This window comes from Trachemys scripta, chromosome 11 (genome assembly GCF_013100865.1).
Source record: "Trachemys scripta elegans isolate TJP31775 chromosome 11, CAS_Tse_1.0, whole genome shotgun sequence".
In the NCBI taxonomy this organism is placed as follows: Eukaryota; Metazoa; Chordata; order Testudines; family Emydidae; genus Trachemys; species Trachemys scripta.
The window spans coordinates 63,174,211-63,317,292 of record NC_048308.1 but is presented as its reverse complement, the minus strand read 5'-3'; the positions used below and the strand labels follow the sequence as shown (position 1 = coordinate 63,317,292).

The following is a 143,082-nucleotide window of genomic DNA, read 5'->3' as shown; positions in this document are numbered from 1 at the left end:
GTTTACAAACAAATCAAGTGGAATGTCCCATTCAGAAAACTCAACTGGTTTTCTGGTTTTCACTTGGCCTCCATCCTAACTTAACTTGTGTTCAGCTTATATGTATAACCAGTGCTGTCAACATGAAAAATGCATGTAGTATTGTTAGCCACAAACCAACCTTGGTTGTCCAATCCCCCATCAAGAGCCAGCTATCACTAGCTCTTAGACTATCACTGCTGTTAGAAAGCAGCAAGCACAATTATGAAAGAGGTGAAATAAAGATAGAGGGAGCATCTTTGGGGGGAGGGGACAGACCGATTGCTGCTCGTGGCCAACTAATTTAATTTCCCATTTCTGCATTATATTAACTTTTCATAGGCACATAAATTACAATCTCTACTGACAATAAGTCAACTGTTAATGTTCTAGCACCACATGAATAAGGGTTAGAGAAACGTTTGTGAGGCATCATATCATTATGCAGTCAAAGGTATAGCTCCTTTGATAAACTAGTTTATAAACCAGCACCACAATCGTGTAATATATTTTAGGTGATGAAGCTTGACTCACTTTGAAAACACTTAAGACTAATATGGTCTTAAATTTGTGCCTTAAATTTTGTACAATCATATTGATATATTTACCAATATGAATTCATATTACACACCCAAAGCTATGTTTAAAGGACATAAAGGTTACAGAGTCAAACACTCAAAAGTTAGGAAACGCCTGTGCACCCTTAATTCAGCCCCCTTTGTGTATGCATTATGACACAGTCTTCAATTACATGGTTACATACTATTTTTTCCATCGGACCCCTGCCTCATTCAGTGCATAGGCTGGACGGTGCTCCCGAAATAAGCAGCGATTTGATATTCTGTGTTCTCATTGTTCAATATATGACTTCGGGTCTTATTTACTGCTCACTATTCAAACCCTGGCTCTGAAGACAGAATTATTAATTTCCTGATGGGCATTTCTCTGGTGCACAATCACTACAGTATCTTAGGGCTTCACAAACATTAATGTATTTAACTTCAGAACACCCCCATGAGATGAGTGGGTGGTATTATCCCTATTGCACAGATGGGTAACTGAGACAGAGACTCAAAGCATTCAAAAGTGTCCACTAATTTTGGGTGCCCAGCTGAGATGCTCAAGTCCTGATTTCTCAGAGCACTGAGTATTATTTAGCACTTTTTATGTTCTACTCCTGGGGGAATTCTGTGCCACTGTGCAAGCGCAGAATTAACGTCCCCCGCACAATAATTGATTCTGATGGGGAGGTGAAGGAAAGCTCCAATTACACCTTTCGCCCAGCAGGGGCAGATGTGGTGCCAAAAGAGAGGGCAGCTGGCTCACTGGCCAGAGCAGCCAACTGTAGAGAGGTAGGGAGCAGAGGCTGCCTTCCTCATAGCTCCCTGCTCATGGGGTCAGGCAAGGAGGCATGGGATATGGGGGGGCACAAAGGGCTGCTGGGGGGAGTCACACAGACTGGGGTCCAGAAGGGCTAATGGGGGGACAGACTGGGGCAGAGGCACAGGTGCTAGTAGGGTGACAATAATGAGTCAGGGACTGGATAGGAGGTGGCTGAATGGGGGTGCAGGGCCACATGGGGACAGGGATAGCTATGCCTGGCTGAATGGGGAGTGGGGTGCAGGGACACACGGGGATAGGGTCAGCTGTGCCTGACAATGGGACAGACTGGGGTCAGCCAGGGTCTGCGTAGGGGAGACTCTCCAGCTACCTAACAATCCCTCCCCTGCAAAAAAAAAAACCTGTTCCATACATCTCCCACCCACATCCAACAACCCTCCAGGTTCACTCCCAGGCTCCATCCCTCTCCCTCAGCTCCTCCAATACCCCTGACTCCCCCAAGCCTTTGCACTGCTTCTGTATTGTACATTTACTGTATTGTAGCTTTACTCAAAGTAGAATTACTCAAAGTTCTCCTCCCAGCTAGGGAAGCCCTGAGAGCCCAGGAGAGACTCCCTGCTCTCAGTTCTGTGCCCGATGCCACACTCCAGAATCTCAATTACAGGGTAAGTCCTGCTCAGCCCCTGCAGCCCCGGGCTGCAGCTTGCACACTGCAGATGGAATCTTCAGAGAATTTAGCAGCCTACCTAACAAGTCTCTACTTATCACGTAGAAACCGAGATTTTTCAAACGCTATAGCTTGGTCAAATGTGAGTGGTTTTTCACAGGAACAACAAATGGAATATCCCTGACACCACAGCAACTACCCTGCCAAATTAAATCCCTACTCCAAAACATGGGGGTGCTAGACCTTCACAGCAAAAGGTTGCAAGAGGTTTGTTTTTAGCATGAACAAAGCAACATCCTCCTTCCCCCCTGCCCATTAATTCTCTGATGTGGCTGAACTATTTTAGCTGAAGCTTTCCAAACAAAGGTAAACCTGAGGCAGTCACCCGGCATGGAAAATATCAGCCCAAATAGTTAAAGTTTGACAAAGGCAACTGAAAACAAGGTCATATACTGGGAAATGCCATGAAATCTTAAAACTAGACAATGATACCAGCTCTGGCCATAATATGTATGAGAAGTTAAAGCCTGAACTGAAGTCAATGAGAGTTTTGTCATTGACTTCAGGGGAATCATGATTTCATCCCCAGTATTGAAAGCACCCTGTTGAGGTGTTAGAATTGTGCAGCTCAGCCTCTTGGAGAAGCCTTATTAAAAATAGCGGTATGTATATCATTTGCCTTTTTTTTGTGTGTGTGTTCATATTTCTAGTGTGCTGCATATTTGTGTACAGCAGTAGCTTAAAAATCTAGAAGTATTATTTTTAAAAAGATAGAAGCTCTCTCTTTCTTACCACAGTCTTAGCATATAAGGTGAGACTGGAAATTGATGCACGTCAATATTCTGCAAAAGAGCCAAACTTCGAAAGACATTTTAACCTTTGTTTTATTTCACAAGTCAGCACACACTGGGCATGCAGTTATGAGGCTTTCTACACAGCATGGATGCTAAGGCCTCAAGCCCGTATATTGTTCTTAAAATGCAGAGGAGAATGGAGAATTGTTTGTTTTGCTCTGCAAACGCATACACCCCTTGTACGTGGGGGTATATCACAGGTAAAAAGGCATATTTTCATGGAAGGCATATTAAAATATCAGCAGGTATGATTATAGAAGACAGAAGTTTTCCTTCCAGTAGATGGCAATAGAGTTCAATTGTTTTAGCGCTATGACTGAGCACAAGGACAATGTTTGTTATTCTGGTTTGCAAATTTCACAATTAAAATTAAAGAACTTGCCACGTTCATTTGGCTTTTTGCTGCAAAAAATACCCTGTGGCACTGGAAATAATGTTTGTGCATTTGTGAATTCTGTAGAAAGTGCTGCTATCACTAATAACCACCGGGGAAAATCAGCTGTGGTGTAAGCCGGTCCGATGCCATTGACTTCAATGGGAGTTTTACCTCCTTCCAGTAAGGTTGAATTTATCCCACTAACTGAAACAATGGATCACCATGAACCAATTTATACATTGTTTGGGTCAGTCCTAAGCAGGAAACATGTCAACACAGATTGGTGACACATGGAAATAAAAATTTTGCTGCAGGGAAAGAGTGTCTATTACATGGCTTAGAATGTTCATCTCTCTAGTCTGTTCCATCCAGGAATGTCCAAACCATTTACAAATATTTAATTAAGCATCAAACCATGGTTTGCAGAGGGATAGATGGCATGATAGAGCTAGCAATATAACCTATGAGTTTTAAATCCTAGTTTCTTTTAACCACTGTATACCACTCTCTTCTATTTTGATAACACTAATCAAATTTGCTCTAACTCGGCCCCCTAGCAGCTGTCACATTGAAAAGAAAATTAAAAGAAACTAATTTAACAGATTAGATATACAAAGGCAAAGGCCAGGCTATGACCCAATACTGAATTGTGCAAAAATAAGAAGAGTTGGGTTCTCTTTAAATCTTGAAACAGGATTAATGCCTGCTGTCTTAAACTGGCAAAAACAATTGCTACATGCATGCAAGATTTTTCCTGTGCTGCCATGAACATCCTCCATCTCAAATCCCTGAATTCTTCCGATTGTTCTAACAAAGGATGACAACAGGCAACCTTGATGATACTCCTTTGAAAATGTCTGTACTTCCTAGAGAAAGACTGTTCCCATCTTAATCTCGCTCTTTCTCCTTCCCTGCCTTTGCACACACATGACGGGAATGGGAGTTCTGTTGGGAAAACATACCCCTAAGAGGGAGAATAGTGAAGAATGTAATTACTTTGTTATCCTGGGACCATAATATGCCAATTGCTACATTTAATGAGGAATTCTGATGGCACAGTTTAGCCTCTGGTTACCATACTTTATTTTTTTAAATTCCTTCTTCTGCTCCTTCAACACTGATTTCAGAAACTCTGAGTCCTGATTTCTTGAAAATGATTACAACCCTCAAAATATTAAGGGCGGAGAACTAAAACCAATAGCACCGACTGAAGAAATAGGTAGGAGCACACTCATATCTGTCTAGTTGAAAGGGCCCAGATAACTAGAGTAAATGTTCTTTCCTGTGTTACTAATTCAAAGGTATTGAAGTCTACTGTTGTTTTCCCACTGATGTTATAGAAGTGAGGCCCCAATTCTGCCTCAGGATCCACTGGTATAGACCCCCACTTCATGCAGTTGCATTCACTTCATTGAGGCTCTGAAGTAACCAGCATCACAAGATCCCAATGGAGAACTGGGGTCTTTGTCATCACCGTTATCTCTGAGAGTATAGGAGAGTTGAGAAGTACAATGGTGACTGGCATTATTAGTGAGAAGAAACACGTTACCAGGGAACATAAGAATTGGAGGAGCAGCACTAACTAGGCCTGACTCTGCTCTCATTTAGGTCAGTGTAAATCCTTTGATTTCAATGGAGTTAATCCTGATTCAGGTTCTGATTCAGCAGGGTACTTAGCTTTCATCAAAATCTCTCTGTCACACACACACACAAAATATTCTATTCTCATCATGTGACTCCCAGAGTTGGGGCCCTACGCACATGCCTATATACCTTTACTTTAATCCGTCCTGATTTCAGACACCATTATTTTCTGTTGAATCAATCTACACATTTAACCCTGGGTGAGTGAGCCTGGTCGATCCATAGTGACATCTACAAGCCGAGCTCATGCAGAACCCCAAAAAACGTCTCTGGACAACTGGAGTGCACAAGGGCCCTGATTCTCCACTGCCTGGCACCTGGTGTAATTATTTACACCTCTACTTAGGCTGAGCCAGCTCATCAGCTGATGCAAAGTTACTGGAGCTACTCTGATTTACACAGGCTGAGGATTTGGCCCAGTGAGTGCAAAGTGCCAACCCCAAGACTTCGGCTATCATGGGAATGGCTTCAAAATCACGAGTTCTTAAAAATAAATGCTTTGGGGGGTTCTTTTGTATTTGACTTCTAGTTTCTGGGACTCACAGGTTCATGTTTTCAAGATTTTCTCCTCAACCAATAGGGATGGAAACTTTTTTTTTTAAGTACAAGGAAAGAAAGCTGAGATTCTTGCAAAATCACATGACTCCAGGCACTGGGGCTTTGAGAAAAATACCAACTATCACAAGACGCACAATAAAGCCAGGAGAGTGAACAGCACTGAAAGTGGGTGTAAAACAGAATGGTAGTGTTGTTGACCCCACTTTGCCTTGTTATTATACTCTCCTATACTCTCAGAGATAACAAGACAGGGGAGAATTCACTTCAAGGAATTCATGAGCAGGGCCCTGGTAGGCATTGATAAAATAGTTATTAATGGTTTCAAATGGGTCTGTGACATGATTTTCCTGCATTAGATTATTATGGGTTAAGGGATTGATTTAATCAGTCACCCCAAGAGGGCCCAAATCTAGCCCTGCCATTGGCTCTGAGTCGGTTGATGTTCCTAGAACTGCCAGGAAAAATAGGTATATTATCCAATGGCTGTGGGGTAGCCCAGGTGCAAGGAGTTTCAGGGCTTAGTCCACTTCCTAACGGATATCACAGAAACTACTATCACAATTAGCATCCATGTTAGTAACCTCAGCAAAGAGGCCAAAGATTCAAACAAGGAAATAGAGCCTGAATGGCTTCTTTGGGCCAGGGATTGTCTCTCCAGAGGAGATACAGGCCCATTGAGTGGGATGATCTGGGGGAAGCTTGAACGGCTATTCCCTGTGCTGCTGCTGATCAATAAGCAGAGATTCAGTCTGTTGAGCCAATGCCTTTCATAAGTGTGCCGTTCACATGTGACAATTGCTGAGTGGCTGGCTGTGCGCTCTGTAAATGCAGCAAGCATTGTAGGAGTTACAAACAGCCTGAGACCTCTGAAAAGGGACCTGGGAACTCTTTGCAATCCTGCTGCCCATTTTGATTGTAAGATTCACTAATCAATGTTCCCGTGTCTCACAAGGCAGTGGTCTCGAAGATCTGCAGAGAGCCACTTCCAGCTGAGATGAGCTTCTCACTGTTTCTACTGGTCTGACTGGGGGGAAGCTTGGCTCGGCTTACCTGCTAGCTACTGCCTACTGCACACCATAGTCCGTCTCTGAGTCTTAGCGGCAGGAATATACAGAGCGCACATGGACTGAGTCCCGTCACCAGACAGGCGCCTCCACTAATTGGCTAAGTCTGCTAAAGTGTCTGACCATGAGGTGACAGGCACCATCGCTAGTGAGGACAGGATTAGCTCCCACTTGCTACTGCCAAAGGGGAGGCAAACGTAAGCTATGCTGACAGCCATTTCCAGTTCAGACAAGCTCAGCCCTGCTGCAGCTACCTTAACTAAAGGGGGGTTCCCTTTTGGGTTAGGTGAGGGGGCTTGTGCCTTTAAAACACATAGGGGTCCCCACCAGAGCCTTGGCTAAGGCAAATGTCTTATACAGACAAATAACGAGTCAGATGTGTATGCCCAGCATGGCCATACAGCTCTATGTAACCACCAAACACGGCTAGTGTCCAGCAATTAGTTGGCAGATACACCATACTCCTTCGGTAAAAGAGAAACCTCGGATAAATTAACCGGGTGACACAGGCTGATTCAGTGTGTTGATAACAGCAGCATTTCCAGAAACTGAGAAAGGATGATCTTGTGGTTACGGCACTAGAATGAGCCTCAGGCAATCTGGGTGCTAGACTACCCCGCTCTGCTACAGGCTTCCTGAGTGACTTCGCGCAAGCCACTTCATCTCCATGTGCTTTACTCCTCTATTTGTAACAGTTACTTATATTTTCTCTCTCTATGTAGATTGTTCGCTCTTCGGGGCAGGGACTGCCTCATAGTACGTGTTTGTACTGCTCCTAGCACAGTGACTCTCTGATCTCAGTTAGAGTCCCTAGGCCCGGCTGTATTACAAATAATTAAGCTTGGAAGGAGTAGATGTTTAATGGCAAATATTGATAAATGTCGATTTCACTGTACAGACACAAGCTAACTAAAATATTTCCATCAATAAGCAAATTTTACACGGGCGAAGTAAGGAAAATGGGGCTTGAGAACTTATTAGAGTTTGATTTAAGGCTATTTACTTTGCACATTTTGACATATGATGTTGACAATTTTAATGGTTGTAAAGCTTCAACGTTTTGAATCTCGACAGCTACTGTCATTAAATAGATATTGTCCAACTGGCACCACTGTCTGACCCCCTATGATATCCCACAACTCTGAACATTTAAAATTGATAAAAATAAAACAAATGCTTAAAAACAAACATTGATGCATCTTGAAATTATAAAAAAAAAAATTGAATTCTGCCAAGCTTCCAAATAATAATGTTCCAGATACACAGTACCATTTTATCAGATAGTCAGTGTCTCCACCATTGCCTTCTCCATCGCACCCTGGAGAATGGCCACATGACCTCTCTTACATGGACTGGGTTAGGGTTCCAAATGAATGAGATTAAAGCAATAACTGGGGCTCCTTGGAAGGAAGGTTGCGAGACAGTGTCTTGCTAACTGCTGCTCTCTGACCTTAGTAGTGAGATTTTACTGGACAAGCAGGGCAGAAGGAAACAGCATTGCTTTAAAGCTGATGGACAATGTCCGTTATTCAGAGTAAGGAGCATTCAGAAAGGTGCAGAAGCTGTGATGACCACAAATGGAATCCTGCCTGAAGCCCACTTTACGGAGACAGGGGACCATTCCTAGGGAGAGGAGGAGTCTCATTTTAGGAAGTTAACTGGTACTAGACACCATCTATTTTGCTAGAGTCCTTAGTTTTAGAAGCTCCAGTGGGAAACCTTCTGTGGCCTTTACAGTCCCACATATAATCTCTCTACTTATCTATATGATTTAGGAGGTAAGAGTTGTAGCAAAAAGATGAGCTGCCTTCCCCCACATAAAGCTCTAAACCTTGGTATTTTCTCAATATGAACTCCAAGGGCCTGATTCTCCGTGGCCCTGAAGTTTGTGTAGCAATTCACACTACAGTACAGCAGGTGCCATAGGCTGCCAGGTTACCCTGGTGCTGTTCTGCACTCTCTTTGCATCAGAGTACATGACTACACAAAGTCAGGTCAGTAGAAAAATCCAGCCCCTAATTTTTAGGGATAGGTTAACATCAGATATGGCCCAGATTTAATCAGGGACTGAGTCTTGCTTGTATATTTCCTGGGAGGTTGGAGTTGTGAAAATATGGAAGCCCTTCAGAAGTGCATGACCTCCAAAATTACTCATGTATATCAATGGGAGTGCAATTACAAGATCTGGAAGCCTCAGCTGTGGGGAGGCTTAGACCATCTTTCCCAGTCTATTCATTTCTGCTTTAGTCCAGCACGGCCAATCTGCACCCCTTAATGCCGAGAAAGCCTACAAAAAGGGCGGAATATTCACAGTTACCTGCATGCATGAAAACAGATTTTCAAAAAAATTCTCCATATTCTGCCCGGCGTAAAACGTAACCGCTTTCTCTAGCAAAAATAACTGAGATGGTTTAAACAAAAAAGCGAACATATTTGCAAGCCACCCTCCCTTCCCAGGCAGCAGCTACTAGAGAAACTGCAGGCTGACCAGTTGTTTATAAGGAATTTCATTGCTGAGCAGACTCCACTCAGAAAGAAGACAGCCCCGGATGCCTCTGGAGCCAAAGGCTTGGGGGGCGGAGGATGGGCTGCTAAGAGCAAGAGCTTCTAGAAGACCCACATAGACCCATGTGGGAGGGTGGCAAAGATTCTCCCTAATTAGGTTTAAAATTAAGAATAAGGCAAAGGCACAATCCAGGGCTGCAACTGCCTTTGGAAGAACCCAGCAGCCCCTAGTGCCAGTCCCTTGAAGGGACAGGACAAAGCCTGAAGGCTGAGTGACATCAGAAGCTGATTCTCCATTCTCCATTCTCCCCTTGTGAGATCATCCTGGGAGCGCGTGACACCCACTGGACACAGGTGTGAAGGACGGCATAAGGCAGAGGGGAATCTGGCCTGCCAGGGAAGGCAGGAGTGCAATTAACACCAATGTGTATCTAATTAAAAGCCCAGTGCACCAGAGCTGACAGAAAGGGATAGTGGAAGATCTCCTAGCAATACATTGTACCTAAACTAGAATAAAAGGTGTTGGGGTATTGGGGGTTTTTTTTTGTTTTGTTTTGTTTTGTTTTTGCTAACGTTTTAAAGCCCTTGTGTGAACAGGGCATGTTGTATTTAACCTGTACTGGCTCTTTGAGGTAATTGCTTACAAGAGCCTAGGGTCCACCCTGACCAATCAACATGTATTAAAATACAACCTACTCTGACTGTAGAAAGGTTTTTAAATGTTACCTGACATGGTGTCAAAGAGCACCTTAGACCCCAGAATAGAGGGGAATCATAAGGCCGGCTTCTCCATTGCGCCTTGTGCACTCATCTATATCTGTGCAAAATTCTGACTCACTTTGCTCTGGGGCGAATGACTGCAGAAGGCAGTGTAGGTTCAGGACAATAAACTATTATAGTTGAGCTTCATCACTAAGGCCCTACCAAATTCACAGTCCATTTTGATCAATTTCACAGCCATAGGATTTTAAAAAATCGTTAATTTCATGATTTTAACTATTTAAATCTGAAATATCAGAGTGTTGTAACTGTAAAGGTCCTGACCCAAAAAGGAGTTGTGGGGGGTCACAAGGTTATTGTAGGGGGGAATTGTGGTACTGCTACCCTTACTTCTGAGCTGCTGTTGTCGGCGGCGCTGCCTTCAGAGCTGGGTAGCTGGAGAGGTGCAGCTGCTGGCCAAGAGTCCTGCACTTAGGATGGAAGAATCCCATGCACTGCTATAGATTAGGGACCGAATGGCTAGGGCAGCAGTTCTGCAGAAAAGGACCTAGGGGTTACCATTGACGAGAAGCTGGATATGAGTCAACATTGTGCCCTTGTTGCCAAGAAGGCTAACGGCATTTGGGGCTGTATAAGTAGGGTCATTGCCAGCAGATTGAGGGATGTGATCATTTCCCTCTATTCAACATTGGTGAGGCCTCATCTGGAGTACTGTGTCCAGTTTTGGGCCCCACACTACAAGAAGGATGTGGGAAAATTGGAAAGAGTCCAGTGGAGGGCAACAAAAATGATTAGGGGGCTGGAGCACATGACTTCCGAGGAGAGGCTGAGGGAACTGGGATTGTTTAGTCTGCAGAAGAGAAGAATGGGGGGGGGATTTGATAGCTGCTTTCAACTACCTGAAAGGGGGTTCCATAGAGGATGGATCTAGACTGTTCTCAGTGATGGCAGATGACAGAACAAGGAGTAACAGGCTCAAGTTGCAGTGGGGGAGGTTTAGGTTGGATATTAGGAAAAACTTTTTCACTAAGAGGGTGGTGAAGCACTGAAATGGGTTACCTAGGGAGGTGGTGGAATCTCCTTCCTTAGAGGTTTTTAAGGTCAGGCTTGACAAAGCCCTGGCTGGGATGATTTAGTTGGTGTTGGTCCTGCTTTGAGCAGGGGGTTGGACTAGATGACCTCCTGAGGTCCCTTCCAACCCTGATATTCTATGATTCTATGGTATGGTATTGCCACCCTTACTTCTGCACTGCTGCCTGCAGAGCTCAGTCCCCAGTCAGCAGCCACCACTCTCTATCTGCCCAGTTCTGAAGGCAGCAGTGCAGAAGTAAGGGTAGCATGGTATGGTATTGCCACCCTTACTTCTGCGCTGCTGCTGGTGGGGTGCTGCCTTCAGAGCTGGGTGCCCGGCCAACAGCCACCGCTCTCCGGCTGCCCAGCTCTGAAGGCAGTGCAGAAGTAAGGGTGGCAATATCGTGACCCCCCCGAAATAACTTTGCGACCCCCCCTTCAACTCCCTTTTGGGTCAGGATACCCAATTTGAGAAACCCTGGTCTCCCCTGTGAAATCTGTATAGTATAGGGTAAAAGCACACAAAAGATCAGATTTCATGGGGGAACATCAGATTTCAGAGTCCGTGACGCATTCTTCATGCTTGTGAATTTGGTAGGGCTACATTCATCACTGAAGCGGATGGTAGTTGTGTTTAGTGTTGCTGGTTTATGACTATGTCTATTTAGCTCTCCAACGGCAGCTCATTTAAATTTTAGAAAGTGAAAACAAATCTGGGGGTTGACTTTATCGACTAATCCCAAAAGTTTCTCATTTAAACCTCTTAAACAAGAATTATTTGTTTGTTCCCCCCTCCCCCTTGGTTCTGAATCTAGCCTGTACCTTGCATTAGCTTTTTTTGAAGGGGAGATGTTCTAGAAAGATCACTTACAGAGCCCAGATTCTCAGTTGGTGTAAAATCAATGGATTATGCAGATTTACAGCAGTGTTGCACCTTTTGCAACAGCTGAAAGTAGGAGTCAGTGGGAGTTTAATTAACTCTGAGTGGATGATCAAAGTCCAACACTATCTATTAAATCTGGTTGTGTTTGACCTTAACAAGTGTCTTGGTATATTAATTAAAGGCTTCCACTAACGAGGACATGACAGTATTTTTCTTTGGAAAGAATGGGCACATTTTTTACCATTGAAACAATAAGACATATCCCCATTTAGCACCTCCTTTTAGAGGACCACATCTGTGTTCTCTGACAACAATTTGGAAGGTTGGTAGAAGTGCATCCTTCTAAAATATATGGATTTATAATTAGTTTGAGGATCCTTTTCCTTCTCAAGTTACCAAGATAAAGGAATTCAGGCCTGGCCAAGATCTGACTTTAGAACTGATTTAAAACAAGTGATTTTATGAAAGACCCGACAGTAGCTAGTTTAATTGCCTAGGGGGTGCTAGCCCATAACACAGCACTGCCTTCCACTAAAAAGGGGAAATATATTACCGTAGAACTTGCATCATTGCAGTCAGCCGGGGCTGATGCTGAGCAAGTCCAGGTAGGAAATCTGGGCTAGATTCACTGTCATAGCAAAGGCAGAGTGGCTGAGAGAGTGGTAGGAAACCTGTGTGACCGTTTTGGTGGGGGAAGGAATGTGTTTGCATACAGCATCCTCTCCAGCTAACTGAGGAGCAGAGTGTGGCAGTGTCACGAACACAGAGCATGTGTTGATGGTTGTCAGGGGTAAAGGAGGGGCAGGGAAATTGCATCAAGGATGAACTCTCCCCAGTATGGTTCAGATAATTAGCATAATGGGCCCTTGAGAATGGGCATGCAAGTCCAGTACTGTCTTTCCCTCCCACTGGGGTAGTATAGCTCAGGTCTGTGGCAAACACTGCCACTCCTATGGTCAAAGAGCACCATTGCATTATAGTACAGCTTCATTTTCAACAGCTTCCTTCATGGGTAAAACACAAAACAAAAACACAGCTCTGTGTCCCAGATACACCTGGGGAAAAGGCAGGACCAACACTCTGCCAACATTCCTTCCAGCTCAAAATAGAGCTTGCTTTGACCTCATTCACAACCCTTCTCATTCACAATGCAACAACCTGGAACAAACCCTTCACCCAATCACAATCCCTTAGCTATAAAGCAAGTTTCCAATCAGAGCTGGAGGAAGAAGGCCCTTTCTCTACAGGGTCAGGAGTTATCCCCCTTTGTCAAGTCCACTGGCACCCTATTCACTAGAAGGAATGCCCCTCAGAAAACCCTTACTGTTTGAATGGTCTGGGTTATATAGGAGGTTAAGCTAGGTTATCACAGCGGTCCCTTCTGATTTTGGAATCCACGAATGCCCTGCAAAATGAACCTCAAGATGTTTTGCCCAATGGATTTTTTTTATGGGAGGGGGCAATCTGGCCAGAGGAGGGCAAACGTGAACTGGATCCTGATATAAATGAGCCATCAGTGCAGCTTGTGTATGGCAATGGTGTGATTTTGCTTCTCTTATTGCACTGAAGCTAATGAAGTGCTGGAGAAGGAGCCTGCGATGGCGCAGGAGCCCTGGTGCTATAGATCAAAGGCAACTGTGAAAGTCTTAAGAGGGAAAAAGGAGAAGCTGGGTAAGGATGCCTTTAACCCCTGCAGTATGTTTCCTCATGGCTCAAAATTTTCTGGCTGGCGGGGTTAACAGCCTTAGCACGAGAGCCATGCAATCTGAATTCACCCGGCCAGCCAGAAATTTTTGAGCCATGAGGAAACATACTGCAGGGGTTAAAGGCATTTTACTGTTTTGCAGTGATTGCAGTTTGCCGCAGTTTTTGCAGTGATCCCAGTCTGTAATTGAATCATAATCATCCATAAATCCAGTTGGAGCCGGGCCCATAAATAGTTCCACTGCAGTATGCAACAGCATGTAGAACAGGAACAAATGTTCCACATAGCGGCTGTTGATCTAATCAGATTAATTGAGGAGTTGATCATGTTTCCAGCATTTGGCTTAGTTTTATTATAGCCCCGGAGCCTCTTTTCCACTGGTGAGGCGGGTGCAGTTGTGATGGATTGATTCACCATTTACAGCAGCCTAGCAGTGAAGTTTTACAATGATCTGCTATAATCGCTCAGATGATATGTTTTCCTGCTCCCTGAGATTAGTGGGACTCGGAAGAAAAACGTGGTGGCGGTTTGTCAGCTGTTATGGGTGACACAAAAATAAGACTTGTATACAGAATGAGAGCTTGAAGCCTCAAATCGAAGAATAGTCGTTTGGGCCCAGATCCTCAAAGGCAGTGATACTCAGACTGAGGCTCACAAGCCACAAATGGCTCTTTAGTGTGTCTCCTGCCGCTCTTTGCAGCACATATTAAAACCAACCTAAGTTACTAACCAATCAGGAGGCTTTTACTGTGTTATTAACCAAATGTAGTTGATAAAATAATTATACTTGGTAAGTCATTTTGCTGTGAGATTAATATATTATATATAAAATAGTAAATGAAGCAATGAATTCACACTACTGTGCCTCTTTTCGGTAATGTTGATTGCTAATTTGGCTCCTGAACCACTGAGGTCTGAGTATCACTGCTCAAAGGTATTTAGGCACCTAACCTCTGTTGAAATCAATGAGTTAGGCACCTAAATACCTTTGAGGATCTGAGCCTAAATTCTGTGATAAGATCACAACAAAAATCAATTTCTGCAATAATAAGTGTCCCCAAGTGCCCTATTAGGACTTAAAAGCTACAGACCTGACTCTGATCCCAGTTACTTTAGTGGGAAACAGGAGTAACTCACTGAAGTCAGTAGCATTACAGCTGCGTAAAACCAGTTCAGGTGAATGAAGAATCAGCACATATTTAAAACACTGAGTGATTTAATTATTAACCAATCTAAGTTATTAAGCAATCAGGAAAGTTTGGAAATGTCTTATTCCAATGGGTTTGGCTCAGCCCTTTACAAGAAGCCAGCCATAAAGGCCAGGTACAGATCTGGAGACAAACAAACCCAAAGTTCCAAGGTGAATGGATCAGAGAATTTTGGTCGGGCCGTTTTAAAACAAGGCATTCGATTTCTAGCTTGTATTACAACAGCAATAATATCATCTTCCCTTGGCTTTCATCAGCAATTAACTGATTCATTCATTCTGATAAATTACTTAGCCTTCCACTTCCATGTCTATGCACTCAAGTATTGAGTTATTTCCTTGTAAAACAGAGGGGCAATAATATTAGCTTTACTTGCAGTATCCTTGAGTTGCGCCATGAGACATCAGTTAGGGAACAAAGGGAATTCCTAATGATAAGGGGGAAACGTGGCCAGCTATCCACTCAGTTCTCCCTGCTCTATGAAACGATAAAAAGATAGGCCCGCTGCTATGACTAGGTCTCACTGCTAATCTGTCCAGCCAGCCAAGAACTGAATATTTGCGAACTCCAAGAACCACAATCTGCTTCTCCCTGCTTCAGTGGGGAAGTAATCTGTTCTGTCCTTTTTGCTCCTGCAGATCACCCTCTACATCATCTTTGGCGCGCTAGTGGGTGGATTGGTCTTGTGTTGGACCAGATCCAATGCTCCTCCCTCTAGCCATCCCTTCCCATCCACTCGCTGTCCCCTGCACAGGAGGGGAAGTAACAGCCTGGCAGTGCTTGCTCTTGCGCCCTCGTGCAAGCTCTGGCGATCCAGGTAGCCCGTAGAGGGAAGTAAGAGAGCCTTCAAAATTGAACCTTTAATTTGCATAGCCCCTATGTCTGAATTCTGTCCTAGTTGTGAGAGAGCAGTAAAAGCCAGTTGGCAGCATGCTAAGGTAAACCAGGTGAAACCCAGAAAACCACACATGTGCTAAGTATGATGAGCTCTTATTTAGATGGTAATAATGCCCATCTTGTGCTAAGTGCTTCCCAAACACAGCCGGTGCCATGAAGTCAGAATTTTAAAAGGAGAAATGACTCAAACTCTGCAGCAAGTACACAGTGAAAAGGTCATTGGCCTGCATGGAAATTGAATTGTAATGAATACACTCTATTTATTGGCCAGACTGCAGTGGGGGTATTAAAAGCAGCAGGAGCTTGTTGGCCATCCAACCCAACCCCAGGCCAGATGCCCCAGGAGATGTGCACACTTTATTCAGAAGGAAGTAACCGTTAAGTAGGAATACGAAGCTGGGTGCCCAATGTATGTGGGTCCTCAAGCATCCCAGGCAGGAGATAGGAAAATCAGATTGGTAGTTGCAGGGCCTCTGGCAAGGCAAAAAGCTACAGCAAACAGAATATGAAAAAAGGAGAAATAAGCCACGTGCCTGCAATCCCCTCGGATCCTGAAACAGAGAATTAGCAAGTACACTCTGAATTGTGAGCCAGTGCCGTCTAACGGAATGAATGTGAACCTCCTAAATTGTAACCCTGGATCTGCCACTGACTCCCTATGTGGCCTTGAGCAAGTCTCCCTATCTGTTAATGTAGGACTGGCAATATTTCCCCACCTCTCTCGCAGGGGTATTAGCAACAACAAATATTTATGGCAGCATTCAAAGCCCCAAATTGGGATCAGGTCCCCATTGTGCTGGCTGCTGAACAGAGGTAAAATACAGACAATCCCTGCCCCTCGGGGATTAGCATCTGCGAGGTCTCATTAATTAGTTTGTGTTAGTTCAGTGTCTGATCACGGACAGTGATGACACCCTTAAGTGCTAAGTACCACAACTGCCTCTGTCTGTTTTTTCACATTATCCCTTTTGTCTTGAACTCCCTCCCTTGTCCTGTCTTGCCATGCCTGCCCCCATTGTCTTTGCCTCTATCATCTCCACATTCTTGCCTTCCATTGCTTCTTGTCTTAAGCCCTGATCATACAACCACATCACACATACAAGTAACTTCACACAGGTAAGTAGTTCCATGGACTTCAAATGGGAGCAAAGTTGGTCCAACGGTGGCTGCTTTTGAAAATCCCATCCATAAGAGCAGAGATTTTCAAAAGTGACATAATTTGTGTCCCCTTTACTTTTTAGTGTTCAGCTTCACATACATTAGAGAGGCCTGATTTTCAGTGCATGGGTATTGGACACTTTCTGATAAGTGGGCTCGAGGTGGGTGCCCAAAATCATTTGTGAAATCCTTGGCCAATAAATAAGAATTACCATCTTCATTACTGATGTGAAGGAGGACAGAGAACCCAGGCAGTTGCTATTCTCCAAACTGAAGTGTACAAAGGGGAAAAGCAATCCTAAACCAACAAACGTTCCAGCGACACGTTCCTCCTGACAGATGTCTTCTTATCCTGAAAGCTCTCACCACTGTTATGTTTGACTGTTCCCTTCATCTGTCTAATTCGAAGTTGCTGCTGCAGAAAGACCACAGCTTATCTGATCCCAGAGCACAGAGAACAAACAGACTGAGAAAACAGTAGTTCAGAACTATTGTGCTGTTTTATGCTTTAATACCCAGACAAGCAGCTTTTGTCCTTTCCTTTGAAGACACCGTACAGTAGGACACTTTTACACTTAATTACAGAAATGTCACTTTTAAAGTCTTGTGAAATAAAACAAATCTTCTGCTAAATTGCTGCGTTTTTTTTTTTTTGTTTTTTTTTTTAAGGTACTCTTCACCATTCATTGCCTTCAGGTAGAGGAGCAAATGCACATGACAAGATAAGCTTCATACTGTGTATTTAATCTCAAGACCCACAGCAGGGCTGTCAGACTTTACACTTCATCTGTTAAATATCATTAAAATCAAATAATAAAAATAATATAAAAAAGATTTTGGGAAAATTTGGTTTAAAACCTTGCAGTAAATGGAGATGCAAATTCTGTCTCAAAAAGAATTGACAAAACCAGACAGATTTTTAGGAGTAAATAAAAGTTGGGTTTTTTTAACCTGGAAAAATATGTAGCAGTGAGTCATTACTTTATTTGTTATCAAATAAGATCCTGATTCAACAAAACACCCTTTTAAAAAGTGACTTAGGAACTTAAGTTCTACTTGCCAGATGCAATTTACAGCTTGAGCAGACATACCTGCGCTAGCTCTGGTCGAGCTAGTGCGCTAAAAATGGCAATGTAGCTGCTGGGAGCGAGCAGTGGTATTGGGCTAGCTGCCCTGAGTACGTCAAGTGTCTCTGACAGGATCAGACTAGGGCAGCTAGCCCCTCCCATCACTCACACCACCACGGCTTCTTTTTTTAGCATTCTAGCTCAATCAGAGTTAGCACGGGTACGTCTCCTCCAGCTGGAAATGACACATCCAGCTCCAGTGTAGCCATACCCAAAAACTCTCAAGTGACTTAGGCACATGAAAAATGGGACCTTAGCTACCTAATGCCTGTTTGTGTCTTTGACAATCTTTGAAGCCTAACTCCCACTGACTTTTTTAGGTGTGGGACCCTTTGAGCCTCTGAAAATCTACCCCAAGTCACTGAGGTGCTTCTGAAAATTTTACCCTTTGGCTGAGATTTTCCAGGCAGTATATTCATTTAGATGGGAATTGAGCTTCTAAATCCCTTACAAAGCTTTCAAAAGCTCAGCTTTAGCCATGTGCTTAAGGCCCATCGACTTCTATGGGATTTAAACCCTCTTGCCTAAGTGCTTTGGTGAATTGGGGCCTGAGCAAACATCTCCCTTTTCACTACATCTTCTTTTTGGTTCCCCTTATGTTCCCTTTGCCCTCTTTCTAAAATAATGGCTAATTCTCCACTGAGCTAGAAGTCTAAATACTAAGATAGGTGAACTTGAGTGCCTGGTATTAAATGAGGATAATGATATACTAGGCAGCACATAAACTTGGTGGGATGACAATCAATGGGACATGGTAACACCAGAGTATAAAATATATAGGAATGACAGCGTAGGTCGCACTGGTGAGGGAGTGGCACTCTATGTGAAAGACGATCCTGGCAATTACAGGCCAGTAAGCCTAACTTCAGTACCAGGCAAAATAGTTGAAACTATAGTAAAGAACAGAATTATTAGACACATAGGTGAACATAGTATGTTGGGAAAGAGTCAACATAGCTTTTGTAAAGGAAATCATGCCTCACCAATCTATTAGAATTCTTTGAGGGAGTCAATGAACACATGGACAAGAGTGATCCAGTGATATAGTGGTACACCTCTACCTCGATATAATGCTGTCCTCGGGAGCCAAAAAATCTTACCATGTAATATTGAACTTGCTTTGATCCACCAGAGTGCGCAGCCCCGCCCCCCCGGAGCACTGCTTTACCGCATTATATCCGAATTCGTGTTATATCGGGTCACGTTATATCAAGGTAGCGGTGTACTTGGATTTCAGAAAGACTTTGAAAAAGGATCTTAAGCAAAGAAAAGAGTTATGGGATAAGAGGGAAGGTCCTCTCATGCATCAGTGAGTGGTTAAAAGATAGGAAACAAAGGGCAGCAATAAATGGTCAGTTTTCAGAATGGAGAGTGGTAAATACTAGTGTCCCCCAAGGATCTGTACTGGCATCTGTGCTGTTGAACATATTCATAAATGCATGGGCGGCGGGTAGCATAGGCAGGGGAAGGCTGTGCCTCCCCAAAAAGCCTTGAATGGCCTTGCCCATGCTCCGCACTGAAGCCCCCTTCTGCCGCCTGCTTCCAGTTCCCTTCCCACTCTTCTGTGGCCAAGAGGCTGGGGCTAGTGCACACAAGGTCAGTGGGCTGGGGACACTGTGACTGGGGCCATGCCGTGCCATCCGTCCATTCATCCACCCAGCGCCGGGGGCTCTGGGACCACACTGCCCACCCAGCGCTCCGGGGCTTGGGGCGCTCCAGCTGTGCCGCCTGCTTGGCGCTCCGGAATTGTGGTTGCTGCAGCTGCTCCGCCCGCCCGCCCAGCACTGGGGCCGGGGGTGTTCTGGCTGCGCTGCCCATCCAGAGTGCTGGGGCCAGTGGCGCTCTGGCCACACTTCTTGCCCAGCACTAGGAGCACACGGTGGAGGGGAGGGGGACAGTGGCTGCATGGGGGTGTGTGCGCTCTAGGCTCTGGCAGGTGAGGAGGGGCAGAAGGAGTGGGGCGGGGCCTCAAGCAGAGGGGGAGGGTCAGGGACTAGCCTCCCCCAACAGCACATTTACCCACTGCCCATGCATAAATCATTTGGAAAAAGGGGTAAACAGTGAAGTGGCAAAGTTTGCAGTCGACACAAAATTACTCAAGATAGTTAAGACCAAAGGTGACTGCAAAGAGTTAAAAAGGGATCTCACAAAAACTTGGTGAATGGGCAAGAAAATGGAGGATGAGATTCAGTGTTCATAATTCCAAAGTAATGTACATTGGAAAACATAATCCCAAGTATATATACAGAATTATGGGGTCTATAAAATAACTGTTACCACTCAAGAAATACCTTGGAGTCATTGTGAATAGTTCTCTGAAAACATCTGCTCAATGTGCAGCAGTAGTCAAAAAAGCAAACAGAATGTTAGGAACGATTGGGAAAGGGATAGATAATAAGACAGAAAATATCATAATGTCATTATATTAAATTTGAATAGTGCATGCTTTTCTGGTTGCCCCATCTCAAAAAAAAAAAAAAATCAGAAATGGAAAGAGTATCGAGAAGGGAACAAAGAAAACTTCCATATGAGGAGAGTAAAACCACTGGACTGTTCAAGCTTAGAAAAGAGAGACAATTAAGCGGGCATATGACAACGGTCTATAAAATCATGAATGGTGAGGAGAAAGTGAATCAGGGTAGAGTTATTTACCTCGTCACATAAAATAAGAACCAGAGAACAATCAATGAAATGAATAGGCAGCAGGCTTAAAACATACATAAGGAAGTACTTCTTCACCCAATGCACGGTCAACCTTTGGAATTCATTGCCATGGAATGTCGTGAAGGCTGAAAGTATAACTGGATTGAAAAAAGAATTAGGTAAATTCATGGAGGATAGGTCCATCAGTGGCTCCAATGAAGATGGTCAGGGATGCAACCCCATGCTCTGGGCATCCCTGAGCCTGTAAATGGAAGAAGTTGGGCCTGGATGACAGGGGATGGATCACTTGATGAATGGCCCTGGTCTGTTCATTCCCTCTGCAGCATCTTGCACTGGCCACTGTCAGAAGGCAGGATGTTGGGCTAGATGGACAATTGGTCTGACCTAGCATGGCCATTCTTATTCCTTACCTCCTTCAACAGGAAGGGGGACATTCCAGGCCAAAATAAAACAATTTCCAGACAGAATTAAGAACTCTAGTTCTGTTGAGTATTTCCGTATAAATAGGAGCGTCAGATGTAAGACATGGGAAGTAATTGTCCTGCTCTACTCACACTGGTGAGGCCTCAGCTGCAGTAATGTGTCCTATTTGGGACACCACATTTTAGCAAAGATGTGGACAAACTGGAGAGCGTCCAGAGTGATAAAAGGTTTAGAAATCCTGACTATTAAGGAAGGGTTTTAAAAAAATAGGCTTGTTTAGTCTTGAGAAAAGTAGACTGATGGGGAACCTGATCACAAGTCTTCAAATATGTGAAAAGCTGTTATAAAGAGGATGGATATCAATTATTCTCTGTGTCCACTGAAGGTAGGAGACGAAATAATGGGCTCAATCTGCAGCAAGGGAAATGTAGGTTAGGTATTAGGAAAACTTTCTGATTATAAGGGTAGTTAAATTCTAGGATAGGCTTCTACGGGAGATTGTGAAATCCCCATCATTGGAGGTTTTTAAAAACGGGTTGGACAAACACCTGTCGGAGATGGTGTAGGATTACTTGGTCCTGCCTCAACACAGGAGGCTGGACTTGATGACTTCAAGATTTCTTCCAGTCCTAAATTTCTATGATTCTATGATAAATCATGAGCACTAAGTAACACTATTGATTTCAGCTCTGATATCCTTGATATATGCAGAGGAACTACCATATCTCCTCCCTCCTCCCCCCCCCCCCCCCCCCCGACTTGTAGCTGATATGATACTATAAGCTAAGATAATGCCATGGAGATTATGCAGACAGAGTAAGCTTCTCTGGTATGTTTCCCCTGTAGAAGGATGACCTTCATTTGATTTTATTGCATGGTTACTTGGAGAATGTTAGCCTAATTCTGATACCTTGGGCTGATAGAGGAATCACTGCTGAAAGCTGAAACAGCAGGCGAATAACAGTAACAAGTAAAAACAATTCAAAATTATGCAAATAGCACTGGATTCCCTCCCTTTGGGTAACAGAGCTGAGTGAATAATGCAAATATTACTGCAAATATTCATATTAATTTTTAAACAAGTTCACTTCAACTTTGTTGAAATCCCTCTGTCTTTGCTGTTTATGAACAGGAGGGCAAATGAGTTTATTGGCAGGTATGTTTGCCAGAAGAGCTCACTTTCAGTGAATACTGCAGAATATTTGCTGAAAGCAAATTATGAATTTGTAATCACAAGACTTTTCTCTGGGCAGTGAATTCAATGGCTCATGTGTCCAATCAAAACAGCCTGAGTTGCAAATACTGAATAATCGCAATGAACCACTCATGACATATCTAAAGGCTAAAAATCATTACTGGGCAAATAAACTTCGACTAGGATAATTCTTAAATAGAAAAAGAGGCACACTTCATTAAATAAGTTATTACTTCTGAATTAATTATTTGCCCAGTTCTATATCTGAGGGTTAGGAATTTGGGGTTCATGTTGGTGTTGACTTGGAAGAAATGCAGATCTGTTGTGTACTGTCCTGCAACCCTTTTATAATGAAGTTTTCACAATGATAGAAGTGATGGAAAATGCCACTGTGATCTCAAACTCCCCTTTCCATATACATACACCCAAATTATCTCCCTACACATGCAGGGCAACTGTATTCGTTTTGCCCAGTTCAATAGTCTAAAACTTCGCCAGGTAGAAAGCACTTGGCACAAATAACTGAAATACAATTTAAAAATAAAGGGCAAAATTTCACCCCTGTTGTAGCTCTGTTGACTTCAGTGGAGTTGTCCCCAGGATGAATTTGGCCCAAAGTATTTAATAATTAATAATTATATAAATAGACACTTCTGAGCTCCCCTTCGGTGGTAGCCATCTTCATACAGAATATCACCAGCCTCTGAAATTGGCAACTTTGGAGCCATAAGACATTGGAAAGCATTTTGTAGTTTGGTTTGACAAGCAGAAGAAAAATTTCAGTGTTGAATATTTAAGCACAAAATGAAGTTCTCTGATTGTGTAATTGACTTGGCCTATGTCACTTCCTTCAGCATCCCCCCAAAGCCCCTAATCCTGGATATAGTGTGGGAAATAGTCACTTTCATTTTAATTAATAAAAATGTTCCACATGACAAAAGCTGCAGCTTGAAATTACCCCTATGCAAAAGGTAAAAGTCATTTCTATAGTGGAGAGATATATGAAACACTTCATATGATCCCTGACTCTGGAGTCTCTCCCCAACCATGTTTTTAAATACTGCCTGATTCACCAAGATTTACAGATCTCTGCTTCAATAGAACTTTCTATCAGAGCAGTTATATGTCTCTATAACAACCTCTGATCTCATAGGTCATATGAGACGCAGAATGACATTCTTAAGCTACACATCATGTCACTTGACTCCCTAATCTAAATAAGGGTCTCAGGGCCTTCTGGCCATTTAAAGAAAGTTAACAGGACTTCTTGAAGGAGATGGGAGGAAGTTAAAAAAGAGGGAGGAGGAAAAATATTAAAATACAAAGTATTGAAACTACTCCGAAAGCAGAACTTTGCACTTGCATAAAGCCTTCCATCTGAGGATTTCGAAGTGCTTGACAAATATTAATTCTCCTAACATGTGTGAAGCACAAGTGTTGCTAAAAACATTTACAAATGGGTAAACTATGTCACAACAAATTGAAGTGGATTGGCCAAGGCCACAAAGTGAGTCAATGGCACAGCTGGGACCTGAACCCAGTAATTCTTCCTTCCCGTTTCCTACCCTAAGCGCCAGGTAACACTCCTAGGGCTGGATCCTTTAGTCCCCCAGGACAATGGGGCCCCAGTCTTGATCAAGGCAGCAGAGCCTCCACTCCCTATGTCAGTAGTGTGAAAGAGACAGTTCTTTTTCCCTTAGACCTCATTGATTAGGGACAGGCCCTTCTGCCACCAGAGCCCTGGTTGGCTAGAGGACTGGGGGGAAATCCCACCCTTGACTTCTTGCTGCCAGCCCACCTCTCATTGGAGAAGAGGAATGATTCTCCAGAGGGGGTGCTTGGTTATGCTCACGTGGGAACAGGCGATTGGTTGCAGGTCATCAGATTGACTCTGGGCCAGTCAGCTGGCATAGGGGCCACGCTGGAAGAAGACCAGGTGGGTTGGTCAGTGAGCCCACACTGACCCTGTTAGCAGGAGCACAGCCTGAACCAGAGACCAGGAGATTGGTCCAGGGGACAGGCCAGGGGCACAGCCAGGTTGACAGAGCAGCTCAGGCCCAGTGGCTTGACCAGCACAGTGAACATGAATATAGATCTCAGGGACCAGGATTCTCCACACCAAGCTAGGTAGTCTCGAGGCCTTTACAAACTCATCACTGTTCACAAATGCCCAAGTGGTATCAGTAGCCAGAAATGCCTTTAACCAGGAAGCTTCCAGTTAGAAGAGGACAACCACGCACTGCCCCTGCAGGAGAGTGTAGCTGGGGCTGAAAGCACATTCCATGAAGAAGCTTCACATGGTGCAACTTGCAAAAGCCACTCAGACCCACCTCTTCCATTTACACTCCTACAATAAATACCCTGTCTGCAGGTACCAAATACATAAATTCAGAAGATACAACAAATGTTCTCAAGCATGCTGTCACCATGTTACACGAGGAAGAGTCGGACAATAAGGTTAACACATACATAAATCTGTGCTTTACATACATCTGTGTGCCATGATCGTGGATGTGTTCAAAATACCCAAATAGACCTTTATTCGTTTTTGTTGGGGGGTGCTAATTCCAAACACTGTGTATGGTACCTAGACTATAAGAGGGAGCTGCTGAGCAGAGCAGAACGCAACAGATCATTTACAAGGGTAGAAAATTCTGAATAGCAAGGTGTTACAAAGGAGCCTCATGTAGGCATTTTTAGAATATCTCCCCTATGGACCTTCTCCAAAATACAGTGAAATCAATTGAAGCCTTATAAGCAGATGTTTGCTATAACCAGAATGTCAATACGCATATTGCAATGCATAGAAACAGCTGAAGAATTCCAATCTCCATCACCTTGGTTCCCCTGCAAGCAGGTTCTAATTTATGCAAACTACTGTAGCTATAGGCATACTTAAATAAATGATCTAATATAACACCAGGAATCAGGCATACTGCTGGAAAATATGGGGTTCAGGCCGTAACTCACCACATTGTACTTGGTTATTCCAATATATTTTGAGAGTCCCATGTGTGCCGCTATACTTTAAGCAATGTACATCCTACATTTGGCAGAACTAGGAGTTTTCATTTGAAAAGAGGGAGAAAAGTACATTGGCAAAGTCTGAGATATGTATCTCTTAGCTTTGGGTTTGAAATGTTGTCAGTGCTACAAGTCACTGGAAAGAAGGCTTGCGAAGTGCTGGAGAGGAAACAGGTTTAGATGGTAATGATCCTAGATTTCCCCAAAGCTCCATAGACTACCGCACAGTCAAAAAGGACGCATTTCCTGAATTTTTAGAGTCTTCGGGCCAGATCCTCAGCTGGTGTAAATTAGCAGAGCTCCACTGACTTCAAATGACTGCTGATTTACACCAGCTGAGGGTCTGGCCCATACATTCTGAATTGGTTCAAAACCTTTTAGGGCTGTGTTTGTCCAGAAAAGGTTGCTGTGCCATAAGTCACATTGAAACTAGACTATTCAGGTATTTGGGGACTTGGTGCTATTTACTTAGCCATCCATTCATGCCCTTTCCAATTCTGAAGTCATTCTGTTTTCTAGCAGATTATTGAAATGGGACTCGAGAAAGACACAGCTCATTTAAATGAACAGTAATATTCTTTCATTACACATTTCAGCAACGAGACAAGAAAGGAAAGGCAGTGAATCTCTACAGCTGGCGCACAGGTTGTGGGGCATTGACGCTACAAGAATTCTAATTGCCCAAAGTAGCACCAAGGGGATTTTAATATGTACACGACGAGTGACTGGGAATAGCATCTTGTGTGGTGCTTAATCTTTATATTTAAAACCCAGTAGTGAGAATTATCCCCACCGGCCCTGTCAGCTCACATTTTCCTCTGTAAAGAATCCTGCCTGATGAGAATCGATACATGTGTCTTGCCTTAACTACAGAGCTCGCCAAAGGAGCTATGAACAGGTGTAGGGCGAAGTTGCTGTCACTAATTTTTCAGCCACATTTTACCAGCCACCTGCATTTTGTACTCTTGTTTCCTATAAGCTCAATTTTGCACAAGCATAAAAGATCTTCTTTCAATCTCCATCAGAAGGATTTCAAAAGCCACATAGGAGGATGGAAAATGAACTGAAAAGCAGGTGAGCAATTGGATTTCTTTTTCAGAGGCCTGAAGATCAGGGGAAGTGGCCTCTTGATTGTTCTGTGAATGTCAAGAGGCAAATGCAACTTTAGGAGACTATTTTTTCCCCTGGCAGGTCCCTCTCACAAGGGGAGAGAAGCTAAGGTGCAGGAGAGGTCTCAGAGGAATGTCTCGCATGCCTCACTAGTGGTTGCCTGGAGACTCTGATATCGCTCTGCGACAGAATTAGAAAGCCTTAAGCAGGAGGGCAATGAGCCACAAGTGCAAAGTCAGCCATAGGCTATATGTGGCGCGACAGTTGGTGCCCTTCTCCCCCACTGATGGACACAACATACGCACTTTTTCTAACACTCCTTAAATCTCTTGTTTGGAATTAAGGCCAGTCCTCTCTCACTTTTGCTTTTCATAAACTCGCAAGGTTGATTTTATTTCTCTTCCTTGCTTAAAGAATAATTCCTCCTCCCCTTCTCTTTCTGGCACCTACCTTCAACCCTGGGGTGTAGCCATTGCTAGTCTACTGCCATGGCTAGAGACTAGCTGGCAGGGAACATATAAGAGTTGATAGAGCTATTGGGCAAATATTCCCTGAAGGACACATACACATTGCCCCCTTCAGTGTATCCAAAATGTTCCTGCTAATGTTGTCTTCATTGCCTGACATTTGGATTAGAACAAACAAGGGTTTTATTTAATAATTAAAGAGACCTGAAATCAGCCAGCTCCATCGATTTCATTTACAATATTGTTATTGGATGTATAACAGAAGAGTCTATACATATGATTTTTCTGGAGAGCCCTCTTTATATATATATTTGAACATCTGTTTATCTGTCTGGTACATCAGATTTTTGCTAGTTTACGGGTCTGCTATTTATTTGTTAGGACCTCTCTAAAAATTATATCCCTTACCTAACCATTATTATAAAAGTTGTCAAAACTTTTATTGATAATTCGTAGCAAGCTGTTTTCCTCAGCATGATTCCCAACGTATTATGGGGAAGTCTTCCTCATAGTCAAGCTATAGGCCTTATAAAAATCTGGCTTATAAATAATTAATCATGATAATGCAGCACATTCTTGATATCCATATAATTATCCAATCCCTTTTTGAGTCTTTTTAAGTTCTTGGCCTCAACAACTTCCTGTGGCAATTAGTTCCACAGTTTAATTACATGTTGTGTGAAAAAGCATCTATTTTCATCAGTTTCGAATTTCCCACCTTTTAATGTCATTGACACTCCCCCCATGTTCTAGTGTTAAGAGACAGAGAACAGAAGCTCCTGACCTACCTCCTCTACACAGTTTATTTTATAAACCTTTATCATATCCCCATTTATTCATTAAATGTATTAATAATAAGGTTGATGATGTTGCATGTATACAGTTCCAAATGGATCCTAATGCTCTTTAAAACTGTATTAGCATCACAAATATTCTAGGCTTCTAGATAGAATGTTTTTTGTTGTTGAAATACAAACCACCTAACCCTCTGGAGTGGACCACAGCAAGTGTTTAACAGCACACCACTTTGAGTAACAGTTTAGGAGAGGGAATGAAGAATATGCTATCCACTTTAAGTGACAAGAGGGAAATATAATTATCCAAGTTGGGTTTTGACCAGGAAACTGTTCTTTCCCTTGTAAAAAAGTACCATAGAGATTTTAATAATCTCATATATTCAGGATCTCAGCATTATACAATCTCATCTGAAAGTCTAATGCTGAGTATGATTTCTAGCAGTGCTACTGGTGGACTAGTTCAGTAGAGGCAAACGGTTCCTTCTGAATTACCAGCATCACTTCCTGCAGTACCTGAGCCATACTTCTCTGAGGTCTCACAGATAAGTGCCAGCCTGGTCCAGCTCACTAAAGCTTCTGACAGCTGACAAGACTGCAGCTTGAGGTAGTTTGGCTGCAGGCCTAATACTGACACAGGGGCCCAGCTGCCCACAGCCCTAAGGGGCTGTTCTGGGCAGTCAGGGATTGCAAGGGCATAGGGACTACCCAGTTATGCCCCCTTTCTCCCAGTCACACACCCTATCTTGTAGACTGGGAGATGGCATGTCATAGGAGTTCAGGTGGCAGAGTTGCCATAGTGGCATTCCCTGGCACGTGGGTTATCCTCAGTGTGGTGTATTGAAAACCGTGTTAAAATTGCAAGCTATCATGCTAATGAGTAAGGGTGTTTCCTCCTCCTGCTTGCAGGCTAGGAGGCTCCATAGGGAAGCGTGCAGCCTGGGTCTTCAGCAGTCAAAGTCAAAGTCTCCTATAACGTCAAACATCTAAATCCTTCAAACTCCTATAACTATCTGAACATCCCCTTTGAGGGGTTTGGGATTCAGCATCTGAGTTCTGATTTGTCTTCTAGAGACTGGCTCAAGCTACAAAGATGGGGTATTAACAAAAAAGACTAACAAAGTTTTTCAAATCTCAGTTCAAGAGATGAAAGCAAAAGGTTTGGATTAGTTCCAGTTCTAAATACACCCACCCATCTCATCCCACTCTGCTGGGGAAGCACTTTAGATTAAACAAAATGTATATGTTTTAAAGAAAGGTCAAGTAACTTCAATTAAACAATGCCAACCCTGCAAATGTGGCGAACTGCTTATCAAAAGAGCTAGAGATATAGACTCAAGGAAGTTGGAGCTCAAGGCTTTAGAACATCCTTCCAAAGAGATCAGGAAGAGTTCTTCCCTCAATCACAAGTCTTGAGGTGACACTCTCAGACATACCTCTTTGTCACAGCATCCCCCAAGCATCAGAGACAAAGAAAATTGGATTGGCTCACTCAAAAGCAACTGCACCTAGAGCGGATCACCTTCTCAATGCACATTCAAAATGACACCAGAACAGACATCATGGTCAAATTACAGAACTGCATCCAGAATAGGACAGAGACCCATTTTCCACTCACCAACTTGGGCAACTCTCAGTGTACTTTTAGTCCATATAGGGCACTTGGATATCAAGGTGAAAAGTGCTTGATAAAAGGCAACAGGAAGAGGGGAAGTAGTGAAGATCTAGCAAATGCATTCCAGCCATTTTATTATTTTTAACTGAGAAGGAGATTATTATTATTATATTATACATACACACACAGCCTTATAGGCCTAATGTTTATGCTCTACACTTTTCAGGAGGCTTGATTGTAAATCCTGGAGCCTGATCCTGCTCACACTGAAGTCAATGGCAAATGGGAGCCAGGTGGGTTCCTGGTCTCTCTTCCCCAGATGGTCAGTTGTTCAGGGATAAAGAGTGTCTTGTATTGTTCTACAGTGGCCCCTCTGGCTGGAGCTGGGCTCTGAAGAGAGTCCTAGCTTGTTCTTGCTAGCCGGATAGATCAAGTTTTGGTGTAGGAGTGGGGGTGAGGTTAATGGAAGAAAATGTTAGATTCTTCAGAGCTCAGCTGCGGAAAGAGAGGATGTGTCCTCTGGGAGGGGAAAGAAGCACATTAGAGAGCTGAGAAAGGCAACCTTCAATTAGGAGGATGTAACTTAATATCCTGCAAGTCTTAATTGTGGTGAAAACAGCCCTCTTAAGAGTGCAAACTAAACCTCAGGTGGATGAATTGGAGTAAATATTCGGAACCTGGGGTAAAATTCCTCCCTAAACACACCTAAAGTGGCTCGCAGCAAGCAGGACGGGAACCGAACACTGTCTAGAAGCTGAACATGTAAAGCGACAGCTGCCACTAAAAGCAAAAATCTTCAGCTGCTGCTGTTGCTTTCCCTCACAAGTGGGCCTTGTCAATCCAGTGCTAGGGAGCAGCAGGAGAAAGATCGCTCTGACACGGACAACCACATCGGGTTATTCAAGGTCAAAAGCAGAAGAGGAGCCTTGTTGCTGTAACACCTGGAAGTGGAGCTGCGTCTGCCACTATTGACTTAAGTGTAGCATGAAACAATGCTGTCAGAGTGTACAGACTCATCGCCAGCCAAACGTACGTGAAATGCAATTCCTAAGTGTCTCTCAGACTTTTGCTCCATGGCATCGGCGTATCTATGGTACCAATATAGCCTTCATTACCAACTAACTGAGCACCTCTTTAATGCGTTTATCCTCACAACATCCCAGGGGGCCATATCATCATTACTTTACTATTATCCCCACTTTACACATGAGGAACTGAGACACTTGGGGAGTTGCCCAAGGTCACTCAAGAAATCTGTGGCAGAGCAAGGACTTAAACCCAGGTTTCCCTAACCACTGGACCACCCTTCCTCTGTATTAGTTATAGCTGTTTATCTTCTTAAGTTCTATCTATAGTATTATTTTGCATGAACTCCTGACTAAAGCTAACCTTTTTGGGAGGTGGGGGGAAGAGGGGCCTGAGGAAATATGAAACCTCTCTAGATCAGTCCTTTTTTCCACATAGGCCCTGATCTGTGGAATTGGGCTCAAAATGTTACCACATTCCAAAGTTTAGCTTTTCTTTTTAAATGTGTTTAGTTTTCATCTCATTTTGTTCTAAAGTCTATGGGCTTGTAGAAGTGCTGGTGCCCTTATGAATACCTGATTGGCATAGACCTTATGGGGTGAATTCTAACAGTCCTAGAAATGTGTGTCCATTTCAGTGGGTGTGTTTCTGTGCTTTAAATTGTTCCCGCATAAACAAGTGACGCTGCCTTGGTTCAGGGTGGTGAGTGGCCTTCACTACAGTTGTGCTTCTACATCAAAGGTAGCTTAGTCACTGGAGACCAGGGGCGGCTCCAGGCACCAGAGCAGCAAGCGCGTGCCTGGGGCTGCAAGCCGCCGGGGGCAGCCTGCCGGTCCCTGTGAGGGCAGCAGTCAGTCTGCCTTCGGCAGCATGCCTGCGGGAGGTCCGCCGGTCCCGCGGATTTGGTGGCAATTCGGCGGCGGGTACGCCAAAGCCACAGGACCGGCGGACCTCCCGCAGAAATGCCGCCGAATCGGCGTGACCAGCGGACTTCCCGCAGGCGCGCCGCCGAAAGCCGCCTGACTGTCGTGCTTGGGGCGGCAAAACACATAGAGCCGCCCATGCTGGAGACTCTTGCCCTTCGGCATGTTAAGCAGTACAGAAAACCTTACAGTATTTTTTTTATACTGTGGGGACACACAACATTCACTATGGTGCATATACCAGAAATGCAGACACTGCTTATGCAACCCACTGGTGTGTTACAGTCCCCCGCTGTGCCCAATCCACAGAGGATAAGAGCTGTTACAGCCCTCGCCTCCAAAGGCCTGACTCTTTAGCTCAAACTTGAGCATCTCATACTTTTAGTTCTGGAGATTGCCAATTCAATCCTGGGTGTGTCGACCAAGAGGGTGGCCATCACCCTTACTACACACGTGTGTATATAGATGAAAGATGCATGCATCTATATACACGGCTGTTAGCAGTACCGGGTTTACCATAGTGCCGGGCCCACACTCCAAAGGGGCCCCAGCCCGGCCTGCTCTTCTCCACTCCCCGCCCACCACTCTCTCCTGTGGGGGCAGAAGCTTGGTTCTGCCGGCTCCTGAGGCTCCTGCCGCACCCACCGGCAGCCAAGCTCCCCCTTCCCCCGCCTCTTCCCCTGAATGTGGCGTGTTCCCGCCCCTCCCCCTCCCCGCGCTTCTCCCGCCGCCGAACAGCTGTTTGCCGGCGCAAAGGAGGGGGAGGAGCGGGGCCGCAGTGCCCCACATCCCCACCCTGAGCACCAAACGGGAGCTCCTGCACCCCCCCACACATACATTCCCACCTGCATCCCTTGCACCAAACAGGAGCTGCCCCAGGTAAGCACTCCACACCCCAACCTCCTGCCCCAACCCTGAGTCTCCTCCCTCACCCTAACTCCTGGCCAGACTCTGCACCCCTGTCAGCCATTCTCTATGTCGACAGTATCACACCTGCCTAGGGCTCTGCAACAATCACACACCTTTATCCTACCACCTAGATACTTAAGAAATGCATAGGGGAAACTGAGGAACCCACACAGTATTCAGAGAAAACGTTAAGAACATTCCCACTTCATCACACTGGCAGAGGGGCAGCTCAGTGCAGAGAGAGACGAAGAGAATGGGCTAGAACCAGGGAGAAGGTAGGTACCCGCTCTATGTGGGCAGGGGCGGGGGGGATCCTGTTTACCCCCTTCCCAGCCCTGCTGTGCTTGCAGTTTACCCCCAGTCCCTCCCTTGCTCCAGGGACCAACCCTAGCTCCCGCTCCGCTGTGTTTTTGCCCCCGGCCCCTGCCTTGCTCCAGGCCAGCAGGGACTAATCCTCCCCTCATACCCCACTGTGCTTGTCTTGCCCCTGGCACCTGCCTCGTTCCAGCTGGGGAGCAATCCTTCCCTCCCCCCATGCCCTGCTGTCAGGGTGGATAAAAATCAATGATTTAAAAGAAATCAAAAAAATCGGATTTTTTTTATTTAAATCGGATTTTTTTGATAAAATGCTTTTTGAGGAAAAAACCTATCTAAAAATAGTTTTAATTAAGATACATTATATCTCATCATGGAATAGGGATTATAAATTTTAATTCTATAGTATGAGACAATATATTCATGTAATGTTTAAGAAAAGTTTTGTAAATGAGTTCTAATAGTTCATGGATTAGGGACCCAATCTTATGGGTTTCCACAGGCTTCGGTATAGATTATTTAGGTTAGTATTTTTATCTACCCAATGGGACTCAGTGCTCAGTCTAGAAGATACCATCAGAGATGCTTGGTTTTTCAGTTCTCAAACTGTGGATTTGTGTCTCCAGCGGTAACACACTTGTTAACAGCAAAAATGTTTTAAATAAATAAATAATATATAGAGGTGAGAAATAACAGACCTCAACCCTATTGTCCCTCTGCAAATTTGTGTACAAAGAGTCAATCCCTTACCTCTCTCTAAAAGTGAAAAGTTTCAAAAAGTTCAATGAGTAGAAGATTGTTGGGGGGTGGAATAGATCTGGACAAGAAGAAGAAGTCTGGAGGTAAATGTGAGAAACAAGGGACCTATGCATTTTTGTTAAAATATTATGTTTGCTGTTGAAGAAAAAAATCCAGAATACTTAACATTGTTGTTTTAGTTAAATGAAACAATTTAAATGTCTGTCTGGGGATGTTCTCCTCCTAACACACATGGCAAGAGAATCCTCCAAATATTAATGATTAACCTGTTGAACTGGAGATAATTCACCTCCCAGTGACTTCATAAATATCTGCTTCACTTACCTTTGATAAATGAAATAACCAAACAATCATTTATTTTCTGATATAGCTGTAAAACTCATCTGAAAAGTTTTCTAAATAAATCACTGTTTAAAAATGTATAGTGTGTACCTTCTAAAAATGAAACCTACATCTATCTCTGAGTTGTGAAGAATATGTATTAAGGTTATAATAACCAACAATAATGCACTTTTATGTAGAAAACCATGATTAAATCAAGTCTTCCTGACTAGTGATTTAAATCATGATTTAAATCAAATCCACCCTGCCCACTGTGCTCTTGCCCCTGGCCCCTTCATTCCCCAGGGGGCCCCACAAATATATTTGGTGCCGGGCCCACAAAAAGTTAATCTGTCCCTGGCTGTTGGTAATTATAACAGAAGTATTACAGTAGTGCCTATCGGTTTAAACCAAGACCAGGGTTCTACTGTGCCAGCGGCTGCATTTACACATAGTGAGAGAGAACATAAGAACAGCCACACTAGGTCAGACCAGTATCCTGTCTTCCGACAGTGACCAATACCAGAAGCCTCAGAGGGAATCAGCAAACCAGGCAATCATCGAGTGATCCATCCGCTATCCTGTTGTGATAACTGGGCCAAAAAAATGTACCCAAATTATGAGCACAATTGTAAAAACCATGTGAAATGTTTACAAGATAACACAATAACCTATAACAACAAATGCTGATGGGAAATACTCAAGTTGCTTTCAACAATGAATGCTATAAACAGGTGCAACAGAATCAGAGAGACACACTAAATTAGCCCAAACAAACAAACAAACAAACATGCCATGTTGAGATGATTCAAGAACTATGCTGAAATCACATTTGGTTTAAAAAAAAATAAAACAGCAGAACCAAATTTTCTGTGTTGGATATTAGACCTAATTGGTGGACAAAATAATGAGGAGATGGGCTAGTCCACCCATCACTCCCTTTGGGGGTTCTTAAAGAAAGAGACTTCAGAGGGGAGAGTGGAGGGAAATATAGAAGAACAGATGGAGGCTACTGGAGTAAGGTCCATCATTGTCTGCCAGCCCCACTGTTTCCTGGGACCCCAGGCCTTCGCCATCTTGATGCTGAGAAATGTCCTGATCAGACCAGGCCAGAGAGAGGGACCCAGATGACATCACCACCTCTACTGGCTCCGGTTGAATCCCAACCACTCCATGGGATGAAATGGGATCAGACCAACAACAGCAGCAGCTCCAGCCCATCTCCACTAACTTCTCTTTTCCCCGAAAGGGACAGTTACCACCATCTTTGGTACCATCTAAGAGACTGTCAAACGGGGACATATGTGGGGGGGGGGTTCCTTCTAAAACTCTATAGCTAAAGGGAAAGGGAACAAGCAATGTTGATACAATGAAAGCCTTACTTAACAATTTACATTTCAAAGGCTTTAACTAGGTTTCCTGCTTTTCCATATTTTTAATAAAAGGTTAAAAGGTTGTTTAATAGTGTGTTTGCTGTGGTGACTGGGTTATGTTAACACCTCTCGCCCATATTTTTCATCTAAATACAACATTTTCTGCTACTAAGAGTTTACAGACTAACACGATAAAGACAGGAGAGAGGAAGTTTGATCTCCATTTTATAGACGGGGGCCTGACGCACAGAGATTAAGGGTCACATCTTCAACTGGTGTACAACAGCCTAGTTCTGTTGACTAAAAGGAGCTGATCCAAAAAAGTCACTTGCCCTGGATCACACCAGAGGTCTATGGCAGAGCCAGGAACTGACCCCAGATTTCCTGAGTCCCGGCCTGGTGCCAACCTTCTCCAGCTCTTTGTTGGTTTTCTTCTTATTGGTGTGTCTGTACATTTATCTTTCTGAAAGTCCAATTTTAAAATAACGTAAGTGCTTCCATGGCTGACAAGATGAGACAAGGAGCTAGCAGCAGGGCCGGCGCTTCCACTAGGTGACCCTAGGCGGTCGCCTAGGGCGGCAGGATTTGGGGGGTGGCATTTTGCCGCCCTCAGCGGAAATTCAGCAGCGGGGGGTCCTTCTGCTCCGGGTCTTCCACGGAAATTTGGCGGTGGGTCCTTCACTCGCTCCGGGACTCGCCACCGAAGTGCCCCGAAGACGCGGAGTGGAAGGACCCCCGCCGCTGAAGACCCCAGGCCCCCTGAATGCTCAGAAGGGGAACACTGCTGCCTAGGGCAGCAAAAACCCTGGCGCCGCTCCTGGCTAGGAGGATTCTGTAAGAGCCTTGGATGATTTCTAATTATAACACTCTCCAACCTGGAATCCTCAAGGACATAAATAATGGCTCTGTTAATAGCCTTGCACTTATTAGTATAAAACTGCAGGAGTCTGACGCCTCTATCAGCAGGAGTTTTCTAGACAAGGAGAAAAATATTCTACCTTTGAGGTGGCTGCAGGAATTCTAAATCCCATGGACTTGGAGGTGAAGTAATTGAATTAAGCATAAATGGGAGCCTTTTTGCTCTGCTGAATAAAATATCAGTGATCCAACAAAAACTCAGTTGTCTTCTCCACCGTGAAAGAAACCGGAGACCATGGGAAGAGGAAAGGTCTCTATGGAGACTGAAGTGTGGAAAGATAAATAAGAGACTTAAGATGAGCAGCTAAATTAGAAGAGAAAATACAAATGCTTCCTTTGAGTAATAGCTTGTGATTATAAATAGGGGAGGGGAAGCATCAGCATGGGAAAACATATCATGCAGAGAATCTTCATTTTATCTGAGGCTCAGTCCATCAGCTAAAATATGACATTGGATTAAAGGAAGTGATTTTGAATTTTAGACACAACTTTATCATAGCTTTTTAGGATAAGGAGGAAGGGGCAGAGCAGCAGGAGAGCTCCTAGGGGCTGTTCTCTCTGGGGAGAGAGGGTGGCTGAAAGCGTGAGGGGTTTTCCATATACGTCTGCTTTATTTTTAAACACCCGCCAAGTCTTCCCTTGATCAGCACTTTCTGGCAGAAGAAGGAAGCGGAGGAGGAGTAAAGGGGGCTGCAGGAAGGAGGTCAAGGAGGATGGAAATTGGTGATCTTCCCAACCCTTAAATTAAAAATTCCAGCTTGAAACACAATCCTCTCATAGTGACACACAGGCATGGGGGGATGGGGGAGATTTATTACTTCAGCAGAACGGAAATTCTACCAAGAAAGAGTACAAGTCAATCTGTATTTGAATGTCAACATGTCTTTGTCATATTTCTCTCTCCTTTTCATGTATTAAAAAAAAAATGCAGGGGAGGCTTTAAAAAAAAGGCCACTGAAGTCCCCTGATCTGACGTAGCCCTGACCCTTTATATTCCATTTATAGTCTGAGTGAGAATGACATCCCCCTTACTAGCAAACTGTCCAATCCAGCTGCATGTGTCGAGATTGTATTAGGCACTAAGTGAAATATATATATGACCTTTTAGTGTTTTACACATTGGGTCCTCCTCTAAGGCTCTGGGCTGTAGATCATCTTGACCACTGCTCCTTACCCAGGAATCACTTTGAAGGGTTTTTTGGGGTCCTTTACTTTTTAAACAAACAAAATGGCACCAAAGAAGGATGTTAAGAAAGCTGCACCAGCATCAGCACCAGCACCGGCACCAGCTCCTGCCCCAGCGCCTGCCCCAGAACCAACTAAACCCAAAGAACCAGTAATTGATCTGAAGAGTATCAAGGTAAATGGTTGAACTTGTGTGGTCACTGAAAGAGCTCCCAGAACACAAGCTGGAAAATTTAGCAGATCCCTGCAGTAAACATTTGCATTTGTTTGTGGGTGTGAGACAGCAGTGAAATGAATCAGTAACCTGAATGGATTTTCTGGTTTGTCTGAGGTTTTATTTATTTACATTGCTGGAGATATCTAAGGCATGGCACACATTTTAAAGCAAAAGCAAAGCCTGGCAAGCTCAAAAAAAAAAATGTAACCAAGTGACCAGTATAGCTGTTATCTTAACAACATCAGCCTGGCCCTGAGTCATTGTCTATTCAGTGGAGCTGCATGTAAGGAATTTTTAATGGAAAAAGACACACACACAATTAGATGCATGAAAACTAAATTAGTAAGACTAGAAACTCCACTCCTTCATTCCCGCCATTTCAAAGTGACTCATTACTTTGCAACTTTCACTCTGAACTCCTTTCCAAATTTTTGGAAGCAGCTGTTGTCTGTTTAGTCCTGAGTGCATTTATTTGACAGCTGCTTTGCCTATCCTCCAACTTCGGCAATTCCATCAATTTCCTTTTAGCTTTGCTACTACAAACATTGATACTATAGTAAAATGAGATCATGAGGTGAAAAACCTTTAAGAGAAATGTTTCAGTGGCTATATTTCTCATCTACATGTTTTTGTTCAGAATTTGCTAGTTGCTGCAAAGTGAAACTAACAAACAAGAAAAGCCTTTCAGAGCTTTTTCTAAAATTGCAGATTAATCTGAATTCACGTTTTCTTTGGCTTTTGCATGCTAATATTAAGATAAGTTGAATGTTGTTGATTTTTTACGTGACACTCTGAAGAGAACTGGTTGCAAGGAGGAATTCTGTATTTGGGAAAGGGGAGATGGCAAAGAGAAAGGAGATAGATCAACCTGTATCTCTGAGCAACATTATAAATAGTCATTCCCCACCTACCTGGGAAGCTTCTTGTCAGATTACCAATTTGGGAAACTCTACATAAGAAATCCTGCCTAATATGGAGAACTGAAGTGTAGGAGATACAGAAACAATTCTGAGAACCCTTCTCATTTTAGCCACAAAACCCCATAATAAATTCTGTTTAGGTTAACTCAACACATACAGCTTGGTGTTTCCCTGGCACTTGACTATTCAGACACTTTCAATGTGATGATCTATTTGTTTATTGAAATCGTTTAAGTTTTAATTTTCACAGCCTGACCTTAAATGTTAAGTCAATATTAAGTAATAAAAAAGTTCCATACAGGATAAAATAATACACACCTACTACATTCCTCAAAATATGGAGTCTGAGTTGATCAATGAAACAAAAATTGCAAGCCATTTTAAAATACTCAGAATGGTCATAATAGAGGATGAGAATACAGCCCCACCCTCTTTGGCAATATTTTCTAAAACTAGATTAAACCTTTCACTTTACAAACATCCAGTTATGAGGAGGAACGTGGGATGGATTTTCTGCTAAATTATTTAAGTTGGTTTGATGGCTGCATGTGTCCAGTTCATTAGGAGAAAATAGAATTTTCAACCTCAGTGATCTTAGCTAAACTATCTGCATAAATGGACAATAGCGTATTGCCATATAAAAAATGGAAGCTGCACTCTCAGGCACCACAGCAGTTCAGCATGATCCCGTTCTTTGCTCATACAGTTCTGTATTAACACTGGAGATAAATAGTTATTGGTAATGAAGCAACGGCTCTGCATTTTGTCTGACTGGTATTGGTAACATAGTATGGCTCATTCGTACTCGGCCTTGTTATGTTTTAGAATAAAAGAATTCTATCTTTCCTCCTAGTGACTTTGGGGCACCTCAAAGTGGTTTGGCTTTCAGAAAGTGCTGAGCACCCACCCTCTAAGAACCAGCCCCCTTTAAGATGTCCTAAACTAGACACCTAAAAATTAAAGCACCCCAAAATCCCTTTTGAAAATCTTGGCACACATTTCACCCCATTCCTTAACCTCAGCAGTCCTTTCATCTTACATTAACTCAGTTAAAGGCAAATATGTAGCAGCTCGTTTGAGCTGTCTGGGGCTGGTGCCAAATTTACTGCTTTCTAGCACCACCTATCGACTACAAAATTGATTAGCACTGATGCTGGTCTAAGATGGGAATATTCCTTAAACTCTGCCCTATTGTTGACTGATAGCAGGTTAGCGTATGATGACCGAGGGGAGAAAGATTGGGAAAAAATGGGGAAGTAGGGTTCGGAAGATGAGGACATACTTTGTTCCAGCTCAGATGTCGGAGGTTCTATTTGTCCCCATGCAGAGAACAACAAATATTCAGGAGCCCAGTTTCCCAAAACCTTTCAATGATGGAGTTTTATTAGTTTTTTATTATTACCGCACTTATGATTTTATTTTCAGGTGTACAGGTTGATACAGCAAACATAATATGAATGTATACGCGAAGGCAGAAATACTGAGTGATGATGCATGTATATGAGAATTACAAGAGTGTGCACAAAAGGAACCAGTAGTGATTAAGGAAAAGAATGTCCCGTTTTGACATCAGGGCCGCCCAGAGAATTCAGGGGGCCTGGGTCAAAGCAATTTCGGGGGCCCCTTCCATAAAAAAAAGTTGCAATACTATAGAATACTATATTCTTGTGGGGGCCCCTGCAGGGTCTGGGGCCTGGGACAAATTGACCCACTTGCCCCCCTTCCTCCCCCGGGCGGCCCTGCGTTTTGTCAATTCCATAAGAATACCAGTAACTTTGCAGTCATGGATGTGAGGACAGATATTCAATATTCAATTATTGCAGTGGAAGTAGAAGCTTAAATACTTTTGTGGATCTGGGCCTGGGTGAGTAGAGGTACTCTAGCTGACTCATGCTCTCTCTCTTAAGAGGAGAATATATGCCTTAAAACAAATACAACCAACCAGACTGCTTAAATACAAAGAGTAGGCTTCTGCTACATCAAATACTTTCTGTCCTAGCCATTCCAATGAAAACAAGGCTTGAATCGTGGTTTAAGATGTGCGGCATAACATTATGCTTTGCTTATGTGTACACTCACTGGCATGGTATTACAGTCTTTGCAGTAGTGGTACTTAACTTAGCTCAAAATGCCTTTCTAGTATCTAAAGTATAACAGGTGCCAGATAAAATCAAATTCTTGTCTTGTATATTATTACACTGCAAAAAAATGGAAAAACTGCACATATTGTAGCTAGTCCTCAGGAAAGTGCAGAATTGCCAATATGCTGTTTGATAAACCCACTGTGCCCAACTCAGCAACCCGCTCCTACCCAGGACAGATTTTGGCCCTCTTTGCAGGTAGGGGGAGTTCTATTTGTGCAGCCTCACCTTCACCTGCCTTAGTGTTCTGACTTAATGGTAATTGTAAATGCCCCTCCAAGAGTGTCTCAGCAATCAGATGCTGAGCTGGTGCAAACCAGCATAGCTCCCAACTTCAATATTTTTTGTATCCAGATGCTGGAGACCGTGGGCTTGATTCTCCATTTTCTTGCACCCGATGTAAACATTTCCATTTGTGCAGAGTGAGCATAAAATGCTACCATTCTCTGGTAGTATTATACAAGCACTCCTTACATAAGGTTCAAGGCAACTGAGAACCAGCCCCAGGATCTCCACTGTCTGAATGGAAAATCAGGCTCTCTGCTGTTATAGCATTATAAATGACCTCTGTTTTGGAAATATGGCTTCCCAAACATGACATTATCAGGACTGAAACCCCAGCCTGGTGAGCATTATTATACTGCACATCTTCAATTTTAAAAAAACAACAACTCATCCTAGGTAACTGGTTACTGCATGACGCATGAGAAAACCTGTTGCATGGATGTGAACTGTGAATTTATTTATATAGATGACGCTTAAGATGGTATAAAGTGCTTCTCAAATTTTCTTTATCTCTTGTTGCATTCACTACTCAAGCAGGTCGTCTCTGAATGGACATTGCCAGGGGTATAACAAGAGAGGTAACTGCTAAATGCATTGACAGAAAGCATCTAGGATGGAGAACTTCAGTACATCAACCACTACGTGGTTAATGTGATTGCAAATGCCAGTTGAGTGAGAGAGTGTACACTGCAGACTCACTGCCTTTGGTGCTGCAGATTAAGGAACTGGAATCTTAATAGCAGTGCAGGATTTCCTTTGCAACTACACCTCTACCCTGATATAACGCTGTCCTCAGGAGCCAAAAAATCTTACCCGCGTTATAGATGAAACCGTGTTATATCGAACTTGCTTTGATCTACCGGGGGGCGCCCCCCCCCCCCCCCCCCCCCCCGGAGGCACTGCTTTACCGCCTTATATCAGGTCGCATTATATCGGGGTAGAGGTGTAGTAGATTCTGCACTCTTTGTCCAAGTCCTCAGCAAAGACCTGATCCAATGCCCACTGAAGTCTATGAAAAAAACTGCCACTGACTCAATTGTATATCGGATCAAGCCATTAGTGCCTAGTGCTACTTGCTGGGATGGGAGGAGTGGGGGCGGATGTTCAAAGGTGACTAAGCCACTTTTGAACTCCCCAATCCTATGCTAGCTCCACACCAAGCCAGTCCCCTGGTATAAGTCTGACCACGGGGATGCTGCAGCATATAGGGACCACTGTGGGGCAGGGAAGACTCAGCCATGCCCTTTCCCACACCCACACACCAGGTTATAACTACTTTATACGCGCAGAGGATTCTCTATGCCAGCTTTAAGTCTGGTTTGTACTAGTAGCACTGCACAAAGCGGCCTTAATGCAGAGGATAACCTGGACATCAGAATCAAATAGATTCTGAAATCCTGTCATGTGAAAAACAAAGTTTACTGCTGGTGACGTGTTGACAGGAGCGGCGCCAGGGTTTTTGCTGCCCTAGGCGGGGGTCCTTCTGCGCTCCTGGTCTTCGGGGCACTTCGGCAGCGGGTCCCCGAGCGCAGAAGGACCCCCCGCCGCAGAATTGCCACCCCCCAAATCCTGGCGCCCTAGGCGACCGCCTAGTCTCCTAAATGGAAGCGCCGGCCCAGCGTGTTGAAGACTACCTAGTTTTGCCCAAACAAAAGTTTATCTGACAATACTATTAGGAGGGGGGCCGAGTTCAACTCAGATTTTTCATAATTTCATCTGTGCAAGAAGCCTCTAGTAGGTGAAACCTAGCTTTACTTGTAGCAAATCTCTCATTCCCATGTTTGCTAACCTGAAAAACTGTTTGAAAAGTAGTTTGTGCCATGACGCACAATTTGCATACTTCAGTGGTGTTTAAAACAAGAGAACAGTACCAATTGTGAACTTCTGAAGACATCTATCACATTTTTTTGCCAGGAATAATGGAAATTAAGGCAAATTACACAAAGGGCTAAATTGTCCAAAACTCAAAATAGCCTGTTTTGCTGATAATAGCAATTAAAGCAAATCAGTAGTTTGAAACAGCTCCACTCACTGGAATATTACTGTAACACCCTTTGTGAGAGAAGCAAAAAGAATGAGATGAGCGCACATAAGCTAGTTGAAGGAAGGTTACTTATTTAGCCCATGAGTAGTAAAGAAACAAGTAATCTGTAAGGAGATATGAAATAGCCACAGCTAGAAATTCTCCCTCAACTTCCCTGATGTTATATTTGGATCTTACGCTAGTTACCAAATAGCAACGTTCAATTATCTGGCTTATTATACAGGACAGCTGCTGCGGGAAGTGAAGATTTTAAAGATTTTCACATCCCAAATGGGGACACAAAAAAAATCTCAAAAGTTTTCACAAACTGAAAATCCACGAAAAAAATAAAAAAAGTTTTGTTTCAAATTTGACTTAAAAAATTATATTAGCATCAGCTTACATTTTGAATTACAAAGCCATTTTGAATGGGAAAGTTGGAATTTTTCATTTTGAAAATATCAAAACAAAACATTTCAGCTATTTTTTCAAAATTTTTACAAGTTAAGAAATATATCAAACGTGAACCTTCCCCATAAGAAGTTTCGGTTTCAACAAATCAGAATTTTCTGACACAATTTTTTTTTGTCAACAAATTCCCGACCAGCTCTATTACATAGTACTTTAATGTCAAGCAGCAATAGCTCAAGTAACATTAATATACTAACATGATCACTGGGAGGCATATTAAAACAACTAATCCATTTGAGACTATCACTAGATGTCAACAGCATTGAATTTCCTACTCACATCCTCTAGATTTTCATGCAGTGCCAAATGCAATTAGAAAAGGGACACTTTTACAAATTAGCCCAAATGAATGCTACTTCCCTCCGGAAAGCTAATGGAATCTATGCAAAATGATACCATCAACACTGCAGCTGTACCACATTTCGCTTGCAGGCATTTTAGGACTGCAAATGAATTAATCAGTTAGCTTCATCCAAAAGTTGCTCCATAACTGCCAAGTATTATAATATGCAGTGTTGTTGTAGCCGTGTCGGTATTGTAATGTATTACTGACTTAACATGAAAAGACTTTAAAAAATAAATTCATCTGTACTTAAGTCCATTAGATTTAAGGATGCATCTGACCTTTTATATTTATAGAGGCAATCCTGATGATATAATCAGATGCATTCATTTTTATTTCCTTCTTTTATTGTATTACCAGGGACTTGTTATAAAACCAGAACCTTTGTTCTCTGGGCATTAATCTGCTCCTGATGTTTATTCCCCAAATAAAAGACAAAGAGCTAAATCCATTGGGGCTAATTCTGCTCTCCCTTGAACTGGTGAACTCCACTGAAGTCAACAGAGTTATGCCAGTTTGAATCCAGGGTAACTGCGAAGAGAATCAGAGCCTTGCTCTTTAGTGAGGCTACTGTGGATTTAGTAAGGCTTGTAATCTTCTGTGTATCTGACAATTAAGTGCAGTGGAGGGGATAGTATTTGCAGATACACCAGTTAGTGTCAAACTTTATTGGTGATTGGTTATCATGCTACAGGGCATTAGCAGATTGCCAGCTGATGTCCAGTGAAATTCCCTCCGCCCCCCAATATATGGTGTTGAACAAATAATATATTCTGAGGGCTTTAGAACTTCCTCTGAGACATCCAGTATATGGTAGGCCATTGCCAGACACATGGCATTTTAAACTAAAATGATGGGCCGCCTATCAAATCCTGTTCTAGTGATTTCAATGTCTCCGAGTTTTATGAGTTTGTTTCTCCACACCTTAACACTCCTGGAATCAATGAAATCATGCTCGTGGAAAACCAATGTCACTGGTCTATACTAGAAAATTAGATTTCAGAGGTGTGAAATCCACACCTTTGAGCAGCATAGTTAAGCTGACCAAATTCCCCATGTAGACAGCGCTAAACTGACAGAAGAATTCTTCCATTGACCTAGATACCGCCTCTTAGGGAGATGGATTATCTATGCCATCGGGAAAACCCCTCCTGTGAGGGCAGATAGTGTCTACACTAAAGTGCTACAGCACTGCAGTGGCAGTGTCTCCAGTGTAAACCAGCCCATAATTTCTAGTGGCCTCAATCAGGGTTCCTTTGTGCTAGGCACCGTACATCAATATAACAAAGAGATGGATCCTGCCCCCAAAAATGGGGGAAACACAGGAGGAGTAGATGAACTCTCCACATACAAAGATCTTAGCCTCATCCCCCAGGACTTTGCACCTTGTGCAGGCATTTATCCCTGTGCAAAGTAAAGCAGGTGCTTCCAGATCAAAAATGGTAGAGTTTCTCCCTCACTCTGCACTAGTGTAAATGGCTTTGCACGGTAGCAGCCACGGGGCATTGGGTTCCCTGCTTTCATGCCAATAGTTATTTTTTATTCTTAGGAAGTCAGAAAAAAGCAAACCCTGCAAATATGCTATTAGCGGCCATTGTGCCTGTAGAGAATATCACAGACATTAGAGATGAAAATGGCCTATTGCATTGGTGTAGCTTATCTCTCCACCCCCCTTGGCCAGTTCAGGTTTGTTCCTACAGCACTTTGTCCAATCTGGATTTAAAATTATTTAAGTGGCTGGGCTCCCATTGTGCCTTGGGGAGGGTATTTCCCAATCGAACGGACCTCAGTGTTAGGACTTTCCTTTGCTCTTTTTCATGCACTGTAAAACCCCCACCCCCACCTCCTCTTTGGAACACTGCGCAGGTGGTTCCTAACCTTTTCTACGCTGCATCCCCCTTTGCACTCCCACTCTCTCAATATGGGATCTAGTCAGGATCTCACATTGGAGTGGGCGATCACAAACCTCAGGTTGAGAACCCCTGACCTATACAGTGTCCTTCCCTTTTTTGGTGTTAAAATCCTTCATCTATATCTAGACAGTGATCTATTAATATTTTGAGTAAACTAACCACAATTCAGTTCCTTTGATCTTTCCATACATTGCAGTCCCTCCAGCCATTCATTATTTTTGTTGTTGTTTTCTGAATTTCCCTGCAATTTGAGTATCTTCCCATGGCTCCTGTGGTCATCGCATAGTCTGACAATACAGAAAGAGTCATTCATGAAAGTTCTGATCTATCAAAAGCCAGAGAACATTTTGCAAACCTTACCAAGCATCACTACAGAATTAGAAACAGGACCACAGAGCATGTTAAGTGAAGAGAAATAAACTAAAAAAATCAATGTTTAATTTGTTTTAATATGTTCTTGCAATATTTTCACGCTAAAGGCCATATTCCATTGCCCTTCCCCACACAGAGTAGCATCTTACTCCTGGAGCAGTCCAATTAAAAAGTCAGGTGAACTGACCCTAGCATAAGGCAATACTCACTATAAGTGAAGATATCAGAATCTGTCTCTAAATCAAAAATATTCCTTAGTTCATTTTAATCTAGAATCTGTAACAATATGGGGAACGTCTCTGGAATACCAATATTTCCCCTTCTGAGCCAAAGCCTATTGAAGTCAGTGAGAGTCTGTTCATTGACTTGAAGGGGCTTTGGATCGGGCCCTATTCCACACACATATCAACCCATGCCATTCAGCAGCATCCTTCAGAGCCCATCAAAGCCAATCTGGTAGTCAGTTCCGTAAGATGCCACCCTTATGCCTCCATTGATCTGATTGCAGGATCAATGGTTCCATGTGCATCCATCCCCTCTCCACATAACTCCCAGCCTCTGGAAGTAGAATGGATTGAAAATAAAATGTAATACGAAAATTTATGTCCAAAACTATTTTAGTTTTCATCAAAAATATTTTAGGGTGGAGTTTTTTAAGCCAGCTGTAGGTCAGGTCAGAAAAAGCAATAATGTTTTCATTAATATTTTCACTGAAAAAACACTCCATGTTTTCCCAGGGCAAAAATATTTTCAGTGGAACATTTTCCAGCCAACTCTGCTAGGCAGTGAAGGGCTAAGATTGGAACTGAAATTTACATGCCATACGTGGCAACACACTGCATTGAGAGTAGCTGAGGTAACCCACTGAGTAATATTTAGGGGTTGTAATAATCTTTTAAAAGTTCCCATTCTTCCCCACCCTGCCCCATCCGCATTAACTAATCAGAATCTACAGCTAAGCTCTGTTCACAGCTTTCTCTCTTCTTCTCCCATATCCTCAGCCGGTGTGAATCAGTGTAGCTCCACCTCAGAGATACGCCAGTTTACATCCGCTGGGGATCTGACAGCAACTCAGTGCATCAGAAAACTGTGCTAAGCTAAACAAGAGCATCCGCCCAGTGTACAAGGGCAATCCAACCTCCACACTTAGGATTCACAGAGCTGATTGGCCATGGGAAGATCATGCAAATGAGTTCCCCACAATCCAAACACTACTACTATCTATCATGAGTATGTCTCTGCCCCCCGACCCCACTGATATAAAATAAATAAATAATATACCATAATAATTCATAGTAACTGAGTATGTGTGTAGCACTTCTCATGTTCAGGAAACTTTTCAGACACAAAGTCACACTCATCATTAATGTAACTAATTAACTCCCTGGTGAAAAAAGGCAAATACCGTTACCACATTTTATAGGTGGAGAAGCAGTGGCACAGAAAGCTCAATGGACCAGCGCCATACAGCAGGTTAGAGTGAGAGCCAGGATTTGAATTTAGATCATCGGGTCCCATTTGTCCCATAACTTTACCCACAGGACCTCCCATGAGGTGAAGGGAGAGCTTCAGAGCTAAATTTCCCTGTCTTTTTAGGGCACCTCAAACTTTCAGTTTGGAGGTATAGGCTAGTCTTTCCTCTGGTTATGGAGACAGTCATAAGGGTGACTAGACCGGTGCCACTTACCACCCCTTCCCAGTACACATCTAGGACTGCGCCACTGGCTAGCCTGCCATGAGGTCCTCTCCTCTCCTGTCCATTGTCCATCCCACCATTAACAAGCACTCCACTAGTTTCCAAAAATCTTACTCAGACCCTCATCCCCATCACTGGAAAAAGTGTGTTAATTCCCCCTGCATACAACAAAACTTTCCCGAGCTCCCCTCACTCCCATCAGCAGAAGACCCTCTCCCCTTTCCCCACAAGGGAAATATACAATTTGCTTTCTGGTGTTCCTCCTAATAGATGGAGGGATTCCTGCCCCCACTCAGTGGGGGAGGCTCCAACCCATCATTGCTGCCGTGGGTGGGTGGAATCTCATCAGGTTGATTTTTCCCCCTTGTCTTTTCTTTCCTCACACTCTCAAGCATCATTTTCCCAACACAACCGAAGACACTGGGGGAACCTTCGTCCTGATGTCACCTTTATCTAGCTTTTATCTAGTCAGGAAATATCATTTTCGGGGTTTAGGGTCACATAATCCCTTAATGTTTTCTTCATGGCCAACAGATACAACGAGCCAGAGAAAAATGAACCATCTAGTCTTCCCATTCCCTCCACATTAGTGGGTCAGGCAACATACTATATACATCCATCACATCCTGTAATGTCATTAGGAAGGAGTTAGTGCAGCCATGCAAGCCCCAACCTGGCTTCACTCTGCTGTGCATAAAGAAGAAGTCCTGTAGAACAGTGCTTCTCAAAGTCGGGCCGCTGCTTGTTCAGGGAAAGCCCCTGGCAGGCCGGGCCAGTTTGTTTACCTGCCGCGTCCGCAAGTTCAACCGATTGTGGCTCCCACCTGCCACGGTTCACCATCCTAGGACAATGGGGGCTGCGGGAAGGGCGGCCAGCACATCCCTCGGCCCGCGCCGCTTCCCGCAGCCCCCATTGGCCTGGGACGGTAAACCGTGGCCAGTGGGAGCCACGATCGGCCGAATCTGCGGATGCGGCAGGTAAACAAACCTGCCCGGACCGCCAGGGGCTTTCCCTGAACAAGTGGTGGATCGGCTTTGAGAAGCACTGCTGTAGAATACAGACCTCAACAGAAGCAGAGACTGGGAAATCTGTAGTGCCTTAAAAACGAATTACCCATTGGCATGCAAACAACTAACTTCAATTACAGCCTCAGCAATAGAGAAGGTCCAAACATTCTGATAGTTTTTCCATTAAAAATGTTTATCGAGATACTGGGCTCAGTGGGTCAAGTCAACCTTTCAAGGGAAGACGGGGTGGATCAGCTAGCCATTCAGAATCAACATTTACATTGTTAAAGTCAGAACTAAATCAATAATAGTCCTACAGACCAGTCCTCTTTTCACATCATAATGGCCACCTGCAGCACCACACTGGCATAAGAAAGGCCTGATCCAAAGCCAGTTCAAGTCAATATCAGGGCTGTAGTCCACGAAAGCTTATGCTCTAATAAATTTGTTAGTCTCTAAGGTGCCACAAGTACTCCTGTTCTTCTTTTTTCAAGTCAATAGGAGTCTTTCCATTGATTTCAATGGGCTTTGGAACAGGCACCAAGTCTGCTGGCTGGAAAACCTCAGCCAGTCAAGTACCCACAGGTTCCTGGGGGGTCAAGAATCCGTACATGAAAATGTAAAATCAGCCAGATGGACAAACACAGAGCTCCTCCCTCTCTGTGGCTGACTTTATAGCCTGTGGAACAAATAGAAGCGTCTCAGAAAGAGGAGCCCCAAGTAGGTTGAGAAGGAATATTCCTTCTTTACATTACAGCTCTAGAAAGTGCTGACAAGAGTCAAACCTCACTGAATCTTGTCACTCCCTGCCCCTTTTTGCCACCTAAAAATAGCCCCAGTAAAATGTCTGTCAAGAAATGGATCTATCCCTTTGCCCTAAGAAAGCTAAAGAACTCTACAAGGGGAGTGGCCGCTTCATTCTGACACTTGAGCTGGTTGTGATGTCACACCCTTCACATATATAAGAAGAAGAAAAGGGAGGGAGGAAGGACCACTCTCTCAGGGACTCAAGAAGCCCTCGGCCAATTCCTCCAGCCCATCTGCTCTTCTTCTTTTCCAACCATCTCAATCATGGTGGGTCCGCAGGAAAGATAATTCTTAATAGTGAGCCAATCATTTTAATTGGTGTATCTAGCTTCTAGTTTGGGTTAGTCATACGAGGAAAGAAGGCCTGAAAAAGTGTTTAGTTTGAGGCAGGGAGCCAAGCAAGATGGAACCTCTAAAGTTTTATTTGACCTAGGGGGAAAAATGAAGCTTAATGGATTTTGCTAGGCTGTCCAGTTGGTCTCGTCTCTTACACTAGTTAATGGTAGCAGTGTAGTTCCTATAACTTTACACTGAATAGATACTATTGCAGCATTCTATGCTAATTTTTTTGTATATGATGCACTCTGATGTGGTTGCAAAGGAACCATATAATAAATTATTACCTTAGGAACAAAGTGCTGATAAACAACTAATTTAAAAACAAAGAGGCTTTAATGTATAGGTTTATTTGTTATCCTAATGTTGAGCTGCTGGTTAAGCAATGATACGTCAAATGATCTTAATGTTGTATGTCTGTAGTAAAATGATAAATGGCCTGGAAGTACATTAACAACTTCTCTGTTTGTTAAGAGACACTTGATTCATTGCTTAAGCTGCAGCCCTGGTTTTGCCCTAGATATACATTTCAACGGAATATTGAAATAGTCTTATGATGCTTTAAAAAAAAAAAAAAAACCACCAAGCAGACACTTGCTAATATGACTTGTCATGGCCTAGTTACATTCAGCAGGACAGGGATGCTAGAACTCTCATCTACCTTGTGCTATTTTCTTTCTTCTGTCAATGCATTTTCAACAGTACTAGTTCTCTTTTTCTCTCTCTCTTTTTTCCCTCCCAACTGCAGTCCTTCAGTGCTGACCAGGTTGCCGGTAAGTGGAACAGGAATTTAACTGCCATAGTACTGAGGTAATAGACTACCAAATACTAGATGTACCCTAGTCTAACCAGAACTTTCTCCATTGCTAGCCCTGTTGGTATTCAAGCTACTCCTGAGAATTGGACAAACAAGCTCATTTTTTTGCCCCTTTGAAAGATGATTCATGGAGGTAGTTGGCTGCTTTAAAATCCAACAGGTCCCCCGCCCCCTTTTTTTAAAAGCTATTTTTGTGATTGATTTCTTTCCAACAGATCGAGTTCTCCAAGGAGCAGCAGGATGGTAAGTCACAAGACAGCCAATAATATACCTGCACATGCATTCTGATAAAGTTTAACCGTAAGGAAGACAGGAGTCCAGATCTTCAGCTGATATAAATCAGTATAGCACCACTGATGACACAGGAGTCATTCTGACTTCTACCAGCTAAGGATCTGACCCTAGATTTCCAGGTCACTTATTTGAATGCTTACATTCTGCCTAATCTGCCAGGTACACAGACCCAAGAGGACTTCTCATATTGCCAGCTGTACCTGGTATATCTTCTTCAAAGTGTGTCACTGATGTGTCAAATGGATGCTGAGAAGCAGTTTTTAATCATAAGGAACTAGGCTGACACCAGGAGAGGGGGAAAGCGAAGCTGAATCAACTTAGCTGCAGTTACACGGGGATTGTTATTTACATTAATGGAAGATTAAAAAGCCCTATGAAATACCTGCTTGTCACTCTTGGCTGGGAGATATGGGGGGGGAGAAGAGAGCTATATTGCTGTAAATACACTTATGAAGCGTGGAAATAGTTAGCAAATTACTCATGTATACTGGTGCGTATAATCTGGATGTATTGCTGTCCTATGCTTGCTGCTGTATTTCCTGCTTCTATATCAGTAGCTAGTAAGGTAGAGGATTATTCAGTTAAACCTGTAGTCTTCCTAAACAGGTCTGGCTCAAATAGGGTAACCAGACAGCAAGTGTGAAAAATCGGGACACGGAGCGGGGTGGGGGGGAAGTAATAGGAGCCTATATAAGAAAAAGACCCCAAAATTGGGACTGTCCCTATAAAATCGGGACATCTGGTCACCCTAGGCTCAAATCCTGAAGTTTTAGAAATTCCCCTTTGAAGAGCCTAAAATCTGCTCCAGGGGTGTTTTTTAAATATCCTAATGGATTCATTTTGGTTATGTTACATAATATAATGTAGGCTAACAGCAGCAAAAACCCAGTCCGGAATGAATTTGATCCCTGCTGTGACTAGCTTCTGTTTTGAGGAGAGGTACAAAGGACCAACTAGAAATCAAAAGTCACAGAAAGGGAAAATTCATCAGAGCTTTCAGCTAAAAAGACTGACCTAAATCATGAAGTCTCAGTCTGAACTTCCAGGGTCTGATTCCGCTCTCAGTTACTCTCATTTAACTCTGGTTTTACCATCAAAGTCAACGGAGTGACCCCAGCGTGAGATCAGAACTAGGCTCCTTGGTTCCAAACACTCCTGATCATTAAGTGGGTTGATTTGGACTCGTCTCTAATTATAACTAGGGAACTTTCACAAAGGGGTTGGGAATGGTTATGGGAAAAATTGCGTCAACTAGAATGCGTGTGTATAACAAAGCAGCAGCTTTTCCAGCCTCCATCCTGCTATTTCAAAGGAGCCAGCTGTTGCAAAGTTGTGATGACTGATCCAAGTAAGGGAGCAATTAAAGGCGACTTGAGAAACAGAAGAACTCACTTGGAATACATTAACCCTACCCATTACAACTATTCAGAGATGTTACAGAATCAGCATCTGAGCAGAACACTGTTCAGGGCCAGATTTTGGACGTGCTTACACCAGTATAAATCAGGACTGGCTCCATAGAATTCAACGGAGGAACACTTGGGGGGGGGGCAGTCTCAGTGAGCGATTATAATTGGACCTCTTCACTGAACTGGGAAGCTGCATCAATGAATATTAAATCCTTTTTACATTTAAAAAAAATCATCAAGAGAGGAAAAAAATTGGTCTTGGAACACTCTGTGTGTTCTTGCTAAAGGCAAAAAAAGTGTCACGTTTTAAACTTAGCTCTGGATAAATATCTTTAACATACAAGATGAAGGACCAGATCAGCTGGCATAAATCGGTCAAGTTCCATTGACTTCCACCTCTCGGAAACAGCCAATATAAAGTCTGTAGATTGCAAGATGCTGTTTTGTACATCTCTAAAAGGCCCAAATTGTATAGCCTGCTGTAAAAGGGAAGTAACGGGAGAGGGCTAGCAGCAATGTGTTGTAGGTCTCAACACATCCGACAGTAAGGGGATTAATTCCAGACGTGTTATATTACAGTCTAGCAGAACCACATACTGCATCAGCAGTTTTACTGGGTGGCAAGACTCCTCCAGACAGACTGTATATGGAGCTAGCACCAAAATACATCAGTTTCACGTGTCCCCGAGAAAGATGAATGAAGACATAATTTGGCACTTGGCTTATTGACCTAAGTCTGTCCCAAGGCAGAAAGGACAGCCACCTACATACACAGTACAATTGATGCCTTCCTCCAAAATGTGTTTTCAAAATGAATAAGCTGCTGTAGTGAAATACACAATTAGTCCACATTGCACTTAACACACAGGATGGTCAAACTTTTGGCTGTTAAACTACAGTAGATCTATAGCATAGACGATGCGTTCTTGACAAAACAAAGTCAACTGAGATGGATCTTTAGCTAAGTTCTTTATTACAATGCTATTAAAGTACACCATAAAGATTATTAAAGCAGAGCATAGCAGTTGACTATGAAGATGAGAATTCTGTGAACAGGATTTTTCACATTAATTTTTAACGGAAAAAGTGTCGGTGTTCCAAGATCTCAACTGGCAATTGGAAAACAAATGGACATCTGTCATCTTGGGGCAGATTTGATTCAGTCAGAATGTACTGGCATGAAAAACTGTACAAGGGCTGCCAAATAAATAAAGAAAGACTCCTTGGGTATCTATTATATGGGAATGACCCACCCAGGATGGGTGCGATAGAATATGAAATGACAGATGTGGAGAGACATTCATAGCAATACAACATTGTGAGAGAAGGCAAGGGGTAAATTTCAGATGTGTCAGATTTCATGTTAACAACCATACTGCTGAATCACAGCCTGTGTTCTTCAAAGCAGGCAGAGCTCTTGTACCGCAAGGAGCTTTTGCAAAAGGTTTTCATCCCTTTGGTGAAATAAAATCAAATAGATTATTCAAGAACTTTTTACCTTCTACTGATTGGCTATGTTAAGAAACTTGTTCATGAATGGAGACACTTATAGCCAGCTTATCTTCCTTGGCACTTAAGGTAACCACATGGGGCAATTACAAAACTACTGTTGACTATTAGAACCAGGAAAGAGATGAAGGGTGGACAGAAGGTTAAAAATAGTGTTACTAAAATGTCATAGGATGTAAAGTTTTGCTTGAGACCATGGACCAAAGACTCTGCGGCCTAACTCCATTGACTTCAGTGGTGTTACACTAGCAGAGAATCTGGCCCCATGTCTTGGTCAATACTGGCTAGTTAATACTGAGCTACCCATCTCATCTAACCCTCTCATTTTCTCCTTGCAGAGTACAAGGATGCTTTCCTCCTCTTTGACAGGACAGGTGAAGGCAAGATCGTCTTAAGCCAGGTTGGTGACATCATCCGTGCTCTGGGACAGAACCCTACAAATAGTGAGATCAAGAAGATCCTGGGCAACCCCAGCAAGGAAGGTAACTATCCTACAGTCTGTAGGCGCCTAATGAGGAAATGCCATCCCCACCCAGTTAGGAAATGCCACTGGTCACAATGGTTGGGGGTGGCAGCTGTCATTCTGCTAGTTGGGTAAAAAAACCTCTTCACCAGAAAAACTTGAATTTTTCCTAGATCTGTTTGAGGAGGAAGGTGGGGAGTAGATTTACAGAGGGGGGTGGGGTGGGATTTAGGCTTTGAGGAGAATCCATTTTTGATCATTTGGATACCAGGTTACGGTAGGTGTAACCCACTGGTGAGAATGTGTTCCAGGCCCAACTCTCTGTCCAAACACAAGAGTACAGGAGTCTGTTACAGCGCCAGCTACAGAGCTTTACCTCAAGCTTTACCTCATGCTTTGAGCTTTGGTGGTTCTCCAATTCAGTGCCTGTGTGTCGGCCAAGATGGAGGCCCTCACATGGGCATCGGGCTAGATCCCCAGCATAACCCCGCTGATTTCAGTGGTTGACTTACACCAGCTGAGGAGATGGCCTGTAGAGTTTAGCATGGAAATGGTAAGTCTTATTTTAACCAGCACTCAGTGAAATGGCACATTTCTTTTGTTAGGCATCTCTGTTAGCATTGCTCATCTCACAAAGATAAAGGCAGCAGTGAATATGAAAGGCCATCTCTACTTATTAATAGCCTGGCTTAAGGTATCATTTAGGTTACATTGAATCTCAGAGTGGTTTTAAATTACTTTAGCAATAAAAGATAGTGACTTACAGTGAAATAGTAGAACAGTTTCTATTACACTGCTGTATTCATATGCTCAAAACTCTTGGCTATACTGCCATCCGCCATGTTTCACCTGCATCCACATGTTTTAAAGTTTGGGCAAAAATCTCTATATTACAGCTATGCTTTAATTAAAAACCACTTGATGTGGGCCTCACTGAGGACTAGTGCTTCTGCTTGGTTTGAAAAGAGATTGGGTTTAATTTTCTAATGTTGTGAGAAATTTAAAATGACGTATTGAGCATAAACTTAAGTAGATGTGCTGTGTAGGTGCATGTTCATAAGACTTTTTGAAATTAACAAGCTCTGGTAGCAAAGCCAGCAGAGTCTGTAATATGGGCAAACTGAACTCTTCCAGATTGACAAAAAGAAAACAAATCTTAGCTCTGATCCTGAAGAGACATAAGTATGTGACTAACTTGAAATTAACGGGACTACTCCTAAATGTAAAGTTAGACACATGCTTGTGTCTTTGCAGAATTGGGGCCTTTGACATTAGATGCAAAATGACTAGCAATAATGTTATAATAAGGTTAGCTTACTCCAGCTACACTAATTTGGACTCATTGCACATGTAATACATGGAATCTGTTCTCTTATTAAATGTCAGCTTTCATTTTATACCATAATACACACAGGATTTTCAAGGTGAAGAAGAGGGGCAAACTAAGGTCGCTGGAGCATCCTTTACTTGTGGAATTTCCTGATTGAGACACTAATCTCACAATGAACTCTGTGCTGACAACTCTGCCTCAAGTCCCACTGTAGGCCCAGGGGATATGCCAAAGCAGAGCAGTTTGCAAGATTGGGGTCTAAATGCTTAACGCAGCACCATTTGGAAATCATTACAGTTGCTGCTTTGCGTCCTTTCTATTTTTAATTCTATTTGGCCCTTGAATATGTAACCACACTCCAAGCACACTGGACCTTGGGCTACAAATATAAAAATTATCAACCAAAAGCACCAATCCATTCTTTCAATTATAATTAATATGTAAGCATTCTGCAAAAGTGAGTGGTGTTTTCTCCCCTTGTGCGTATTGAGAAACTTAAGGACAGAGGTGCTGTGCCCCTAAGAAGGGCACCGTAGAACTCACAGGCCAAGGCAGGGTTGGGGTATAAAGTGACTTTAAGCCACCTTTGCGCCCTCCCAGTTTTGGACTGATCTGGGGACTGGAGAGGCCTCTGGCATAATTTAGACAACCCTGGGGGCCTGTGTAAGTTACAGCTGCCCTATCAATTGCAGCGCTGTCCAGATTCTCTACAGTACTGTGTCCTGCAGCCCTGCTCCCAGAACACTCTTCCTGCCCATGCCAAAATCCACCACTAGCTGGAAATCTTCCATTTCACCTTTAAAAAAGTGAAAAGAAGGGTGGAACAGTGGTCTTAACAAACACCAGACTGTAACCTTAACTGGAACTTCGATGATAGTGACAACTAGAATCCATATGGCAGTGGGATTGTTAAAGGCATGGGGAAAGAAACAGGATTAAAGACGAGAGAGGGAATGCAGAAAGAAGGGATGCTTGAGATGGGAGGGCCGTTCTTATTCCGGCATGGGTATTCAGGAGAATTCTATAGAACGGCTCTGTCTCCAGTAGTGTTATAACTAACACTTCTTTTCCAGAGATGAATGCCAAGAAAATTACATTTGAAGAATTCCTGCCCATGATGCAGGCAGCTGCCAACAACAAGGAACAGGGTACCTTTGAAGACTTTGTTGAAGGTCTGCGTGTGTTTGACAAGGAGGGCAATGGTACAGTCATGGGTGCTGAACTCCGTCATGTACTGGCTACTCTGGGTAAGGGATTTTCATTTCAGCGAGGGACTCAGAAAAGCTAGCATTGTTTGTAGGGCACAAGACAGAGAGGGAAGGGGTGTTACAATCAGTGCTGAGACAGGCATAGGACTACAAAGTGAGACTAGCGAGTATTCTACAGTAAATGGTAGCATAAAAGGACAGAAGATTAACAACCCAGTCTAGAGTCGAAGGCAAAAATATCTTTTACTATTTCTAGGCTCAGTCTAAGAGATTTAAAAAAAAAGGACATGAGACAATGCTGTAGATTTCAGGGACAAAATTATTTGGCCAATGGCAGAAGCTTCCACGTCTTATTGGATAGTGAGTACAATCTTTTTGAGTGTGTGGATGGAGACCTTACAAGGAAAGGTGAACCACAACTGAAACAACAAAAACAAAAAACATTTTTGAGGATAGAAGGAACTCATGATAACAGAGCAAGAGAGCAAAGAGGATGCATGGATGCAAGTTTAACATGATTTATGAGAGTCTACGGAATGTGGAAACAAACCCAATTCTGTCTTTGCTTCAGGGGAGAAGATGACAGAGGAAGAAGTAGAAGAACTGCTAAAAGGACAGGAAGACTCTAATGGCTGCATCAACTATGAGGGTAGGTATTAACAGTCAATAACTTCAGCACTCTCTTCTTCTATACATTTGGTACTTCTTTCAGAAAGTTTCATAAGTGATTGTTTTTAATGGTGAAATCCTTTAAGCCAATAATCAGTGAGTCAATGAGCCTTCTAGATACATCAGTTAGACAAGGTACAATGAAAAGGATTACTCCAAAAGACAGCTTGTTTGCAGTGATTGCTAAACGGTTGCACTCAACATGCTCAGCCAGAAATCAGGATATGAAAATAAAGGGCTAAAATTCAACAACGACATAAATTGCTTCTGTTTGGGCCAAGACTAAACTTGGCCCAGAGTCTCTTATTTACTTTGGAAGAGTTCTGACTGCAAGTACAGTTAACCAAAGCCAATGCTTCAAGGCAACTCTTGATTTGGAACTTATTCAGCTGTGTCACGGTGTAGTGGGAGGGGAGTTTGACTTGCACAGCATTGAAGACTAAGATAATTGTATTACAATCTATCAGCAACTCAATCTGATTAGTACTACATTTTATCTTAAAAGAAATGGAGCATTAGTGCCTTGCGCTCCTCGAAACTGTTTAATCTGTGAAATACCTTTAAAATAACACTCCCCCACCCACTAACTCTCTATCAAATCTGCATTATTCCACAGCATTTGTAAAACACATCATGTCTCTTTAAATGGATTTCACAAAATATAATACGGTATGTCCCTCTGAGATGCATGTTTTACCTTCTCTCCCTTAAGCGCTTTGTTTAGTGGCTTTCCATCTGCATGCAGCCAGCAGTAATGGATAGTGGTTCCCAAGTGATGATAACTACCAGTCTCCTACTATACAAATAAGGGGAGGGAGTGTTGTCCGTGGCAGGAGAAAGGGACTGGGAGTCAGAATTCTCTGGTTCCAGTCTCAGCTCTATTACTGACTTGTGGTATGACCATGGGCAAGTCCCCTAACCTCAGCCTTCCCAATCTGTGAAATGATTAAATATCAAACTTATCACTTAACTTAAAACTGCTGAGGTTTAAGTAGTGACCTGTATCTTCACTGAGACATACAAGAGCTTAACATATAAAAACAGCTACTTGAGGCTTACTGTCTCCTACCTCTTCTTTCAACAAATGTGTCGATTAACATGAAAGGGAGGGCAGTGAACTTTAAATACCTGTATGAATTACAGATAATAGCTCCTGAAGCTAAATGAAACAGTTATTTAAAAACAACTTTTCCAACGGTTATATCATCATTGGAGAGAAACATTTCCAGTTAGTACATGAAACTTCAACATTACCACAAATAACAAGACACTTTGAGATCTAAAACTAAAAAATAAAATGCATGGCATGTCAGTTTGTAAGTCTTGCTTCTAGAAGAGAAGAGATGTCATGGAATCTAACTCTTCCTTCTCTCCTTACCAGAAAAAGTCTAGACTCTGAAGACCAGAATGCACTTGAGATTTGCCTCAGTAAAATTCTTCTTCCATCAAGCACCATCAATATGGAAACCACACAGGACTGTACTATATGCCTCCCACCACAGCAATTCTTTTTTTAATCAGTAGGTGTCTCCCTCTCGATCATACTCATGCTTCACAAATCGAACATTTGAGGCAAGCTAGATGGAATAAATTGTACAGGTATCAAGCCCGATTATTTCTCTTTCCATGTTGTTTGCCATGAAGCAATGTATCCCCTTGAAAAATGTGACAATAAATCCCTGTGGTCAGTCTGTGGCTATAACGTCTTTCCTTTCTACCAAGCTGTTCAAATCCCATTCACAACACTACTCAAGTCTTAATTTATTTTCTCTGTATATTGTATTTCATAAAATAAAGTGTTATGAAAAAATAGTTCTCTTTGGGGGTTGGTTTGCTTCATCTGGATCAAAGTGGTTCTCTCTTGGGGTTGGGAGACGGAGAAATTGGAGAGACACTCCCGTGTGTTAGCACCAAGTCACTCTTTGGAGAAGAGGAGTCATGGTTATTGTCAGAATGACTTGAATGGTGGCATCCAAATAAATCTTTGAGCAGTTTAGTCTACAATAGACAGGTGCTCGCTGTTGCGCCAGCCTTTCCATCCTCCCTCTCCTGCCCATACACCCAAGTCTCACTCCTAGACATGTCCAACATGACCCAAGAAGAAACAGGAGGATAATGGAACAGTAATTTCACAAACAGAGGAGAGGTCAACAAGCAGGCCCAGAAATACCATTTAGAGAGGAAGGGAAGTGGTCCTCCAACCAGAGATCAATTGGTGAACAGAACAAGTGATCAAAAACATCAAGGACTGTTCATGGCAATGTATCAGTCAGATTAACTTCATATCATTTATAGTATATGGCTACACACTCTGCACTGACAATTAAAGTAGTTAAATCCGAAAGCTGCTTCGCTATTGGCATGCCTCTCCCTTAAATGTAGCTCCTTTTCCTTGGGCACTCATAAAGCTGCTTTAATACCCCATTGGAGTGTCAGCTTGTTCTATTACAGTCTGACTTAACCTTATTAAGTTACTATGTATGAAATGCCCATAATTCAAGTGATAGCAGGTGCAACAGGGAGGAGGGGGGAGTGGAGGGTGACAATAATCCTTAACATGCCAACCAGCTAGAGAAATGACAGGTGCCTGGTTGCTAAGTCTTCAAAAAGAACTTTTGTTTAACCCTTAACATGCAGACCAACATGGACAAATTCATCTCTGAATTATTTTTGCATGGAGACTTCAGTCAGCAGGTAATTTAGTGGATTTCCTGCATGCACCAGAGAAGAAGCCGCCCAGCTCACTTGTGCACATCTGATGAGTGAAAAGACAAAGTTTCTTTATTTAACTTTGCCCTAAAAAGGCAAGGGGGGAAAAAAGAATTAGACAAATTCTGGCAAGTTATTTATAACTACAGGGTTGGGGGCCTGTCATTCCAGAGAACTGCTAGCACTAAGGGCTTTTAAAAAAAAATAAAGACCAGACATTTAAACACAATTCCTTTCCTAATAAGCCCCCTAAACTTAATTAAATCCAAAGAAATCTTAAAATCTAACTAATTTTCACCATGTATGCTGTTGGCTTACAATAACATGAAAGAGAAGTGAAAAAAGAATTTTACTGTCTTATTTTCACGTAGTAGCTAAATGCTTGTGTGTTTGGGTTTCTAACACTCCAGGGAAATATCTAATTTTTTCTTCTCTTTTTTGGAGAATTATCATCATGATTTAATTTTTTTAATTACTTTGGGCCTTATCCTGGCCCATGTGAATAGTGTTACTGAGGTGCACATAAAGTTAAGCACGTGCAGAGGTGCTGGAAAATTTTTATTGCGGGGGTGCTGAGAGCTCTTGAACATAACTGTAAACCTGGTATATAATGAAAACTACTTCAAGCCAGGGGGTGCAACAGCACCCCCAGTTCCAGCGAATAAGCAAGTGTGTATGTGTTTTACCACCAGGGCTTTGATTTTGTGCATTTAAAAAAAAAAAGTCTGTTTAAAACAAAACCTAGATTTTGAGGTCTAATCAACTTGGCAATATCTCTTTAAACATGAGTTGTAGGCAAGAAAATGATGCCATTACTGCTCCTGTTTCACATGGCAATGGGCAGAAAGAATTTTACCAAACAGAACAAAGATTAATATAGATAACATTCCATTTGTATAAATCAGTTCAAGTCCTGAGGTATTTTACAGAGCTGGGTTGGAAAACGTTTTGGAGTCTGGATTTAGAAAATGTGTTAGACTTTTGGAGTTCTGGAAAGTCAACATTTTGAAAATTTTCACAAATTGACTAGGCAAACAAAAAACAAACAAACAATTTTTTTGATTGGGTCAATCAAAATGCTTTGTTTAGACTGACCTTTTAAAAACCTCTTTTAGTAACAGTTAACTAAATTGTAAAAACAAAAAATTTCAAATTTTAAATGAAACTTAATTGCATTATTAAAACTTCATGTTTTTACACGTTTTCAAATTGAGAGATTCATCAAAACAGTTTAAGTTTTTATTAATTAACTCTTTTCAGTGAAAATCATGTTGTCAAAAAATCACCAATCAGCCCTTGTACTTTATATATTGAAGAAGGGGAAAAATTTTTGCTTGCCATTGAAATGATTTAAAGCTTGGACTGCTTATTTAAGTACATTTGTAATCCCTCTATCAGGGCTGCCCAGAGGGGGGGCAAATGGGGCAATTTGCCCCAGGCCCCGCAGGGGCCCCCACATGAATATAGTATTCTATAGTATTGCAACTTTTTTTTTATGAAAGGGGTCCCCGAAATTGCTTTGCCCCAGGCCCCCTGCATCCTCCACCGCCAAGGACTCTGAATTCTTGGGGACGTGGGTTATCCAATTCAAGCCTCCCACTCTTATTCCTGCACCCTGTGGACAATATAAAACCACCACTTGCAATTAACATAGTCAGTAGAGAGGCCAATGACTGAACGGCCACAGAGACTGAATTACCTTCTCACCCCCACCGCGGTCTCTGCAGATCAAGATAGGGGCACATGGCTGGGACACAGGATGGGGAAGTTTGTCCCGTGTTTGCTCATGTTGTGAGCAGAACAAGAAGCTACTTATCCTGGTAGTCTGACACGTCTCGCAACCATTAAATTCACTGTATGTTTTAAATATAATGTTGTTAATGAAATTGCTTTCCATTATTCAACGTCATTGACCATTTAACTCCTGAGTACCAGAAACAAATGTCCGGTGATACTTCAGCTGCAAAATGGGGATTGCAGGTGTGCAGAGCTAAAGGCAATGGTCAGGCAGTCAGACACCACAGCAATGGGTACAGTATGAAAACCTACACAGACAGGGAGGACTATAAAAGACTTCTAGAGAGTAGATGAAATAAGTATCACTTGACACAGGATGTACAGATCCCATTGTGACAGTCTATACCATTATGGTCACCACTTTTACAAAACTAAAATACATTTTGTACAAAGTATGCCTCATGATGGATCACTTGAAAATGCATAGTCCGCTGAACATTATTGTCCTGCTAAATATGTGTATCATCATTCTATGTAAAGGTATAGGATTCTACTGTATCACATTGCTGTAACATGCTCCAAGTTTAAGAAAAGCAGGCCCAAACCAGTTTCTCAGGAACAAGGAACAGACCAACTCCCAGCCAGGTGTTAGAGGGCCATCAGCCCAGACCCCGTTCTGCACCCCAGCCTGGAGCCCCCTCCCATACCCTGAATGCCTCATTTCTGGCCCCACCCCAGACCCCGCATTCCCAGCCCAGAGCCCAAACCCTGTTCCACATCCCAACCCCCTGCCCAGCCTGGAGCCCCCTCCAACACTTTGAACCCCTTGGCCCCAGCCTGGATCCTTTTCCCACACCCTGAACCCCTCATTTCTGGTCCCACCCTGGAACCCACACCCCCAGCCCAGAGCCTGTACCCCTGGCCACACTCCTACCCCATCAGCCCCACCCCCTAGCCCAGAGCTCACTCCTGCACCCCAAACCCCTCATCTCTGGCCCCACCCCAGAGCCCGCCCCTCCCAGCTGGTGCCCTCACCCCCTCCTGCACCCCAACCTCCTGCTGCAGCCAGATGAAAATGAGCGAGTGAGGGAGGGTGGGGGAAGAGCGAGCGATGGAGGGAAGGGGGGGATGGCGTGAGCGGGGGGCAGGGCCTTGGACAAGGGGCGAGGTGGGGGCGGGGCCTCGGGGCAGGGGCATTCTGTTTTGTGCGATTAGAAAGTTGGCAACCCTATGCTGCTTATACTGGCATTACAAGAACAACTTTACCAGTTTAGCTTCTCTTGCAACAGACCTACATTTTAAAATGACCAGTTCAAACTACCCTCCCCAGGCAGCTGATTTTAAGGGCATTCTGTTCTAGCTTTAAATCTGCATCCTTCTCTTGTCATGAAAACTGACATATAGAAATATGAGACAGTCTTTAAATGTATAAAGAAGAAAAGACACTGCCACTATTTCTAATGTATCTTGCATTGTAAAATACAATTCTTCTCCTTTCTCCATGAAGTTATACTTCAGAATGAAGTCTGAAAAGTTGCTGAAAATGTGAGATCCTACTCCCACATTAACCTTCTAGATTAATTAGCACAGTGTATATCAGACTGTACTTGATTAGAGCATTAAACTGAACTTTCTATTACCAAAAATCTATGCTTCAGGAGGACAGTATAGATTAGTTAATAAACATTTCATTGCTCTACCTAATGTAGCAATGATAGGCAACTGCAGTCCTCAATCAGACTGTTTGTTGTGAGGATATGCTATTGCTGGTCCTGTAGAAGGAATATGCACTAAGCAATGAATGAAAGATTGATAAAAGCCATACAAATGCACTTTGATATTGCCTTAGTAGCAATGTGGAGTACAACAAGGGTTGTTCACTTTGGTTAAAAGAAAAAAGCATCATAATTAATCATTCTAATTATTTTTAAAACAGAGGAATACATTTTTATTGGGTCTTTGAAGTTGATGTATATTATTTGCAAGCAGTTTATTTTAAGGGGTCTATTCCTTCCTAGAGGAGGAACATTTAGGCATGAAATTCACTAAGCAGCATTCCACTGGCAGGCAGAATGGCTCCTGAGGAGTGGAGCGTCTCTGAATCGGGCCAGCTCTGCTTGTACTATGATGGGTGAAACAGAAGAAAGAGGGTCATGTTTGAGGCGTGACCTAGACTGGGCAGGGAACAGCAACTCAGGAAGGCAAACTGAGGCCAAGTGGCTACTAGGCAAACAATTAATCCAGGGTGTTTAACACAGGCTGCTCAGCATGTTTATGTTTCCTATAGTTCTACCTGTCTGCTGCGATGCTTATTGCAAATGAAACTAGAGAGATCATTCCACCGCCCTGCTCCCTACTCCCCCCCTCCTCCCTCCACTCCCTCTTTAGAGTAGCAGGCACTCCCGCAAGCAGTCCTTATGCTCAAGAGCTCAAACACTTTCTTTGTGCACCAATGCAATGGAGTAGATCTCTTTGTGCAGCTCATATGCAATTTGCAGTCTTTCAATAGGGCTCCTTAAGAGAAATGAAGAGGTTGCCAACTTTTGCAATATTGATGTTTTTCTAAAAGCCCAAACTGTTGGCCTCAAGAGATTGCATGAGAATCTCATCTTTCATTTTTTTTTAAAAAGTACATTTCTAGCTGACATGGATGGAGAGAAAAAAAAATCTTAAAAATGTGAAGCAAGTGCACCCTCAAGGTTCAGAAACTGGAGGATAGAGAGTCCATCAGTTATTTTTAAAAACTCATGATTTTTGAATGTTTTGGGTTGATAGCATTGCTATTTAAAACTGGATTCATTACTGGAATGAAATCAAAACTTCATAAACAACTACTGGCAGAATAACTGTTTACTAGCAGCATAGTCTGCTTTTTATTATTTTGTTTTGAGTCCTTTTGGAACTGGCAAACTTTTATGAGTTTCTTGTTCAGAGTCTGTTGCCATATACGTAGCTTTTTCATTTGTACAGAACAAGCCTATTAAAAACAAAACACAGAAAAAACCCAGCATTTAGCATAGCAGCCAGTTGCAGGAAGCACTGTACGGTTCTGTTAACACAAGGCAAATCACCCTCTTTAAGTGTCGTGAAAATGCATTTTTCAGTCACATAAAATCATGCAACTTTGAATCCATTGCATCGTGTGTTTTAAAGACAGGTAAACGTAAAGGGTTAAGCTCACTCCAGACTTTAGCATGGCAGCGTTTAGCTTTCCACTAAATCTAATGATAATTTAGCTCTCATCCACCCTTCAGTGAGTCCATCTGGGGACAGCAGCTACACCCATCACAACACAGGGAGAGGACACACAGCATTGGCTGGGCAGGTTGGTTTTAGAGCATCACTGAAGAACTGCAACAAAACAGGACCCTTTCAAGCGCAAACTGAACAAGAAAACTCCCTCCAACCTATAGTTAAAATAAAGAGTAGTTTATTGGAGCTAGTTCCCAATACTGGGCTCTGTCCCCATCTCAGCACTAAGTTCATAGGAGATCTGCCTTCTCTCAGCTAGTTAACTCCCATCTTCTCAATCGCTTCTCCCACACCAACTGCACTCTTATAGGGCAGGTACTCTCTCCACTGCCTCCTGAGTGTCTCTGCACAAAAGGACAGACAGTTGGGTCCCTTTTCAGGTTAAAGGGATTAACTATTTCCTGTTAGCCTAGGGACAGGGTTTCTTCATCCTGTCACATGTTCCAAAGTAGATTCCATTCACACAGACTGACTTCTGAATGTCAAGGGACAATATATACACTGTCTATATTAATATATCACTCTCAGGGACCAGGTGTGAGGAAATCAAGTCTAGGCACATTACCCTGGCTCCTCTGAATTATTAGACTGCATAGCTCTATCAAATCAAAGAAACAAAGAGGTTTCCTTGAATAACTCATTGACCTTTTCCATCTTTCCAAACATTGACCCTCCAGATTGAAAAAACAAATTCCTTCCTGATCAAACAATCAGTGTTTGGCTCTTTGTTGAAGCAAAAAAACAAATGGAGCTGTTTGGGGTTATTTGGTACAGCATGGGATGATAGTCAAAGATGTCTCAAAAGCAATGGTCTTATACTAAAGTTTCCAAGGCATAATACATATAAATATATAGACAGCTAATTTTTGTTTTAGAAAAGAAACCCTGAATATCTTTTACTTACTTTGATGAGATTTTTTTTTTCTGCTCCATAGTTTCTTCAAGTTCATATGCCATCTTTTGTGTTGGGGATTGATTTGGTAATAGTATCTCTTGCATTTCCTAGATGAGATAAAAAATAAACTTTAATTCTTGTGGGCCAGATCATTTGAGGCCAGAATGCAGCCACACAAAGCAGGAAAGAGACCTCTCTTTCACTATCCGGGCGGCCTGCCTGAATCTTGAGTTCAGGTGTGCATGGAAAGCAGGGTCTATGGCACAGCAAACTCCTTAGGTAAACCCCAATCACAGTTAATTGTTTAATACTGTAACAGTAAAACAAGGGTTCTAACACATTTTAACCTCTTCAGCCGAACACCTGTAAATACAGGAAGATCCAACCAATACAAACTCCTAAAGGCAAGAAAAAGCCAGTTAAGGACTCCATCTTCAATACACGTTCACCACATTCATTTGTCCAAATCAATGACAGATTTTACCGCTCCACTTCTACAAAGTTTTATACAGTTCCATGTGTGACACCCTCGCCAAAAGAATGACTGTGAAGAGATCACCACACTGGGATTCAGGAGACCTGTGTTTTATTCTTGGCTCTGCTACTAGCCTGCTGGGTGAAGGCACGTCACCTTTCTGTGCCTCAGTTTCCCAATCTGTAAAGTGGGCATGATGACACTGGCCTCCTTTGTACAGTACTTTGTGATCTGCACATGAAAATGGCTATATCACAGCTAGGTATTCTTATTATACGAATAGGCTCTTCCTCTTTGTATGGTGAATTTAGTGCTGACAAAAGGCAGCTTGATAGCTCTGATGAATCAAGTCCTGTTTATCTACAGGGCAGCAGCAGAGCAAGTTTTCCACACACACCACCCTGCCAACATGCCTTAGCCATGATCTGGGGGTGGAGATTCTTCCTCAGGGGCTAACAGGGGTAGTTCAGTCTCCATGGCCAGTGTAGCTGTTGGGTTCACTGGTGAATCTGCCAATCAGTGCAAAGCATGATGGTGAGTTTGTGATGTGAGAGTTGGAATTGAGACCCACTAAACTCATCTCATAGGAGACACCAAACATCCATTCAGTAGGAACATCTTTTATTCCTGACTAAATGGGGCTGGATCTAAACTGGTGATCTACAGATGAAAGGCTGTGAAGTTCATTAGAAAGACCCTGAGGAATTTAATCCCCTAGTAAATGCTTAGTTAAGAGGGGGAAGGGTGTTGAATAGATATATTCCACATACAGAAACGCCTTTGTTAAAAGAAAAGTAGGTTACAAAAAAAATAATCAAGAATTCAGTTAGGAGATGCCAGAATTAGGCTTGTAACACATACAGAAGGAAAAGTATGTGAATAATCATTTTAATGTTAATTTATAATTTGGCAGTGAACCAGACAACTGATACAGCTTTCCCTCAAAAAAATTAAACAGAAAATGAACCTACTAAGCATGAAACGCCAGTGTCAAAACTGTTTGACTAGTGACTCTTCAAAACACCATTGTGAGTTCCCACATTTCTCTGGCATTTCTAGGTCAATTCTGCCTAGTTTCAAAATAAAACAGTGTTTTTTCTAACTTCTACCCCTGCAAAAATCAACCTTAGATACGAACATCAGCACCTGCGTTCTTTCCACTCTTGCGTTGCTGATACAATAAAGATTGGGCAGTCAGAAGTCCGTGCATCATCAACAAATTTGTTTATTAATGAAAATACAGAATGTCACTGTGTTGCTTCCCAAGATACCCAATGTTACGGGGCACCTGGCTACCACTTGCCCTTAGCGTGAGTGAGCTGTGTCCATGCCTGCCTGGGGTCAGCTCCCTGACACCAACAGCTACTGGCAACACAAGCATTCCCCTCCAGGCCTTGCTCTCTTTTCAAGTTAGCAGTAGGCACATTTGCCCCAACCCCAAGTCCTCCAGGTGGCATCCAGACCCTTATCTACTGAACACTTCATAGAATTAGCAGGCCTGCTGTTCTTAAAGGAAGAATACACCGGAGCTTAGTACTTCACTCAGAATGCAGCTCCGCTTAACACACAGCACTTATTTGCTTTCTCTATAAATAAATCTAAGTTTATTTAACAAAGAACAGAGATTCATAGAAGCAAGCAGAAATATTGGAAACAATGGGTACATATAAAGCAAAGTCATAATATGCATTCTAGAGCCTAAACTCCACTAACATGCTCTCTTGTGTTGTAAGATACTGCTTACCTCAGAGTTCTTCTTACAATATTTTTCCAACCAGGATATCTGAGACCCTTCTCTCATCAGGCCAAGTTTGCTGGCAGCCTGCCTCCTCTGATGAACGATATCTGGGTGGCAGAAGAATCCAGAGATAAAGCTCTAGAAATTAACTGTCTTTACTCCCAAACAGGATAGCCTCTGATTTTTTCAATTGATTAGCATTTTCCTCAGACTGTAAATGGTGTCCATTATGAACCATACAGTCCTTAGTTTGCACATGACCAATCAGAGAGAGATAAGTGTCTCTTCCCCTCTGCCTGACAGCAGTATATGGACCACCTTTTGGTAACCCGCCTGATTTACAGACCTACAGAATATAATTTTTAGTGTATACATATAACTCCTCAGATATTTTCTATACATACATCTGTCCATGATTATGGGAACCAGAGTGAAAAAGGTTTTCATTAGAGACCTTACATGACACTCTTTGGCAAAATAGTACGTTGATCCCAGACCCAGGGAATCCCTGTAACACTAGCACAAAGAGGTCCCTGGGTCTCAGTCACTCACGCTCCCAGAGCTGTCTTGGCTCTGCAGTACTAACAAGAAGGAAAGCTTACTTTATTCTCAAAAGTAAGCAGATACAAGGCTGACTACACACATGGAGCAGATTTGTTGAGTAAGAAGGTGCCTTTTCAAAGCACAACCATATTTTAAATGTTATGAAATACAAAGCTCAGATATTAATGGATGCATTATTTTAGTTATGTGTCTTGCTGTATTTTGAAGACACTTTTGTAGCTTGTTACTTGTCATTCTCCAATGAACCATACTTATAAATAGGGTTCAATGTTTGGCTGATTCATCTAGAACAGGGATCTAGGGGTGGGCAAACTACGGCCCCTGGGCTGGATCCATCCTGCCAGCCATTGTAATCCAGCCCTCAAACTCCTGCTGGGGAGTGGGGTCTGGGGCTTGCCCCGCTTGGATCCATCCTGCCAGCCGTTTTAATCTGGCCCTCAAACTCCTGCTGGAGATTGGTGTCTGGGGCTTGCCCCACTCCGGCGCTCCAGCCAGGGAGCAGGGTTGGGGGCCGCTCTATGCAGCTCCCGGAAGCAGCGGCATGGCCCCCCTCTGTCTCCTGTGCATGGGGCAGCCAGGGGGCTCCGCTCTGCACACTGCCCCAAGCGCCGCCCCCACAGCTCCCATTGGCCGGGAACCACGGCCAATGGGAGCTGCAGGGGCGGGTGCCTGCAGGCGGGGCAGCGTGCAAAGCCACCTGGCTGTGCCTCCACATAGGAGCCAGAGAAGGGCTATGCCGCTGCTTTCAGGAGCCACTTGAGGTAAGCACTGCCCAGAGCCTGCACCCCTGAGCCTCCCCCTGCACCCCTTGCCCCAGCCCTGATCCCCCTCCTGCCCTCTAAAACCCTCGATCCCAGCTCGGAACACCCTCCTACACCCCAAACTACTAATCCCCAGCCCCACCCCAGAGCCCTTACCCCATCCCGCGCCCCAACCCCAATTTTGTGAGCATTCATGGCCCGCCATACAATTTCTATTCCTAGATGTAGCTCTCAGGCCAAAAAGTTTGCCCATCCCTGATCTAGAACATTAGAATTGGTGAAAATATCTGATCAAGAGACACTTCGTTAAAACTCTGATTTCTTCTTAGCTGTGCTTGGGAAACACCCATTCTTCTTCTGCATTATTGTATGGGAAGGTGAACACAAGCCTGGCAAACTTCAGACGTAGATTAAACTTGCTTCTCTGAGTACTATGTATAACAAATCCTTTCTCAAGATGAAAACACAATACATTTAGTCTGTATGTGATAACATCTCCACCGGCAATCTTTACTCTAAGGCTGCTTCTTCAGGCAGAAGTGTCTTTGATATCATTTACTTGATAACTGACAAGTTCCTGCTCCAAACCAGTAATACCATATGTCCAAAACGTTGTTGCTTTTGTTGGTCGAAAGGTTCAACAACTTACGGTGTTACATATATCTCTGATTTTCTAATATACTGAACATCTTTGTATGCTTCTGAACTGCATCCTGGACTGGCAGCACCTTTATCATATCATACTCCAGCAAACTGCTCAGGAAAAAAAAACTCTCATCTCCTGGAGAGAAAGAGAGAGAGATCGCTTGTCTCTATCATCTTGATACCAGCTCTAGCAAGCTAGCATCTGGGTTTTTCTTGAAAGAAGGAAACACATGAGCTTTAGGCAATCTACTGAGAAGCAAAGCCACTAGGTCCATCATATCATCAGAGACGAATAACTGGGACTTCCCTTTGCAGCAAGAGATTGAAAGGTTTTTTTTTTTTTTTTAAAGCAAGGAAAGATGCATGCAAAAAAAAAAGTGCAACATAGTCTAGTCATCATGTTCTCAAAGCTTCACATAAATCTTTGCAGTCTGGCTTTGTTGGCTCTATCACCATCAAATGTTGATAAAATACAGGAATGCAGTACATCAGTGTAAAGAATGAGTCAAGTCAAATTGTTGCCAGCTGAAGCCATCTGACAGGACTGATTACTTCAGCATGGGTTGGTGCACCGAATCTACTTACAGAATTCAGCACAGAAATCCTCCTTTGGATGAGTAATCATACCAAAAGAATACATCTATAAGCACCTCCTCCACATCACATTTCTTAATTTGGATATAGAAAGTAGATGGAGCTTGTAAAGCTGCATTGGGTGCCATATGGCATGGACAACCCATAAAACAGACATTTGCTGTCAAGGAATTTTGACTACATTAATTTCTGCTTTCCCACATTCACTGATGCATTATCAAAGCCAACATACTTACCTCATGGGATAGAACGCTTTTCTATAGTATTTGACATTGCAGTGATCATAGTAGCAGCAATGCTCTCCTTGCTTAAGCACATTTAGAAACGTGTAGCAGACTTATTTATTCGACATCAAATGTGCAAGTTGTAATAGGATTCATTTTTCAGTGCCTTGATCATTGCCTCCGCCCACAAACAGGCTGAAGAAGAAGGACTTCATTCCAAAATAAGATGACTGAAGGATGCATATAGAGCAGGGGCGGGCAAACTTTTTGGCCTGAGGGCCGCATCGGGTTTTGTAAATTGTATGGAGGGCCGGTTAGGGGAGGAGAGGGTCGTGGCCTGGCCCCCACCTCCTATCTGTTCCCCCCCCCCCGGGACTCCTGCCCCATCCACACACCCCCGCTCCCTGTCCCCTGACCTCCCCTGGACCCCCACCACCCCATCCAACCCCTCTTCTCATTCGTGACGCCCCCCCCCGGAACCCCTGCTGCCATTCAACCCCCTGGTGTGTCCCCCAGCCCCCCCGACCCCATCCACATCCCTGCCCCCGACCACCACCCCAAACTCCCCTGCCCTCTATCCAACCCCCTCTGCTCCGTGCCCCCTTACCGCGCTGCCTGGAGCACTGGTGGCTGGCGGCACTACAGCCCCGCCGCCTAGCTGGAGCCGGGCGCTGCCACCACCACCACACAGCTCAGAGCACCACGTCAGGCCAGGCGCTGCAGCTGCGCTGCCCCAGGAGCTCGCAGCCCTGCCGCCCAGAGCATTGTGCCGGTGGAGGAGAGAGCGAGCTGAGGCTGCGGGGGACAGCAGGGGAGGGGCCGGGGGCTAGCCTCCCGGGCCAGGAGCTCGGGAACTGACCAGGATGGTCATGTGGCCTGCGGGCCGTAGTTTGCCCACCTCTGATATATAGGATGCTTTGGTTTGAGCACACATATGAGCTTCTAGTCTTCAAGTCTAGAAACCAATCTCTTAGGAGACACCCCAAATTATCTATGGCAGCAACAGTATTATGGTGTTCAGCTAAAGAGAAAGTGAATGTTATGTCAGCTTCTCTTGCAAACAGGTTCTCACTTGAACTCTCCTTTGTCAGATAGCACAGAACCCCTTTATGTTTTAACTTTGCCTCTTGCAAGGTGTGGTGTTTTAAATCAAATTCACATTGATGAACACATGAAATATTCTCAGACAGCAGGCACCAAAATGAACATGGATCATTTTCAACGGGAGCAGTCACCCCGTAAGAAATTGGAAGTTATAAAAAGAATACAAACAGGTGAACAAAACAAAAACAGACTTGCAGCCAAACAAATCCAAAACAAAGCCCAAATCCTCCCAAACAATGTCTTCACATCAGGGCAGCAACAGGGACAGCTGGATTAGCCTCTTAGGTCATACTGGTAACACTCCTAATATGAGAGAAGTGGTGATGTTTTGTTGAGTTTGACCTGGAGGGGGTCAGGTGTTTACAAACATAACACCTTAAATAAAGCCCTAGCTATCTAGAGGTTTCAAAAGAAAAAGTCTGAAGCTAACCAAATAAAGCAAGAAGAATGATGTAGCTTAGTATACTAATACTGAAAGGACTAGCCCTATACTGAACCCCAAGTTTTTTTTGGGGGGAGGAATAGATGGGCCAGTGTGTCTCCATTGGAGTGGAAACAAAATGTGTGAAGGAGAGAGTGACTCAGAGAAGAGGAGATCGCAGAGAGGAGAGAAATCAGACTCATAGGCCATGTCTACACTTCAGAAGCTTTTGTCGGCAGAGCCTCCTAGTGGAGATGCAGCATAAGCCAACTGAAGGAGTTCTGCGGGCATAGTAACCTATGCAATGTTGCTGCTGTGGTTTCAGGGTAACTGCACCCTCCGGAATCTCTCGAGGGCACCCAGTTAATGTTTCCAGCTCCCTGTTAAGGTTACCCTGCATCCCTTGCTATCCTGACTAGGATTTTAAGGCTGCAAATCACCCTGCCTTACATGGAAATATTCCCAGCAAGCTAGCCTGCCTAAAAGGCCAGTGTCTGTGCTTTGCTTCCTTCTCTGAGGGCAATGAACAATGTATTGTCAGCTGTTAAAAGTTACCACACAGTTCTTTCTAAGCAAGCACCTTTATTCTCAAGATAAAAGCATTACAGCGAAAACATGTACAAAAACAAAAGTTCCTATGCACATACTAAAAGCTTAGCACAGATCATCCCTAAGTCGCTCCACTCACACAGGGCCCTGTCCTTTATGCTTTCCTTCAATCTTGCAGGATATCACATAGGATCACGCTCATCTTAAAGAGACAGTATCCATTTTCATATTGCAAGTGGTGTTCTAATGAGGGTGCTTCTGATTGCACCTTAGAAAGTATATTTCTTAACCATCAACATGCCCCATTGATAGAAGGGGAAAAAAGATACATTCAGGGAGATGCAAGATTTGTGTTAGGTGTAATAATATAAAGCATAGTCCTGTGCTGCCATCTTGTGGTTTCATGTGTAAGAAGCAGCTTATTAAAGAAGCAACTGATGAGAAATTTGACTCTGCTTGTGTTAAAAAATATTACACTTAGTTTTAGCATATGGCAGACTACACAAAAAGTTCAGCTATGAAAAATCTTTCACCTTATCATTGCATATCTCAGTGTAACAATGTCTTTGTCCTACAGATACATTCATGTTTAAAGGTAATTCTCTGCTCCCTGCACTGGCTGCCACCAGCCTACTAGACCAGTGGTTCTCTCACTTTTGTCCTGGTGACCCCTTTCACATAGCTAGCCTCTGAGTGCGACTCCCCCTTATAAATGAAAAACACTTTAAAATATATTTAACACCATTATAAATGCTGGAGGCAAAGCGGGGTTTGGGGTGGAGGCTGACAGCTCACGACCCCCCATGTAATAACCTCATGACCCCTGAGGGGTCCTGACCCCCAGTTTGAGAACCCCTGTACTCAGGGCCGGCATAACCCATTAGGCGACCTAGGTGGTCGCCTAGGGCACTACAATTTGGGAGGCGGTGACCGCGGCGGCATTTCGGGGCGGGACCTTCCGCCATCTAGGGCGGCAGAAAAGCTGGCGGCGCTCCTGCCTGTATTAGATTAAATTAACATTGACATCAAAGGGAGCCGTGGCTGCTCGGAACTTCTGAAAATCATGCCTTAAAGATAATGATCACTTGCCACAAAAGCATAAGAGGTCTAAATTCAGGTTGCCTTAAAAACTACATGGGGGGGAAGGGGTGGTAGGAAGGACGGTCTTTGAGTTAAGGAGATGTTGGAGATCTGGGTTCACTTCACACAAGTGTCTAGTGTACTTAATCTCTCTGTGCCTCATTTCCCAGTGCTGGTGTTTGTCCCGCAGGGGCTCACCGCAAAGCTCAATTCCAGGGCCCCCACAGGACTGGGAGGAAGATGGGGATTGTAGAAGAGAAGGGAGAGGCCCAAGGAAGTAGGTGGTGACTGTCCCAGAGCCTGTCCCATCCCTGGCTTCCCCTGCCTGTGCCTGACTCCTGCTCCCAGCTGGGAGATCCACTGTCTGGGCAGCCTGGCTACTCAGCTCTGGCTTTGCCCCAAGATCCACCCCCGACTGCTCCCAGCAGCTCTGGCCTCTGTGCTCCCCTGTCCAGTCTCAGTCTGCAGTCTTCCTGCACTGATCCACCTGTGCACAACCCATCACCTCCCCACCCAGGCCCAGCACTGGCACCTGGATGGATCGGAGGATCCTCTGCGGGAAAAGGAAGCACAAGGGCCAGAGCCGCCCATGAGGGCCTTCCATTTGGCCTGCCGAGCATCACCTGTTACTTCTTGCTCCCCACTGAGGGCTCTGCTGTAAAGGCAGCTTAGCTACCTGGCTCTGGCTGGCCCCAGGCTCTAAGCATTCCTAGGCCTTGTGGCCGTTTCCCTCCCGGCTGCAGAGCATCCTCTAAGCTGGCGGGTGGGGAGGGCGCTCAGAGGCAGGCCAGCACGGGGACACTGCAGACAGGACTGGGCATCAGAGAGCATGGGTGCCGTAGTGAGGGGAGCCCAGAGTGGTGTTGGTCCAGGTAGTAGAGCTGGTCTTACAGCAGAGCCCCCAGAAGGGAGCAGGACAAAGCAGCTCACACCTGGTGGGCCAAACGAAAGGCCTTGCAGGCCGGATCTGGCTTCACGGGGCCCTCTCGCTGCAGGTGCCACTGTCAGTTCCCCTATTTGTTAATTGGGGACAAAGATACTTCCTTTGTCTATCTCGTGTATTTACAGTGTAAGCTCTTCAAAACAGGGAGTGACTCTTACCACGTGTATGTACACAGCCTAACACAATTAGGCCCGGATCTTGGCTGGGGCCTCTAGACTTGCAATGCAAATTCAGTACTGCCAACCCTAAGAGTTCAAAAAATCATGAGTCAGGTATGAGACTTAATTGAAAATCATGCGATTCTGAAAAAACAACAACATTTCTTCATCTTCTTGTTTTTGAGCCTTTTGGATCATGTTTTTAAATTTTTTATTTCTTTTAAAATGAAAGCTCAGATTCTAATGTAATCTAATGATACCAGGAGCTGGGGCCTGGAGAAAATCACCAAATATCATGAGACTGGTGATAAAATCATAAAAGTTGGCATCACTGCAAATTATTATTATTAATAATTATCATCACTGTCTTTATGAAAATGTATTGGCAAACATTCAGCTTTGGTGATTAATGTATATCAGTTTACTTTTCTAAGGGCCAGATGCTTACTTTTTTTAATGAAAGGTATATTTCAAAATTCCCCAAAACAGGATCCCAGTGGCTGCCTCTGGTAGGATTAAACATACAATTACAGCTCAGCACCTATACAGCACCCTTGTATTCTGAGTTCACCATGCAAGCACAGGCAAAGAGAACCAAGACAGTGCAACATTCAGCCGTTATGCCTTCTTCTACGTATTCTGTCTTCTCTCATCAAGCACTTCCTGAAAGTATCAAGACAGTGCAACATTCAGCCGTTATGCCTTCTTCTACGTATTCTGTCTTCTCTCATCTAGCACTTCCTGAAAGCATCCTTCTCTCAGTTCCTGGACATGACCCTTTACACCAGAGGTCTCAAAGTCCCGGCCCGCAGGCCATCTGCGGCCCGAGAACCTCCCCACTGTGGCCTGAGGAAACTTTTTAAAAAGTTCTTTCATCCGGCCGGGGGAGGGGCGCTGGAGGGAAGTAGGCAGGAGAGATGCAGCCAAGCTGCTGGCTCCGTCTGCTGCAGGCGCTGCCTCCTGCAGCTCCCATTGGCTGGGGGAGAGAGACAGCAATACCATCACTAGTCGCCAGGCAGAGTCAGCCATGGAGGCAGTGTCACTAGTCGCCGGGCAGAGTCAGCAGGGGCGGCCTGAAGCCAAGGGAACAAGGGAAAAGTAGGAAATGGGCTGGGAGGTGACTTGTGAGGCTCCAATGACAGTGCGAGGGGGCACGCTGCCTCCATCCCCCCTCCCTGAGCACTGACTCCGTGGCCAATGGGAGCTCTGGGGGAAGGTGCCTGCACAGAGGCAATGTGCCTGGTGCCTGCAGATAAGATAAGGTGAAGATAAGAAGAAAGGGAAGAGGCTCTTTCTAGCTATTGGCACTGCAGGTCTGTGTAATGAAATGGGGCCCTTTATTTACTTTTTTACCCACTGTCCCATGTAATGTTGGTAGGCTGTGTAGGAGAGGCCAGCTCAGCAGGAGCACCAGGAGGCACTGAACCTGATGGGAGCATAATCCCAGACACGCAGGGAGGGTTAGAGCCACCTACTGCCCCATCTCTTTAGGGTAGTAGCCATGCTCCTCACCCCCTGCATCTGACCAGTGGGCAGACCATGACTATGCCTCCTCCTCAGCCACTTTTGTGCCCAAGGAGGCCCAGCCCAGAAGGTCCTGCTGTCAGGAGAGCATGGGAAAATGGACCGAACACAACTATCTGATGCACACCTTGCTGTAGTACTGAAGGTTTCAACTGCTCAGTCACTGAGGCCAAATATCAATGAACTGAAGCGTTGCCAGGTGTCTGGCAAACACTAAAAAGTCTCTGGCAGGCAATGAAATTTCTAAGAAATTCAAAATAAACAATACAATATAAACTTTTTATTTTCTGAACACCATCTTCAGTGACATTATTGGCCCGCTGGGAGGATTTGAGGACTGGCACTGGCCCTAAGGTAAATTGAGTTTGAAACCCCTGCTTTACACAATCATGTAACATCCTCACTAGGAAGCTATTTATCGTAACACTGATTCATGGGCTGCAGAAAATGCCTTAGCGTGAGACTTAAAGAGCTCAATCTGTTTAATTTATCAAAAAAAAAAAGATCAAGAGATGACTTGACTGTGGCGTGTAATCTCATGATACCAGGACCTGAGGCTTTGGGAAAATCTCCAAATATCACAAGGCTTATGATTAAATTGTGAGAGATGGCAACTCTGCAAATTAATTAATAATAATAATCTTCATTAAGATTAATTGGCAAACTTTCAGCTCCAGTGATTGATGCATATCAGTTTAGATTGGAACAATTAAAAACAAGAGGGAAGGAATGCACCCAAAAACAGGGAAATAACAGATTAAAGAATATTTAGATAAGTTAGATGTATTCAAGTTGGCAGCGCCTGATGAAATTCATCCAAGGGTACTTAAGAAACTAGCTGAAGCAATCTCGGAACCATTAGCATTGATCTTTGAGAACTCCTGGAAGATGGGTGAAGACTGCAGAAGGGCAAACATTGTAATTGTCTTTAAAAAGGGGAACAAAGAGGATTGGGGGAATTATAGACCAGTCAGCCTAACTTTGATACCAGGAAAGATACTGGAACCAATTATTAAACAATCCGTTTGTAAGCACCGAAAAGAGAATAGGGTGAAAAGGAAGAGCCAACATGGATTTGTCAAGAATAAATCATGCCACACTGACCTAATTTCCTTTCTTTGACAGGGTTACTGGCCTAGTGGATAAGGAGAAGCAGTAGATATGATCTATCTTGATTTTGGTAAGGCTTTTGGCACAGTCCCATGTGATATTCTCATAAGCAAACTAGGGAAGTGTGGTCTAGATGCAGTTACTATATGGCAAGTACACAACTGGTTGAAAGACCGTACTCAAAGAACAGTTGTCAATGGTTCACTGCCAAACTTGGAGGGCGTGTACAGTGGAGTCCCATGGGGGTCTGTCCTGGGTCTAGTATACTATTCAGGATTTTCATAAATGACTTGGATAATGGAGTGGAAAGTATATGTATAAAATTTGCAGATAACACCAAGTTGGGAAGGGTTGCAAGCACCTTGAAGGACAGGATTAGAATTCAAAATGTCTTTGACAAATTGGAGAATTTGTCTGAATTCAACAACATGAAATTCAATAAAGACAAGTGCAAGGAAGAAAGGAAAAATCAAATGTACAACTACAAAAAGGGGAATAACTGGCTAGGTGGTAGTACTGCTAAAAAGGATCTGGGGAGTTATTCTGGGTCACAAATTGAATATGAGTCAACAATGTGATGCAGCTGCGAAAAAGGCTAATGTTATTCTTGAGTGTATTAACAGGAATGTTGTATGTAAAACATGGGAAGTAATTGTCCTACTCTCCTCAGCACTGGTGAGACCTCAGCTGGAGTACTGTGTCCAGATCTGGGTGCCGCATTTCAGGACAGATGTGGACAAATTGGAGATAGTCCAGCGAAGAGCAACAGAAATGATAAAAGGTTTAGAAATCCTGACCTATGAGGAAAGGTTAAAAAACTGGGCTTCTTTAGTCTTGAGAAAAGTAGACTAGGGCCTGGTCTACACTGGGGGGAGGAGGGGAGGATTGATCCACGATACGCAACTTCAGCTACGCTGGATCGAATTACCTGGGGTCCACACGGCGCGGGATCGACGGCCGCGGCTCCCCCGTAGACTGAGCTACCGCCGCTCGCTCTGGTGGAGTTCCGGAGTCGACGATGAGCGCGTTTGGGGATCGATATATCACGTCTTAACGAGACGCGATATATCGATCCCGGATAAATCGATTGCTACCCACCGATATGGCGGGTAGTGAAGACGTACCCTAAGGGGGGACCTGGTAACAGTCTTCAAATATGTTAAGGGCTGTTATAGAGAGGACAGGGATCAATTGCACTCCATGACCACTGAAGGCAGGACAAGAAGTAATGGGATTAATCTGAAGCAAGGGAGATTTAAGTTAGATATTAGAAAAAAAAACTTTCTAACTATAAGGTTAGTTAAGTCCTGGAATAGGCTTCCGAGGAAGGTTGTGGAATCTCCATCACTGGAAGCCTTTAAAAACATGTTAGATAGGGCTACCATACGTCCGGATTTCCCCAGACATGTCCGGCTTTTCGCTCTTTAAATAGCTGTTCGGGAGGGATTTCTAAAAATCTAAAAATGTCTGGGATTTCCCCCCGGTCGGCTATTTAAAGAGCGAAAAGCGGCTGACAGGGCGGCCGAGCGCTGCTCGCATTGGGGCCTCGGCAGCCAAAGCCCCTTCCCGGCTCCCCCTATCCCCTGCAGCCTTAGCACGCCGCCCGGCAGTGCTGGGGGGCGGGGCTGTGCGTCTGTGAGGGAACGCGGCGGCGAGGCTGGCAGTGGCAGCCAGAGCCCCTCCTCCACAGCCTCAGCATGCCGCCCGGCAGTGCTGGGTGGGGGGGCAGACACCTGCTCTAAGCCGAGCGGCACGGTAAGGGGGGGGGGAGTTGGAGAAGGGGGGCAGTCAGGGGACAGGGAGCGGAGGGGGGTGTTGGATGGGTCGGGAGTTCTGGGGGGGGCTAACAGGGGGCAGGGGTGTGGAGAGGGGTTGAGGCAGGCAGGGAGCAGAGGGGGTTGGATGGGTCAGGAGTTCTGGGGATCCTGTCGGGGGCGGAGGTGTGAATATGGGGTGAGGGTGTGGATAAGGGTCGGGGCAGTCAGGGGACAGGTAGAGTTCTGGGGGGGGGCAGTTAGGGTGGGGGGTTCTCAGGAGGGAGCAGTCAGGGGACAAGAAGCAGGGAGGCTTAGATAGGGGATGGAGTCCTAGGGGGCAGTTTGTGGCAGGGGTCCCAGGAGGGGGCAGTCAGGGGACAAGGAGTGGGGTGTGTGTGTTGAGGGTTCTGAGGGGGGCAGTCAGGGAGTGGGAAGTGGGAGGGAGTGGATGGGGGTGGAGCAGGGCGGGGGCGGGGCTAGAGCGGGGCTCCCACGCCCCGTCCTCTTTTTCGATTGTGGAAATGTGGTAACCCTAATGTTAGAGAAACACCTGTCAAGGATGGTTGAGGTTTATTTGGCCCTGCCTTAGCACAGGGGGCTGGACTTGATGACTTTTCGAGGTCCCTTCCAGATGCTTATTTTTTTTAAATGAAAAATGCGATTCTTGTTTACATTTTAAAATTCCTCAAAACAGGGCCCCAAGAGCAGAGTCTGGCAGGTATTCTTTATCTGAGGAATAAATGTAAAGTTATGGCTCGGCAAGGTTACAGAACCTTTGTACTCTAATTGCCTGAAATAATATATTTCAGGTTAACTTAAAATAAAAAACCCTCCCATCTGACTCTTATCCTCTCTTTTCTTCTCACCTCTGTGTGTCTCGCCTTCTGTGTCTCTCCTCCTTTTGTCATTCCTTCTCAGTTTAACAATGTAAAGTTTAAAAATATTTACATTACAAAAACATACAGATGTTTCATTATAAGCCTATTATAGGCTTAGATGTACTAGAAAGGATTTGTAGTTACAAAAGCCTGCAGTGCACTTGATTACATGGATCCCTATTGTGCCAGTGGCTTTGGTAAGTAGAAATCTTTTATTCTGCAGGAGTAATTGTTAGAAGGAATGCCTCTAAATATTTTGTTTTTTTTTGATATTGCAGCGGATTTGATGACACATAACCAGGAAAGAGGCATAAGCTTATTTAACAGAGAAGCTTTTAGTAAGTGAATTAACATACGTTCCAGCTCCATTTCTGGAATTATAATGTAGTCCAAGGAGACATTATAATGAAATACATTTATAAACCACCTGTCAATAAAATAAGTACAATGCACATGGGGCCTGGTTTTCAACAGAGCTCAGCACCTAATAGCTCCCATTTAGGCACTTAAATGAAGTGGCCAGATTTCCAAAAATGCTCAGCTCAAACATCAGAAATAACAAGCCAACAAACCCCAATAGATCACCAACCAGAGCTAAAGGGTCTGGCAGTAAGGCGAATCCAAGAGCTCTTGGCAAACCTTTCAACAGACAAAATGGAATAATTCCCAATTAGTACAAAGAATGGGGAAGGAAATGAGATGCATCTGTGTTTACGTACTGCACACTCTGGCAGGGAAGTGCTGTGTGTTGAGTTGTATTCTTTCTCTGTGTGTGTATTGTGGCTCTCTGTGTGCCTGCTGCCCATTCTGGCAAGGAGGTGTCATGGCACAGTATAGGGATGTATATATGTTTGCACTGCACACTGGCAAAGAGATGTGCGTGGCTGTGTGTGCAGCATACTCTGACAAGGGGTGCGTAGTGTACATTGTTGCTCACTGTTTCTGCTTCCAACTCAGATAGTGAGGTATGTGCCTGTGTGTGCTGCACACTCTCTCAGGGGTAAGTTGTGTGTTTTGGCTCAGTGTGAGGGTATATATGTATGTATGTGTTTCACACTGATAGAAGAGATACGTGTGCCGTGGCTCTGGATGTGCTGTGGTTGTGTTGTGGTTCTTGCCACCTCCAAGAAGCAGAAAAACTGGCCTCCTCCCCCACTAACAAGAGGATCTTAGTGTTGACTGTAAGTAACTATTACTGAAATGTTGTTTTGACCATTTTAACACACACACACACAAAATTACACAATATGCGTATTTTTATGTTGTCATTTTTTCTTACCTTACCGTAACATGGCACTGCCGCCTGTACTATGGGAGTGTGAATTGAAGAGTGCTCTAATGTATCACAAATGAAAATAAATCCTGGCACATTAAATCTTTTAACCAGCAAGGCAGTGCAATAAGCAGCTAGGTGCCAACCCTAGTATGTGGCTGTGTGTGATGCACACTGGCAGGGGGTGTAGGTGTGTGTGTCACAGGCTGGCATGGGGTGTGGATGGCTGTGTGTGTTGCATACTGACAGGTGCTGTGTGTCACGCTGGCAGGGGGTTAGTTATGTGTGTTGCACTCTGGTAGGGGATGTAAGTGTGGGTAGCTGTGGGGGTTGCACACTAATAGGGTATAGGGGTGTGTGTTACACACTGACAGGGTATGTATGTTGCACAATGACAGGAGGTGTAGGTGTCACCACACTGGCAGGGAGGTATTGTGTGGTTGTGTGTATTATACATTGGCAGGCCGAGCAGGTGTATGTGGCTAGGTATATGTGTGTTGCACAGTGGCAGGAGGTGTAGGGGATGTGTGCCTGTGTGTATTGCTCACTGGCAGAGGGTGCAGGTGTGCGTGGCTGGGTGTGTTACACACCAGCTGGGCGGCAGTATCTGTGTGCATGGCTGGGCATGTTGCATACCGGCGGGCGGTGTAGATGTGTGTAGCTGGGCATGTTACACACAGCTGGCGGTGTCAGTATGCGTTGCTGAGCATGTTACACACCAGCTGGTGGTGTCAGTGTGTGTGGCTGGGCGTGTTACACACAGCTGGAGGTGTCGGTGTGCGTGGCTGAGCGTGTTACACACCAGCTGGCGGTGTCGGTGTGCGTGGCTGGGCGTGTTGCACAACAGCTGGGTGGCAGCGTGGGTGTGCATGTCTGGGCGTGTTGCACACAGCGGGCGCTGTCGGTGTGCGTGTCTGGGCGTGTTGCACACCAGCGGGCGGTGTCGGGTGCGTGTCTGGGCGTGTTACACGGCGGCGGGCGGGGTCCGCGCTGCCCATTAGAGGGCGCCCCAGCGGCTGTGCTGCTCCGGCTCCGCGCGGGCCCAGTCCGTGACCCAGCCCGGGGAGATGGCGGCGAGGTGGCTGCTGACCCGAGCCCTGCGGCCGCTCTGCCCCCTGGGGGCCCGGCCGCCGGCCAGGTGAGCGCTCCCGGGGCGGGGGCCGTGACCGCGCCTAGCCAGCGCCGCAGCCGGGCAGTCCGGGCTGGGAAACCCCGAGCCCCGGCGGAGCATCCGCCTTGGTTGGGCGGGAGGGCGGCTGGGGCGGCTCCGGCAGCAAGTGAGTGGAGGGTGCCGGCCAGCCCGGGCTCTGTGTGTGTCTGTGCACAGTGTGTATAGTCTGTGTATACACACAGTACAGTGTTTTGTGTGTACTAGCTGTACTGTGTGTGTAGTCTGTACAGTGTGCTCTGTGTGTAGTGTATGCATGCTATTTGTGTGTATAGTGTACTCTGTGTGTACTGTCTGTACAGGGTGCTCTGTGTGTATACACACAGTAGTGTGCTCTGTGTACAGGGTGTGCTGTGTGTACTACGTACAGTATGTGTGCACTGTTTCTGTGTGTGTGCTGTGTATGGTGTGTGTGCACTGTGTGTGTAGAGTGTACAGTCTCAGTGCAACAAGGCCCAGACTGGGGTCTTTGAGTAATACCATAAATAATGGTATATTAATGGACATAATAATGCCAGGGATCTAGGCTCCCCCAGATTTTGGACAGGTTTGTATCAAAGTTTATATTGGGGTGATCTGTGCTTCCCCTGGGTTTGGATGGGTTTGGATCAGGTTTTGGCTTTGGCTATGACCCAACTGTGAAGTCCCTATCCAGATCCAAACTTGCCCTAAGTTTGGGAATGCTCAGGTCTCAGCTCTCCTCCTAATGGTGCCTGCTTGTTTGGTGGCTCTCTCTCTGATTCTCTGTCACACCCATCTCTTAGGGCTTGTCTACTCTTGAAGGTTAATTTGGATTAAGGTAGGGGTGTGAATTTTAACAGGCTCTCTGGAATAACTCCCATGTGAAGGCAGTTCTTTAGAAGGAAAGTAGCTGTGACCTTTGGTCCAGATACTGCCAGCATGGCAATTTCAGATAATGACAAAGCTACACGCAAGCAAACTTTGTTGTTTTCATAGTCAGAATCAGATCATGAGGTCTCATCCAAAGATCTTGCAAGAAGCTCATGTCCCCAAGTTATTTGATGAGATTTTTTATTTCTATCATTAAACTCTTGAGTGTGCCTACCTTGAACTCTGTACACACTATGCATGTCTAAAAGGAAAGAATTAAAAAACAAAAACAAAAAACATTCAGTATATCTTTAAAGTTGAAAATGTAGTTGTGGGTAACCTGCCAACATCTCCTTTTATTTTAAAGTTTTGTGATTTAGGCTCATAGGAGAGAGGAGAAGACCTATTAGATCCTTGAGACCATCCCATGACCTTGCAGAATACAGCCTCTGTCCCCCAGCATGACTCCCCTGGGGGGAATTAGTTTAAAAAATGTAACCCTATAGTTTTAGTGGGGGGTTCTTGGTTAAGGGGTGTGTGTGTGTGTGTGTGTGTAGGGTTGAGGTGTATTTATTTTGTGTTTGGGAAAAAAAATACAAAATATAGAATAAATAGATTGCAGTAACATCTTGAATACTAATCTCATTACAATAATATGTATACTACCTCCTTCATTCCAAATCCTGTGTAAGGCTTGAAACCAATGTCAGGATGAATCACTGCATTACAGGTTTGCCAATAAGGGCATGATCCTACAAACACCACTGAATGTCATGCTTCAGAGGTGTGCGACTGCAAAATCTTGAGCACCATGCTCGGTAATAAATGTTTGGAGGGTTGAGCCCAAGGTGAACAAACTAGTCTGCATTGGAGAGTCCATTCTGCTAATTGTAGCTTGCTTTTATTGATGCAGTTTCTAGTGTACTTTGGCATTTGTACTTAAAAAGAATCCCAGCATTAAAATACAGAACTTCACTTCAGCCATTTGACAAATAAACCTTTGCTGTGAAAGCAGCAAGATTTCTTTTTAAAACTGTGTAAGTTAGCAAGACTGTACTGTAAAACAAGATACTGACCAAAAAGGAAAATCTCAGAAGAAAGACTAATTCATGGGATAACTACTATAAAGTGACAGGTTTCAGAGTAGCAGCCGTGTTAGTCTGTATCCGCAAAAAGGACAGGAGTACTTGTGGCACCTTAGAGACTAACAAATTTATTAGAGCATAAGCTTTCGTGGACTACAGCCCACTTCTTCGGATGCATATAGAGTGGAATATATATTGAGGAGATATATATACACACATACAGAGAGCATGAAGAGGTGGGAGTGGTCTTACCAACTCTGAGAAGCCAATTAAGTAAGACCACTCCCACCTGTTCATGCTCTCTGTATGTGTGTATATATATCTCCTCAATATATATTCCACTCTATATGCATCCGAAGAAGTGGGCTGTAGTCCACGAAAGCTTATGCTCTAATAAATTTGTTAGTCTCTAAGGTGCCACAAGTACTCCTGTTCTTTTTACTATAAAGTGATGTCTTCAAGATAAAAAACTTATTCATAATCTTTGGAGGGACCTTTATTATTTTGGTCATTTAAACCCCGGATATTGCAGTTAGCCTCTCCTTGATTAGTGTTGTTCGGGCGCGTTGGTCCCAGAATATTTGAGAAACAAGGTGGGTGAGGTAATATCTTTTATTGGACCTACTTCTGTTGGTGACAGAGATAAGCTTTCGAGCTACAGGGATCAGGGAGCCTTTCTTCGGGTCTGGGAAAGTTACTCAGAATGTCACAGCTAAATACCAGGTACAATCTGTATAAACAGATTGTTTAGCATAGGTAGTTAGCACATAGTCTAAGGCAGGGGTTCTCAACCTTTTTCTTTCTGAGTCCTCCCTCTCTCCCTCCCCCACACATGCTATAAAAACTTCACAGCCCACCTGTGGCACAACTGGTTTTCTGCATATAAAAGCCAGGGCATGTGTTATGGGGTAGGAAGCAGAGCAATTGCTTGGGGCCTCCCGTGAAGCTAAACTGCTCAGGCTTTGGCTTCAGCCCTGCGAGGTGGGGCTTAAGGCCTCTAGCTTCAGACCCATGCAGTGGGGCTTCAGCTTTCTGACCTGGGCCCCAGTGAGTCTAATGCTGGCCCTGCTTGGTGGACCCTGAAACCTGCTCATGGCCCCCCCAGGGGGCCCTGGTTGAGAACCGCTGGTCTAAGGGACCGTTCAAGGTGGACTGCCCCATTAACACCTCTGCAGTCATAGGACAAAAGGCGGGGAGGGTAGTGGGTTACAGATTGTTGTAAAAAGCCATAAATCCAGTGTGTCTGTTCAGTCCACAAAATTTTAGTATCTAGCAGAGTTATGAATTTAAGCTCTCAAGCTCATCTTTTGAAAGTGTTGTGCAGGTTTCTTTTGAGACGAGGACTGACAGGTCAGGTATAGAGTGATTACTTTGTGAAAAGTGTTAACCCACAGGTGACAGGGTGTGTTTGTCTTTTATAATTTTCCTATGTGAGTTCATTTGAGAACATAGTGATTATCTGATTGATCCACGTAGTTGTTACTGGGACATTTACTGCGATGGATGAGGTATACCATGTGTTGCAATAGGCATGTGTAGGATCCATGGATCTTGAAAGGCGTGTCGGGGGAGGGTGTTGATCATTGTAGCAGTGGAGATATGTCTGCAGTTTTGCATCTGTTGTTCTGCCAGGGTCTGGTGTCACTTTGAGTTGGTGGGTCCTGGTCTGTGGGGAGCTTGCTTCTGATGATGAGCGCTTGGGGAGGTTGGGCAGGGGAGTTGTTTCCTTTCTAATAACACCTCATAACAACTATGTGGGTGAAACCAGACAATCACTATGCTCCTAAGTGAGCTCACAAAGGGAATAAGAGACAAAAACACCTTGTATTTAGCTCTAAGTACCTTTCCCAGACCGGAAGAAGAGCTCTGTGTCACTCAAAAACTTGTTTCTCTTTCCAGCAGAAGTTGGTCCAATAAAAGATCTTTCCTCACCCACCTTGTCTCTACTTTTTAAAATGTATTTGTAGTTGTGGGTTTATCTGCTGAGGTTTAGAGCTGTTTCATTTTTATCTTTTTAAAAAGATGACGCCTCTTATTTTTAGAGCTCTGTTTATCAGAGAGGGAAGAGGGGATGGCTCCTGCTGCACAACCCAACTAGACTCATCGACTTTAAGGTCAGAAGGGGGGACCATCATGATCATCTAGTCTGACCTCCTGCAAATTGCAGGCCACAACCACCTGCTCCTGTAATAGACCCCTATCCTCTAGCTGAGTTACTGACATGGTCAAATCATGATTTAAAGACTTCAAGTTACAGAGAATTCACCATTTACACTGGTTTAAACCTGCAAGTGACCTGTGCCCCATGCTGCAGAGGAAGGCAAAAAAAACCCCAAACCCCAGGGTCTCTGCCAATCTGACCCCAAGAAAAATTCCTTCCCGACCCCAGATAGGATGATCAGTTAGACCCTGAGCATGGGTGGCAAAAGAAGCAGAAGAGTATCACTGTTTTTTTTTTTTTTTTTTTTTTTTGGAAGGATGATGGTATTGATTGAATTTGAAAGTGAGGGACTACTGCTGCTGGACCTTAGCCCTGCGTCAGTGTGTTTTTTGGAATGGTTCATTCAAGCCTGTCTGTGCAGCTGTGCCGAATGCATGTCAAAGTTGACCTGAAACACCTCTTGCTGTACCGATCTTGGGTTTTTTTTCTGGTAGTCAATCATGTCAAGTAGCATAATGGACAAATGTCCATGTCCATTAGGCTTCTGCGTTTGAAAATTTATGAACAGAATTATATGCTGGTTTGCCTGCAATATCAGGAGACTGTACTCGATGACCCAGGAGTTCCCTTCTGCTCCTACCTTCCTTTGGAAGGCTAGTGCCATTCATTGTGCCCACAAGTATTTGACCAAGATAGGTATTCACTGTTTAAAAAAGTGTTAGGTAGCATTGCTTATAAATGCTCTGTCTGTCTCTTTTTAGGTATCTGCAGACTGAAAATCATGAGTTGGTACGTCAAGAAACGTCTTCTGCTAAAACGTTAATGGATATTGGAACTCGAAGGATCTTCTCTTCAGATCATGATATCTTCAGGGAAAGTGTGAGGAAATTCTTCCAGGAAGCAGTGCTTCCTTACCATGCAGAGTAAGATATAGTTTGGATATTTTATGTTGCCTACTAATTCCAGGCTGTTTCACAGAACTCTCTGGGAATGATATTCTGAATATAACAAGCAAACTGTAGAGTTTATTTTAATTTTTTAAAAATTGTATTAAGGCTTGTATATAATATATATCTTGATTTGCATATCTCCTACATCACATGTTTGAAGGAAGAAAAAAAGTACATGGTTATATTTGTAAAGCAAAACAAAAGAAAGTGCTTTCTATATTTCTCACGAAAGGATGCCAGGTTGGTTAGCTAGGAGCTCATTATTTACAGGAGCAAATGTAGCACAGACAATAAAATGCAAACTTCTGTAGAAGTTTGCCTTGCCTCTAGGGACAAAAAGGTAGTTTAATCTCTTTGTTAGCTTTGCTAAGGCTCTCAGGATTATCACTGTTTGTTATTTGCATTGTAGTAGTGCCTAGGAATCCCAGTCATGGACCAGGATCCTAGACACTGTACAAACCCAGAACAAGAAGACCGCTCCTGCTCCAAAGAGTTTACAGTCTAAAGGCGTTAGTTGTGTTGGTTTTTATGTTGTGGCTATCTGTCCCCTGAAAAGTGGACTTAACGGTTGGTGTATACACAAACTTGTCCCAAAACAGCTAACTTAGTTTTAATTCACATCTTTTATTTCTGTGCAAGTCTCTGTGTGGGCACTCTTACTTCAGAGTAAAAGTGTTCTATTCTGACTGAGTTAAAGTGGGGTTTTTGTTGTTGTTGTTTTAATAGCTAAATTAAAATAGGATGAAGTTGGTTAAAGAAACAACAACCCTGTTTTAGCTCAGTAAAAATAGGACCCTTTTAGTTGAAATAAGTGTCTACACATGCACGTTATAACAAAATGTGTATTAAGAGATTGTTATTTTAGTGCAATTTTGTGTGTAGACTAGTCCTAAAATTAGCTCTTCTAGAGGTCACAACCGAGACACCAGATGGTAATGGTTTTGCATTGCTTCCAGCCAGGGCTGGAACAGCAATCTAGAAATGAAAGATTTCAGTTACCAGTCCCCTGATCTATTCATCCCCCTGACAGTTCCATTGCTATATTTGGTGTAGCTAGCTTGTTTCAGGCATGATCCTTAGTGTATTTTTGTTTTGTAATCTCCTAGTCCAAATTCCGGTTTTGAAACCCATTATTTTGCAAAGAGTTATGGTTGTCATTCTACATCTAGGAGAGCAGTTTCATTTCAGAATTAATTTCAAGATAATTGAGACGTAGCACGTTAATATCAAATAGTTGTTTTTAATTCTGGTAGTGAGGGTAATGCGATGAAATATGGTATGGTGTTCTTCCACTTAAATTTAGCCAGTTAGCTCAGAATGGTAGCTGTACTTCAGAGATGGTGATCGTTCTTTCTAGGGCTACAGTGCATGTCTACAAAACCATATATTGTCCCATTCTCCAACAAGGACCATCTTCCAACTAAATATTTAAGCAACTGTATTAGTTCTGGACTGGGAAAGCAAACAATAAAAAGGTGAATTTAATATGTTTCACCTTTTCACATTTATTCCATCCCTTCCCTCTCCTCTCTTCAACTCCTCCACCTGGAACTTCTCTCTTATGTCTGTAATAATTGTTCTGTTTCTGTACAATCTCCAGAAGATAAACATAAGAGAGAATGCTACAAACTTTCACAACCAATTATTATTTATTTGTATTACCATAGCATCAAGGGGCCTTACTCGTATACCAGTATCCCACTGAGATAAGCCCTGTACAAACACAAACAAACAAACAAAAAGATGATCCCTTCCCTTGGGGCTTAATATAGCTTCTCTTCTTCCATTTATAGTTACTGAGCAATGCCATTCAACCAAACGAAATAGAGACTCTAAAACACCATCAACTTAAAATCATTCTTGTGTCTGAAATAATTTTCACTTCTTACTGTTATAAGTAAGACTTATTGCTACTATAACTGAAAGAGATTAGAAGAAAGACTTTTCTAAAATTTACTTTGTACGTTTGAGAGTGCTTTATGGATAGTCACGTTCCCCTTCTCTGTAAAGTCAGTCAGTTTCCTTCTGTTGTTAGCATGGATCTTTTCACAGAGCAACAGGGGAAAGAGAAACACTTATAAAGTAGGAAAATGTCTGTAAAGCCAAACAAAAAAAAAAAAAAAAAAAATAGCTGTGGAATTATGGCAGGTGTAGAATCTGACACTACTTTAATTATTATTATTATTTTTTTTTTTTTTGCAGCTGACTAGATTTCAAGGTGACAATGTCCCTTTAAAACTTATATGCCAATCCCTGTAACCTTCAGCTATTATTCATTACTTATGTAAAACTATAGATGCACGTGGCACTTTCCAGTAGTGTAATAATTAATTAGTGATCTGGAAAAGAGGGTGAACAGTTAGTGGCAAAGTTTGCAGACAATACAAAATTAGTCAAGTCCAAAGCAGACTGTGAGGAGTTAGAGGGATATCACAAAACTGGGTGGCTGGACAACAAAATAACTTTGAATTTCATATGCCAAGTGCAAAGTAATGCACATTGGGGGAAAAAATAATCCCAACTACAGATTTTAATGGATTCTAAATTAGCTGTTGCCACCCAAGAAAGAGATCTTGGAGTCACCTTGGATAGTTCTCTGAAAACTTCCAGTCAACACGCAGTAGTGGTCAAAAAGGCTAACAGTATGTTAGTAACTATAGGAAAGGGATAGAAAATAAGACAAAATATAATAATACCACTATATAAATTCATGGTGTACCCACACTTTGAATACTGTATCCAGTTCTGGTCACCCCATCTCAAAAAAGATATAGTGGAACTGGAAAAGGTTCAGAGAAGGGCAACAAAGATGATCCAGGGTATGGAATGGCTTCCATATGAGGAAAGACTATAAAGATAAGGACTAGTCAGTTTAGAAAAGGGACGACTGGGGAGGGGGGTATGATAGAGGTCTATAAAATCATGAAGAATGTGGAAAAAGTGTATAGAGAAGTTTTATTTACCCTTTCATACAATACAAAAACCAGTCATCACCTGATGAAATTAATAGGCAGCTGATTTAGTGCAAACAAGAAAGTACTTTTTTTTACACAAGGCACAACTAACCTGTGGAACTTACTGACGTGGGATGTTGTGATGGGCAAAAGTGTAACATAGTTCAGAAAGAACTGGATAAGTTCCTGGAGGATAGATCCATCAATGGCCATTATCCAGGATGGGTAGGGATGCAATCCAATGCTAGGGGCAACCCTAAACCTCTGACTGTCAGAAGCCAGGAGTAGAAATCAGGTATGTATCACTCCATAATTGCTCTGTTCAGTATATTCCTGCTGAAGCTCTGGTACAGGCTTCTGTCAGAGACTGGATACTGGGCGAGATGGACCATGGTCTGATCCAGTATGGTAACTTTTACGTTCTTAATACACAAAGTCTCTGCCCTGAAGAGCTTGGTGTCTGATTTTTCAAAATCACCTTGTAGTAGGAAGAGAGCCTGAGACATAAGCCCTTGTATCAGAGGCCTGGTATGAGGCAGGACCTGCTCGCAGAATTTGGTAACAGGGCTAATATTGCAAAAATACACATTCCTAAGAAGTGCTAGTCAGAAAGTACTCTCACAAACATATCCAGATATCAAGTGGTACCAGAACATCCTGATATCAAGTATGGTACAAAAACATTCCCCAAGGATAACAGGAACACACTGATGCCTCCTAAGAGATAAGGTCAGGATAACAGTACGAAATAAAACTGTTTTGATCGAACCAACATGTACAAGGTAATAGGTAATAGCTAGCCATGTCACAGGGCAGTAACTAACTATGTCAGAGGATCAGTACTAACTTGTTTGTATTGGGGTATAAAGATGTATCTCAGAGGGAGTATCTTTGTCTGGCCTAGGGAGGAGTGGAAAGTCCCGCTGTTCACTGAGCTGGTCCATTGTTACGGGCATACGTGTATTAGTGGTCTGGTGGAGTCTGCAAGATACTAGTACCGGGCTTCGTCGACAATAAGCCCGGCTAGGTGCCTTTGTCCCTTAACGGATCTTGTGCTCATTGGGTGGTTTGCTTGAGGTCTGCGCAGGGCTGGGGCAGCACACAAAGAAACCACACACATGCAGGTAAACCTCTATCAACATCTAATCACACACTAAGTGACTTAAGATTATTGGTTTTCAAAGGCTGTGTCTTCATTGGGGGGAAAAGTGCATTCTTAACTCAAGCTAGCTAATGCATGGTAAAATCCTAGGGAAGACAAGTCTTTAGCTTGTGTAAAATTTATCTACTGCCTTGTTTTCCCTAGGATTTTACCTCAAGTTAGTAACATTCCCCCCCCCCCCCCCCCCCGAATAGAAGGCCAATTGTACTTGTGCGCCTGCAGCATTTAGATGCTTTTGAAAAATCCAACTGTAAAGGAACAAATGGGTGTAATGGTAACACATAGTAAGTGGCTGGGCAGACATGGAGGGGTGAGTGTTTATGTTGGCAAACACAGGCTTTGTGGAAGACATAATTTTTTTAGGGCTGATTTGGAGGTATGAGAGTTCATCGCAAATGTTGCTTGGAAGGAATGGAGTTCACAGTGAATGGAAAAACACAGGGAGTGTTTGGGAGAGAAACTTACATGGGCTATCTGAGATGGGAGTGGGATTGAAGAGAAGTTTTAACTGCCTGGATAAAGAGCCAGTGGGACAGCCCAACCATGCGTGTCTCTCTCAGGCAGTGATCCCCAAACTTTTTACCTTGCACCCCCCCGCCTTACCTATAATGTAATCTGTCTCTCCTCATAGAGCCATGGTTGCGAGCCGCAGCTTGGAGTGGGGCCGCGGCTGGGCCGGGGGCTAGGGCCTGGGGCTGGAGTTAGGGCTGGGGGCCGAGGCTGGGGTCTGGAGTGGAGGTTGGGGGCCGTGGCCGGGCACTGGGTAGCAGCCGGGAGGCAGGGGCCGGGGCCAGGGCCAGGAGTGGGGCTGGGTGGCACTCCCTCCCTGGCCCCTGTGGGGCCTGGCCCTACCCTGCCACACACCCCTGAACGTTCCTCCGTGCCTCACAGTTTGGAGACCTCTGCTCTAAGGATTCATGTATGCGCTCTCAGTGAAGATGTATTCATCCTTCAAATATAAACTAATAATCCAAGGAAAAGTATCTTCCAAAGAAGTAGGAAGGTGTGGATCTCATTAAGTCTTCTAGCACATGCAGTGTTTTATAGTGTAATATATCTTGCTATTTCAAAGCTCTGATTCTTTGATATTTCTTCTAGTATTTTCTCAAATTGCTTGCTCGGTGAAGTGTTTGTTGCTTACACTTTACATCCATTTCAATTGCAGCTGATAAAAGGCCTCCAAACTAGTCTGTGTGGCTGAAAAGATGAGCCTTGCACTGCATCCTGAAGGCCATCCAACTCTGGCTCTAGCAAACAACCTGAGTGAGAAAGTTCCACAGATAGGGAACTTCTGCCATGAGTCTCTAATTCTCCTTCCGAGTTAAAATCTAAGGACTATCACCAGAAGCTCCTCTGCTGTCAATTTACCAAAGTACCACAAAAATCAACTCATCTTTGGTAGTGTTCACAAATTTCAGGTATAAAAGTTAAGGAAATTGCAGGTTATACATTGGAAGCAGAAATTAGCTTTTTACCACCTACCATACTGCATGTAATTCTGTGGTGGCAACTTAATCATTAATGCATAGACTTGGAGACTACAAATCCTAAGTACGTTGCATGAGTCCAAGTTGCCTACCTCTCCCCAGCTGGCAAAACACACATGCCTGTTTTATGTTACCTCCTGTGTTGTAGGTTGGTTTCTGAGACTGAAAGTCATATTCTTAAGCACTGAAACTTGGTAGCAGATTTTATGGTGTAAAGCAGCAGCTGTGGAAAATCACAAATAATAGGAGGGGAATTCCACTAACTTCTCGTTCCTGTATCATTTGCAGATGGGAGAAGGCTGGCCAGGTGAGCAGGGAGCTCTGGGAAAAAGCTGGACAACAGGGACTGCTTGGTGTCAATATATTGGAAAAACATGGTGGCATTGGAGGGGATCTGCTCTCTTCAGCAGTGGTCTGGGAGGAGCAGTAAGTACAAGACACTGCAGCAAGAATCAAATTGGTACCGTTATAAGATTGTATTTGTTCATCTGATTTCCTGATTCCTATTGTAAGGAGAGTGTGTTCACAGACAGTAATAGTCTTTTCCTTCCACAGAAGTGATAATTTAGACATGCATAAGTACCCCCTACTTTAGATATTTCAGATGATTTTTTTTTAAATAATAAATATCATAGTATTATATATTTAGGACTGCCAGGAGAGGAGGGGAAATGTTCTCTTTAGACTGGTGGGTGATCCAATAGTCTGACAGTGAAAGTACATTCTATAAATAAATAAGAACATGGATGTAACAAGTTAAAATTGTGTGTGTACGTTTCTTTCAGTTTTGGTTCTCTGGTTTTAACAGTATAAAATTCAATAGATCAATCACTGTCACACTTTCTTCTAAAGTTTACTTTTATTCTTTTCTCTTCAAGGATGTATGTTAATTGTACTGGCCCAGGATTCAGCCTTCATTCAGATATTGTCATGCCCTACATCGCAAACTATGGCTCAGAAGATCAGATTGAACGGTTTATCCCTGAAATGTCTGCAGGCAAATGTATTGGCGCTATAGCCATGACAGAACCTGGGGCTGGCAGGTAAGCTGAAAAGGACAACAGATGGGCTTTACATACATGTTGCTTATCTAATCTTGCTGTGTAAAAACTCCGAGTTTCATAGTTACATGGCCATCTTACTGATTAGGCAGTAGCCCGGAATAGGTAGAGCCACAGAAATAACCTTTAATTATAGATTGCTGTTTTACAGCTTTGTCATTTCCGGATGCCTATTCCAAACCCATGATCTTGCCATCAGTCCTAGGACAAATAGGGTTTTGTATTTGTTTCAGATTCTGCATAAACAGCCACTAGCCTACTTGTTGCATGGACATTCTTTAATGTGAAATGTAATAACTCAGTAAAGGAGGCTTGACTTAGTCCATATAATGCTGTCTGAATTTGGCAAGAGGGCCTATTTCCTTGTCCCTGAATCCTGTATAGAATAGAGTTCTCTTTCCTGTACTCTCGTTCATATAGTATAAGGGCAGACAGTAGGATTATTGGGTAGATTACTGATTCAGGATCATTCTCTTCAATCTGCTAAGCAGAGGGGAGTACAATAGGGAGCTGCACTTTCTATACTGTCTCGCCACTGGTCCTAGAAACAGCAAAAGCCTCTCTGCTTGAGAACCATAAGCTGACCTCTAACTATATGTGGAGGGTGCCAAGCTGAGCGGCTGATATCTGCTTTCTGGGGCAGCCCTAAATTGATGGGCCATGTCAACATAAGATGCTGCTGAGCTAATAGATATTATTTATGCACATGGTACTTCGGCTGTGAGCAGGTATGTCCCTTTGAAAGTGAAGTAGAACCATGTGCTGTACTGAAGATGCAGAGGTTCATCATTCATATACATAACACACTTGTGGTTTCCATAATTCTCTAGCCCCTTTTTAATACATCCCTGAATCCTATTTGAGCTTTTGACTACTGTTGTACATAGCACTATCCACAAGGAGTTGTAGGCTCTATGCTCTTCATTATTTTATACTAGGATTATTTTTTTAAATGTGAACTTCATGCCACTGCTGGATTGTTCTCTTAAATAACTCTCTTTTCTCGCCAATCAATTTTAGTGATTTGCAGGGTGTACGAACATATGCAAAAAAGGATGGAAGTGATTGGATTCTCAATGGAAGTAAGGTATGTGAACGGATGTGCTCTGATTTATGGTGCTTAGGTACTGAATACATCCAGTTAGTGAGAGAATTTACTTTATTCTACAGCTGCTTTCCCAGCTTTTAGTGTCTCTACCCCTTTGTTTTTCCTTTTCTACGAGTTACATCTTATAGAAGAATTCATGTTACCCAGCTATCTAGCTTATGATGCTGACAATTTATGGAGCAATCAGCAGAGCAGACTCTTTTCTTTGCAGCTTTTATTGGAGAACAAAAAAGCAGCCCGATCATAAGATTTTGCTCTTTTCTTTGACTGGTATAGTCAGCCTGCACAATATAGCCAAAGGCCAGACTGTTTCTCAGTTCAGTGGAGTTGGTAGCAGAATAGCCACCCTGCTATGCCTTCCCCTGTCGGTCAAAGGAAACAAACTAAAACCTTTACTCCTTTACTATTTCAACACAAAAATGGAATCTTTATCCAGTGACTGTATTGTTCAGTGTATGGGATAAATTCCATATTAGATGACAACCACATATTGAGCTGCTATAAGGGTACCCATCTCATTTAACCCCTAATACAAAGAATTAAGAGGATTGAAATAGGGGATTGTCATTCTAAAACCTTTTAAATGACACTGTTGTTAGTTGAAAACTTTTAAAACTAAAAACCTCTTAGAATTACAGCTCTGTCCTGGTACTTGATTTTTTTGAGTATTGGGATGGTTGGGTTAGTAAAACTTTGTTTTAAAAATGATGAATCATAGGTGACCACATGGTCTAGTGGTTAAAAAGAGAGACCAAGAGACTTCAATTCTGTTGCTAACTCTTCCACTAACTCTTTTTTTTTTTTTTTTTTTTTTTTTTTTTTTTTACTTTTGAGAAAATTTCTATACCACCTTGGGCCCTCAGTTTCCCTATTTGTAAAGTGATGGTGATGATTCTTGCCTGTCTGGGTAAAAATGCTTTGAAATCTTTGGATGAAAACACAAAGCAGTAATAGTATTTTGATTTCAGTATATTTCAAAGATTCTTCCTGCTGTGAATTGCCTATTACTTTTAGACTTTTGGGCATATTTATGGGCTAAATCTATATGTGTTTGCAGAGCCTAGTACAGTGGGGCCTTGTCCAGATTGTGGCTTTTGGTCACTGCAGTAATAAAATAATAAAACCGTAAGTGTTTATATGTATTTGTCCATAAGTATGTAAAAGATACTGTTTAGATAGATAAACGTAATGGTTGCATGCCTGAACCTAGGCAAGACAAGGCAGTTCAGTCATTTTTTGGTTGGCATCGTTAGGAATCTGAATCTAATTTTTATACTTGGCATGTCTGTGTCTATGTTCTGCCTGTCGTGATATCAGAATTTGACTTAAAACATACGATACAGTGAAGGCAACTGTACGTTTCCACCCACTGTAGCATGCATCAGTGTTTCGTACAATATTAAATATGAGCAGACAGCATATTGTACAGAATTATAGAGATTTGCTATAGTAATGGAGAATCTCCCAATGATTTTCCATTTTATACCTTGCCATTTTAACTTTTGAAAGAGGTCATCTGCATGTTAGTTGACATGCTTGTTCATAAAAGGAATCTTTATAATAGAGATTGAATTAAAAATCTGAATTTAAACTTCAGGAATATTCAAAATAAACAAATACAAATTTGGTTCCTTTTTTTTAAAAATCTGTCCTCTGTCTTTATAATAGGTTAGAGTCGACCAGAACCTCAGACCCCAACACCCTTTAACTTTGGGGTGTTAGTTTGCAATCCAGATCCGAATTATGCCGCTTGAACCCATCTCTCCTTTATAGACTGTTCTGGAGCACTTTGGTTTTTTATGCATCTGGACTTTTTAAACTTTTTGGACGCTTACTTACAGCTTTAATCTTTTATATACTGTTTACTTGTAGAAGTGTGTGAAAGTTCGTGTACTACTACTTTATAATCTTCCTAGCTACCTGCCAGCTAACATGCAGCATTATTCCATCTTGGTTTTCTTACAGGTATTCATCACTAATGGCTGGATGAGTGATTTAGTGATTGTGGTTGCTGTTACAAACCGTGAGGCCCGCTCCCCTGCTCATGGGATCAGCCTTTTTCTGGTGGAGAATGGAATGAAAGGATTCATCAAAGGACGCAAGCTGGAAAAAATAGGCCTGAAAGCACAAGTAAGTCATACGAGCCTTACCATGTGATGGACTTTGAGGCAGTGTAAAAGGACTTGTTATTCCCTGGGGTACTTTCAGTAAAGATCAAATGTAGCTGTAGTAATACTTCAGTTCACAGTTTTAACTGCAAGAGCAGGATATTCTAAATTAGACTGCAATGGTGGGTTGCATTTGAGTGAAATTTATATTGAAAGCAAACAGCCTCCAGTGAATATATGTAATTTGGGCTGTAGAAGTTAGGAACTGGATAAGAGGAAAATCTTTGGAAGAGAGAGTTTGACATCAGATATTTTATTTAAAACCATTTTTAGGACACAGCAGAGCTGTTTTTTGAGGATGTACGTCTGCCAGCCAGTGCCTTGCTTGGACAAGAGAACAAAGGGTTCTACTATTTGATGGCAGAGCTCCCTCAGGTAAGACTGACACAAACACACACTGTGTGCAGGAAAAGCACAAAGACTTTATTTTGGTTTTTGCTTGGAACCGCCACCTGCAGTTTATGGATTATGGTGAGACGCCTCAGTTTCAGAGGTAGGATGCCTACAACCACAGTTTGCTGATACTTTTGTTTTTTAGTGGTAGGAATTCTGCACTGCAAATCAAAGTGAAGCATCTTGGAATATCAGTGAAATAGCTTGCAATCTAATAGTTTCTATTCAAATAATTTTATTATGATATCATGTTAAGGTACTATTTAAGGGATGGTATAATAATTGCTACAGAAAGGATATTACGTGTATCAAGTTTTTATATCCGATTTCAAGACCAGATCTCTCAGTCAATAGCACTGGTGTGAAGAACACAAGATTAAAACAGAATTTAAAAATCGAATGCTACAAACAACTGTGGTATTATCTTAACACTTATACACTAAGCTCAGTAGTTTTAAATAGGCTCTTTTTGCCCTCTATAAGCCTCTTCGTGCAGAGTTGACTTTTCTTTGCGCTAATGGCTAATGCAAAATGCACACCTGCAACTCTTCTACCAGTGGAAATATGTTATAGATCAGGGGTTCTCAAACTGGGGGTCAGGGCCCCTCAGGGGGTCGTGAGGTTATTACATGGCGTGTCGCGAGCTGTCAGCCTCCACCCCAAACCCCGCTTTGCCTCCACCATTTATAATGGTGTTAAGTATATTTAAAAGTGTTTTTAATTTATAAGGGTGGGTCACACTCAGAGGCTTGCTATGTGAAAGGGGTCACCAGGACAAAAGTTTGAGAACCACTGTTATAGATAAACTACTTTCTCAATCTATTTAATAAAAAACTGAAAAGTGGAAGCATTTTGTAGAGCCTGAAGTGGCTTGTCGTCTTAGTAGAACTGAACATAGTTGACCAGTTAATGCAGGTTTGGAAGAGCAGAGGGGAAACTCAGGTGCCAAAACCATGACTCTGCTTTGTCATAAAGCATAAACTATGACTTTATGGTTGCATCATCTAATAAAAATCACGTTTACTTAATTTTATGCTATATGTGAAATATGTGACCTACTCTTCCACTGTGAAAATTCCATACATTTAGTTCTTTCAAAGAAAATATTTCAGTGGTTTGAAAAAACACAGAGCAGCAGTGCTCATGAACACCCCTACAATAGTGAACCAGACTATTTAACTATTTACATGGTTAAGCAAAAAACACTTCTGCAGGAAATGGATCTTAGTTTAAATCTTTTTATAGTTTATGAGAATGGGGAGAAAATTATAAACTTTTAAATGTATTTAGACCAGTGGTTCTCAAACTTTTTTTTCGCGGACCACTTGAAAATTGATGAGGGTCTTGGTGGACAACTTAAGGATCTTTCCAAATGTTTTTTGTACCATTAGCTAACTATTGTAAAGCGCTTTGGATAAAAGCGCTATATGAAAAAAACCCTTAATAATTAACACTTTTTTGTTCTACAAATAAAAGCACACAACTCATTTTAATATCAGTAGTCTTACCTTTCAAATGCGATGGATGTGCCCTCTCACCCCTGCCGCGGCAGCCCCCGAGTTGGGGCTGGGAAGGAGGTGGGTGTCTCCTTCATCACAGAGCTGAGGCTGGAGGAAGGAGGGCTGTCTCTCCCCGGCAGCCGCAGCCCCGGAGCTGGGGAAAGTCACCTCTTTATGTCTGGTTGCCCCACCTCTTCTTCTCACCCCACTGCCCCTGCCCACCTACCCTGTATTCCCCCCAAGGCCACCACCTCACCTTACATGTGCATCTTCTCCATGGTCCAGGCACCTAATTAGTGGAGCCACACCTGTGCGGCTCCACTAATTAGATGGGTGGTCCTTCATTCTCTTGTGTGCAGTTGCCCAGGCGCGCACCTTAGAGGGAACTATCTGTGGACCACCGGAATGGAGCTCGCGAACCACTGGTGGTCCACACACCACAGTTTGAGAACCTCTGATTTAGACAGTGTCCTTCTAAAACTTGTTTACATTACTGTTTTATTTGAACTGAAAGATTAAAGCCAAATTGTTTCCATTAAGTCAAAGGAGTATTACATTTCACTTTTGATTTTTTTTTTTTTTTTTTTTTCTTTCTGTAGTCCTGTTTATGCAACTTTGGAATGTCACTAAGAACTTTTAAAATTGGGTCCCACCAAGACAATTGTGTTCATTAGAGTGACAATATTTTCAATTATGCAATATGTCTAGTTAAAAACTTAATGGAACAGAACAAAACTAACACTAACAGACATAACTAAACTTTTGTTTCCCAACCTATGTTTGTATCTATGTTTTGTGTAGAGAAATTTGAGATTAGTTGCATTGGATAAGAACTCTGATTCTTTATCACTTCTTTCTCCAAGGAAAGACTGTTGATTGCTGATATGGCACTTGCCAGCTGTGAATTCATGTTCGAAGAAACAAGAAACTATGTTAAACAAAGAAAAGCTTTTGGGAAAACAATTGCACATTTACAGGTGAGCTTAAACCAAGAAAAAGAGACAGAAATGCTTCTTTTTGTCTGTGTCTTGTATGTAATTTTCATTTCACTAGAGGTGTTAGGCAAGCAAAACCACTGGACTGTTTTCAAAGGTTCTAAAGTTGGATTAGGAGCAAGTATCTGGAATGACTCCTCTTTCTCTCTCATGTTCAGTTTTAAATTAAACATGACTAAGTGCTCTTGAGATAACATTGCTGCTGCTTCTTTCAGATTTGAAGTCAACAGTGCATTGCTGACCTGGTTTATGAATATATAGTGAAAATAGTTTTGTTTATAAAATTGCATTTTACTGTCTAAGGCTCTTATCCTACAGTGCATTGTCATGGATGGACCTCTGCAGGTGAGCTGAGTCCTGTTGACTTGGGTGGACTTCCAGGCATGGGGGTCCACCTGTGCACAACACATTGCAGGATCAGGGCCTACCTGAGATTGATACTATGCAAGTTTTTCACAGCAGGGAATTTGTTGTCTTAATGCCTGTGAAGTGTTAAGCAAATAATTATTTTATATAGTCTTCAGTTTTATGGATATTGTAAATGATTCCTCAGTTGCAAGGCAACTAAATGCACAAGTGACTCCACATAAGAAGTTGTATATGGTCCATATTATATATGGTCCAGTGCATATTATTCTTGCTGCCATCAATGAGAGTTAGGTGTGAGTTTTGAGACTATCGCTAGTCTACTCCTTGTTCAGAATCATGAAAACAGGCTCTGCTTCTCACAGTATCTTTTTTATTTTTTTTAAATCAGGGTAACTTTTGTTAACCATATTCTAGTAAATACAGACTCTGGGATTCTACATGCTAATGTAGCAATTTTCAGAAGATACTGCTTATTTTTTTCTTAATACAGGAGTGATCTTAAGAGTTTCAGTGTAAAAACCCTAGGTAGGGGGTTATTCTGAAAACAATGTTTAACATTTAAAAAATGTTAAACATTTTAATGAGAATGTTGGCCAAGTTCCAGTGTTTGTGATGCATAGAAATGGGATGAATTATACAGGTTGGAGATTGGTAGCCTTTTTGTTAATTGAAATGTGCCCTTGAGATCTAACTAAAAACATCAAGATTCCCAGTTTTGAGTCCTGATTCTTTTCCTGTTATCTCAAAGGCAGATCTACCATTGATTTCAGCAGGAGCAGGATTGGGCCCTTAGAAGTAAGACGTCTTAAGTATCAATTCATAAAATTTCCAGGTGTGATTTAGCATTTCCAATGTCTATACGTAGCTCTATTGAAATACCTCTTTTAAAAAACTATAGTTTTAGTGCAGAGTTAGCGTTAAAGCAAGACAACCACTCTCCAGTAAAGTATTTTTATCAAAACATTATGCACTCTGTGCTTTTCTGTGTTTCCTTTCATGGCTGATTGCTAAACTGTGTGGAATCAAAAGCTGACTGCTTTCTAATTCGCCTGATGTCTTGCCTAATTCATTTATTACAGGGTTTGAAATCAGTCTTTTATTTGTTTCTGTAGCTTGGATAAAGGAAATGATACACTGATACAGGAGTTTAAGAACTTGAGAAGACTTGACTTGTATTTTTCATTCCCCCGGCCAGTGTAAGGACTACTACCACGTAGTTGAGTTCTTGCCCAGTCTAGCTTTATGTAATGCTACAAGTGGGCTTTTTTTCCACAGTATAACAGATCTCAATGTTAGGAAACTTTCCCTGACAGCCAGTCTTAAACTTTCCTTTGTTCATTTGAATCCAGTTATTCCTACTCGTATCTCTTTGAACTTCTCTTCTCCCTCTGTGGTCTTGAATTTTAATTATTCTTTAATAAAAGATACTTGATAAATAAAAGTGTTTTGGATTGTGACATTATACCTTTAAAATTTTTGCATTTAAGAAAATAGTTAGTACTTTATGGAACTGCTAATAAACTAGGGAAATTACTGTATGCAAGTATAGTTGTACTTGTCAATCCCAGGATATTAGAGAGACAAGGTGGGTGAGGAAGTTGGTCCAATAGAAGATATTACCCTCACCCACCTTGTCTCTCTAGGGAAATTGCTGGCTGTTAAGAATGGAAACACATTTTTACCAGAAGGGGGAGCTCAAGTTGCTAAAACATTCAGTAAAGGGCTAATATGTTGTACTATCTAGGAATTTATGAACTCAGACTTCTGTTATCTATTTATTTTTAAATAAGAAAAACACATGACTTTGAGTTAAAGACCAGAATTTATAGCTTTTCTTTGATTCACAGGTGCCTTGACTCTGAGCAAATCCTATTTGATTAGACAGGCAGAAATGTGAAATGTTAAAAGAAATGGAAATTAAACTGCTTTTTGTTTTATAGAACTCTAGCTCCTGTATTGGTGGTAGTCTTTATTGTGGTGGTGTTTCCTCCATGCACAACATTAGTTGTACCCCCCCCAAAAAAGCATTTCTTTGCAAAGACCTTATTGGCATATTTTCCTTTCACTGGTTTGTTTTAAAATATTTCCTGATTTTTAAATACAAAACATTTTCCCCTTCCAACAAAAATCAGACTGTGCAGCACAAGTTAGCGGAACTGAAAACTCAGATTTGCGTGGGCCGGACATTTGTGGACAGCTGCCTCCAGCTGCATGAGGAGAAACGTCTGGACTCCTCCACAGCTTCCATGGCAAAATACTGGTATGCATGTTAAAACCATCTGAAAATGTTACTTGTATGAACTTTTCTGGACTCTAACATTAGAACATTGAAGTAACCAACCCAAATGTTTAGCCCAAAAGGTAACATTATATATGATTAAACATCATGTGCATCTAACATCAGAATTTATTAGCCCAAACTACAGTGATGCATGTGGTATACATAGAGACTTGCACTGAATATTGGTATCGGTTAATCAGATAATTTCAAAATTAGTTACTTAGTGTTGGCTTTTAGGAAAAAGGTCTCTTGAGCAAGGTGATCCAAATTCAACTTAATTAAATAGTTTCACTTGAGAATTATTTTATTGAGTTTTTGAAAAACATTTAATTATACAGCTGAAAAACTTTAAAAACCAAAGGTTGGGATTCCCTTGCATAATATTTATAACATATGAAATAAGTTTTGGATATATTATTTGATAAATCCTGACATAAGAGCTAGGTATTTCAACCAACCATTTTCTGAGAACTATCTGATTTCAGGAAGAAATAATTAGCTAGCTCTTTATTGCTGTTGCTGAGATTGAGCTATTCTTCCTTTCATAGTTCCATTTTTTAATTGGACAGAAAAAGCCCCAGGAACTTTTTTGCAGTTATTTATTAACTTGCATTTAACCAGACAAAGTTAGACAAGTAGAAACATCTAAGGTAATACATTTGTCCCGGCGCCAGATTAAGTTAGCTGCAAAATTTGGGGAAAAAATGAAGACTAGAAAGTGACAGAACATTTGCAGGAAATGTACAAGTTTTAATCCTTAAAAAAAAAATTCTACATAAAATGCCACGGGAATCCAGATAGAACATTTACATTAAAAGGAAGGATTTTGATTGAGTGTTTCTTGGCAAGGATTATGTTGAAATACCTGGTATAGAAGCACAGGCATTCAGCTTTGTGGAGGAGGATATAACTAATGCCAGCGTAAATATTTTCATCAATTGATTTTTCCAAAGCAAGAAACTTGCAAAATCACCAACATTCCTATACCTATAATATTTAGTGGCCTTCTCCATATAGGTAATGGAATTTCTGTAACTTTTCCACAGAGCTTGAATAGGTTTAAAAATTGCTTGAACAGAGAAACTGCTTCTTTCTCTAGTACCAGTATACTGCACTTCATTTGATTATACAGTAGTTTATATTCTTTCTTTCTTTCGTAAGATTTAACTGCAATTTACTATTTTTGAGGTAGATGCTTAGTTAAATGAGGTAAATTTTTGGAAAGCGTTATACATCTTTACTGCTGATTTCTGTTGAAAGACTTATAGGTTTTATTGTGATAATACAGTTACAGTATTTGAATTAATCTGAAAATCTATTTAGGGTGGATAGTTTCATCAAGACCTCATTTTAAGGTTAAATGTGGTATAATATAATTCAAGAGAAAACTTGGCAGTGGAGCATGCTTGAGAAGAGAGAATTTTATGTACTCTTATATGAAAAAGAAATTAACTTGACTAATCATTTTTCATATTCTTTTTGCTGTTGAAGTTACTTGTTTGAACAGTATTCTCTTCCAAGACTTAGCTATTACCTTTAGCTTGATCCCAAAGTGCAGTCAAAATCCTGAGCAGTTTTATAAAATTTGTTTGAGTTTTTTATATAACTGCAAGCATGCAATCTTTTAAAAGATAAAATGCAGGAAACAAGTTATAAAGCCCATGTTGTCTAGGATAAAAAAGTGTATCAAATTATGCTAGGAAAGTCCACAAAAATTAACATAGAGACAGCTAAGTGTGTGTGTGGGGGGGAATACTTGGAGCATTTACTAGTCAGCATTTACATTAAAAAATGCAATATAGAGATTCTTAGCATTAAAAAAAAGGCATCACCAGATATTATTGGTGTACAGAGAGTATCCTAGTATGTTGCCAAAGGAAAAAGGCTGTGAACAAGTAACATTATGAAGGATTCAACAGGGGAAGAACACCCATTGTTTTAAAAAATAAATCTCTTTGATGATTGGCATATACAACATGAATAAGCAAAATGTAAACAAACTTGTCTGTATTTGAAAGCCCTCCTTTGTGAAAGTTTTATAAGAAAAGCCAAATTCTTGAATGTTAAAAGTTAAAATATTTGCCAATTACTGCTTCTTTCTGGTCCTCTTTATAAAAAGACCAAACTTCATCACAGTTCATCATGGGAATTCCTAACATTCTGGATATGGCTATTATATGTAAGAAAATTTGTAAGTAAAACAAACATTTAACTACCTTACTTTATACATTTAGTAGCATAATGCTTCAAAACCAAATTTCTGTTCTTGCTATTTTAGGGCTTCTGATCTCCAAAACAGCGTGGCTACTCAGTGTGTACAACTCCATGGAGGATGGGGGTATATGTCGGAGTATCCAATTGCAAAGTAGGTGTAACATTTCAGTGCTGAATTATGAAAGATATACAGCAAAGTAAAATGCTGCATTTTCTTCATATGTATTTGTAAACTGGGAGAACGAATCACTACTAATACAAAGCAATTTACCAATACATATAAAGAAAATGCCTTTGTGTAGTTGTTTTTACCATTTCCCCTGTACAATCAATTAGTTAGGCAGCTTTTCCTCTGTTTGTGTCTTTCTCACAGCAAAAAGTAGAGAGTAATTTAAAAAAAAAAAAAAAGGCTCATAGCAAACCCCTCCAAAATGGCAGGACTTTAGGGCAGATAAATTGTCAGAAATTACTTCGGTTTTATTAAACTGACCTGATTTCAAGTTGTTGTCCCTTTAATAACATTTTACCCTGTTAATGCTGCTTCAAGGTAACTTTTTTCTCTTTTAATAAAAAGACAACAAGGAGACCGGTGGCATCTGAAGAGGTGAGGTTTTTTTACCCACAAAAGCTTATGCCCAAATAAATCTGTTAGCCTTTAAGGTGCCACCGGTCTCCTTGTTGTCTTTTTGTGGATACAGACTAACATGGCTACCCCCAGATACTTTTTTCTCTTTATTATTGTGCATAGTAGCCTGTTCACATTTTGAAATGATTGTTCCATCCTTTGTGAGTAAATAGCAACTCTAAAGTACACTGAGCTCTATTATATCGGCATATCTAGCAACCCCTATGCAGGTTTGTAGGGCCCCTGTTGTTAAGTACTGGTAGTAACTATCTAAGTATGGATTTTTAAATGTTGCAGGGCTGTGTGAGTCGTACATTTTCCTGGATACTGAATTTTAAAATTACTTTCTGGGGAGAGTTGTGGTTGTGATGCTGTGTTTAGTGCTTCACGGAATGAAACTAGCAAGGATTCTTATCCATTTCCCTAATCTGCTGCCCAGACTATAGTATGCTCAGGAGCACAGCTCAGTCCCCAACCCACTGGGAGGGTAGGGAAAGGGGAACTGGATGGCTTGGGGATCAAGAGCCTTTCATTGTTGAGTTCAGTCACCAGTTCAAATGAAGCTGAAGTTAGTAATGATTCAAAGCTATAGCCATCAGATAGCTGTTCAGTGGCCTGTGTGAAATGAATTGATAGTTTCAGTTCATTTCCTAGTGGGCAAATGTTCACCTCTCAGAAAGAACCCACCGCACAATTAGAAACCCTTTCAGCAGGGAATGGACTCAATGAGCATGGCACCTAAATTACTACTTTGGACCTAGAGATGGTCTCTTTCTCAGGGCACAGAGGCACACTAGTAAGTGTGGGCGAGCTTACAATTTGTATGTTGTACATGTGCTATGTATAAATGAAGGGTTTCAGTCTCCAGCACTGTTAATCGAGCACTAAATTAACTGAAAATGGAGAAGGGAGGAAATGATAAAAGAATTGGGAAAGGGTGAGCAAACACCAGCAGGTATTGCTTCTAGACTATAAAAGACATTATTTTGAATTAAAAAAGGATGGGGGGCATAGAAAATAATAAAATAGAAATTTGCAAGGCAGCCTACGGAAAAGAAATATAGCAAATAAAGGGAAAAAATGTTTAACCACAAGTGACAAGTTTGGGACACTTCCCCAGAGATGTACAAGGTTTCAAATGTAAGCATGCTCTTACTCAGAGACTTGGCATAGGCAAGCAGCAACCATACATTGTTCTTATGAATCAAATTAAGGCATGTTACACAGCAGGGGATTGCAGGGTAGCAGGTGATAACAACATTTGTGTCAGACATATTTCTAGAATTAATGTTATTTTCTCCAGAGTTTCTCTGCCCCAAAGACTAACTGCAAGTAAAGTGGATTTAAGATGTCCAGCCTCAAATTGTAAATTAGTCTTTATTAAGACCACCTTCATCAAAAGTCTTTAATCATATTGCCTCCAACTTACATGCAAAATGGAAGGTTGGCAGAGGATAGGACAGTGTTTAGGTGGTTTGATTTATTTTATTTATATATTTCCATACTTTTTAATTTCCAGGATTTCTAATATCTGTTTGTACCTAGAATGAACTTTTTAAAGAAAACTACAATATTCAGTTTGCCTTGCCCCTTAAGTAATGTCTAGATATATACAAACTTAACTCCATCCGAGGACATTTTTTTTCTGTGAAATCATTTACCACTATAAAAAGGAATGATAGGCCATTTTTAAAAGAGCAATTTGTATTGAAGTCACTTGTAATCTTTTCACAACATGAAACTTGGGCTCATTTTAACTGCCATGTTGTTATCAAGGCATATAGGTAGGGCCCTACCAAATTCACAGCCATGAAAAACACATCACGGAGGGTGAAATCTGTTCTTTTTGTGTGCTTTTACCCTATACTATACAGATTTCAGGGGGAAGACCCGAGTTTCTCAAATTGGGGGCCCTAGGGGTCAAAAGGTTATTTTAGGGGAGTCACGGTATTGCCATCCTTACTTCTGCCCTGACTTCAGAGGTGGCAGCCGGATAGTGGCGGCTGCTTATTGAGGGCCCAGCTCTGAAGGCAGCCACCGATCTCCAGCTGCTCAGCTCTGAAGGCAGCGCTGCCGCCAGCAGCAGCACAGAAGTAAGGGTAGCAGTACCGTAACCCCCCTACAATAACCTTGTGACCCCCTCACAACTCCTTTTTGGGTCAGGACCCCTACAATTACAATGCTGTAAAATTTCAGATTTAAATAGCTGAAATCATGCAGTTTACGATTTTTAAAATCCTATGACCATGAAATTGATCAAAATGGATGGTGAATTTGGTAGGGCCCTACATATAGGGTATCAGCAAGTATATTCAATTTTAATTTTTTTTATTAGTAAAAATTTCTAGAATTTGACTTGTTGGATTTTGAACACTTCTATTGAGTAAAATTCTAATTTCCCTATTTCAATTTAAGAAACTCTGCCAAACTCATACGTGCTTCTGAGTCAAGTGTGGTTTTTTTTTTTTTTTTTCCTTCACTTAAACTTAGATTATAGTCACTGCACATGTTTTCTCTTCTCTACCAGAATAGTACTGACAAACTGCAACATGAGAATTAAAGCACAAGTTCCTTTATTTGGAATTTGATGAATCAAATGATCACAACCTGAGCAACCCAGGATGATAATTGCATCATGCTTTGTGTTTTCTCATTAATAAAATACCTTGAAAGAGGGCTCTGAGTTATCACTGCAGACAGATCACACTTGAAATATGCTGGATCTTTAAAAAGAGTTTTTCCCGTTTACTAAGAAATTGTTATTTCATATGGTTATTTTCAAGAAGTATATCTTTTTCTAACCATTCACTGTCACTACTTCTCACTTTTTCAGAGCTTTTGTGGATTCTCGTGTGCAGCCAATCTATGGTGGAACCAATGAAATAATGAAAGAGCTCATTGCTAGAGACATTGTGATTGACAAGTAGGCACATGGCTACGTTGGAGACTGCTTCCTGAATCCTATCACAAGTAATACGGTATTACATCAGGCACCAGAATGCAAGTAGAAGAAGTACTGTGTTTCCTTGAGGAAAAAGAACCATTGTTAAAAACTATTGTAGTTACAAACATCCCATTTTGTTACTGTAGTTTATCTGTGGTCTCTAATATTTAATGAATATTAACTTGTAACACTCTCTTTCCTGGTGGAAACACTAGGACTAATTCTCTGAATGATTCAAAAAAGTCTGAGGCAAGAAGATCGTATGTATTGGTAGTGAAAAGTATGGTCACTTTGGAACGTTACAATTAACTTTAAATATTTGAAACATAATGTCATTATATTAAATCCAGTCCTAACTGTTCAGAATTAAATCGTCAAAGAAACCACTTTCTTCTTCAAAAATAAACAACAACTGGGGTGTTTAAAAAAACAAAACACCAAAACCACAACTTTGGAACTACAGTGTTAAATGTAACTGTAGAACTTGGACCTATCACTGACTCACTGCCACCCCGGTTTAATAATTTATCTGTTTGAGAATGTAATAGATTTTCCTCCTATAATCATCTGGCTTTTTGCAGTGCATTCATCTATGATGAGAACAAATGAGTGAGTAACTTTCATTTTTGAGCTGTATAATGACTTACAAAAATGTAATAAGCTTTACAATGAAACTCAATGTGCCTTATTTGAATATGTACTTATTTTGTATAAATAAGCTTAATAAAAATTTAAAATGCAAAATATCAATTTTCTGCATTACTTGAAAAATCAAAGTCAAATACTATAAAATAACTATTTGGAAGTGCCCTAGTAAAATCCATATTTTGATATGGTTTGTAAGAAAGGGCACACTTTAGTTCAGAGTAGCACATGGTTTGATTGTTGTTAATCTGTGTGAATACCTCTGTAAAAGGCCTATTGGCCAATTCCCAGTAAGTCTGCAGTCATCAGTTGGAGGTTTAGTATGTGAGTGGAGTGTGCTGCTAATACAGGCTTTTATAACTTTTAAATATTTGCTTTTAATTAGCCTAATTACACATTTGGCTTAGCAAAAACCACAATTCTATAGTTGTGTAACTAGTGATTTGACTACTCTGCACTTTACAAATCTGTTATCTTTTAGAAATAAGCTGTGCTAACATTATGGTTTCTATAATATGATTTAAAAGGACATTGCCACAAGTGGTAAGCTTACTGGCAGCTTCAGCAAGAGAAGTCAGGAACTGAATGGAGACTGATCAACCCATTTACTTTAGAGGTGAACTTGTCATATTAGGATTGAAAAACGTTGGGGCAGTAGTAAGAAAAGCTTATGTCTGTTTCTGTTGGTGCTAAAATTACTGTTTGGATTAACAGACTTCTGTCTCTAGGGCTGTCAGTCCACAACCATTGCATTAATTAAATTCTACAAGTGCTAAATTCATTCAGAATTAAAGGCGATGGACCAAAAACTCGACGAAATGGATAAACATGTACCTTATTACTTCCATCTTGATCACAGTGTGTATGTCCTTGCAATGTAGGTCTGTTGAAAGTCGAGAGGGCTATATCAACACATACTTAAGTGAACTTGGAGACCTTAGCTGTTGCATTTGCACACACCCTACAATCCCTGCACTAGTGTTTCTAGGGAGATGCTGTGGCAGCCAGTGCAAAGGATGCTGGGGTGCACGTTTGTTGCTCTCCTCTCCCCCCCGTTTTAATATTCCAGAAATGGAGAAACACAGCTGGAAGATTCTTGCAGGTGCTGTTGCAGGATGGTAGGAATAAGGGAACCTTCAACTACTGGAGGTGCAGGGGGGCACGTGAGCCTAGATCCAGGCGCTGCTAAGTGGGCTCCCTCCACGTGGGTGCCGGAGGAGCTCAGGGGCACAGCTAGGCATGGAGTCCTGGAGCCCCCTCCCTCCCCAGACGTTCCACACGCCGCCTTCAGGGCACGCCCCCTCCCCAGTTTTGCATAACCCCACCCACCGCGCCGCGGATTGGCCGGTTCTACCCCCGGCCGAGGTCCCGCCTCCGCCCGCCGCCTTGAGTTGGGAGCTGACTGTTAAACAGCGGCACAGATTGAGGAGAGCGCAGCCCGGGTGGGAGGCGGGCGGCGCCGCCGCCCCTGTAGAGAAGCCGCCGAGCAGGCAAGTGTGCGTGTGGCTCCGGGGCCGGCGCGGGGACCTGAGGCGGGCACGGCCGTGGTGGCGGATCCCCAGCCGGCCTCTTGGCAGCGCCTCCGAGAGGCGGTTGGTTCCCGCGGCCGCGCCACCCGCTCGCGCCCCAGGACCGGGCTCAGTGTTAAACAGCGAGAGGGGCGGGGCCAGAGCGGGCGGGCGAGGGCAGGCAGAGGCGGGTTGGGGGCGGGGCCTAGTGATGGGGGCGGGGCTTTGGCGCTGAGGAGAGGTGGAGGGGCCTGGGCCGTGGGGGAGCTGGAATGTAGAGCGTATTCGAGCGGCCTCTGGGCCCCTCCCGCACGGTCTAGGCCACGCCCCTCCTCTCCCTTCAGCGTCTGGCGGGGCGGGGCCAAAGGCCTGTCTGGGTGGGGGCTGTGCCTGTGCGGGGCCAATGAGAAGAGCCTGTACGCTCTGGTGGGCGGGGCCGGTGTTGAGCTCAGGGGGCGGGGCAGTCGGGTGAGGATAGACGGTCCGAGCCTGGCCGCCCTCGCCGGCACCTGCCCTCCCCTCTTTCCCAGCTGGGAGTCGTGGTCTGCCCCTGGGAGGGGCGTCCAACAGCCGCCGACGCAGCGGGGTGGGGTCGGGTCGCCTCCCGCAGCCCCGGCGGCTGGCCGGGCTCCGCGCCCGCATGGGGCTGCCGCCTCCCTCCGCACGTCCTGCAGGAAGCGATGGGGACAGGGGCGCAGTGGGGTTCCTCTGGGTGGGGGAAGCCACGAGAGGCCTGGAGCTGCTGCGTTGCGATACACGTCGCAAACGAGAAGGAAACCCCAGAACATAGCGGTGGGGGAAATGCGCTGGGGAGGTTGGGGCGCGATGCAAAGCTGGGAGCCGGGGGGGGGGGGGGGGGCTGGTTCCCTGCCCTGTACGTCGCCGTTGAACACACACCCACTGTTTGCCCTTTTATCCCCCTGGGAAACCTATTGCAGCCTGNGGGGGGGGGGGGGGGGGGGGGGGGGGGTCTGGTTCTCTGCCCTGTACGTCGCCGTTGAACACACACTCACTGTTTGCCATTTTATCCCCCTGGGAAACCTATTGCAGCCTGCCCACAGAGCCACTGTGGAGGAATACAGGCCCCGCCACTGCGGAGGAAATTAAAAACCTGCCTCTCACGTTGGCCGATGGCTGGCTTTTCTTTAGACAAAAAACAAACAAACACATGCAGATTGATTCAATTACGGAATGTGTTTAAATGTAGCTTCTTGAAAACAGTGGTATCCCCATTTGGTCTGTAAAACTCAAATTATGTTTTGGATTCGAATGAGTAATTCAGAGAGAGTGGAAAAAGAGAGTCACTTGTTCTTTGCAGGATACTTTACCAAGAAAAGTGTTTTTGAAGAGGGGAGCTGAATCTGTAAATGCCTTGAAGGGCTAAATTTGCTCTCTCTATATCTTCCTAAGTGCTGGAATTTACAGATGAGATAAAAATAAAACTGTTTAACATTACAAAATTCCAATTTTTCCATTAGGAAAATGCTAGTTAAAACATGAACTCTTTCAGATATGGGATAGAGTTGGATACAATCAGATAAAAGAGAACTTATTTTAGACCATGTTGGGGGAGTAAATTAAAAATAACACCGTTTAGGAAATATATAGAGAAGGATGATGTACTCCTTCCTTAAAGGGATAGACACTATACTGAAAAATCACACATCTGTCTGAAAAATCTTATCTAGTATAGTTACAGATAACACCTAAGATTAACTGAAATAAAGTAGAATTTTTTTTTCACTTGTTAGTCTGTTTGCTTTGTGCATTTCTTACTACTTTGATTATGCAAGAAAAACATTGAAATTGCCTACATACAGAGCCCGTTTCCCTTTTAGTTTGTGTGGCTCTTAGAAGAATGTGCACCTTGTAGTTTCCAGTGGTCTCTCTATGCTATTCTGCTTTCCTCTGTGATTTGGCCCCTCCCCCCATGAATATTGTTCTTTCCTTGGCTGTTTTACTGCAGTTTCTGTCAAGGCCTTGGATGAGGTATTAATACATTGTCCTTGTATAAGTCTTTCCAGTCAAGGAACTCAGTGATCTACAAATATTAATTGTTATATAGCATAATAGATGTGCATGATACTTCAAGTCTCCCACCAGTACAATGAAGAAGGTAGACATTGTTGCAGTGCATTGGTTTTCCAGTTGGGAAAATGGAAACACAAAGTTTGGGTCCACATTTTCAAAAGTAGCCTTTGATTTTTTTTGATGCCCCTTTTGAGCCTAATTATCAGATTCCATTGCCTTGATATGGAAGTTAGGGACTCAGCACATCTCAAAATCAGGCCCAGACTATCACAAGTTTTGTACCCAGAATTACAGATCATTTTTGAGGGGGAGTGGGGTAGTCTAAAACAGTGGATAGGGCACTGGAGTCGGACTCGAGAATCCTTGCAGATGTCTTGTGTGACCTTGAGCAAGCCATTTAATCTACCCTGTGGCTCAGTTCCTCATCTATAAAACAGGAATGATGCTTCCCAGTCTCACAGGGGTGTTTTAAGGGTAAAATCCATTAGTGAGTGTGAAGCACTCAGTTACTGCAGTGAGGAACATACAGTTACCTATGTAGGTATGTAACTTGTCTATGGTCATATGTGGAATCAGAAACAGTCCCCTGGTCTAATCATTAGATTCTGCCTCCTATTAAAAGGTAAATATTTCATAATATTGACCAAAAAACTTCCATGAAACTCCTTGCACAATAAAACTGGAAAATGTATGATGTCCCTGAGAGAGCAAGCACATAAACATAGAAGACTGATCTATTCATCCTAAAGGCTCGTTCATCCCATTGGTCCGCATTGGGAACTCCCATGAATGTTAATAGAATTGCAAGTATAAAGTCTCCACGTGTTAAGAAGAGAATAAGCACTAAGTTGGTCTTGTTTAAAAAACACTTTATGGAATTTCTTCAGAGGCTGACTGATTCAAAGGGATAATTGAAATAATTACATACAGTTTCTTTATGGAGCTTGTAATGTACTTAGAAGTAAATAAAATATTTATATTAGCGACATATGTATAACATGTTGAGCCTTGAGTGATCCATTAATACAAAAAACACCCTAATTTTAGCATGATAGATTAAAAAAATCTATTATATTAAATGTTCTGTTACAAATAAATGATTAAATAAATACATTAAATATTAGAATATCTGAACTAACTGATAGAGGGGTGATACATGTTGAAATATTGGAATAACATATGCTCCTGGCTTCAGTATCATTGAGGAACAAGGGGAAAAAATCTTCTCCATTCAGGGCTTTTAATAAGTTATGGATTTATCCTAAATGAATAGTAATGAGTTCCAGTTGAAGTATGTCCTTTTTGATGTTTTGTGTAATTAAAACAGTGTGGGTGGTCTGTTGTAAATTGAGTTCCCTTTGTGTTCACAGAGAGACCACTGTAGGTGTATGTTTTTCAAAGATGAGTAATTTTTTGATGTAGAACTGCTGGAGAGTACATAATGCTTGAGTTCGTAGCTCCCTTGTATAGTACTGACTGCACAGTAATAATATAATATATGGAGATATACCTATCTCATAGAACTGGAAGGGACCCTGAAAGGTCATTGAGTTCAGCCCCCGCCTTCACTAGCAGGACCAAATACTGATTTTTTATTTTTGTCCCAGATTCCTAAGTGGCCCCCTCAAGGATTGGACTCACAACCCTGGGTTTAGCAGGCCACTGCTCAAACCACTGAACTATCCCTGAGGGTAAGAGCTGTTGAAACACAGACTCCCCACTTTACCCTGTTTTTCAGAGTTACTAATAAAACAAAATTGTAAAATGTTTACATATTCATATAATAACTGTGCTGCTTCTGAACAAAAAACAAAAGCTGCTGACCAGGATTATACCTTTTCTTTTAGATCAGTGTAGAGTCCCAAGTGGTTAAGAGTGGACTTCTCTTTGCCCTTCGTAACTTTAACCAGGACATCCTGTTGGGCCAGCATCTCTTCAGTCATGGTTTCTGCAAACCCCTACTCCTGCAAGGAGTCCCAATGATTAAGCGGCTAGTGCTTGAATTATGATTTTCAGGAACAGGTCTTAAGGACACTATCAACTTGAATTCTAGTCATTTCAAACATTGTATTAAATGTGGGTTTGGATATTATACCAGGTCCTACCTCCTGCAAACTTTTGTTTTTACAGTCTCATTTTCCTGTTCTTTTTAAATGTCTTCTCACTTTTAAAAATGCCACCTCATGTAGAAGAAACAGTGTAAGTTTCTATACATTAAATACTGCCGATTTCAAAAAGTAAATGAACTGAAAATATTTTTTTCTTTAATCTTTGTTATAATAACTTGAAGTGTTACTGGTAAATAAGGTAGGTACAAAAGAGAGAAAAGAAGTTGTCAAGTTGATAGTGTCCCTTTAAGCAGGTTAGTTTGAGTCTAAAAATTTGAAATCAAATTATAAACTGTGGTAGGAAAGGTAGGAGTGCACAGATGGGGTTTACAGGACTCCATTGTGTATAGAAATTTGCTTTCATTTAAAAAAAAATCAGTAAAACATTACTATTTGAAGGTTTTCCTGAAATGTGGAAGAAAAGTCTGTGGAACTATGTAAGTTCATGAGAATCAGAAAGTGAAAGTAGCTATAAACAAAAGTGAAACTGACCAGTCTTCTTACATTGCTGCTTCTGAGAAAAATACCCAAAATAAACCAATATCTTCCACACGTAAAAGTAAATAGATTTTAAAAGTTCTTTATTTTTAATAATCCAAGATGGTGTTAGTAACCAACATGACATTTTACCTAAGTTTTGAATGCATCCCTTTAAACACATTTGAAAATAGAAAGCCAGGGGAGTCTCAAAGAGGGAGGTCAGGAATGGATTAGAAAAGTAAAGGAATAAGGGAAAGAAAATGAGAAAATAAGACAAAAGTGAGAGAGGAGTAGAAGATAAGTAGGATTTGGTGGGGTGTGGAGGAATTGAAGAACAGTGACTTTTAGGGGGATTGGAGAATATTAATGATCATTTAATTAGTTTTTTAAAATGTTATTTTGTGTGTGTTTATAGTAGGTGCAAGGGTGTGGCTCAAATGGGGCACTTATGCTGTATACAAAACTGAAATTCCTGGCTACATCTTACTGTGTAATTAAGGCTCTAGTGAGGATAAACATAGAGTCACTTTAAACACTAGTTGCTCTACTGTGCATATACGGTACTTTTGTTTCTTTAAACAAAAATGTTCTCCCACTTCTTTCTTTTCGTTTAAATCAGATTCTCAGTGTCAAAAATGAACAGTTAAATGAAAGTTGAACTTCAAATAATTAAAAATAACTTGTTTGCTAGTCTAGTAGAATTTTTATTGGTCTAGTTTGGAAACCTAAAGTATTAGACAATGGAAAAATATCTTCAGAAAGTATTACCTTTGACAAGAAAGCTCTTTCCAGTGTAAGATTTCAGCCTTTTCATAAACATCATATTACAGTACTTGCTTCTTTGTGAGAAGCAAAGGGCTTGGCCATAGCAGTTTGCTTCCAATGAGGGTGGAGTGAAATTATTTTTACTACTTGATGCCAGAATGCAACTAAATACCCCAAATTTGTCAAAAGGAAAAATGGGCAGTTTCTGTGGAGCTCAAGACAGTTTTAATGAAGAACGTTTAGTCTTGTGGATGATGCTTTGTTTCAGTCCTATATCCCTGACAAGGCTGTCTTTGTTTTTAGTGCATGTTATGGAGAGATACTAAACTCTCCATAGTTAAGGTTGGAAGTATACTGGTTTATAATTCTGACTCCACAAAAACAAAACAAATAACCTGAAAGGGTTATTGGACAAGGTGTCGATCAGCTTTGACAGTTTGAAAAATCAGGAGTTTTCTCCTTTGAAAATGATTTTCTACCATTTTTAACCACATTGTAACTCAAGTAGCTTGCTTCAGGAACTCCAAATCTGTGGGTTTTTTGTTTTGTTTTCTGTTTTGTTCTTTTTTTTGCATTGTCCTCCATCAGGAGTATTACCTTCCGCTACTTTGGTCATGCTTGATGGATTAGTTTGAGTTTTCAGTTTCCCAAACCTATGAAAATTTTTGAATTGTATTTGTTGGAATTTAGGGAGTTTGCAGCTCAGCTGGAAGGATGTGTTGTTTAAAGGGACATGATCAGTTTCAAACATCACATTTCTGTGTGAAAATGTTGTACTATGTTGTTCCAAATAGCACCTTAGAGTATATAGGTATATATGGATTTATTTTTTCAGTTTGTTTACTTTCTGCGTTTGATTGCTCTTTGTGTGTAGTCAGTTTCCCTGCTGTTTTATATGGGTATTTCACAGCAGTGGAGGAGGATATTTTATTTAGAAAAGGAAGATGTAATTATAAAACTGCACAAATCGTCAGGTTGGATTCAGCGGCAAGTATAGTAACTGAAACTGCTTTAAACTTGCTGTATAAAATAGACTAGTTTTCAAGTTGACCATGTCCTTTTAAGAAATCCTCTGCTGAGAGCTCAAAGAAGGTCTAATGTGGGGACTCCCTTTGGGGCTCTAGTAAGCTTGTAAACTCTGTAGGAAGCCTGACTTCTGCCCCTGCTTTAACTTTTAGCACCTCCATCTACATCTTTTCCACTTATCACAGTTATTTCACATGCCTGTCAAGGAAAAAAACTAATCTCCCAAACCCCCAAATTAAAGGATATGTCCAACAAAAGCTTTGTTATGATGGACTTAATGTTGTAAAGACTAATTACTTTTAAACATTTTAATGTTGTAGCTCTAAAAGAAGAATGTAGAGAAATCACATCTCAGCCCTTTACTAAAAATGTTGACAAGTCTGGAGATTCAGGGCCCAAATCACAACCTGGATTCTGATTCAGTGCATCTCCCAGGCAGTCCCTTATAACAGGTGTTCTGTTGAGCCCCAGTCAGGATTTATAGCCACCCTCCTCAGGGGAAGGCAGTGGTTAGAGTGGACTAACAATAGGTGTAGACAACAGAATATCTCATTCTCCAAAGCTAAAGCTTGTATTTTAATTAATTATTTATTTATTCCTATGGTGGTAGCACCAAGGGCCCCCTGAACAGGTCTCAATATGCGAGGCAGTATACAACCCCATATAAGAAGGAAGACAACAAATAGATGGGAGGGAGCACAAAGGAATGATGAGATGATTATGTGGCCCTTCAGACTTAAATTATGTGACAAGACCCAAGACTTAAGGAGAAGTGAGCTAGGCAATGGCTGTGAAGGCCAATGAAACTGAAGACAGTGGAGGGAGGCTAGTGGAGAAGGCATCCATCCAATGGAACTCCTAAAACAAGGGAATAAACTAGGACCACTGCCTTATAGTCACCTCATCAACAAACCTATTGTTTCCCATGGGTTTTTTAACCTCCCTGCCACTGTCTTGTCTCAGCTTGCCCAAGACCTCAAGCTGACCATAGACTCTCTCCTCCTAATCAGCACAACAGAGAAGCCCTGCTCCTGTGAACCTAAGGAGCTGGCCAGTTGGGAAGGTGCCCACAGTGAAGAACTCCTGCTGGAAGGGGAAGCCTTTTATTGCATTAGAAATAAGCCATGTCCGATACTGAAAAACTGACCTTGTTTGGCTCTTTAGGGAATCCAGTCAGGCCCTGTCGATCAGATGAATTTGCATTAGTTGGGTAGGTGTAAAGTGATTTTAAAAGAATTAAAAAAAAAAATTACATTGAATGGTCTTTTATTTGTATATTGTAATTAAAAATTAGACAATTTATATATCCCCTGTTATTTTCAGGTTTGCTGTAAACTATCTACAATAGCTATAATGACACCAGCCCTCAGAGAGGCAGCAACAAAAGGTCATGGTATCCACTTGTCACCTTCTTTGTCCTCTAGAGCTATGGAGTCTGATACAACTTTGTGCATGGAAAATTCCAGAGCAGTCGAAGAGACGATAAAGGAGGATTCCATCACACAGATTACTTGCTCAGTCTTGGGGTTTCCCACTACTGAGCCCAACCTCAGTAATGATATCTTCAGTGTAAAACACTTTGGATCTCCACAGTCTTCCAGACATTATCAATCTGTCTTATTAATGAGCACAAATTCTCCATTAAACATAAAAAACAAAAACACTAAGCAAAGGAATTCAGAAGAGCACAAGTGCTCCCAGATGAGAAATCTACTACATAATGGTGCTACCACACAGGTCAGTCAGATTAATAATTCAGAACCTGAAGAGCAGGTCAGAGGGGAAACTTTATCGGAAACCATGACCCAGAGTTTGGCAGAAATGCAGAGACTGTTGGATTCAAATGTAACTGAATCCAATAATGTGGAAGAAATGCAGCTTACAAACTGTAAATGGTATCGGAAGAATGGCTTTTTGGATAAGGGTCTACTAGTACATGCTGAGACAAAAAAAAGGAATTTATTGCATCAAGTTGTGCATGAGCCTTTGAAAGCAATTGTGAGCTGCACCCCCACTAGTAAAGAAGAGGAGTTGAATGCTCACTTACTTCAGTGTGTCAGTAAGCAACAAGTTGTGCTCAGTCGAGCCAAAAGAGCTCAGAAACGTTTACAGATACTCCTGGCAAAGCATGTTGTCAAACACTGTGATCACCAGCTGAAATGCTTTGTGAAACATCAGCTCCAAAGAATGAAAGTTTTTCATGATCCAACCAGATTTTTGGACAGTAGCTCCCTTGGATGCACTGAAATTAGGGCAGAAAACAGTATAACTAACTTGGAAAATAATTCAAATAAAGAAACACAGAATGGATTCGGCATTGAACCTGGTGAAATCTGGGGTTTTGCACACTCTGCTACAGGGCTGCTGTCTCATGTGGAGAAAGATCTGGACTCTGATGCCACTTGCAGTAGCTCAGATGAAGATTGTGATGAACAGACTGTCAGAAAAACTGTGGAAGCGTAAGTGTTAAACTATTGCTAGACTTTTTATGTATTTATTTAACATCTGTTACAAACCCAGAAATTGAAGGGCCTGGACCTACAAGCTCTTTTGCATGTGAGTAAGAACATAAGAACGGCCATACTGAGTCAGACCAAAGGTCCATCCAGCCCAGTAGCCTGTCTACTGACAGTGGCCAATGCCAGGTGCCCCAGAGGGAGTGAACCTAACAGGTAACAATCAAATGATCTCTCTCCTGCCATCCATCTCCACCCTCTGACAAACAGAGGCTAGGGACACCATTCCTTACCCATCCTGGCTAATAGCCATTAATAGGCTTAACCTCCATGAACGTATCTAGTTCTCTTTTAAACCCTGTTATAGTCCTAGCCTTCACAACCTCCTCAGGCAAGGAGTAGCCTTACTTAACAATTAGTCTTACTGAAGTCAATTCGATTGTTCATGCGAGTGACCATGATCTAGCCCTCAATTTGCAGTTCTCTAAATTGAATATTAAGGGAACAATTATTTTATTAGGTTATAGCATGCAGAGAGCAATACTTTGCATTGCTGTGATATCTATTTTTATATGATAGGCACAGCATTGACAAGAGTGGTAATTAAGCACTGCACCTGAGTAACTTTAATGAATTCAGTGCTGTAAATGAGAGCAAATTTTGGCATATATTTTGTAAAATCTAGATATTTAATTTTATTCTTTTGGATTAATAACACTGATAACTTTCACTACAGTTAGCTAGTGAATTGACAAGAATCATGTCAATTTCATGCTGCCCTGCATTTGGAAATCTGTGAATACCTGCTTCTGTCTATTAAAACTATTCTCAGGGGAGGAGAAATGAAAAAAATGGGGGCTGGGTTTAAGATAACATAGACATCTTGCCACCTTGCAGCATCCAGAGTTATGTCTATACAGCAGCTGGAAGTGTGATTCCCAGCATACGTAGACATACATGCATTAGTTCTGCTCCAACTAGCACCTAAAAATATCCGTGTTGCTGTCCGTGCTGCCACAATCACACTGCTATTTGTAGGCGCTAGCATGGTCTAGGGATAGCAACTTGGTAGGAATCCCATCACCCTCCCCATTTCCAGCATCTGAGATTTGGATTGGGCTTTTCATAGGGGGTTGTCCTTGGATTTGCTGGTGGGGTCTCCAATCCTTTGTAATGGTCTCTGATTAGGAAATTTGTTTACTGATTAGTACGTGTCTGATAACACTTTTTCTAAGTCCTAAAGTTAATGTGTATTAAAATATTTGTCTCCTGTTCTGACCTTTAAAAACCACAACATTCAGTAAAAACCAGGAAAGTTTCATCTTAAATTGGATTGGCTCTCAGCACCTGTTGAAAAGGCTCTTTGTCCTTTATTATACATTTATTAGCTCCAGTTATGAAAGCCTTAAAATAGTACAGTAGTTACAGAATAGCGTTTAATATAGCATGTTACTATTGCCTTCTGTGAAACTGTATTTTGAGTCTGGAAAGGTGATGGGAGAGAAAAATATACAAAGTGTATTTGAATTTGTTTCTGTCTGTTGTGAAAATGGTATGTGCTGTATTAAATACCAAGCCAAATGTAATGAATTGCCAACTAACTTTTCTGTTTGCACACTCTGATTTTTAAAATTATTACATTTTATGCTCCCTTTGAAATGTTTGAAATGGAAAAATATCAACTCCTCCCAGTGGAAAAGAATCAACATACATGTTCTTAGCTGATCTTTTTGAACTTCTGGATAATGGTGCTGCTCTGAGATTCTTATTTCATGATTACGTGAATTGAATAGGGAAAACTGATGACAAACTTACACTCTGATTTTCAAAGGGAAGGGAATAATCTAAGATTTGGAGTGAGCTTCTGCTTGTTATTTTTTACTTGCAAAGAATGAGCCAGTTCCTAATCCTGACAGTCCTTCATCTTTCTTATTTCCTCTTTTCTGTCTTCAGTTTGTTCTGCATTCACAGCTATCTGTCGGGCTCATTTTCACTCCGATTAACTCCTCTTGAGTTAGCTTAGCTCCAGTGAGAGCAGAACCCACAGCAAAATAACACTGAAGCAGCACAGAGTGATTATATTAGCAGCACAGAATGGCTTAGTCCCACTTCATTACTAGCTCCAGCAGCACTCAAGCTTCAACCCACACCCTGATGAGCCAGCTAGAGTTTAATAATAATGATAATGTCTCTCTCTTTTATATAGCACTTTCCCTTAGTAGATCTCAAAACACTTTACAATCTCTAATATATTTATCCTCACAACTTCCCAGTGAAGTAGGCAAGTGCTATAATCCACATTTTAAAGGTGGGGGAACTGAGGGGCAGGGAGGCTAAGTGATTTGCACTGGGTCACACAGGAAGTCCATGGAAGAGCAAGGAATTGAATACTCCTGGGGGAATTCTGCACCAAAAAATCCAAAATTATTCACACAATATTTTACATTTCTGCATATTTTATTTGTCAGAATAACACAATATAATCACACATTTTCAATTATTTTGCTAATTAATTTCAAAATATCTGTCAACAAGTATGTTTGTAACAATATGGACAATAAAAAAGATTTTCAGGAAATGTTTTTTGACAAATAGATTCCTTCTTAGGCATATTAATACAGAACTCTGAGTAATTATTCATTTCAACTATAGAACAGAACTGTATTTCCCACACCCCTCAGAAGTTGTGCAAAGGCTTGGGGGAGTCAGGGGTAATGGAGGAGATCAGGGAGAGGGAAGTAATTGCTGGGAAGGAACATGGATATGAACTTGAAAGGTTGTTGGCTGACCCCTAGCCTCTCCCATTCAGTCAGGCACATCTACTCCTATCCCTGTGTGTCCCTGCACCCCATGTGTCCTTGCACACCCTGTTGACATGTGTCCCTCCACCCCCTCAGCCAGCCCCCTTCCCATATCTCCATGTCCCTGCAACCCCTCAACCGGCCCCCTTCCCTCATCTCCATGTGTCTCTGCCCCAGTCTGTCCTCTCCCTCCTGCCCTTATAAGTCCCTGTCTGACACACATCCCCAGCAGTCTCATGCTCTCTGACTCCCCATATCTTCTGACCTGGCCCGACAGGTGCGGTGAAGAAGGCAGGTTCTTTCTCTTTCCTATCATAGTTTGGGTTGGCCAGGAGTGGCTGCTGTGTTCTAGCACCACAGTGACCTCTAGTGGGCAAAAGGTATAACTGCAGAAGTTATTTTCTGCTGGAGGAGCTGCTGTGTTCTAGTGCCACAGCATCCTGTTGTGGGCAAAAGGCAGAACTGTAGCAACTTTTCAGCAGAAGCTATTTTCTGCAATAAAAAAATATTTGAAATGTGCGCATGCACAGTGGCACAGAATTTCCCCAGGAGTAATTGAAGCTAGTTTAAACCAAAACTTAATTTGAGCTAGAGATCTTTATGTGTGGATGGGAGTCAGGTTGGGGTTAATACTTGAATTATGAATTGAGCTAACACTACAGTGAAGACTAGTCACGTATCTGTCTTTCTCTATCATGGGAATTCACTGTTATGCCAGTCGTAGAACTGCTGACTTTTTTCACCTTTCCTAAGCTTCTTGCAGATACAAGATTCCTCCCTTAGCCTCCCCTATCTCCCCCCAAGGTTGTCTTCCTTCTGCAAACCTGTCTGGTGAACTCCACTGACATGGCCATAAAAGCAGGGCCAACAAGCTTCAGTGACCGAAAATACACTTCATGTGAAGTTCCCAGGAGTTTGTGTGAATTTCCTCTTACAGTCTACAGCTCTCTGTTGTGGAGAGCAATGAGACTTGCAGTGCAACCAATTAAGATTTGCCATTTTCTCTTCCATTTAAATGGCTTTAGGTCCTTCTGGCTGTCCTAGACTAAAGCAAATACAGTTTTATTTCTTCTAGATCAGAGGTTCTCAAACTGGGGGGACAGGCCCCTCTGGGGAGGGGTGGCATGTATTCTGGGGGGGGGGGGGGGTATGAGAAGTTTTTTTGGGGGGGGAAATAGGATGGTGCACATTTTACCAACAGCAATGAATAACTAACAACGCTGATTCCTCCAGACATATCAGGTCCTCAGATGGCACTATGCATCTAGATGATGCTGTGCATTTTGGTGGATTTCTGTTAAGCTTGCATAGCATTATACAAAGTTGTTGCCATCTGTACATTAATCCATTTGCTATGACGCAATGTGCACATTTAATTGTAAGCATTGACCACAATTGCAGCTTTGCTTTTTGCTCTTATTACAATGGATAGTTAGCTCTGTTTGAATCAATGCCCTACTGGTTTTAATATTTAGTGAAAGTTGCATGTTGTGTTTTTTTTTTTTTTTTTTTATCAGTATACTTGTGTGGCAGGGGAGGAGGTGACGTAAACTACTACAGACACAAAGAAGGGGCGTATGATCAAATAAGCTTGAGAACCTCTTGTGACTGGTTCCCCCTGGGATGCCTCCTGGAACTGGGGTACCACTGAGCCCCCCTGACCCACCAGCCTGGGCTCCCTTTTACACTGTACTGCTGTGACAAGCTGCCAAGCCCTCTCCAGGCTGCAGCCTCTACTTTCACCAGCACACATACAGGTAGAGACACACCCAGCTGCAGTTACATGCAGATGCTCTGACCAATCCCTGCATGGGAAGGCTCCAGGGAGGGCACCTCCCAGTTCCTAAGGCATACGCCGTCTCTGGAGAATAAACCCAAAATTATACCGTTTTAGGCTGCACAAGGAACTGTGCCGCATAAGCTCATAAAATTCACCCCCTCCCTCAATGTGGAGAGGGATATGTAACAGCTTTCTGCCCCGAGTCATGATTCCCACAGACTGGTTTTAGATAAAGCAAAAATAAGTTTGTTTAACTACAAAGGATAGATTTTAAGTGATTATAAGGGATAGCACACAGATCAAAGTAGATTACCTAGCAAATAAACAAAAAACACAAACTAAGCTTAATATAATACATAGATAGGGTGAGAATCTGCTATTTATATCCAAAGTGATGATACAAGCAAGCTGCAGATTCTTAAGGGGAAGCTGCACTTGTTTACAGCTTGGAATCCCCAGGTGTTCCATTCACAGCCTGGGTCCAGCACTTCCCCCAGTTCAGCCTGTGTTTCCAAGAGTCTCTTTGAGTGGGGAGTCAGTGAAGAACCACAATGATGTTACTCCCCTGCCTTATATAGCTTTTGCATATGGCGGGACCCCTTTGTTTCAAAGCTTGGTTCACACGCCAGTCAGTGGAAAAATACTGACATCCCAAGATGGAGTTCAGGTGACCTGGTCACATGTCTCTGTAGTGTCATAGCAGCCATTACTCGGAGGCTGTCTGTAGCGTCCTCCCAAAGGTTCCCCAGGTGGGAGATAAGCTTCTCCTAAGGCCTATTGTTCTCTCTAATGGCTAATTAACTTGAATGGGCCCTTCGCAGCCAGCCATCTAGACTAGGATAGCCTTTTGCTTAGTGGGCCTTGCCCAGGAATAGCTACACGTGAAATAAATATATAGTCAATATTCATAACTTTGGACACAAAAATGATACATGTATACAAATATGATTTGCTGAATATGATCTTATTTGTATACATGTATCATTTTTGTCATTGGAAAGGTTAGGATCATATTCAGCAAATCAGAATCTTTCCAATGACATTTCACGTGACATAAAATATAACTGTCATAATCATATCATAATATCGCTGTGAAGAATACGGGTGCAGTGTCACACATCTGTCCTAGATGGATTTGTGTTGCTCTTTATTTGAGATTTCTTAGTTCTCTAGGAACTGGCTCTTACAGCTTTCCATAAGTAATGTGATTGCTGTGTATCAAAAGAGCATTGGTTTCCTTACTTGTAATTTTTATTCCTCATAATAGAGGGCCTCCATTGATCTGGAAAGATTTTCCCTATATGTTAAGGTCCTTGATAAAACTAAGTTTGTAGCTGCTGTGCAACTTAAGACTTTTAATTCTGTAATCTACAATAGTGGGGTTGTTTTCTGCCCATTAATGTAGCTTCAACTTTGGTAGTCCTTTCCTGAGCTCATAGTGTGGTGTTGCAGCAGAGTGAGTCTGAGCTCTGGGGAGGACATAATGGCAAAGAAAGCTTAGTCTGTCTCCACTGTAGTGGAATTAGCATATCTAACTTGTGAGCAATGTCCATACCAGTCGGTGGTCTCACTATGAAAATTAATAAATTACACAAGGAAACTAATTTTTGCTTTCATCTCCTCTCTCAAGCTGATATGAAAAGACAAACATTTGTGGATTATATAGCAAGTCTCCCTAACACCAGAACAAATCTGTCTCATCAACAGAGCGGGACTCTGGTTTCAGCTCCAGGTTCTTCATGATGATAAAAGGATCTGGAATTGTTCCTATATAAAACTCATTTCAGATGGGCAACTTCAACTCTTGCAATCCAAGTAATAGTTCCCAAAAACTTCTTATGCTCCTTATATTTCAAGGAAGATTGGAACATGATGATGATCTATCTATGTTTCTAAGCTTTGTAATTGTGAATGACCAGCATCAGTCCCAGGCAACGTCCTTTGGCCCATTTCCTCTCCTCGTGTTCACATAGCTGCTCGTTGTGCTAGTTGCCATCCTGAGACAACAGGGCATCCAGATCTACCAGTACCTGAATGATCTCTTGGTGAAGATACCATTGTATGAGGTGACAGCTCACCAGCTTTACTGAACCATTGGCCTCAAACTGGATGTGAATTTCTAGAAACATAAGAAGAACTTCCTTATCCCATTTCTGAAGCTCCGTTCAAAACCAATTTGGCCCGTGTGGTATTGTCCAGATGTCAAATTTCTAAACTCTTATCAAGAAATTCCCCAACATCCTGCTTACATCAACTCACCAATGCTTTCAGCTGATTGACATGATCATAGCTTTTGAAGAAACAGGCTCCTAGGCACTGCTCAACTCCGCTTGCTTCAGAATCTCATATAATGCACTGGATCTAAACAGGATATAGACGTCCATCTGGCTGTTAGATCAGTTTAGTAGTAGTAGTTACTTATTCCAAGTCTACACTACCATTTATGTCACCAAAACTTATGTCTCTCAGGGTGTGAAAAAACCAACATAAGTGGTTGCTTGCACAGTGCTGTGTTGGTGGGAGAAGCTACTGCTGCTCGTTGGGGGTGGTTTAATTATGTTGACAGGAGAGCTCTCTCCCATCAGCATAGAGTGGCTACACTGGATCTTATAGCACAGCAGCTGCATCGGTACAGCTGTGCTGCTGTAAGCTCTCTAATGTAGACATAGCCTTAGTCTTTTGAAAGGGCAAACCTTTGGCAGATGTACGAGCCATCTGCGTAATAGCTACTGCCAGCCTGTCAGGATGGCGAGCTCAAATGAGACTTTGTGTTTAATGGTAAGTGGTCTCCTTAAGAATCTCCAGCTAATCATCAACCACCTGATGTTAGAAACAGTAATTGACTTCCTTCTCATAGCCACACAAGATTTCATTAACTGAGTTTAGAGGCATTTGGAGGACTTGGTGTTCCTTGTACACAAGGAGGAAGACATAATCCTCAGATTGTCCACAAAAGAGATTCTAGATTCCTCACAAAATGGTTTTCAAAAAGGTCTGGTCTTGAGTTTCTCAGCAGTGCAAGTCTTTGCTGTGTGTGCCATGTATCCTTTCTCTCCAGTTGTAGCCTGGTGCTTCATTCACATGTCTTGTGTGATGTGATTAGGAGGGTAACGTTCTCATTGCATAGAAGTATACTACAGAGGAAGTCTGGTGCTGGAGTGGTGTTACGAGGGAAACTAGAAGGAGATGCAAAGCCTCAAAATCCTCTCTTTAGGTGGATTAAATCTGTGACCTTCCAAGATTACAAGATACTTAACTGAGAGTCTCTGAAAGGATAGCTGCTTATTCCACAAGTGGTACATCTTATTGATGGAGAGGCACAAAGCCTTTTCTGATGACATTTGCTGGGCAACTACACGAGTGTGTTCTATATGCTCATTCAAGAAACATGACAAAATTAATGTGCTTTCTTTTGTCTGATCCGCCTTTCAGACATAGGGCTAGTCTACACTGGCAATGCTAAAGTGCTGCCGCGGCAGCGCTTTAACGTGCCATGTGTGGTCGCGGTGTAGTGCTGGGAGAGAGCCACCTAAAACCCACCTCAATCAGAGGCGTAGCTCCCAGCGCTGGGAGCCCGGCTGGGGCACGCACTGTCTATACTGGCCCTTTACAGCGCTGAAACTTGTTGCGCTCACGGGTATGTTTTTTTCACACCCCATGAGCGAGAAAGTTGCAGCACTGTAAATTGCCAGTGTAGACAAGCCATTACAGTCCTTCACCTCCCTCAGGGCTCTTACATAATTCTCCCCTCCCTCGCCCGCAGGCATGGGCTCTTTGTCATGTGGGACATTTCTCTTTTTTCCTTCCAATGGAAGCTGTTCTTTACACCTTGTTACTTCCCAGCAATTCCAAGCCTGACTAAGAAGCAGATTTACTGTAATTTTGTCTTCTCTGAATGGGAATCTTGCTTTGTCAGGACATACCTTGGTTTATTGCATCTGGCAACTCTTCTGTAAGTCTGAATATACAGAGACAGTAATTGATCTTTCTCTTTGGGTTTTTTTGGTTAGAGAGAGAAGAGATGGTAAATCTGCTTTTAAATTATTCCCTACCTAATGTCTCCAGATCTAATCTGTTCTAGGTGTTTTTGTTAGCCTTGTCGTGGTTTGTTGAGCAACATCAATTGAGTTCACCAGGCACACTGCTTTAGGGTCTGGGATGATGGGTACATCTTTGCCTGCTTTTGAATCTTGGAAAAGGTAGAAAAAGTCAATTTTTTGCAGTTTTTTAACAGGATCAAGGCCTAATTTTTGCAAAACGCAGTAATATACCACACATCTGTGACGAGAATTGGGCTTTATTGCCAAAAGTCTGCTAGGACTGAATGCTGCTCTTATTTTTATTTGTTGGCAATTTTTCTTTTATCTTAAGGGCAAAAATCAACTGTGGTTTTCAGTGTTCAGCATTTAATTCATCTTTACTATACAAGTCCAGGAAATTTCACCTTTGCATAAAAAAACTACATATGTTTATTCTTGAGTACTCAAATCAATATAAATTCATAACTGCTAACATGTTCATTGTTAAAATGTTTATAAATTTATAAAATCTATTCTTTCTCTCTTACTGGCTGACCCTCCCTGAGGTATAGGAGGAGAATTATCATTAGCATAGAGGAAGAGAAAAGGCAGATTTCTATATGCTTGTATTCCAAATAGTAAAGTAGAATATAGTATTCCAGAATATAGTCTACTTTAATTGGTTTGTTTTCTGTAAGAAACTCACTAAGGTTTTACACATGTTCATTTTCACTTTTGCAGTTGACCTATTGCAATAATAACTTGTGCTTTGAGCAAGACTAATGTCTTATCATATGAAAGCAGGGTACTTGCAAGTAAAGATACTGATTCCTAACCTATAATTATATTAATATTTTCACAGCTGCTGGAAGCAGACTGAAAGATTTTAATGTAAGGGAGAAGGTTTGACATGTTGTGGCATGCAAGGATCTCAAACCAAGAATGTCAAAGCCTGTTAGATATGTTTTGAATGCACAATAAATAAAAACTTGGCATTATTGTTATGAAAGTGATGAATTAATATACAATCAGTTAACATAGTGTGGCAGAACAGAAAATTTAATAATTGCACACGTGTGCATACGTGATAACCTCACAAACCTAATTAAATAGAACACTGAAAACCGTTTTATTCCTGAAGTAAATTGCTGATTTATCATTGGCTTTGTATTTTACTAAGCTTTGTAAGTTAGCTATTTTAATTATAGGCTTTTTGTATGGTGCTCCTCATAGTAATTGATCACTTCACAAACAGTAATTAATTTATCTTTGAAGCATTCCTGTGAGATAGGAGAGAATTTTCTGTTTTATAGATGTTATTGGTTTCAATGGAAGCTGCACATGCTCCGCATCTTTAAAAATCAGGACAGTCAGGCCCTTTTCAGGAAAGCAATTAAGCATGTGCTTAACTTTAGTCATATGCTGAAATTAAAAATGTGTTTACTGCTCTCATGAAACAGGGCCTTATTTAGGCAACTAAATATGGATTTAGGAGTCTAACTGTAGATACCCACATTTAAATACTTTTGGTCTAGATATTTAAAATTATTTCAGTTTAAACAATTTTAAGGTGTTATTTAGGTAAGGGAAGTGTTGTTATAAATAATAAAAGCAACTACATCTATGAGAAAAGTGAATGAGTTTGCAGGATTTTATGGCTAATTCTCCCTTCATGCATTCCATAAAGAGACAGATTTTACTTCATCTAAATGCTTTACCTAGTGTCTGAATTCCTTTAAAACCAGACAATCAGTCTCCAAGTCATCTTCTGGAACCTCATTCTTCCAAGGAAGTAAGTGTGCTTCATACTCTAGGTATTTATTAAGGCTTTTAAGTTTTTATTTGGACAGAATAAAGATATTTAGGAAGCCAGCAAAAGTTTCTATAACATTTGGGGATAAGGGTAACGGTAATGCTATTTTCACTTAGTGCCTATTTTAAAATGTATTAGATTGTGTAACATGTTATGCTGTAGCTAGTCTGTCGGTATCTGATGGTCTTAGGGTTGACTTTTAGTAGGGCTAATGCAGCAGTGATGGCCTTCCTCTGTAATGTTTTCTGTTGTAGATATCTGTAGGGCTGCCATCTTGAGTTCTGTTCTGTCACTTGTGTCTTGACTTTGCATCTAGACCTCATGCTTATTTTTCAGGGGCAGTTCTGCAATATTTGTGTAATTGGAACTATTCAACCAACGTTCCTGGGTGTTATAGTCTAACTAGACTACAGGCATATGAAGAGGGCATTTCAAAAGCAGACAGAGATGTTACCAGTAAGTATGGTTCTCTGAGGGTGTTGCCTCTGCATATTCCCACTACCTGCTCACCTTCCCCTCTTCCTTGTAGTTCTAGTCTGAAAGATTCTAAGGTTTAGTGGAAGGCACTGAGGTGGTTGAAGCTATAAAAGGCCATATGATGCTCAATATTGAACTTTTGGAGCTAAAGATCTAGAGAGAGAGAGAGTGAGAGAGATGCATTTTGCATTTCTTTCTAAAAGTGACACGGTTAATGCTTAATTGTATTTCCACGGGTTGCTGATTCCAGAGGAATTAATGTTCAATCTGACCCCATGAATTGGCCTTTTACCATGCAGTGCTCTAATGTTATCAGAACTGTCTAAACAGACTAAACAGAATCCTGGGTTAGAGATGGAAAGGATGTATTGGGTCACCTAACCAATTACCCTAACAGTTCTGGAATGATCTAGACCATGGATTTCTGCCCAACTGGATGCATTTTTTGTATTGGGCCCTACTTCAGATTACCAAGCATTCAAGACATCTCTAGCCAGGTGATTATGTGCATTCAGGAATTCCATAGTTGCAAATACTGTCTTGTCCCATACTGTAGATAGTATTTGCTGCTGCAGTTTGTTAGGTTGGAAACTGGATGCAACATCTCAGATGAGGTGGTATGCCATTCTCCTTTTAAGCTTTCTCCAAGCATGAAAGGTTCAATACGTGTACTTCTGTAGGTGAATAAAACTTTTGGTTGCCAGGATCTCAGGGTAGTCATGCCTGTCTAGAGATCTTCTATTTTTCTTCTGTTTTCACTCTCAGATCTCTTCTGTAGCTTAGTTTGCTTTATTTGTGGGATTGCAGTTTACTCCTATATCTTCTGAACTGATATGTGAAGGTACAGAAATAGAAATCATACTTGATTGTTCTTTTTCCCCTGTATATCAATATTCCATCAGTTCCCTGAAAAGGAATTTTAATCTCTGCTACAGTTAATAATTTCAATATTGTGTATCAGTTGGCATTTACCCTCCTTAGAACTTGTGGCTAAATTTAAACTTTCAGTTGGTTGAAGTTATTCAAGTTGGAAAAGAAGTTGCGGCGTGTGTGTGTGTGTGTGTGTTTGAACACATGATTGGATGCAGTTCTGAAAGTACTAACTAGTAACAATAGATCTGGGATGGAGGAATAGGTGCCAGAAATTGTTGTGATAAGCAGTTACTGATGTCTGCAGATGATAACTCATCTGTTCTGAAGCAATGTACCATTATGCAGAAAAATCATCAGGTTAAAAAAGAAATCTATTAAAGTCCAGAAAAGATAATATTGCTGGAGGCTCCAGAAGAATTAAGTGATTACAGATTTTTATAGAAATAACAGTATATTTCTGAGTTCCATTGAGGCTTGATTGAATTGATATTCAGTGCATCGCTTTGTTTGGTAGTAGTAATCATAAAGCAACAGCATGTTATCCTGTTTTCTCTGTAGTCATTCTTCTGTGATGATCTGGGCAAAGACCTATATTGAGCTGTCAAAGTAAATGGTGTTTTGTTATGTGGTGGTGATTGCATATGATATCAGAGGGTGCTATTGGTTACAGTTTGTTTTCACATTTTTAAACAAATTTTGACTGCTTGGAATGTAATGTATGCAATACATTAAGCACATAAAACAGCAGTCTTTTTTTTTTTTTTTTTCAATTATGTGGTTATAGATTTAACAGTTAACTGGTCCAGGGGAATTAATGCTTCAGCAGTGACCAATGGTAGTTCATTCTGAAAACAAACATTAGGTAGCTGTGCTAGAAGACTTAGTCCTTGAGAAAGCATTTACAGGTCATTTAATAAATTGGACATGTTTGTTCAGCCGTGGCATGTGTTAGTTTTTGTTAGCAGTGGGCATTTTTATTTCATACCGAAAACCAACTGCTAATTTCATTTAAAATACATTCATTATGCAACATAACTATGCTTTAGTGTACACTTTAATTTATGCTGTCTTCAGTTAGCTTCATAAGTAATGTCTGACTTATTAAATATCATTTTTTGGAGGGAAATGAGATTTCACTGATGTACTGTTGAAATATAGCAGGAACCCTGCTTTTACCATAATGACCTGTAATGCAATGTTTATATTCAAGCTGATCATTTTTTGAGCTTAGCTGTGTGTTGGGGCCATAATGAAGCTGGCTGTAACGCTGGTGTAAAATGCCGCAGGGGACATCGGGGCCAGTTCAAACAGTTCTGTCAAACATGCCGTTTCAGTCATGGGGGCCTGCCAGTGCTAGTTTGATGTTTACTGTTTGTGCTGCAGTGCTAGGTGGTATGAGCTGTTTTAATCTGTGTAGCTAATTAGTCAAGGCCCCTAGGGAATCAGGATGCTTGTCACTTTCCAGAGTTGCTGTCTCTCATGATTTTATCAGTACTTGTGATATTTGGCTTATTTTTAAGGGTTCTCAAGAATTTCTGATTTTTATTTATTTATTTATTTATTTATTTTTTAACCTTCAAATTTGTAAAGATGTGCTCTCATCCAAAATGGCCATGTTCCTTTATTTTCAATGAGTCTGAAGTCTAGCTGTTGCCAGGAAAGACGATGACCCTGTGATCAGTATGTGAGGACCAAACGGGATAGGAGAACATGGAGTTGCCAGAAATGAGAGTATGGAGGCAGTAGGGGAAACATTATGAAACTGAAGTACCAGAGTGCGATGTTTAAACGAATATGAGGAGCAGGAGGCAGACTGAAGGGGGGTGCAAGGGAATGTAAAATGGCAGAAAGAGAAAAAGTATGAAGGGTAGGTAACTGAAAGAAAAGGAAGAAATAAGAGTCAAGTGCACATAGAGATGTGGGGGACCATGGAGGGATGCTCGAGGAAGTTGCCATTCTTCTTCGAGTGATTGTTCATGTCCATGTCCATTACACATTAGGTGTGCGCGCGTTGCGTGCACGGACGTCGGAAACTTTTTCCCTCAGCGGCTCCTGTCGGGCTGGCAGGGGTCTCCCTCCCCCCCCCTNGTGCAGGATCACGAACCGATGCCAGGGCACTCTGCACTGAGGCTGCCGGTGCCGCGGTCGGATGAGTCGAAGTGGAGGGCTATAATGCAGCCTCCATGAATGCAGCTGTTTAAGCCGAAAGTCTCTCTCTTTCTTAGTTCTGGGCTTGAAAGCCTTACAGATCTTGCAGCGCTCTTTCTGGTGCGATTCCCCCAGGCAACGGAGACAGGATTCGGGATCACTAATCGGCATAGGCTTGCGGCACGTGGCACAAGCCTTGAAGCCTTGGGCGTGCGGCATGCCCTGCTGTCCAGGGCCGGTGTCAGAATTTAACCAAACACCTAAAACAAAAAGAAGAACAGGAGTACTTGTGGCACCTTAGAGACTAACAAATTTATTAGAGCATAAGCTTTCGTGGACTACAGCCCACTTCTTCGGATGCAGTGGGCTGTAGTCCACGAAAGCTTATGCTCTAATAAATTTGTTAGTCTCTAAGGTGCCACAAGTACTCCTGTTCTTCTTTTTGTTTTAGGTGTTTGGTTAAATTCTGACACCGGCCCTGGACAGCAGGGCATGCCGCACGCCCAAGGCTTCAAGGCTTGTGCCACGTGCCGCAAGCCTATGCCGATTAGTGATCCCGAATCCTGTCTCCGTTGCCTGGGGGAATCGCACCAGAAAGAGCGCTGCAAGATCTGTAAGGCTTTCAAGCCCAGAACTAAGAAAGAGAGAGACTTTCGGCTTAAACAGCTGCATTCATGGAGGCTGCATTATAGCCCTCCACTTCGACTCATCCGACCGCGGCACCGGCAGCCTCAGTGCAGAGTGCCCTGGCATCGGTTCGTGATCCTGCACCGGTGGGGCACCCTAAGCCTACAGCACCGAAACAACAGGACCGCCCCCGGCACCGGTCGTCTTCGCCAACCAAATCGAAGGGCCAACCCAAGGCCTGAGGGCGCTCCCCACATAAAAAGCTAGCGCCCGTGAAGGACTCGAGTGCGCTAAAGGGCATTGCTGCCCCAGGACAGATCGCGGTGCCAGTGGCTCCGGCGCCGAAAGGCCCGTTGAGCCCAGGGATAAGCACCTAGAGTGAGGAGGAAGGGCTGGAGGAGCTTATGGAACAGCCCTCCACGCTGGACACGTTTGAGGGACCTCATCGAATTGTCCGCGGAGAGCTCTCTCCAGGCCAAAGACAAGCATCCGGGGCCGACACCGAGACTGCCATCCAGAGGCAAACGGGCAATAGTGCGCCGGTCCTGGTCGAGCTCCGCCTCGGTGGACTCCCGACTACCCTCGGCGCAGAGAGCCTCACAGGCGTCTTGCCCTAGCAAACGCCCAGCACTGGTCCAGCGTTTCCCGGCTCCTTATCCGAACAGGCACTGGGACGTTTCAGTCACGCGATCCCTGAGACCGACCACTGGCAGTCGTTCCCGGTCCCGAGGGCACCGGTACTGTTCCCGGTCGACAAGGCGCTGGTCCCGGTCAAGAAAGCGCTTCTCTCCGGTACCAGACCGGCACCGTTCCACGGCACCACTGTGGCTCTCAAGGTCGCTGTCCGTGGTTTCTGAGGCAGACTCGGGCCATTCCAGCAGATATACCCACAGGGCACCAGCCAGCAGGGAACACCAAGCCCCTTGGCACCCACAGTGGGGTCCGCCAGGACAGTGGCCATTCTGGACTCCATGGGCCTACCACCAGCACCAACGCCCCCCGTCCAGGTCCTCGAGATCCGGCCTTTCAGGACACCGGTCCCGTTCCCCGCAGGGGCACCCCTCCTCTCACAAGGAGGCCACGGTCTCCAGACCACCAGAGCAAGAGAGAGCCGACACGGCACCAAGCCCGGTACTGTCTCAGGCCCACTCAGCTGGACAGATTCCAGAGGAGCTCCCAGCCGGTGAGGAGCTGCAGGAAGGGCTAGAGGAGGAAGCACAGAAGGCTTTAACTTCTTCCTCCTCGCCAGATGAAGCCGTGGCGGGCACGGCAGTATCAGGCCCTCCCGCAATTGACCATCGGGCGCACCAGGAACTACTCCTCTGAGTAGCCCTCAATTTGGGGTTACAGGCAGAGGAAACGGTAGAGCAGGAGGATCCCATGACGGACATCCTAAGCCCTGAAGGCCCCTCCAGAATCGCGCTCCCGCTCATAAAAATGATACAGTCTAATTATAAGACAGTATGGCAAACACCGGCCTCCAGTGCACCAACTGCAAAGGGTGTAGAGAGGAAGTACTTCGCCCCCTCCAAAGGGTTCGACTTCCTTTTTTGTCACCCGACACCCTGTTCGCTGGTCGTATCCGCTGTCAACGAACGAGAGCAACATGGCCAACAAGCCCCGGCCCCCCAAGGCCAAGGAGGCAAAGCGCTTGGACTTGTTTGGTAGAAAGGTCTACTCGTCCGGGGGCCTCCAATTAAGGATCGCTAATCAGCAAGTGATCCTGGACAGGCAAAATTTCAATTCTTGGGCATCCGTCTCCAAGTTTAAGGACTCCCTGCCACAGGGCTCGCAACCTGAGTTCGCAGCCATCGTGAACGAAGGGAAGGCGGTGGCCAAAACCTCTCTGAAGGCCTCCCTGCACTCTGTGGACGCAGCTGCCAGGACAGTCGCGTCAGGAGTGGTGATGAGGCGCTTGGCATGGTTACAGGCTTCAGGCCTTCCACCAGAGGTGCAAAATACCTTACAAGACCTCCCGTTCGAAGGGTCAGGCTTGCTGTCAGACCAAACGGATGCCAGGCTGCATAGCCTCAAAGACTCCCGAGCAACCCTCAAGTCGTTGGGAATGCACACCCCAGCGACACAGAGGAAGCCCTTTAAGCCCCAACCGCTGCAGCAGAGGCAGTACCACCCTCACCCCAGGCAGGAACTGTACCACAGAAGGGGCAGAGACAACAGGCGTAGGTGAAACAACACGCCTAACCAAAACCAAGGCCAGGGCAAGCCGCAGCCTGGCAACAAACAAGGATTTTGAAGTTATGATAGAGGACAGCGTACCGACCCTCACACCGGATCCTCTCCTATGTTTCAGGGACCGTTTGTCCCATTTCTACCATGCTTGGTCCCGTATAACATTGGACTCTTGGGTCCTTCGCACGGTGGAGGTGGGATACACTCTTCAGTTCTCCTCGCCCCCTACCTCCCACTCCCCATCCCCGTCCCTCTTCAGGGACCCCCTCACGAGCAACTCCTTATGCAGGAGGTGCAGGCCCTCCTCAGGGCAGGGGCAGTGGAAGAGGTCCCTCCAGACCTAAGAGGGAAAGGGTTCTACTCCAGATATTTTCTTATCCCCAAAGCAAAAGGGGGTCTCCGCCCCATTTTGGACCTTCGCAAACTAAACAAATTCTTAGTGAAGGCCCGCTTTCGCATGGTCTCCCTTGGCGCTATTATCCCATCCCTGGATCCGGGGGATTGGTATGCTGCCCTCGATATGAAAGATGCGTATTTTCACATCGCGATCCGCCCTGCTCACCGGCGGTTCCTGCATTTCACCATCAACCAGCACCATTTCCAATTTATGGTCTTGCCCTTCGGCCTGGCAATGACCCCTCGAGTGTTCAGGAAATGCATGTCTGTGGTGGTAGCCTTTCTTCGAAAAAGAAAGATGCGGGAATATCCATACTTGGACGACTGGCTCCTTGTGGGCAGGTCAGAGGACGATGTTCGCTCCCATGTGACACTGGCGTTACGTGTGTTCCACAAGCTCGGTCTCTTGGTCAATATGCCCAAGTCCTCGCTGATCCCCACACAAAGACTGGACTTCATAGGGGCAGTCCTAGACTTGGTGGAGGCATGAGCAAGTCTTCCAGTTCCCAGGTTCCTGGCCATTCAAAGAGCTGTAACCTCCATTCAACAATTTCCCACAACCACAGCCAAGTGCTGTATGCAACTCCTGGGGCACATGGCGGCTTGCACACAGGTAGTCAAACATGCCCGCCTGAGACTCAGACCATTACAGCTGTGGCTAGCCCAAGCGTATCGCCCCAGCAGAGACCCCTTGGATCTTGTAGTGACAATCCCAGCTCAGGTCTCAAACTTCCTCCGCTGGTGTCTCGATCAACAGCAAGTTTGCGAAGGGGTCCCCTTCACTACACCGCAGCCCACCCTAACGCTAGTAACAGATGCGTCAGACCTGGGCTGGGGGGCACACTTAGGGGACCTACGAACGCAGGGCTTATGGTCCAGGGAGGAAAAGTTGCTCCACATCAATGTGAAGGAGTTAAGGGCATTTCACCTTGCCTGCCAGACCTTTCACGCTACCATAGAAGGCCACAGCATGTCAGTTCTGACGGACAACACTACCGCCATGTTCTACATAAACAAGCAGGGCGGGGCCCGCTCCTCTCCCCTCTGTCACGAGGCGCTCCTCCTATGGGACTTCTGTATAGTCCACTCAGTCCAATTGGTGGCAACATATCTTTCGGGGGTTCAAAACAGGTTAGCAGACCGCCTCAGCAGGTCATATCACATGCACGAATAGATGTTAAGAAAGGACATCCTGCATTCAATCTTCCGGAGGTGGGATTTTCCCCAGGTGGATGTCTTTGGCACCAAGGACAACAGCCAATGCCCTCGGTTTTGTTCATTCCAGAACCTCAGCCCGGGCTCTTTGGCAGATGCCTTCGCGATTCAGTGGGGCGGGAGCCTGAGGTACGCCTTCCCACCATTCCCTCTCATCCACAGGGTCCTGCTCAAGACCCTCAGGGACAAAGCGGCGATCATCCTCATCGCACCGGCGTGGCCACGCCAGTATTGGTTTATCACCCTGCTGGAACTGTCATTGACCGCCCCGATTGCCCTACCTCTGCACCGAGACCTCATCACACAGGAGCGGGGTCACCTACTCCACCCGAACCTACCGTCGCTACATCTCACAGCATGGAATCTCTGTGGCTAAACGCTACAGAGAATAGGTGCTCCCACCAGGTCCAACAAATTCTCCTTGGTAGTAGGAAGCCCTCCACAAGAGCGACTTACCTTGCCAAATGGAAGAGGTTCTCCCACTGGTGCGAGCCTAATCACATACAGCCTCTGAAGGTCTCCATCCCATCAATACTGGACGACTTGCTGCACCTCAAACATCAAGGGCTCGCCCCCTCCTCAGTTAAAGTGCATCTATCCGCCATATCGGCGTTCCACCCGGGAGAGTTGGGGCATTCGGTATTTTCCAACCCCATAGTAGTCCGATTTCTCAAGGGGCTGGAAAGGGTGTTCCCCTACTCATGCCTGCCGGTCCCTACATGGAACCTTAACCTGGTCCTAACTAAGCTCATGGGATCACCCTTTGAACCCCTAGCCTCTTGCTCTCTCATGCACCTCTCATGGAAGGTAGCGTTTCTGGTGGCCATTACATCGGCTAGGAGGGTGTCGGAGTTGAGAGCCCTCACTTCGGAGCCTCCATATACAGTTTTTTATAAGGACAAGGTGCAGCTCAGACTGCACCCCAAATTCCTCCCTAAAGTGGTCTCGCAATTTCATATGGGGCAGGACATTTGTTTACTGGTATTCTTCCTCAAACCCCATACAGACCCGAGTCACCGCAGCCTGCATTCCCTCGATGTCCGTAGAGCCCTGGCGTTCTATCTGGAACGGACCAGGCCATTTCGCAAGTCGACACAACTGTTCATTGCCATTGCGGAGAAAATGAAAGGCCGGCCTGTCTCGGCACAACGATTATCATCATGGATTGTGCTTTGCATCCGCACATGCTATGAGCTCGCCAAAGTACCAGCCCCGGCGATCAGGGTTCACTCGACTAGGGCCCAAGCATCCTCGACGGCTTTCCTGGCGCAGGTTCCACTCCAGGAGTTCTGTAAAGCGGCCACCTGGTCATCGGTGCACACATTCACAGCCCATTACGCAGTCCATCATCAGAGCAGAGAGGACGCAGTGGTCGGCAGGGCTGTGCTTCAATCAATTGTTGTTTGACTCCTACCCTCCTCCTATGGTAAGCTTGTGAGTCACCTAACGTGTAATGGATGTGAACAATCACTTGAAGAAGAAAAAATGGTTACCTACCTTTTTGTAACTGTTGTTCTTTGAGATGTGTTGTTCACGTCCATTACACTTCCCACCCTCCTTCCCCTCTGTTGGAGTCACCGGCAAGAAGGAACCGAGGGAGGGGAGGGTCGGCAGGTGTGTGTGTGTGTGTGTGTATGTATATATATATATATATATGCTAGAGCAGGGCACCGCTCTGGCGGGGGGGACCCCTGCCGGCCCGATGGGAGCCACTGAGGGAAAAAGTTTCCAACGTCCGTGCACGCGACGCGCACACACCTAATGTGTAATGGACGTGAACAACACATCTCGAAGAACAACAGTTACGAAAGGTAGGTAACCATTTTTTCTGTCCCTCTCTAGCCACCTCCCTAATTAAAGGATAGGAGGAGTGGGGATAGCGCAGGACAGAATGGAAGCTACCCACATCGTAGAGTGGAGGAGAGGGTAAGCTGAGTCACCTCTGAGTACTGAACAAGGAGGCTACATTTTTTTGTATAGGTATTTAAGTTTTAATTTTTGAATCTGAGGTGATCTCATACAAACTGGGAGTGGATGATATTAACCTAAAGGTGAAAAAATTAGGCAGGCAAAAAATTGTGATATTTAAGCCAGTGTTATGATTTTTGAAGTCTGATCTATGATTTTGTATAGTTGAGGTTGCTCTTACTGCTTTCTGATAACACTGGTGTGGGCACATTAAAGCTTGTGCTCCTTCTGTTTTATAGGAAGCTTCCATTCATTGTCCACTAACTCTTTCCCCACAAATGCATGTACCAGTCTGGGCACGCTGTTTATCCTCACCAGTACCTTCATCCCTGATGAGGCTCTATTCCCACAGTTTTCAGAGCATAGGTGTTCGGGACAGGTGGATGTAGGTCATCGCATACTGCCCCTTGAAAATGCATGGCCCAGTCTAATGTCTGCTCAGATGTCTCCAAATTTGGACCAGCCCTGCAAAACCTGATCCTGTGTTCCTTCTGTATCCTAAATTCTCCTTGATTTGCTTGTCCGTTACTTCTATTTAAGACCTGTTTTTCAAATTATATTTGCAGAAGCAGGAAACCTCTCAGAATAAAATATACATGCGTATCATGAGGCTACTTTTTATTTTAGTTAGCAGTTCCCCTCTCCATACAGTTTAGTTACCTTTTAGGTTTCTTGGCACTGCTGAATTCTAGATAATGCTGAAACATACTTCCCAGCTGACTGATGAATGGTAGCATTTGTAAAATATTTTTTTTTTAAAAAAAGATTCTTGCTGACTTCAGCTCAATATTTTAAAATATAATTGCAAATACTTTCCACACTCACATTCAGTTTTTTGTTTTCTTTGTTTTTTTTTCCCTTTGTGGGGGCTGGGATGCAGAGGGTTTGGGGATGGTTTCATTTAGTGCCAATCTAGGCTCAGGCTGCCTCTACTGGCCTCGGGAATGAATTTCTTCTTGGATTTGTAATGCACTGCCCCTACACCGCCACCCTCAAGTTCCTTCTAATTATAGATTTCATTATACTTTGACTTCTTGCATTTGTCTGAGCTTTTTGTGGTTTGGTTTTTCTTCTGTATTTATTTGTTGTTTTCTTCCATGCAAGTCACATAGGATTGACCTGCTGCAATTTAACCAACACAGTAGGAATTCAAACCAGTATTTCAGATGAAAAACAGCTTCTTTGAAATAGTCCTATCATGTCAGGGGATGGGGAACCGCGCCCAATGGGAGCTGCTGGGGGCGGTGCCTGAAGCAACAGCCACACACACCCCTGTGTCCCTCCTTCCCCAGGTTCCGTCCACTTCCCGGAGCGGTGCGGGGGCAGGGCAGGCAAGCAAGCAGGGAACCTGCCCTGCCCCCGGTGCGCGTCGGGCCGGAGCCGCTCTAGGTAAATGCTGGGGGAGGGCAGGGAGGCTGCGGGTCACGAGGAACTCCTGGGCCGCAGAAAATAACCCCGGCCCATGGGCCACATGTTTGAGACCCCTGGGCTAGATGGAACTTTTGTCTGAGCCAGTATGGCCGTTCTTATGTTGGCTTAATCACATTTAAAAAATATAATTTACTCTCTGTTTCAGCGTTGGCAATAGTGATGTTTCACCTTTCTAGCATACTGAAAAATGGAGAACCCTGAAAATGTAGCATTGCTAATTGTCTGGGGTTGTACAGAGGAGAAAACACTTGGTATTGCTGTCTATAAGTATATGAGGATAGGGCCAAATTCTCATTGCCAGCACAGAAACTGAGTAAACAGGCTTTGTAGTGAGGACATATACAGAAAGTATCTGTGTCCTTTATTTTTTCCCTTTCCCAATGTAGAACTAGAGCGTGGGGCTTCTACTCTGTAACATCTACTGTAATCTCCTGGTTTATAGTAGCAGCTTCGTACCCCTTCATGGAGCTTTGTTCTGTGGATCTGTATAGTTATTGGTCCTACTGGCCCTGCCTTGAGAGAGCTTCTCCCTGCCCATGCACATGTACAGTCACAGGGCAGAGTTCAGAGGTATGCATAGGAGTGCAGAGTCCCTCTGCGTGGTCTTATTACAGCCTTCCTTCCCTGTAGTATCACTGTAAGTATGATCCTCTACTTGCCACTTTATTGGGATGACTTAATATATTAGCTGTACACTATACAGAATGATCTAGTACTCCATCCTCACTATTATTTTATCCCATTCACTTCTGTTCTTTACACAAAAGGAATACGTGGATAAATTATGTGTGTTCTACTCGTATCCATCGTAAGTAGGCTTCACAGAATTCAATTTGTATTTTTTATCATTTCAGTGGATATCCGTGTTTATTTTTAAGCATTGTTTCTATTTTTATCAATTTCAGTTTTCACAATTGGGCAAAATTATGCATCTTAAGCGTGTTTTTTTTTTTTCCCTCTTAAATTTTCACCGTTGGGGCAATCCTGATACCCAGTGGCCTACTCTAACCACTGGAAACACTTCTTTACAGGGTGACCTAAGGGCATATATACTATAGTCTAATTTAATAGCGTTATGAAAACTTAAATGAATACAGTGTATGTTTACAGTTAAACTATTCTAAGGCCTGTGGCAAATTGCTGGCACTACGATGATGGGTCTCGTGCTGTCTCTTCTTGGGGCGGGGGGGGGTGTTCAGGGCGCCATTTCTTGCCCCTGAACTGGAATATTAACTGCCCAACTAGTGTCCTAGAGGAGGGGAGTGGAGAGGCCCGGACCCGGGCCCGCCCTCTACTCCAGGTCCCAGCCCAGGGGCCCTAGGGATAGTGGTAAACCACTTGAACTAGCGGTTCCTTCCCCTGGGCTACTTCCCTCTCCTGCCCTTCAGCTTGTGTGTGTGTCACGGGGGAGGACTTCCTGCCCTCCCTCTGC

At 43.0% G+C, this 143,082-nt stretch overlaps 3 protein-coding genes across 5 annotated transcripts in view; all 3 read left to right on the top strand.

Annotated features, from left to right (window-relative positions):
* The first annotated feature begins 36,691 nt into the window (after positions 1 to 36,691).
* Positions 36,692 to 58,738, top strand: MYL1 (myosin light chain 1). 2 transcript variants are annotated; one of them, XM_034786514.1, is made up of 7 exons: positions 36,692 to 36,992; positions 50,381 to 50,408; positions 53,716 to 53,859; positions 56,244 to 56,417; positions 56,950 to 57,027; positions 57,664 to 57,716; positions 58,429 to 58,738. In XM_034786514.1, the coding sequence occupies exons 1-6, from the start codon at positions 36,861 to 36,863 to the stop codon at positions 57,690 to 57,692; spliced, it is 585 nt and encodes a 194-aa protein (XP_034642405.1). In that variant the 5' UTR covers positions 36,692 to 36,860; the 3' UTR covers positions 57,693 to 57,716; positions 58,429 to 58,738. The 2 variants fall into 2 exon arrangements, with proteins under 2 accessions (XP_034642405.1, XP_034642406.1); XM_034786515.1 differs by lacking the exons at positions 36,692 to 36,992; positions 50,381 to 50,408 and adding exons at positions 49,173 to 49,279; positions 50,097 to 50,121.
* Positions 58,739 to 82,419: 23,681 nt separating this feature from the next.
* On the top strand, positions 82,420 to 109,287 carry ACADL (acyl-CoA dehydrogenase long chain). Of its 2 annotated transcripts, none has more exons than XM_034785869.1 (11): positions 82,420 to 82,576; positions 87,445 to 87,606; positions 93,525 to 93,662; positions 94,115 to 94,279; positions 95,318 to 95,384; positions 97,371 to 97,535; positions 97,847 to 97,948; positions 100,329 to 100,442; positions 102,962 to 103,089; positions 105,389 to 105,475; positions 108,783 to 109,287. In XM_034785869.1, the coding sequence occupies exons 1-11, from the start codon at positions 82,506 to 82,508 to the stop codon at positions 108,874 to 108,876; spliced, it is 1,293 nt and encodes a 430-aa protein (XP_034641760.1). In that variant the 5' UTR covers positions 82,420 to 82,505; the 3' UTR covers positions 108,877 to 109,287. The 2 variants fall into 2 exon arrangements, with proteins under 2 accessions (XP_034641760.1, XP_034641761.1); XM_034785870.1 differs by lacking the exon at positions 82,420 to 82,576 and adding an exon at positions 82,587 to 82,715.
* A 9,495-nt stretch (positions 109,288 to 118,782) lies between these two features.
* KANSL1L (KAT8 regulatory NSL complex subunit 1 like) overlaps positions 118,783 to 143,082 on the top strand; it is a 98,559-nt gene continuing 74,259 nt past the window's right edge. Inside the window, exon 1 of the mRNA XM_034786513.1 lies at positions 118,783 to 119,915. Within this exon, the coding sequence (XP_034642404.1) occupies positions 118,810 to 119,915 (1,106 nt within the window). The 5' untranslated portion in view covers positions 118,783 to 118,809. The remainder of the gene's footprint in view (positions 119,916 to 143,082) is intronic.

Bases quoted from the DNA above. Each gene is read 5' to 3' on its own strand.
- MYL1 (XM_034786514.1), top strand. From the start codon at position 36,861: ATGGCACCAAAGAAGGATGTTAAGAAAGCTGCACCAGCATCAGCACCA. The intron at 50,409-53,715 runs GTAAGTCACAAG...TTCTCCTTGCAG, and splicing joins CTCCAAGGAGCAGCAGGATG to AGTACAAGGATGCTTTCCTC. The intron at 53,860-56,243 runs GTAACTATCCTA...CTTCTTTTCCAG, and splicing joins GGGCAACCCCAGCAAGGAAG to AGATGAATGCCAAGAAAATT.
- ACADL (XM_034785869.1), top strand. From the start codon at position 82,506: ATGGCGGCGAGGTGGCTGCTGACCCGAGCCCTGCGGCCGCTCTGCCCC. The intron at 103,090-105,388 runs GTATGCATGTTA...TTGCTATTTTAG, and splicing joins GCTTCCATGGCAAAATACTG to GGCTTCTGATCTCCAAAACA. The intron at 105,476-108,782 runs GTAGGTGTAACA...TCACTTTTTCAG, and splicing joins TCGGAGTATCCAATTGCAAA to AGCTTTTGTGGATTCTCGTG.